Raw genomic sequence first — 144,179 nt, 5'->3', positions numbered from 1 at the left:
TTTTTTATTATCTACAACTTTTTAACATTTCACTTTTTTTTGATAAAACCAATAGTTTTGCCGCAAATGGAAAAAAAAAAACTTTTTTCAATCCCTAAAATCCACCCCCTTCACCGCTTACCCAACGAATTTGCTTAAGCACGAATTTTTCCATTTATTTGTACAAGATTTAAGACCCTTTCACGGTGTCAGAATTCTGTATTTAATTTTTCTGTGATTTTAAATTATCTGCTCTGGTCTAACATGAAATAGTTGGTGTTGCCATGCAGTCACCTATGAAACAATGCTTTTAGTAATCTTTAGTTATCCAAAAAGAGGTTAGAAAATATAAAATTTTACACCTTGAACGAGTAAGTATTTTTACTTCTCTTCTACATATAAGCAAAATAAATAAGTATTTCAGTAAAATGGAAAAAAAAAATAATAATTAATAAAATAATAATAATAATAATTTTTTCATTTGACAAATGACATTCTTCAAGTTCCAGAGAAAAAAACTTTTTTGTTTACACTAATATTTGTTTTAATCATAAAATATAATTAAAACTCGGTTAAAAAATATGTCACAACGTCAAGTACATTCTTAGAACAAAAGAATTTACTCCACCCATAAAATATTGTCTGTGCTCAATACGTTCCAAGACCATTTGTAATGAATGATTCATTGCAAACGACATTTTCTTCATTTTCCTGACAGTCAACAATGATAAGAAAAGCAGAAAAAAAGCTCGAAAAGTTTCGATCATTATTCTTTATGATATGTTTCGAAAATTGGAGTTAAAAAAATTAAGAAAAAGAAAATGGAGTCGTATTTTTTGTCTTATGCGTATTATGACAAGCAAAAATAACGTCTCATTTTACCAGGTTTTACTGTCTAACGTACACTTTCTATTTTTCAGTGATTTAGGCTCCTATCCATTAATTAAATTTAATATTTCAGAATAGGGGTTTAGGTATAAGGTCTATGACCTATAAGATATGATAAGAAACGTACAAGCATTAAAAATCTTTATATTCTTTTCTACTCAGCTTTATTTCTTTAATTCTAAGTCTTCTTAGTTCTAGGACTGCATATTTGATTTTCTCTCTCTTTTAATAGCTCTGGAACAATGTCAAATAAACTTCCTATTTCACACTTGAACCCTCTCCCTTTCTCTATATCAAAAAAAACCTCAGTCTTCTTAAAAAATATTTTAACGTGGGAAACTTCGAAAGAAATTGTAATCTCCACAAATACTTTAGAAACTGAACTAACTAAACCTTCCTATATGATATCTGCACACATGTGGAAAAGTCTTTTACTGAGAATTTTCTCTAAATGAATACTAGCCCTAGATATAAGAGCTCCAATTGACAGAGACAAAGCACATTGCACAAATCTTGTTCACATTACAATAGTTTTTAATGACTCCTTGTTGAACAATTAAGAAACGTTCCTGGAAAATGATGGGCATATAATCTGCCTAACTTCTGCCAGTAACGTATCTGGCAACAAGCAGGAAAACTAGCATTAGATCATAGAGTAAATAAATATACACTGCTTGACAATTGCTTTGGAACAAGTGATTTATGCAAATTTGTGCTTCAACCAGCTGCCCAATGGAAATAAATTTTCAGGTGGCGTGGTAGATCAAGACTCGTTATCTGTATAAAAAAAAGTGCATACACACTCAAGATTTGTATGAAAATTCACGCTGTTTGGTTTTTAACAAAAATAGTGCTGGATGTTAAAAAAGGTTTTTCTCTGAAATTATGTTTGATTCTTGAAATATTTAAGAGTAAAATGTCAGCAAGGCATCATTTGAGTACCTACGATCGTGGACGAGCGATTGGACAACTGGAAGCAGGTCAAAGTGTCACCACTGTGGCTGCTGCCGTGGGGTGAATCAAAACGTGCCATCTCCCAATTAAAGAAGGCCGCTGAAAGTGGAAATATTTTGCTAAAGCATGCTGCGGTTCGTGGTAGGAACAGCACACCTTCAGAGGATCGCTATGTAGCCCTCGTGGCAAAAAGGAACAGAAATTTGACTCCTGGACAGATAGCTGCAAATGTTACAACCGCTACCGGTACGCATGTTTCTGCAAGAACCATCTCATGGCGAGTAAATAATGTTGGTTTGTATGTACGAAAGCCCGTACGTTGCATCCAAGTTCAACCACGCCATCGTTGAGAGAGATTACGCTGGTGTAAGGAACATGTTGGTCGGGATTGTCAAAATTGGTCTAGAGTGATGTTCTCTGACGAATCTTGTTTCAGTGTGACAAGTGATTCTGGTCGCGAACTGCTGTGGAGAGAGCGTGAAACACATAATGCAAAAAAATTTGTTTGTGAACGTGATCGGTACGGTCCAGGCGTGATGGTGTGGGCAGGCATCATGCACACTGGCAGAACACCGCTTTACGTTTTTGAACAAGAAAGCGTTACTTCTCAAATGTATTGCAGGAGAAGTTATGTTGAACCATGTTCGTCTTTTTAGGTGACTGTAGGTCCAAATTTTCTCTTTACGGACGACGATACACGGCCACACAGAAGCAGTGAAGTGTCGGACACACACTACAAAGTGAAAATATTATCCGTATGCAGTAGCCTGCTTACTTTCCCGACTTAAATCCAATTGAACTTGCCTGGTAGGTTCTTGGCAGACGAGTTGCGCGAAGAACTGTCCCTCCCAGAACAGTACAGAACTCAAATCCGCCTTGAGGGAGGAGTGGGAAAACATCCCCCAAGCACTCCTCAATAATTAGTGGGGAGTATGGAAAAAATATGTAAAATGTGCATTACATCTTATTAAGGTACTTATGTTTCCATCATTCTGACCTAGATCATTTTTTGCGGTTATTTGAAAATCATCTAAATAGGATTATTTTTTTCATTTTTAAGTTTTTACTTCACCGATGCAGTAATATCTGTATTATTTTGTACTTTTAATAAAGGCATATCCTCCATACTAACTATATATTTCGTTCTGTTTCTTTAATCATTATCTATTCTTAACTATTCCAAAAAACATAATTGTTCTTTAGCAATTGTCAAGCAGTGTACATAGAGAGGCCCCGTCTATGGTAAAAAAGAGATGAAACTGAAGCCGGAATAATGGGACACAGCGGTGAAATTATGGGTGGGGTTATGATAACAATCAAATAAAGTAGCCGGCGGATTGGTTTGCATTTTAATTCATGTCGTAACGCAATTTCATAAACTTGCAACAGTATCTTAGTTTAAATTAACACCCAATTGAAATTCAGTAATGGGATGTTTTGAATCAAAATGTATTTCAAGCTATTTAGCAAGAAACTAAGGATCTATGGATACAGTGGTGCAACTTCCGGTTTCAATTTCTTCGTACAGCGGGGCCTCTGTATGTAAATTCTCTACTCTATGCATTAGATGGAACTTTTGATGAACCAAAGACATTGTCAACAGATACTGTAGATGTTATTTTTCCATTTACTAGTCGAAGGAGCAGACAAAATGAAGGCAAAAACAAAAAAAGGTGAAGGAACCTTCAATAAGGTGAATTTCAAGCTAAGTTTCAAGATCAAAAATAAGATATGAGACAACATGAGAAGGAATACATTTTGAAAATTCAAGAAGACATACAATTTACAAAGAAAAAACCGACGAAGTTAGTACTTTAGTCGCAATGAATAGAAATACTTGAAAAAGAACAGTAAAAAAGAAAAAAGTACATGGATATGATATGATTGTTATTTTCTGAAAGACAAAACGATGAAGAAAGATGACAGAGGTGACGAACGACGAAAAAGATGACGAATGACGAAAAAGACGACAAAACAAGAAATAGATGGACAAGGAAGAGAAAGAAGACGAAGACAAAGCTTTCGAAAAAAAAACCGAGACGACCGTGTTTTCTTTTTTTTTTCTTTTTTTTTTTTTGAGACGAAGAACACAAAGACGTCAAATTTTAGACGCAGCACAAAAACGAAAATATGAAAGACGACGGACAAAGACAAGTAATTTGAAAATGAACAGTAAAATCAGGCTAAGGATTTAAATATGAAACTTTTTGAAACATGAACATTTTGAGAACATTTTGGCTTCTAAACAATTTTTATTTTAAAGTTAGTTGTTTTAATTTTTGTTTGAATTAATGTGTTGCTTTTCCGTTTACTCTATTTTCAGGATCAGCTGGACACCCAGATGAGCGATGTAGGGCGGAACCTGAGGTGCCAAGCTGGTCCAATGCTTCGTTTCCTTACCTTTTCCTTACTGAAGGAAATGTTCAGAGCTCGCCAAAGCTATCAACAAAAATTCCTACTTGGTACGCCTGAAACTTTGCTACGAGTCCAGAAAAGGAGAAAGAATGCTGCGAAGATAGACTTTTAGAAGAGGGAGTGTTAAGGTGCTTTTTGGAGGAACGTGTGATGACGGTATTATTTAAATGTAAATGTATTATTATTCTCATGAGCAGACGGCTCATAGCTTTAAAGTAAATTGTTGCAAATATTTATTTCCAAATAACTTATACAACTAAAAATTGTTTGGTGTAAACTTTTGTATTTGATTGTTCTAGACTCTGGCACCTTGCAATAGCAGATCGGCGCAATATTTTGCATACATTTTCAGAAAGAACTTTGCTTCCGTACCAGTAATCAATTTAAAAAAAAATGGTCCAACAGTACTTTATAAAACGTAAGAAAAACTTCGAGGTTTGGACTTTATTTTTCAGTCAACAAGCTAAACAATTCGAAAGAGATAAATTGAGAAAATTAGAATAATCAAGTGTCTTTTATTATAAAAAATGTACATATTTTACAAAATAAACTGTCAGCTTGAAAAATTACCTCCCGCCTAATGATTCTACAGAATGAGAAATGAGTCCCCAGCTATCTCATTATTATCTCAAACGATATTTTTCAAATCCAAAGTAAGCGCATTTTATCGATATTCTTATGGTGATGCAATACTTAGGAAGAAGGACTCTTTTTTTCATGCATGCAAAATAATAAAACAATATATATATATATATATATATATATATATATATATATATATATATATATATATATATATATATATATTGGGGTGGAGTGAAAAAAATAAATTTTCGAATTTCAAAACGCCTGAGGTCTCAAAAGTTGCCTTTTAGCATCAATCGGGTACCCTTAAAATATTAGCCTCCTAGGATAATATCTTTAGGTTCCACAATCGTCCCCAAAAAGTCCAAAATTGCCAAAAATCGCTCTTTTTTGAACTTTTTTTTACAAAATTTAAAATATATAATTTTGAAAATGCTTAGAGGTGCAAATTATAACTCTATGTAAGATTAATATCTCCTAAAAGTTTTAGGTCGATAGAGTAATTTCTTCTTATTTTCTAAAAACCACAAAATAAACCAAAAATCTACTTTTTTCTTCCATTTTTACACGACCTTGTAAAACACAAATAAGTCAAGTGCACACAATATAAGTATTTTTAACCCAGAATCTAAACTTATTTATAAATTGAAAAAATTATTTTATTGTTCAGATAATTTATTACATTACATTTAACAGAGCCGCCTTATTTTTAGGGTAGACTGAAAAAAGTGAATTTCCGAATTTCGAAACTGATTTTCTTTGCAAATGTAAAAGAGCAAAAACCTTTTTACAACTAATGTTGCATATCATTATACTTTGATACAAGAACACAGCTAAAAAAAAAAAAAAAAAAACAGGAAAAATAACAATTCCGTGCAGAGAAGCTGAAATTATTGAGTAAAACATTATTAATTTCTAAACAAGTAACGAGCATTCAGCAGCCACTTTTCAACTTGGTTATTATCGGTTGTGACGGTGCCAACACCATCTGGTGTGGCAGGAGGTGTGATTCGACGTTTTAAGTTAAAACTAAACTAACCCATTCAGTGGTTGATTTTGTTTATTGTATGCAAATGAACTTACTTTGAGACATTTGATGTAACATTTGAACGGAAAACCGAAAGGACCCACAAGTCATTTAAGTAATTATCAGAAAAGATATCAATACCAGCAAAAATTTACCACTAGTGAAGTTAAAAAAAAAAAAAATATTCTTAGAGAACGTCCCTTCAACTTTGACTGGAACAAATCTTAGCCCACATAAGCAATATATTCGTATGAAATTTGCCAAAATGTTTCATCTAGAGATTGCTCAAAGAGCAATATACACTGAATACACAGCATGACCACATTTTCACTCTGATTCGCTGAAATAGACGGCGGCAATCATTATATACCTGGAATGTACTACAGGACAAAGTTTTTTAGTATCAAGATTGCTTGAGCAATCTCCAGATGAAACATCTTGGAAAATTTCATACGAATGTATATTTGATGGGAGCTAAGATTTATTCCCCCCAGTATAAGTAGAAGAGAAATTCTCACAAGAATATATTTTTAAATTTCACCAGTGGCAGATTTTCGCAGGTTTTGTTATCTTTTCTGTTAGTCACTAAAAATATTTGGGAGGCCCTTCGTTGTTCCGTTCTAATTTTGCATTAAATGTCTCAATCAATGAACGTTCATTTGCATATCGCAGACGAAATCGACCACTGTATTTGTTTGTTTAGTTTTAACTATAGACGACGAATGACTCCTCCTGTCACACCAGTATTGGTGTTGGTACTGTCGCAACCAATTAACAAATAACAACAAAGTTGTCAAATGACATCAACTGTTAGGAAAATAATAATATTGTATAATTTCAGCTTCTCCGAACAGAACTTTTATATATCCTGTGTTATTTGAACCGAGTTCTTGTGTTAATGATATTTGATAGGAGTTTATTTTTTGCTCTTTATCATTTGCGAAGAAAATCACTTGTTCGTTTCGAAATTCGGAAATTCATTTCTTTTCAGTCTACCCTAAAAATAAGGCGGCTCTGTACGCAAATTGAGTCGAGTTAATTCGGACTCGCATAATGGAAAATTCAGTAACAAAGGTTTTTATAATCAAAAAACTAACTGGTAGACAAAATTATTTGTTCTTGTTGCGTGCTTGTTAATGTGATTGTATACCATTATGGTATACAAAAACTACAAAAATGATGTGTAGCAAAAGCTCTTAAATCTAATGTAATAAATTATCTGAATAATAAAATAAATTTTTAACTCATAAATAAGTTTAGATTCTGGGTTAAAAATACCTATATTGTGTGCACTTGAATTATTTGTGTTTTACAAGATCGTGTGAAAATGGAAGAAAAAAGTCGATTTTTGGTTTATTTTGTGGTTTTTAGAAAATAAGAAGAAATTACTCTATTGACCTAAAACTTTTAGGAAATCTTAACCTTACATTGATTTATAATTTGCACTTCTAAGCATTTTCAAAATTATATATTTTAAATTTCGTAAAAAAAAAAATAAAAAAAGAGCGATGTTTGGCAATTTTGGACTTTTTTGGGGCGATTGTGGAACCTAAAGATATTATCCTAGGAGTCTAATATTTTAAGGGTACCCTTTTGATGCTAAAAGGCAAATTTTAAGGCCTCAGGCATTTTGAAATTCGAAAATTTATTTTTTTTTCAATATATATATATATATATATATATAAACCGATTTTAACAATTTTTTCACCATAGAGAGCTACATTATCAGGAAGCACCATAGGCTATAATTTATTTCTAAAAAACTTAGTTTGTAAAAGTTACAATAGAAAACAGTAAATATCATGTAATTTCCCGATTAAATGATTAAATTAAATGATAACCCATTGTTACCAAAATTCGTTGCCTTACGACAGCAATATTAATAGTTATCATAATAAAAATTTTGAATCAAGGCATCTCTAGAGCAAGCATGAAATTTCTCGTTTTCTTAGGATTTTTATCTTCATTTATGCATACAATCGATAACGGAACTAAGGAAAAAGAAAATTGATTTTGGCAACAGTTGGAAAATAGAAACTGTTTGTTATCTAAAATTACACATCTTCAAAATTCGGGTCATGAAAAAGTGATTGTACGGTAATGAGTGACTTTTATTCTATTGGGTATGCTGATTTCAAATATGACATCCATTTTTCTCAATGACTTAAGATATTTTCACCAATTGGACTTTAACATATAGGCAGAAAAACCTACTTTTTCCTATTCTGAGAGAAAGAGTCTTTTCAAAATATGTGTAAGTTTATTACTTACAAACGAGTTTATGCATCAAACATAAAATTGTAAATCAGTTACAAAATATTTATATTAATTTCATAGAAATAAGAACATAGTAATAATTAATCATAACGATTTAATTATAACGTCAGGCAATCTTTTCAAATTTCCTTTCAGCCAGACTACGTAATAATGTTTCTCGGCTTTCATTTCACCATGGTATCAAAATATTTCAATTAAAAGAATTTTTAAAAAAATTAATAAAAATGTAAAATAATCCGCTAACTAAATTAGGCAAATCTATAAACCAAATAAAAACTTCCATTAGTTTGTCCTTGTGCGCAACTTCAGACACTGGCCAAGTTTTATTACATATTTCGGAATAAAATGTTTAGCATTACTTTATGGTCACCACAAATCTCTCAATATTTGGCGACAGTATCTCTTTGACGAAAATTAGTAACAGACAGTTTTACAAAGTAGGGAGGGTGAGCCTTATCCAAGACATCCCAATGCGATTACCGTAAATGTTGTAACATTTCAAATCGCACCAAGAACTCACAATGAAGTTTCCCAAAATAATTAAATCAAGTATAGCGGGATTACGGGCAGCTACATTTTTTAACTTCGTTTGTACGCTCTATAACAAAAAATCGACGTACCAAGAAGAAGTGATCCGATTGAGACGAAAATTGGTAGATAGGAAGACAATGCACAAAATAGTAAATGATTAAATTCTCCAAAAAATTGAATAATTTATGTCAGAGTTACAGTAACAAGTTCAATAAGGTATTGACCCGCCTCTAGCCAAGATACAAGCTGAAGCACGGCGTGGCAAACACCGATAAATATTAATTGATAAATCTTTTTAAGAAAGTAAAATTTCATATTTTGAAAATTCTTCCAATTTTTATGTGCCTAAATGTCGTGCTTTCGTTTCTTTCTGAATACTACTTTGTTTTTTATACTTATTCCTATTTTACTTTTATGGGTAAGGAAGAAGCTCGATTTTTAATCACGTCAAAGCGGTGTGTTTTGAGTTCTTTCAGTTAAGACAGAAAACGAATGAAAGTAGCTATTGTTTCTCACAATTATTACTGACACAGGCAACAACATATTTTTTTGGAAAACAAGAACGGGAAAAATGCCAAATTATAAAATACAAAGAATGGAAGGAGAAAAAATGAAATACGTGACTTTGGGACTGATACGTTATCATGGAAATTTAATTCACAAGACCCTTTATATTAAGTTTAGAGTATCAACAGCCTCCAGAAATGTTTTTTGAGGTATTACTGTTACTTTATTTACGTAACAAATACATTTTGTTGTTGTCTTTTTAATGTTTGCGAATATTTTCAAACCGAAAACATTGTTGAAACATCGTAAGATAGAATTTCTTATGCACATATTATAATAATAAATCAAAAACAGTTAAAAATGAACTGAAAATATATTCAAACTAGCGGTATCCACACGGCTTTGACCGTAGTAGAAAACTAAAAGGTTATTTGGTGTGTACAACGTGTATCTAATATTTACAACTATTGGATGATGAATTTCTCGCCAATATGCTACGTTAATTTGCTCGTCCATGTTAAGGTAATTTGCTCGTTCAAGTTATGGTTATTTACTCTTCCATGTTATGGTAATTTACTCGGCAAAATGGGCTTAAAATTGGAACAGAAAAAAAATCGAATTTTTGAAAACTCGCTTCGAGGTAATTTTTTGTCAAATTTCATGAAAATCGACCGAACGGTCTAGGTGGAATGCGCTTAACAGACATCCAGGCAGAGATCCAGAGATTCAACTTTCAGCTTTATTATTAGTAAAGATAAAAATAAAGAAGAATATAAAGAAATAATGTAAAATACACGGAAATTTTTTAATTCAGAAAAAAATCCAGATCCCGTCAATAGCATCTGTAAATACCAAAAAAATATGACAATGGAGGAAAAAGCTACTAATTTTGACTAGGTTTTCGAAATATATAATTTCTAATTTTAACAGTTTTAAAAAATCATTTAGAAAAGTTTTCGTGAAGAGAATTTTTTTTTCTTCTTGAAGAAAAAAAAAAAAAAACTTCTTTTTTGAGACAAGTGAAAAGAAAAGCGGTGAAAATTTTTAGTTTTACTGCAGACAAAATATAATCATCTTTCTAATGAATATCGTAATGATCATAAAATGAGCATCAAGAAAAAAATTCTAAAAACACATTTTCTCACTATGAGATACCTATTTCTTGAGTTAATAGAGAAAGTAAGAGCTATTAGTATCAGATTTGCATTAAGTGTAATCATAAGTAGTTAGTTATTAAGCGTTTATTAGGTATTATAAGGATAACGACAAATATTTCATTAAGGATTCTAAGATACAGATTAAATGATCTTCGCTAAATATGTGAATCGTGTCATTAAGGAGCCCTTGTTTTGAAGCATTAATTTATTTTAGATACACTGAGGAACATTAAAAATAGTGCACCAAGAAGGAAGAGTTGGATTGAAGTGAAATTTAATGTACAGAATAATACAGATGAGAGATACACTAGAGCCCAAAATCTAGACAATTAAACAAATACAGGATAAGAAATGAGATAAATACAGTGCTACTTCAATAGCGTGTTGTACCCCCTTTTGCTACAATACTTGCCGCAATACGGTCCGACAATGAGCTAATTAAAAGACTGATGTTGTCCTGAGGCAGATAGACCCCCAAATTTTGAACAACCACTTCGAAATCTGTTGTTGTTGCTTGTCCCACTTGGCAGACAGAAACATCATACCAAGTCCATGAAGCCGTGCAAACAAAGTCCCTCCAAAACAGCAGAAGGGTCGGAATACAGCTGATTCAGGTCACAGCCGATGCAAGAGAAAATATGGGCGGGAGCAGCCTGAGTCATATTGCATTTTGGGCACAAGGGGAAAACCTTAATACCAGCCACATGTCGCTGTGCTCGAGTGTGTCCACTTCTCAGTCGGGCTAGGACGGTTTGTTGCTCCCTACTACTTGCCCGAAGTAAAGCAGCGCCAGGGCGGGATGCTTTGTACCATTCATGAATAGGGGGCTGTCTCCAAGAGGAACTGATGCTTTGCTTAACACGGGTGGCAATTTCTGAAAAAGAAAGGCATCCGTTATGGGGAGAGATCTCTCGGCTCCCCTGACGAGCCAACCCATCAGCAATCTCATTTCCAAATACATCAACATGTGACGGTATCCATTGAAAAGTAATGGTGAGACGTTTACTCAAGTGTTTTAGATGTTCGATTATGTTCAGAGTCGTTTTGTCACCTTGTTTCCACCATTCAGACAGATGCTGAATAGAGCTTCGGCTATCACTCAAGATCCAAATATCAGTACTGACACTCTCTGTGACGCAATAATTCAGAGACTCCTCAATAACTTCGAAATCTTGCACAGAGTAACACGGGGACACCTGGCGTTTTAGCTGATCTCATACATGCTCCATAGGGGATAAGTAGCCGGCTGGCCATGGAAGTTTCAAAATGATATAAGAAGTCTTGAGCAACTCTAGTTGTATGTGGAATATGCATGTGGAATATGTATATATGGTGTATAAATAATAAGAATTCAATAAAAGAAAAGATCAGACTAAAAAAAAATAAATAAATAAACTGACGAATTTTTATTATAACAACTCTTAAAACAAGTAGCGTAAACAATCTTTTCAGCATGTAACTGCCTTTCTTCAGAAAAATGAGGAGTAAAACTAAAAATAATATTAAACACCCCGAACTTTGCGAATAAACAAGATAAGAAGTTACACACTCTACTTTCTAAGATTCAACAATAACTGAGCTTTTATTGGAAACAACATTACTTTGTACGCTCCACTTATTGGTTCTAACACCTTAAGAAAAGTCAAAGGATCCCCATTTCTAAGAAGCAATTCAAACATAACAAAATTGATGAACGTCAGAAAATATTTCTGAAGAGGATTACAACTTACCATTATTCAGAGTTTCATTTGGGTGATTGCTTTTTTCGCACAATGCAATTTCAAAATGGATTTCATCCCCCATTTTTTTTCCTATTTTCAAAAACCTAGCGGCTTCCATTTGCAGAGCAGATTATAAACGGTTACCTTTGTTGCTAAAAATAAAACTAATATTTAGGTACTTCCAGAAGAAATGTATTTTGTAACTGAGGAAAGTTTTTTTTTTACGCTAGATAAATGTAATAATAACATTAATATAATTTTTCTCCCGGAATGTATTGCATAAAGAGTTTAAATAGAAAACAACTTTTGTTATACAGACAAAAAAGAAAAAAAAATTTTGTTTGTACAGAACGGTAAAAGAAAAATTAACAGCTTTTTATCGCACAAAATTAGCAGGTTACTGTATGCACATGCTTCGGGGTTTCAATTAATCTATTTTTACTTCCTTTTACATAAAAGGAAGCATTGCATTCGCAAAAACATTTTCACTCAAAAATCGACCTTAATTTCCATTTTGCTCAAATGTTGAGTTTTGTTTTCGACTCGACCACAAGTGGATAAGTGCCTAAGAACGTATAGACAGGCGAAATAACTATTTTGACGATTTCATAGTTAACTACAATGACTTTTCTCGTGACGTCTTTATGTACGTATGTATGTGCGTATGTGCGTATGTATGTCTCATAACTCCAGAACGAATGTCCAAGAAAGTTAAAATTTAGTACGTAGACTCCTAGTGGGGTCTAGTTAGGCACCTTCCCTTTTGGTTGCAATCATTGATAATTTCGATGTAAACTCAGGTGATGTTATAATTTGGCAGGTACTTGACGATGTATCGCCAGTCTTTTGGTCACCAAGTTTTGTCACCAACTTGGCGACAAATTTGGCGATTTTTTTTTAAAAATCTGGTTTAAATTTGGCCACTGTTGATGATATTTAAAGAGTAAACTATTCAATCATATTAAAACTCCCAGTAACGTGAAAATGACATTAAATTGGAGTAAAATGAGTTCATGTGATGCACACATCAGCTCGTTTTAAATTCAAAATCTTGAGCTTTTGAATAAAAAGCAATCCATATGTTTTTTAAGTTCCCATGAATGTTCTATGTGTGACCCTCTGTGGAAATACAGAGAGAAATCAAGACTTCTGTAGAAATACGTGAAATACACCACCAGCTCAGTCATTTCCAGTCGAGGACTGCAGTTTCGTGCAGTCCTCGGCTGGAAATGACTGAGCTGGCGGTGTATTTCACGTATTTCTGCTTTAGCCCTGGCTAATAGGCGGTAATTTACGGAAAGACTTCTGTGTTTCAAAAGAAAAATAAATTATAATAATAGTAGCGTTTTATAGCACAAAATTGCAGATTATTGCATTCACGTGTTTCGGTGTTATAAGGACCCCAATTTTCAATGCAAAATAAGTGAGCCTACGGATTAAAAAATATTATTTTTGTCAGAAAAGGGAGATCCTTGAAACCCCGAAACTCTTGTACTCAGCAATATGCAATTCTTTGAAATTAAAGGCTGTTATTTCTTATTTAATTATGCGGTATTGTAGCTCCCGCCACACTCCTTATAAAGTCTAGGTTGTTAATTAGTCGAATAGTTAAATTATCCACTGCTCTACAGCATTATCTCGAATTTCCGAGAACGTGTCGGAGTAAATCGTAGGGAAATGGAGGCTCAATTACAGTCAAACCTGGTTATCGTTCGGATTTCACGACACTCCGGATGTCACGTCACTTTTTCAAAGTCCTGTGCAATCTTAATGTTAAGTAGATTCGGATTTAAAGACAGTGCTTAATGGTGAATATTCGGTTATGACGAAACTTTGAGGCGCTCACACAGGATCGGATTTTTCTTTGCAACTGAAATATTTTCGGTAAAATAATGTTAACATCTGAAAAAAATTATTTTAGGAATTCCTGATTCTGGGAGGAGATAAGAGACACGTTTAATTATGGACAAGGCATGTCACCTCAGTAATGGAGGAGGGCGAGTAAGATAATTTCTGAAAGCTGCAGATTTCTGACTTTGGCAAGAAGGACAATCGAGCATGCAAAGCAGATCGGTTTTATTACTGGAATAGGGAATCAGAAGCAGAAGAGAAAGACCACAGCTGTAGGTGGCCATTGCAAGCTTCTCCCATGAGACAAAAAGAGATAAGAGATACTTAATAGAATGAAAAGGAACACACAACAAAGTGGTTAAAATAATTGGAAAGCGTTTTTCCCCTCTCAAAAGGTGTGGTTTAGAATTCAAAATCTAACCAGTGGCCAAAAGAAAAGGTTTCTTCTTGGCTTCTTTCTTACTGATAAGTAGAGGAAAATCTTTTTTAATAATTAAGTGAAATACTTTCTTTTCTTGTAATTTTAAATGTACCCACCACATTTGTTATGTCAAATTAACAACACGAAAACATTAATTTCTTTATTAACGCTGTACTTTTATCATAAACTAATGTTTACCTACGAATTTTTATACTGTTCCGGCTATGACGTCGCTCCGACTATGCCGACAGTTTGTTGACAGTCCCAAAGATGACATGATAACGATGTTCGACAGTACTTTGTTTCTTAGAAAATCCCACAATGGAAAAAAATCACAAGGAGTAAGATCTGGGATTCTCGGCGACTACCACAGCAGTCAAATAGCGCTATGAACGTCTGACTTTATATTAGTCATTCTTCCTTATCCCTTAGACCTAATTTTAATTTTTATTGTGATTTTCTAGCGTCAGTTACAGTCTGCACAATGGCTGTTTGTATCTGAGAGATACGCGTGACTGTCAAAGCACCGTAAAATGGTACGACTTTGTACCAAGAGGCCAACAATGGGTCGCTGTTACCGTAGTGATGATTTTGCTCTCTAGTGGCCTCTTTTTCGAACTTAAGTTCCAAAAAAATTCACTAGGTTGTGTAACTATTTAGGTAGCTAAAGACGCTTTATCAAAGATTGTCATTGCTGTTGTATAGATAAATTAGTCATTTCAGTGCGTGATTTGACTCACTCGTGGAAGAGCCAAAAGTCTCCTTTGGGGCGGACCACTTATACTGTTTTCCAAGATCTGATAAGTTCAGATTTGCTTTACTATTTTGTCATGAGTTAATCCGGTTGTTGATTTAAAATGTTTCATTGTTTTCACCAGCTCTCAACATTTATTGTAAATGGGAATGTTAGGGTATAACAATAGGCCTCCTATTTTTCACGGGTATAAGTGGCTTGGAGCATCATTGTATACTCTGTAGGGATACTTTCGTTATATTTTGTGTTATTTATTGTAAATGGCAAGAAAAGACAGAAGAAAGCTTGGGGGTTGCCCTATCGCCCGTATTCATAGGAGATTTGCAGAAGGTGCTGACTAAAATCCGGATTAAATATAAACTGAGATAATTTTTCTAAAAAATATTTATTTTGATAAGATTTTGGATGCGAAATGTGATTTCACATTCCAATTTTCTAAATTTTTACTGATCTCGTTTGAAACTTGTCAGGCCTACGTATTTTCTGAAACATAAGTATAGGTACCTAGCCTTTAGTTGGTGAGATTTTTCTAGTTTTCTAAAGTTTCTATAGCAAAACCTAGGCAGATAATAGAGAACATTGCCTACATTTACCATATTGAACTTCATTAATCATTCTAGACGACAAGTGATGTTTAAACCTTAAAAAATTGAAAAAAAAGGTAAATTTTGGACAAATTTTTTTTTTCATACAGCTTTAATTAGAGGGCAAATTGCAGCCTCAGACAACAGTAGGCCAGATCAAATTTTCAATAGGGTTTTCTTGATTAAAATGAAGTGCAAACCACGCGGAAAAATTCCCGTTCCTCTTTTTTCCCAACTTACATTTTTTAAAAACATTTCATTTGAAAGACGATATGTATAGCTACCATTGCTAAAAACCCCAAATTTCTAAAACGAAAATGTACATCGAATTTTCATTGAAACCATAGAAAAAAGGCCCATAGTTGGACCCTTTTACGGTAAGCTTTTGTTGCATTTGAATTTGTACGCATTTTATTATTTTAGGCCTAATATATCATACGTTTTTAACGAACTGCTCTTAGAAATAAGTTTAAACGGTGCTCCACAGTAAAAAAAAAAAGTCTTTCAAAAATACGTAACATTGCGCATCTCTCATATACTATTATACACTGGTTCTATTCTGAGCCGAAACTGAGCTAAATACAGAAATTATCTCAAATTAATCTTCAAAGTGGCAACTAAACATGCTAAGCATTTATACAAATGTATTGATTAGTGTATCTAAAAAATACGCACAATATTCAAGTGGGTATAGAGGAGGCGCCCGTTGGAAGATTAAACAAATTTCGTTCGAAAATGTCTCTGAAGGGATGAAAAACGATGGCATTTTGGCATAGACCAAACCATAAGGCGCTTTATCCACTTTTTCGTACGTAGATGGCTCCATTTTGATTAACAGTGCTCTTAGCGACATTTTAGTAACTAGCAAACTTTTTACTATTGCAGATTAAAAGTTGTATGACTGAAGATTTAGAAAGTACTTGCTTCGACTAATTAAATTACAAGGTGACAAGAAATAACTTAGACACACACAATCCATCATAACTGTAATGCTAATGAAAATATTATGATCAAACTTTCGAATTATTATGTATACATTATTTCGTCTAATGTATTTGTAAATTTTCAAAGTGGCTACTTTTAGTTTTAATACAGAGCTTTAAACGTGTCACAAAGTTTTCGGTTATGGGCTCCAGCTCACTTACAGATATTTTATATCATGCCTTGCATAAGGATTTCTTTAGGGATGCCAAAGTTTTATGAGGTTTAGCACACACCCTTGTCTTCACGGTGGACTAAACAGAATAATAAATTATGTTCAAATCTGGGGAATACGTTGCCATTCTGGAGCTCCAATGAAATCCAGAAAATGTGTCCAGCGCTAATCTTGAGTACCTATAGCTTTGTGTGCAGGTGCGGAATCATACTGGAAGGTTTATATTATGTTTCCAAAGTACTTTTGCGACTAAGGTAAGACAACATCTTCCAGCATGCGTTTGATACATGTTTCCTGATTAATCTCGGTCTCTTGATCAACAAAAACAAGTGATATTTTACAGATATTTTATCCCATGCCTTGCATAAGGATTTCTTTAGGGATGCCAAAGTTTCATAAGGTTTAGCACACGATGAACTAAACGGAATAATAAATTGTGTTCAAATCTGGGGAATACGGTTGCCATTCTGGAGCTCCAATGAAATCCGGAAAATGTGTCCTGCGCTAATCTTGAGTACCTATAGCTTTGTCTGCAGGTGCGGAACCCTGCTGGAAGATTTATATTTTGTTTCCAATGTACTTTTGCGACCAAGGAAAGACAACATCTTCCAACATAAGTTTGATATATGTTTCTTGATTAATCTCAATCCCTTGATCAACAAAAACAAGTGATATTTTCCCACTAGCCCATATCTCACCCCAAATCGTAAGATTGGGGCCGTTGATGCCGTTTAAAAATGCAAGAAGGTCGATGTGGCTAAAAGCCCATAAAACTTAGGCATCCCTAAAGAAATCCTTACGTAAGGAATGGGATACAATTTCAGTAAGTGAGTTGCGGCCCATAGCCCAAAATTGTGACATGTTTAAGACGAGGCTAAAGGTAGCCTCCGTGAAAATTTGTAAATGTAGTAGACAGAATAATGTATTCATATTAATTTTGATGCTTGGTCATAATATTTTCATTAGCATAAAAAATTATAATGTATTATGTGTGTTTAAGTTAATTTTTGTCATCCTGTAAATGCATAATTTGTTCCATGCTGCTCTTTTCATCTCATTCCATATGAAACTCCCTGCGCAAGTACGAGTATAACCTATCATTTATATCTTATTTAACTTTGTACTTTGTATTACTCCTTTTATCCCATTCGATATGAAACTCCCTGCATAAGCACGAGTAAAACCTATTATTTATATTCTATTTAAAGTTGTACTTTACACGACATGCGTTGCATTTGCTCCACTTCCCCGTAGTTCGAATTCCTTAAATTTATTAAATTACCTATAAGAATTACTAACAACCAAAAATTCACAGCATAACCACAGAAAATGAGTAAACTTGATAACATTAGAAGTTAAAAATAGTCAACATGTAATTAGAAAAGCTCTTATCATTTACAATTCAATCTCTCTTTTTAATCGGAAGAAAAATCACTAAATTTTTCGAAACACATTTGTCAAAAACATTATGTGTTGTTTAATGAGTTTATCAGGAAATAAATGCTTTCGGAATAGGCATTAGTTACTTTTTTTTTCTTAAAACTGTTTCTATTTTTAGGGAAAGTTTTGAATTCGGATTTTTTTTCTAATCTAAAAACTCTCATGCATATTATATTTATTGAGTCTAGAGAAGCAATTGCATGAACCTTAATGTACAATTTCATCACATCACAGAGAAAAAATTAAGGGATTTACCTACAACTTCAATTCTTTTGTGATACCAAACTAATTTTATTGATATTAAAAAGGTTTTTAATGATATAGGTTGCATTTTGATATGGAAAAAATAGTCTTTTAAAGTACAATTTATACATTGAAGAAATCTTACTTTTTTGTTTCGCAAGGGATTTTTATGAACTTTTATTTTAGCATTAAAATTGTTTGAAAAGTATTTAAATCAAAAAAAAAAAAAAAAAATATGGATGTTCATTGCAAAATGGTTTTGAATCTTATGAATGAAATAAATATATAAATCTCAGCAACTTAAGTTTTTTACATTTTAATGGCTCAGTTTTGGCAATTTTCTTGCACAAAGAAATATATAGAAACGAATATCATTGAAAAATTGTTTTAATTTTTGTATAAACTAAGTAAAATTTGCTCACAGAAAAAGCACAATGATCACGTAGTGCACATTGAAGATCATAATGACCCACTCAAAGTAAGGGCAAAAAAAAAAAAAAAAAAAGGCAATTTGACAAAGCTCTGAAAGTAATTAGATTATCAATTCTAATGGCAGCGCAAATGTTAAAACATTCTGAAATTAAAGTACAAATAACAAGGACTACATAAGTTGACGAAATTCAAAAATTTATTAGTATAAAACATAATAGGTAGATAAATTTGGAAAAAATTATGGAATTTATGAAAGCATAAATCAAAATGACTACATAAATTTGATCAAATTCTTAAAAAAGAGTGACGCAAAAATCATAATGGCTAGTATAGTTTTACGAAATTTTGGAATTAGTTGAAGTAAAAATATTAACGGATAATAAAGTTTGACAAAACTCGGAAATTTATTAAAACATAAATCATAATGGCAAGATAAATTTTGCAAAATTCTGAAACCATAACTAATTATAAATCATAATGGATAGACACATTTGTTGAAATTCTGAAATGAATCAGAACATAAATATCAACTCTAAAAGTGATGTACCAGTGGCGCCCACGTAATAGTTACAGTCTCGCACATTTTGTTTGGCAGAGTCGTTATCTGACAAGCCGGTGCAGGTGTGCTGGCGCACCGAGAATTGTTTGTACGTTTTATTCATCAAATAAAAGTATTTTGCCGATGCATCTACCATTTTAACAATGAATTTAGAAAAAAAAAAAAATCTGAAGCTAAAATATGAATCATAATGGCTAAATATCTTGGATGCTGTTTTTATTTTCTTCAGGTTATAAAAAGTGCTAACTTTCTATAAGCTGAAAGTGTTCTGCTCATTTTTTTGTCCTAAGCAAATGTCAAATGAAAATAAATAAATTTACTAAAGTGTTTGACGAACTACTGATGTTGGAATTTCCAATTGAGGGATTAAAATCACTTGAGCAGCTTAAAAATAACATCCGTAATCCTACTGAAAAAAAATAAAAATATGTGAAAGAATTTAATTCTTTGGATCTGTGTCAATATGAGAACTAAACGAGCTGATGTGTGCATCACATGACTTCCTTTTACTCCAATTTAATGTCATTTTCTCATTATTGGCAGTTTTAATGTTATTCAATAGTTTGCTCTCTAAATATCACCAGCAGTGGCCGAATTGAAACCAGATTAAAAAAATAAAAATTAATAAATAAATAAAAAACAAAGATTTAAAAAAAATCGCCAAATTTGTCGCCAAGTTGGCGATAAAACTTGGCGACCAAAAGACTGGCGATATATCGCCAAGTGTCCGCCAAATTATAACACCACTTCAGTTTATATCGAAATAAACAATGATTCCCCCCCAAAAAGGGGCAAAAGACTCCCTTTGGAGAATGCAACCAAAAATGGAGGTGCACAACTAGACCCCACTAGAATTCTACTTACAAAATTTCGACTTTCTAGGACATTCAGTTCTTGAGCTATGCGACATACATACGCACATACGCACGTACACACATACGCACATACATACGTACATACAGACGTCACGAGAAAACTCGTTGCTTTTCCTCGGGAATTGTCAAAATGGTTATTTCGCGTGTCTATACGATCTTAGGCACTTATTCACGTGTGGTCGAGTCGAAAAAAAACCTCAACATTCATTCGGGGGTGAGCAAAATGGAGATTAAGGTCAATTTTTGAGTGAAATTTTTTTTGCGTATACAATACTTTTTTTTTTGTAAAACGAAGTAAAAAATGAACTGATTTATTGGAGGAAATCTTATTTATAGTAAAATATGATACCACACAAAAAAAGCTTATTAAAAAACTAAAAAAGGTTTTTGTAGGAATAAAAACCGTTGTCGTTATTTAAAAAATAAACCTTTCTGAGTTAAGAGAAATAGAGTAAATATAGACTAAACTTGGAGTGGTTTTGGGATTTGCAAAAGAGATGAACTTTTCAAGGGAAGTTTTATTTTTCTACATTTAATTAGTTAGATTCTGCAAAAGTGCGATGTACAATGAGTTTAACATTAACTTTACCTACAGAAGTGTTGCTCCCCAAATGTTGGTGGCCTGGGGCCTTGCCCCATGTGCCCATTTCTTAAACTGGCCCTGCTGGTAAATAATTATTAAGGAATGTGTTCTAATTATAATTACCTTTTTATTGATCAATGTGGAATAGGATTCTTCATTTCAACGCAATAATAACCAGGACATCGCCGTTTTTGGACTAATGTTATTCTATCGCTGAGGTACAGATATGGTTTTAAAGAAATAAATCTCAATCATTCCGTCTCTGACAAACAGCATTGGAAACAGCAAGAAAATTGCAATATTATACGAGGAACATACATGCAGTACTCTAAAAATAAATGTCTTGTAAAAGCAAAATCGAACTTTCAGGATCAATTTTAAATATGTTCCTATTTTTGAAAAGAAAATATTTTTCTCTCTCATGCTTTTTTTGTAAGAAAAGGATGGAATGAAAAAAAAAAAAACAGGGATAACAGAATCCTTTAAAAAAAACACCTGCTCCCACTGGGCAACTTATCTTTCATTCCAGTAAATTACAACTTTCGATTCTGATGTAAAATTTTTATACTTCTCCATATCGATGAAACTGAAAGAAGAGAAAGGAAAAGGGTGGGAAAAAAGTTTTTTTGACATTTCAATTTCTGACTTATCGAAAGTAACATGTATTTCGAGCTTTGAAGGTAAAATGGTATGGTTTATTTATAAATGGAGACGTGTTGAAGCTGTTTTATATAGTTAAATAAAAGCTCTATATAGTTAAATAATAACGTTTACTTGTTTTCATTCTTTAGAATTACGTTAAACATAGTAAGAAAAAAAATAGCCGATTTGTTTCGAACGATCACATATATTATTTCTCAAACGTAGTTTTTTTTTCCCTTTTACAAAAAAGTAAGTATTGCATTTGCAAAAACATTTTCACTCAAAAATCGGCCTCAAATTCCATTTTACTCACCCCCGAATGAATGTTGAGTTTATTTTTCGACTCGACCACACGTGGATAAGTGCCTAAGAACGTATAGACACGCATCCATTTTAACGATTCCAGAGGTAATTACGACGAGTTTTCTCGTGACGTCCGTATGTACGTATGTCGCATAACTCAAGAACGGTAGGTTCTAGAAAGTTTGAATTTTGTACGTAGACTTATAGTGGGGTCTAGTTGTGCACCTCCCCTTTTAGTTGCATTCGGGTGTTTCTAAAGGGGTCTTTTGTCTTTTTTGGAGGGGAAATTATCGTTAATTTTAATGTAAACTCAAGTGTTGTTATAATTTGGGGGACACTTGGCGATATATCGCCAGTATCTTGACCGCCAAGTTTTGTCGCAAACTGGGCGACAAATTTGGCGATTTTTTTAAAACCTGGTTTTAATTTCACCACTGTTTGTGATATTTAGAGAGTAAATATTGAATCACATTAAAAATGCCAATAATGGGAAAATGACATTAAACTGGAGTAATAGGAAGTCATGTGATGCACACATCAGCTCGTTTTTCTTTGTGAGAATGTCATAACGTCTTTATAATAATAATTCATCCAACTTCAAATGTAAGGAATCATTTTAAAGATTCTTTCGGCCGCAAAAAAAAAAAAAAAAAAAAAAAAATCTATTTTTTAGTTTTTAAGTTTTTTTTTTTTTTTTTTTTTTAAAGCAAGCGTTAAAGAACCAGACCGGGTCGTTTGGTGAAACTGTTAAGTTTATCTTGCATTATTCAGTATATTCAGTAAGTTACCGCCCTATAGCCAGGGCTAAGGCAGAAATACATGAAATACACCGCTAGCTCAGTCGATTCCAGCCGATGACTGCAGTTTTGTGCTTATTAGCATTCATCAGCCCTGCATAGGAGTGACAGAGTTGGAGGTGTAAAACCTCTTAAGGAAACCAAGAGAGTCAAACAAACTGGTAGCTAATACAGAATCAGCACTGACCAGACGAGTGACCGAAGCAATGGTTCGGTTCAACTCGAAATCTTTAAACGGTGTTTATCTTGCATTGTTGAGCGGGGGATCTAGGTACCTCAATCGTTAGAGCGGTCGACTGTTAACCAGGTGATCCCAACTCGGGCCGTTTGGCAGGGCGGTCTGCCATTCTAGTAAATTTTAGACCACTATAACATGTACCACAACATACCACACTAATAAATAAATTACTATACTTGTCTCACATAAGGCGCTCCCACCCATCGCAATTTAAGCAAAAACCCTCTAAAAACATTACCCCCATACTGAGCAAGTCTTTTTAAAACAATTTCTTTAAAATATTTTCTTTTTAATTTGTCGTAAAATAAATTCTAAATTTACTAAATTTTTAAAACGCTTTTATTAGCTCCACCTGTACGTGTGTATGTTTGTATCTTGTAACGGAATCTTGCAATTCAAATTTTGCCCACTTTCTGCAATCGGATTCTTTTGAAATTTACCATGTGACCTCAGACCCGATGACAATGTAATATTCTGTAATCAACTTAGTTAATAAACAATTAATTATTAATTCATTCCATTTTTAGTGAATTTTTGCATAAATCCACTAATGTGGGGACGAAAAATGCTCTCAAAAATAAGAATTAATTATCGATAGAAGCCCCCAATTTTTCTGCATCAAATAAAATTTGTTCGAATGTTCCAAGGTAATTAGAACGTGAACTTTAATTGTTGTAAACTAATTTCGTGCCAAAATGTAGATAAGCTTTTAAACGTAAATTCGTTGTTGATCACGGTCATTGTTGAACAATGATTTTACTAAAATGTATCTCAAACTTTTAAAGTAATATGAATATGATTGCCACACACATGCATTAATGAATGGTAGTAGCTGTACTCACGGACAAAATTTAGTTTTCAATTTTTGCTGGTCTCGGGGAACGGATAATCGATCGGAAAAATTTTCTGACAGAATCTGCAACTTATCATCTAATTTGGCAATTTTTGTCAGGTGAAAATCTCAAAGCTTTCTACTTCAAAAAAAAAAAAAAAAAAAAACGTTTTTAAAAACCATCTTTTTTGTCCGTGGGTACAACACTCCGTTCACCCCGCGGACAGGTGCCTTTATACCCATGAACATACAAAACCAAAAAAAATTTTAATTCGATCTGAGGAACTCAATTATACTCAATGCATTTTCATAAGCCATTTTATATTGAAATACTTCAAACATCCATTGAAAATACCATTAAATAAAATATCCAACAGAAATTAAGCTTTAAAAATTAATCGAAGGTTTTTTCCCCATTTAAAAAAAAATTTCCTTAATTTTTAACATCAGTGAACTCTTTAAAAAAGTTATTTCTCTTAAGAGAGTTAATGATGTTATGAGTAATTAATATGTTTTTAAACAAAAAAAGTAACTAGATTAATGATATAATGGCTCTTTGTACCTATATAATAACCTCAATTTACGTGCAAATTGAAACCTTTAACCAAAATTAACTCATTACAGAAAAGAAACTCAGTTTAGATTAAACCAACAAAAATCTAGAAAAGCCGACTTCAAATGAAAACAGTTGAGATTGACGGTCTGTTGTTCCTACAACAGGTGGGGGTTGTTTCAGCACTATATCTTCAAACCCTACTCCAAATTCATCATCATTGTTGAAAGAAAATTTCGTATGTTGATGACAAGGCACTATTTTGAGGTACTTCACATTGTAAGAAGACTCACGTGTGACCCAAGGAGACTAAAAATTGCCGTCCGTGGGTACATATGATTATGTGTCCTTGGGTACAATAGTACCCCATTTTGGTTTTGCAAGCCAGTTACATCGACAACACCACAGTTTTTCAATATTAAAAATCAGAAACAAAGCCTTCAAAATATAGGGAATCATGATACCTACAACAAACGAGCTGATGTGTGCATCACATGACTTCCTTTTACTCTACTTTAATGTCATTTCCCCATTACTGACAATTTTAATGTGATTCAATAGCTAACTCTCTAAATATCACCAACAATGGCCAAATTGAAATCAAATTTAAAAATTAAAAAAATCGCCAAATTTGTCACGAAGTTGGCGATAAAGCTTGGCGACCAAACGACTGGCGATATATCGCCAAGTGTCAGCCAAATTGTAACACCACTTGAGTTTACATCGAAATTAACAATGATTTCCCCCCAAAAAGGTGCAAAAGACCCCCTTAGGAACATCCGAAAGCAACCAAAAGGGGAGGTGCACAACTAGACCCCACTACGAGTCTATGTACCAAATTTCAACTTTCTAGGACATACAATTTTTGAGTTATGCGAGATACATACGCACATACGCACATACGCACATACATACAGACGTCACGAGAAAAGTCGTTGTAATTACCTCGGTGATGGTCAAAATGGATATTTCGCGTGTCTATACATTCTTAGGCACTTTTCCGCATGTGGTCGAATCGAAAAAAAAACTCAACATTCATTTGGGGGTGAGCAAAATGGAAATTAAGGGCGATTTTTGAGTGAAAATTTTTTTGCGAATACAATTCTTCCTTTTTTGTAAAAGGAAGTAAGAATAATAAAATCCACGACGGACGAAAAAAAAAAAAGAAATTGCCCATGTTTTTTTTTAAATATTTACTTCTTTTTACAAAAAAGGAAGTATTGTATTCGCGAAAAAATTTTCACTCAAAAATCGCCCTTAATTTCCATTTTGCTCACCCCCAAATGAATGTTGAGTTTTTTTTTCGATTCGACCACATGCGGAAAAGTGCCTAAGAATGTATAGACACGCGAAATATCCATTTTGACCATCACCGAGGTAATTACAACGACTTTTCTCGTGACGTCTGTATGTATGTGCGTATGTGCGTATGTATCTCGCATAACTCAAAAATGGTATGTCCTAGAAAGTTGAAATTTGGTACATAGACTCGTAGTGGGGTCTAGTTGTGCACCTCCTATTTTGGTTGCATTCGGGTGTTTCTAAAGGGGTCTTTTGCACCTTTTTGGGGGGAAATCATTGTTAATTTCGATGCAAACTCAAGTGGTGTTATAATTTGGCGGTGACTTGGCGATATATCGCCAGTCTTTTGGTTGCCAAGTTGTGTCGCCAACTTGGCGAAAAATTTAGCGATTTTTTTTTTTTTTTTTTTTTTAAATCTGCTTTCAATGTGGCCATTGCTAGTGATATTTAAAGAGTTAGAGAGAGAATCCCATTAAAATTGCAATAATAGGGAAATAGCATTAAATTGGTGTAAAAGGAAGTCATGTGATGCACACATCAGCTCGTTTTTTATATTTTATATATATATTTTATATATATATATATTATAACTTAGATCCTACTAAAACCGTTGAAACTGCCTGGGGTACCGTCCGTCGATACAGCAGCTTCCCCTATGGATTAACTGGTTTAGACAGGCAATTTATCGGAGCAGTTGAACGTTTTTAGAGCTCGATTATTTTACCTTATGGCATCGATTTCCAAAGTGTGTTCCGCGAAACCTTTGGGTTCCACCGAAGTTTTAGAAGGCTTCCACCTCGAGTTGCATGATTTTATTATTTTCCACAATAATTACAGAAAAAGAGAAACTTTCAGCGGTAAAAAATATTGCACTAAATAGAAGTAGTAGGCGTCATTGTACAATCGTAATGCAAGCAATTAAAATAAATAAATAACACCATCTGATTTAAAGAAAGTTCTTGATGAAGCTTCAGGAGTGTTTTTTTTTTCAATTCTCGTTGAAACTGGTGAACACTATTGAGCAATATTTATGAAGATTTGAGTAATTATCACAAAGCACTACTTTTTTTGTACGAAATACGATGGAATTTCCGAAACAAACTTTTTAAAAAATTGTATAAACTTACAGATGAACTACTGATTTTTCAACTGGAGCGAAAGACAATTTGAGCAGTTTTTAACGTTTTGCACGGCGTCGTTTGGTATAATCAGCCTATAAGTTACCCATATTTTTGGGGAATTAAACTAAGTCTGTATTTTCATTCAATTAGAAGGTTACCTCTTTTGTTGTGAGAGATAAAATGATACAGTAAAGGAAGACTGAGTCTTTATATTCTCTGCGTAAGAGGAAACAACGTAGAATATTTTCCTCTCTTAAAGTGAAATTCTGCAAGAAACCCATCTCTATATAGAGCACACGCAGTGCAACTATTTCGTGATATTTAAAAAAGCATCATTGGTCATTCGAGAGACCTTATAAAATCCTTGCGAAATCTTTCCCGCTCACTCATTACGACTCTGAATCGACTAAACAAAATCTGTTTACCAAATGACACTTCATTCCACAGTTGAATCATTCAGTGAACTTCAAAGATTTTCCTGAATTAAAAAACTAGTTTGATTCTGTTTCACTCAATTAATCTTGGGTTGGTGTTGAAGAGAAATACTAGTTACCGACTAAGAAAGCTCTTTACTTAATATCTTAAAACAGCTTCGGCACGTAACAAATTATCAATACAATTAAAGATATCCAGCCAATGTGTGCATGAAAAACAATTCAGTTCTGAAATGCATTCTTCTCTTGCTATACGTTCTCAACTTTTGGACATAAATCCAGAGTTTACGGCCAGTATCAGTAATGCAATGAAACAGTTTCATTCTTCATATTAATATCATTTCTTGCAAAGACAATTATAACTGTAGAATGTTAAAATAACTTTATGCAAATTTAATTTAATTTTTATGTATAGGCCTTATTTCAAACTTAAAGTGATATCTTTTACTGACATAGACTCAGTTTTTAAGAAGTTGATTTTCGTACAAAGTAAACTGGTAAGCTGCGAGCACAGGCCGAGGTATCCCTACCGGTAAGTCACCAGATTTGTGGTATAAGCATTACAGGTTCGATAATAACTATGGTTGAAGATCCACCTTATGAGCTAATTTGACTTGTGCTTGTTAAATCAGTCGCGGTTGGTCCATAAGCCATCAACGTTTCCATTCCGAATCAATACTTCTGGGGTTTTTGAATCTGGAGTTATTTGCTTGCTGGGCTGGATAAAAAAACAGAGCTTACTTCAGGACCGTATAAGCCGGTGAAACCACCTCTGTAATGGGCACGGATATCGGAGAGCCTTGCAGTGGGAAATGAAGTATGTAGTGGACGTTATGAAACTTTCTTCTGTAACCAATGGATATTTACGGACAATTTAACTCTGCGTATTATATTAACCAGGTCGGCGCAATTTTTATTCTTGGAGGAATTTTAAATTTATGTATTATCACAACCATGCTTCATAGATTAAGTGTTTTGGCCACAGTTCTAATTCTGATCATGCACAATGGCTGAATCATGCAAGAGAACATCAGTTGCATAGGTCAACAAAAGCACTCGATGCACATTCCTTCTTTGAGCAATTAACTGATGGTAAAGTCAATTCAAAACTAATTTATAAATGTTTCCGTTTATTTTTGAGAGAAAAGCCATCTTTGTGTTCTGAAACCCCTTGGAAATGAATGACGGCAAAACTTGATCAGCTCCTCCATTGTGATGCATATGAGGTCTAATTTTTATGTGAATCCATGTATTATTGTTTCAAACAGCAGTCAGAATGATAGCGGAAATCATTTGGATTGGCCACCCTCTGAAGAGATTGATGCCAAAATTAATCATTACCAGTTCACATGGGGGTGCAGATTTATTTCAACTCATATATTGCGTTTTGAATTAGAACGCCCACAAAAAATTGGTCAGATACCTGCAAAAACAAACAGACGGACAGATAGTTCCCAAAAGTGGTCAAAATACGTTCACCATTCATCACACCTTAAAGTCGATAATCTATCAAAATACGAAAATTTTCAAGTGATTAATAGTTTTTTCTATCTAGGAAAAATAATCAAATGGTTTTTCATCATTATCATTTGACTCCCAGATCGTTAAAATTTTGTCTTCAAGTCAAAAACAATGATGACGTTCCTTGAGGTAAAGCCAAAGCGCTAAGGGTTCCGCTCCCTTAAAAGTTTGGGGACCGCTGCGTTAAGGAGTATCATTATTCTTTTTGGAGTTCGAGTGATCCCGTTTCGAAGGTTGTTTTGAAGGGGGGGGGGGGGAATTTTATGAATACAGAACATCTCTAATTATGTTAAAATAAACATTTTTTTCGTAAAAAAATTAATGATATATACATTTTTTAATCTTAAGTATCATAAAATAATTGACCAAACAATTAACTTTAATATAAAAAAGCATGGGGTGCTTCATATCAGTTGTCTTACATTTTTTCCATATGTTGCAAAATGTAAATAAGCAGCGCTCAACGTTTTTTTTTTTTTTTTTTGCATTCCAAAGATTATTTTTTATTTTTTAGTTTATATTGCTACATGAGCGTGTTTTTTTTTTTTTTTTTTTTTTTTTTTTTTTTTTTTTTTTTTTTTTTTGTAGTTGTTTCAACTATTATTTTTATATGGAATTGCAAATTCAGAGTACATATTTTAGCGCATGAAAATTTAATTAGCTGAAATAAGTCAGAAGCGTTTTAATAAGGAAATAAGAGATGCGCAGTTATTCAAAAGTGCTTTGACAAATTTCGTTATACAGTTTCATTTGTTTTCTTTCTTTTCTTTTTTTTTTTTTTTTTTCAGAAACGATAAGTCACACTAATTAGTGTTATGAAATATCTGACGAAATAAAGTAAATGCGAAAGTATTATCTAGAAGTAGAGCTTCAATATATTATATACAAGAGAAAAATCACTTTAAAAAAGCATATAGTATATTATAATTATTAAAGAGAAGTCATGTAATGTTTGTGTAGCTTCGAAAAATACGTGAACACCTATGCCACTAATAGAACACATTCGAGAATTTATCTTTTACTTTTAAATAAGTTTGGTCAGTGATTTAAAACGAGTCTGATTTAGAAACATAACTTGGGCGCAGCGCCGTCTGGTTTTTCCACAGATTTGACCTCACATTTCGACAAGTTCAACTGGTTTTGCATTTTAATCAGTAAGGTTAGGAACGTGTGCTGCCATCTAGGCCATAACGGTTAAAGTAATCTGCTATGGGATATTTTATTAAATATTTATTGTCATGTAATATTTCTTAAATGTTTTTTTTTTTGGGGGGGGGGGGGACAACGCAATAACCTCATGACTAATTCATCATATTGAATTTTTTTGCCGCTTTCGGTGAAATATGAACAAAAAACTCACATTGCGGTGATTTTTCGAAAAAATCGACAGCCTCTGATGATTTATCAATAACCTCATGACTAATTCATTAAATTGAATTTTTTCACCGCTTTCGGTGAAAAATAAACAGAAAACTCACATTGCGGTGATTTTCCGAAAAAATCGGGAGCCTCTGATTTTTTAACTTACATTGATTTTGTGTATATAATGCTCCCGAAGCGAAACTTAATAGCGCAGTTGGTTAGAGCTTCGCGTCGTGCTAAATTCTCGAAAAGATCGTCAGTTCAATCCCGCCATTGGGATTTTAATTACTTTTTTTCCCACGGAATAATTTTTGATTTAAATTTCCAAGAATATATAAGGTGAAGTCATTGCAGGATTCTGAATCACAGTTGTGCTGTTGCATTAAGATCAGAAAAAAAAAAAAAAAATGCAGCACAATAAATAATATTTTCTGAAGATGGAGGGGTAGAGGGAGGTTCTTTCTTAATACTTTATAAAACTACAAACATGAGGCACGTTTTATTTTCTTTTTCAACGCTATTGACGAAAAATGAACAATTCACATTATTACTGTTTTTAGAAAAATTACCGTTAAAAAAACTCCGAACTTTTAAACTAATACTATCGAGTGCGAATGCATCGCAAGAGTCAGTTAGCTGAAATTATTTCCAAAAACATATTTAAAAAAAAGAAGTTTCATTGATTAATTTGTATTTCATATTTTACTATTTAGTGCATGAGGAAGAAACAAAAAAAAAAAAAAAAAAAAAAATCAATTCTCTAATCAAATTGCAGAATCATCAATAGTCAAAATTAAAAATATTTGTGTTGATCAATATTATTTTCAACAATATATCTGCTGAATGTTTAAGGTGGCTTTCAACTCAAAACTCACTTTTGCATCCATTGAAAATAATAATTATTGTAACTCTGAAACATGTTAATATAATATAGATTTTTAGATTTTGCTGAAAAAAAAAACTTTTGATTAAAAATTGTTCAAAGTAACTATCAACAAAAAATATTTTATTGAGTGATGACGCCGTTGACTATTGCACGCAAATAAAAATTCCCAAAAATGCCAAATTAATTTACTTCCTTCAAAACATATTAATTATTCAAAAACCTAACAAACATGAAAACAATGATAAAAAAAAATTAACACGTGACACCATTCTTACGCCGCTTTTGCTCATAAAACTAAAAAAAGTCTTGTTTATAGAGTTGTAAATATTTTGAGTGAAAAGTGTGAGGAAAAAAATCATTCTAATACCTTTTCCTATGCGACAAAAGATGAAGTTTGAAAAATAAAAACTGAAAGATATTTGTTTTGGGACAGGGGATGATAAAATTCATTCCAGTAAGAAAAAAGAAGAAAGTCTGAAATTTGTTTTCTATAACATGTATGTTATTTTACTGAGAGAGAGAAAGAGAGATTAATTTCAGGAACTCTTTTCTAATAATTTGTTATCATGCTGATATGTTAAACTTTATTATTATTTTATTTTCTCTGCATATGGGTCATGCACTTTAGCTAAACAGTGAAACAAAGATACAAAAATTCACACGTGAAATAAATTCGTAAAAAATCAATAAATAAATGAAACAAAATAAACAACAGTTACGAGGCAAAAACATTCAGGTTCGAAAATGGTAACATAGGAATATTTTAAACAACTATCACATAAAACAATTACACTGTCACACAAAAAATATTTAAATGTCTGACTAATGTTCGAAAAAAAAAAGTTGAAAAATTAAATTCGGAATAAATCAAAATTAGTTGCGGATATTAGTTTCCTATAAAGCCAGCTGAAAAAGTAAGCAAAAAAAAAAAAAAAAAAAAAAAGCGACAAGTTTTGCTGAAAACCCCTGAACTAAAGGAAAATTAACTTAAAAAACTATAGATTATACTTTCAATTGCCTGCTGTGGATGACATTCCTGGTATTAATGAGTGTCCACAGTGGATAAAGCTCTCTCGTGATATGAAATGTTTTTTAAAAATGATATGGTTGCACTATTTTTATTTGATATTTTTGGTGTACTCCACCGGTCTCCACTTTAGTCGCTTGTGACTTTACTTATCAATTTGATGGTTGCGTGTAGAGCACTTTCAGGCGGGGAACACTATCTCAAGAGACGTCTAACATTCTTAGTTGAACATTAAAACACATTTATTAAGAAGTGGTAAATGCTAAAACATTAAAAACAAATTAAATAGTAAACGCGAACATAACTAATAAACCAGCCGCTCTGCACAAGCGCAGTGACACGACACAAGCTAATACGCGCGGAGAGAAACTGTTACTGACACATCAATGGCGGCTGTTTTTCTGCCGCATTGCTAAGTGGAAGTGAAAGTTAGTATTTCTTGGTGGAAGTGAAAGTTCGTTTTTTAGCAGAAAGTTAAAGTTTATATTGTTGGGTCCACCACATATTTATAAATGCTTTTTGCATAAAATGAAATTTTTGTTTTATGTATGTCAGTCTAAAAGATCAAAATTTAAAGACGTCTATGTGCACCGGTGATTCGCTGGAAATATCCTACCTTTTACCGATGTCTTGGCTACAAGAATGTTTATTATCACTGGCTAATAGCAACATCTATCAAATTTTGGAGCAAAAGGAAGAATGGGGTAAATGGAAGCAAACTCTATCACCACAGTTGTAATAATTTTTGAAACTGAAATCTTGGTGAATGAAGATTAGGAGACTATTATGACGTACTAAGCACAAAAGTCGTATCTGCATCTCAGTTCAAAATGTGAAACTGAGGTTTAAAGTTGTGTGTTAACATGTATTTGATACAGATGCAACGTTCTCAGAAGTTTTAAATAATATTTCCCATTGACAAATGAAAATAAAATTTTGTATTTAGGAAAAATATTAGACAAAGAATCACTTGGTGTGTGGTGACTCTAACTCAATTTTGAGTTTTGTGAGTTTCGAGTGTTTCCAAACAGTTGTATAGACGTCACTCAAGCACCAAATATATTTAAATGAATTCACATAGAATGCATCATTCATTTTAATTCAGTGTTTGAAAAATGTTATTTTAATGTTATAATTTTCCTAACAACTTAGTTTATCAAATTGTGGCGGAAGAATTGGTTACTGTTAAATTAAGAGATGCGGTGACGTGGTATGATGGTGGATTTCTGCATGCAACCATCGCACCCTTTCCCCGCAACTAAAATTGCACACACGTTTTACTACAGAGATATTTTGTTTTTTGATGATTGATTTATGTACTGTTTGACCATCGATTACATGGAAAGGCTAATATCCGGTTTAAAGGCGGAAATGGACCCATCTATTAGTTTATAGGGGTGTTAGTTGGTTTGTTACAGATTTGCACTTTTGTCTCTATTATTTAGCCTTAGTTTTGTAAAAATGAAAATTCGCTCTCATCAACGTTTTTTTAATCTTAAGTATATTTTATCTATATTCTCACGGCAAAAAGTAATTGATTTATTTATTTCCAACAAAGTTTTTGAGCTTACCATTTTGCTTTTACATTCCTGAACGAAATGAAAAGATTTTTTTTTCTTTTTGTTGTTTCCATGGTAACTATTTTTGTTTTCCCTCATTTTATTTTAGAGAATGCAATAAATGAATAAGGCACTAGTGACGTGCATTAAAATCCCATCGTTATTTTCCCTTCTCCCCTGCTAGATTAATTCAGATGGAATAGTCTTTACTTGGCAGATTGCAAAATTACATACAATCCGCGGTCAAACTGTATCAGCTATAACTTTTAAAACACTACGATGTTTTAGCATTTTGTTTGATTGTTATTATGCATATATAAGGAAGGTGAAAAGTGGCACAACATTCCAGACGACTGCAGCTTCTTCAACTATAGGATGATGTACGGAGATGTCCCATATTATCATATTTTTAGCCTTAGGACTTGTTCGAGTCAAAAATGTGCTCCGGTTCCCCCAAGTATGACCCCGGGGAACAATTTGTAACAATTTCTAGTGAGCTGAATTTTTTCAGCTGTTTTGGAGTAAAATGAGGATACTGATTTTAAAACTGTAGTTACTTTTCTTCTACCCCATGTCATTTTTTTTCTCTCCACACTTTAATCGAATCCATAAACCTTTTCACTGCATCCATTTTACATAACTACCAGCAAATCTTATAACCTTTGACCATATAGAAGTCGTTAAAGAAGACCGACAAGTTCTTGATTGTCAATGTCAGTCACCCTAACGCTCGGGGCACATGATGACTGAGAACAACCTCTAATGATGATTCTCAGACAGATTATAGACACTCTATGGAAAGGAGACTGATCAGAAAACCGTTACGATCTTGAGGAATGGAGGTTTTACCTGTGAACTGTAAATTTACAGTCTCATTCTGACTCGAAAGAAACGCTTTAATACATCACGCAACCGTCCCTACGTTACTGCATCTCATTGAGAAGAGATTAAATAGATTGAGTGAAGACTTTCATTCATGAAGAAAATATACTAAGACACGTGATAGATTTTAAAGAAAAGCATTGGAAGAAATCACGTTTCCTTGCCTAGTTTTACGCAAAACGTGTCAACCTTTCGTCATTTCGAGTCACATGACTTAGGCGCTTTGGCCAAGCTTCTGCTTAGCCAATGAATGGACTAGCTCCCTCTATTTACTAATTCTTGCTCTAACTGCTGCATATTGTCGCCTCAGAGCAACAGTAAGACATCTTATCCTAGGAATAGCACTAAGATATCCCACTGTTGCTTTGAGGCGACGATATTCTCCACAGGCTTCCAGTAATCCTCGATACCATTCTGTTGAAGGTTTGCCACGGGTAGCTTCCATTTTAAGCCACAAACGCTGATTACTTTTTTAAAATATACTTTAGGAAGATGAAAACGAAACTTATCACTTAAGGTCACTTAACAGATTCTCTTCTAACTAGATTGACTGCTTTTTGTTCGATACGCCTCGACAACACTCTACTTTGCCGCTCCCATACATCCTATTCGCGAGTGTCATATCTTCTACGCGTTTCTAGATTAAGTTGCCCATATTCAATTGAGAACCTTCATAGTGAGAGACTTAAATAATATTTTAATTGCTTCAATCTGAACTGTTAAAATTCTAAATCTCAGAGCCAAACCGACGGAAGTCATACAATCGCTACTTTACAGGAAAGCAGAAAAACGTCGCAAAGTGCATACGAAGGATTGGACCCGCTCTCTCTTAGTATTTGGTAAATTATAAAGGTTTATTTATTTTTTCTTTTTGAAGTATTACGTTCAGGTGGTTCGATGCGGAATAGGAGTCTACTTACATTGCACTAATTAACGGAAAATCGCTATTTTTTTTTTTTTAATTTACGTTAGTCTGGCTCTGAGATATAGAATTTATGCTGTGAAATAACTTGTCGCACACTGCTGTAAATATCATTTTATTTTACATTAAAGAACACAAATTCTACTTCTTTTATGCTTCTAATCTTGAGTTTTACATAAAAAGAACTTGAGGAACCTAGAAAGAAATAGATTTTTTAAAATAAAAGCACTACTTGTAACAGGTAAAAATATTTTTTTAACAAACTTAGCATGCAAACAGATGAAGTTTACAAAAATCAATCGATATTTGTTTCTCCCTCGTCTTCCAAGAAGGATAACATTGTTTTCATTAGGGATACTATTATACTCATCAGTTCCTACACTTATTCCTGACTAGCAGTTCCCGCACGGCGTTGCTCGTGCTAAGAATTTAAAGGAAGTCCGTTGAATAAAAAATATCAAAGCTCCCCCCCTTCTGATGTGAAAAGATAGTTTTTTACACACCTTAAGCCTATTAAAGTCCCTTTGCAATTTAAAACTACATTCACCAAAACACATAAAAACGTTGCCGCCTGCGGCGACTAGCTAGTTTGCTTTTCTATGCAAGCAACCCCAAAGGAGGAGGGAGAGAATGTGTACTCTCAATGCCCATTTTGTCGAAAAAAGCAAAAAGCACGTCCACTTTTATGTGAATTCTTTGTTTTTTCAAAATCGGGGAGGGGGGAGGGCATTGATCACCCGTTGAAGTTCCTTTAATACGGGCCTATCTATCTCTTACTGACCTTAAATCGACCTATATTAGTCTATCAATCTATCGATACCATCTATACATATCTACCTCTGATGATCAATAACAATATTTTGCTATGTATATGACACAAAGATCGTGCAAAAAACAGCGAGCTTTATTTATTTAATTAAAATAGTAAAAAAAAACTATGCGTGCAAAAACGTGCGAAAAACAGCGAAAAAAAACGTGCAAAAAACAGCGAGCTTTATTTATTCAATTAAAATAGTAAAAAAAAAAAAAAAAAACTGTTCTCCATAGTGTGCAAAAGATAAGAAAAAAACCTCACTGCTTCTGTTGAATCAAATGCACACAAATATGTTACGTTAAATAACAACAGTAAAACGTCGGAGGGGGGGGGAGAGAATGAATAAAATTCCTAAATGGAAATTAAAAAATAAAGCAAAAGCAAGCTCTGCAGTTGAATTACGTGGCCTTGACGTCATTTTCATGACGTAATGACGATCCTAAGTTGAAGATCGACAAAACTTCGGCTGTGCTTGGAAGTCGTTCAGTGCTATTTTTTAAATTCGTTTTTTCTGAAGAAGGTCAAATGACTTTACTACTACATAGAGTTCAGAAAAGAGGCCATTCTACTTTTTGTGGGATGAACTTAGAAATAATGAAACACAAGAAAAAATGCGAAATAAAGGTTTTTTTCAAAAATGCATTAAAAAAAATACAAAAATCGCTCTGTCTGCAAAAACTTTTTTTTCCATCATACTTTCCTACCATAAATTTCCTACATTTTAGTACAGAAAATATTTTTCTGGCGCAATTGGTTCGGGGTCTGTGTGGTAACAAGTACTAAACACTGCTAAAAATCACATAAAACATTAAATAACTTTCTTTCTAATTAAAATGTCAATAAAAAATACAGCCTATAGCCTTCCTCAATAAATGGACTATTCAACACAAAAATACGTTCCCCCCCCCCCCCAATGCGAACTAGTAAGTTCCTAAAATTACCGCGATCAAACAAACAAACTCTTCAGCTTGATATTATTAAGTATAGATTAAAAATGAAAAATAAGGTAATGAAACGTATATATGTATATATATTTTACAAATCATTTTTCGCATTGATTGTCTCTGAAAAGTATCCTCGAGTTCTGTTTCATGGCTGACTCGAACCTACACCTGCTGGATCGCAAAGCCCGCAGTTTCAGGGCGAGCCACCGTGGCTACGTATATCCCGCGTTTCAAGCATTTTGTAATATAATATCAATTATACTACTACAGAGGCAAGTTTTTCAGACACGGTCAATATTGGAAAGGTGAGCTCGGAACTATGATATATTTACAGTGAAACAGTCACCATTAGTGTACCCGAACAATCTTCGACCAGCAGGCGTCGACCCCCCGATTTACCAGATACATTTTCAATACCTCTTCTGATAGATTTAAAAACCACGCCCACTGCTGGAAGAATAACAAAAAAGACTGACTTATCCAAATGGTATAACTGCATCAGTTCATACCGTCAAAAGATGAATAAATTAAACAGTTGCAGTAGCAGCACCAATTCTTAACGACATTTATAAAATACACATCGGTAGTAAACATCTAAACGGGTTGTGCTTTGTGTATTTTGTTAATTTGCTGTTTTAACTTTTTAAGCTTTCTACTGTTCGTTCTCACTGCTTTTACCGGAAAGCTTTACATCCAAAGCTCACAATTTTGCATTGAAAAGCGGTTCCTTGAAACCCCGCAACACGTGTATATAGTAATCTGCAAATTTTGATATAAGACGCTGTTGATTTCATTTTTTTTTCTTCACAAAAGTATTCATTTTTTTCTTACTAGCGGTACCCGCATGGCTTTGTCCGTAGTAGAAAATTAAAAGGTCATTTGGTTCGTCCGTATATTTACAAATAAAGGATGTTGAATTTCTCGCCAATTTGCTATGTTAATTTGCTACCCCATGTTATTTTAATTTGCTCGCCTATGTTATGATAGTTTGCTCGTCCAAGTTATGGTAATTTGCTTGTCCATGTTATGATAATTTGCTCGTCCATGTTATGACAATTTGCTCGGTAAAATATTCTTAAAATTGGAATTCCAAGTTTCATGAAAATAGCCTGAACGGTCTAGGCGCTAGAGCGTCACAGACATCCTGACAGATATCCAGACTTTCAGCTTTATCATTAGTAAAGAAAAGAGTAAACAACTATAGTTGGAAATGAGAGAGAAGATGATGCTCTTACCCAGGCACGAGGGTTCGTTTCGCACATGATATCTTTGATCGATTTTCCTCGTTTCTGCTGGTGCTAGACGTATTTTCCACACATTCTGTTATGCTTTCAATTGGACTGAGATCTAAAATGACGCCATCTGTTAAAAAGTCATAAAATAGAAATATACCATTTGTCTATTCCACATACTAATCAGTTATTTATGATTTGAAAACATAAGAAAATATTAGTTACTTCTGTATGTTAAGCTTAATAAGATCAATCGATATCCGTGCATATAATAAAATAAATTGCGTGAGTTTTTTTTTTTTGATTATGTACTCGTAAAACGATAAGACTAAGAAACATTAAAGCAGAAAACTGATAAACACAGATAGTAGAAACTTCTCTTTTCATCTCAAAAAAAAAAAAAAAAAAAAAAAAAAAAAAAAAAAAAAAATTATATTTGTGCATCAGAAAGAAAATCCTGTATGATAATTTTCTTTCTCGTGCTATTAGATTACAATGAATTTTGAATGTATCGAATTTATCCGTAAACGAATTTGACTTTTTCGAGAAACATTATTAAAAAAAGTAATTTTTTGATAGATTTCATCAATTCCTATGATGTTTTACAAATTAAAAAAAAAAATAAAAATTTGAATTTTGTCATCTTGAATTCAAATTATGTTTTTCGCAATCACGAGTGTGTGTGTATATGTAAGCGTGTGTGTTTGTGTGTGGGGGTATGTTTGTGTGTGTGTAGGCATGTGTGTTTGTGTCTGTGTGCAGGCATGAGTGTGTGGGTCTTTGTGTGTATGTTTGTGGGTGTGTGTGGGGGATATGTGTATGTGTGTGTAGGCATATGTGTTTGTATCTGTGCAGGCATGAGTGTGTAGGTAGTTGTGTGTATGTGTGTAGGTGTGTGTGGGGGGTATGTGTATGTGTGTGTAGGCATATGTGTTTGTGTCTGTGTGCAGGCATGAGTGTGTGGGTAGCTGTGTGTATGTGAGTGTGTGTGTGTTTGTGTATGTGTGTGTAGGTGTATATATGTATATGTGTGTAGGTGCGTGTATGGTATCCGTGTAAGTGTAGGATATTGAGGAAACCTGGAGACGGTTTTCGCTAGAAGTGCAGCATCGTGAGGAGCCGGTCGACGGTGATGCTGCGGAGAGTGCTGGTGGGAAAAATCAAAGGAACGTTAAAAACAGTCGAATGAAAGCAATAAGCAATCGTGATTGCTCAAAAAAAAAAAAAAAAAACTAAGGCCAGCTGTTCTTAATTGCATCCCGATTTTTTGAAACAATGGCTTTATTGAAACCAATGCACGAAATGCGTCTTGTTTTCTTGTTTTTATCATAGAGCCGAAACAAAGATGTATGATTGATACTGTCTATCGAAATTATTAGAAATTATTAGCGGGGAATTCAGTAAGTAATCAATTAACAATTTAATTTGAATTATTTGGATTCACCGCCACAGGAACTCCGTTTTTGAATGGCTGTTAAGTGGCTCTGTCCTGCTCTATTATTATTCTGTATGAGCAGTTTACTTATTGACGCGAATATAATGGGCATTTAATATTATGGGGCGTTGCTTCAATTAAGCGTAAGTTCAAGTAGATTAAATGTAAAGCAGCCGTATTGTATCGCTTCATTCACACTGGTACAACAGAGGAATATCGCTCTTTTAGGGGTACTTAATAGCAGGAAAGGGTTAAACCAATGTGGTTGACTCAAAGGTTGAGTCAATTACAGAATAGATTTCCGTGACGGCACACTTGGACTGACGCATGAACAGTCCTAGGGCACTTACGTATAGAAAAGCATCCGTTTGCCTCCATCTGGTGGGAAACGGGCGTCAAAATTATCTGTGCCATTGTCATCCGCGCCTTAATAATCTCACATGAAAGACGAGATGCCTTATCGGGGAATCGTTTGTAACATTGCTTATAACGTTATGTATTTCTGTATTATACAGCACGTCCTTGTATAACTTGCAAAAACTCTATTTTCGAAATCGGAATTCCTTGATGCACACTTCCAATTGTCAAAATGGCCGAAACAAGATGCAGAAATTCATGCTTTTGGTTTTCCTAAATACTATGTTAGGAATTTAGGGATCATATAAAAATTCAGATTTTGTATTTGTTCACTGTTTTTTATTGGTTTCAAACTTTTAATAACTTAATACAACATCTTATTTTATCCTTTTTTGCAATTAGAAGCATACATTTAGGTCAAACAGCTGCAAAAATTGAGATCCTGAAGATTAAATGGGGTATGCTGAACAGTGTATAAAATTCTAGAAAAAGTCCAAGACACTCTAAGAGGGGAAAAACGGAACTCGAGCTCTGACAACTGCTTTTAAAAGAAATCTTGTGGAACAAAATAATGCTCGTTCGAAATCTACAAAATCAGTTTATAATCCACATTTTGTTCTCACCTTTTGCGTTTTCTGTCATCTGAGTTTTAGGTTTGAAACGGTCCATTGCTCTTGTAAGACCATCAGGGATATATAGAGAGGCTAAAAGCATAGCATAAATCAATTTCCAAAAAAAAAAAACATTTTAAGACTTCTACCGTCCCCCCTCCCCCAAAACAGTTCAAAACAATATATGATTTAGAAATACCTTAACAACATTTAAAAAATCGTCATTAAAAAGACGAATGGACGTATCTCATTTTTACACATTTTGCAGAATTCCTATTTAAAGTTCTCCAGTGTATTGTATCGCTTGAGAACCGCCACCAATGTGGGGGACTAACTTTTTTGCTATTAATTGTATAGATACGCCCATTGATCATGTTATAAAAACGACTTTGGACATTTCTGTGGTGGTCATGACTCATTTTTTGATTTTTTTGACATACGCCCATTCGTCTTTTTAGCAACGAAATGCAAATATCAGTAAAATTGTCAATACATGTTTCGAGTCTACAGAGAAGCTATTTATTTGCCTAAAGAAATGAGAAATGAATGAGAATAAAAACGACGTTTAATTGTGTTTTCAACTTTTCTCACATAGCTACTCATTTTAATCAGGCCTAAGTTATCCGTTCGTATCTTTATATGTTAATGCGTGAAAGGATTCCTTTTGGTACCATTTTCTACTCTGTTTGTGATTTTTTTTTTTTTTTTTTTTTTTGTGTTTGTTCATTTTATAGTTGAAAATTTTATATTTCCAATGGGGAAGGCCAAGGCAATCCTCTTATATATAATACCGAATGATGGAGTAACGCTCCTAAAGTCTTCAACAGTGAAATTCGCGCAACGGCACGATAATTTGATAGCATTTTTGGATAATGTTTGACATTGCTGAGAGATGCTTTATTTTGACAAAGCTGAACTGGATGTCTTCCCTTAACTGTTTTACTGGTAAGACTGTAATTTTAGGAGAGTGAGGACACGAAAAAGTGGTCGATTATTAACGGTATCTACTGGAGTTTAGGGTTAATCTTTTGGAGTTAGGATTAAAATTTCAACCATCAAAATATCACCAAGCAGGTTTTGTTAAAATGCAGAAGAGTGGAAGCAATTTTCACCCGTCATACCTTGACGGGCGACTTTCTAGTTTCTTCAATAATAGTGAGTTTTGACAAAGATTATTGTTTACGCAGTAGTTTAACGTACTGAGTTTTGTTGGATCATTTCATTCTGGAAGATTTCAATAACAGGGAAATTGGCAATCTTTATCCACAGTCGTTAAATTTTTGGCATCAATGCCAACTAGATAAATGATGTTGTTTATTACTGGCATACAAAGCAACGTAATAAATCGTTCATTATTCTCAAAAAAGGGCATTTTAAGGCTAAAAAATGAATTATCGATAAATATCCAGAGAAAATTTCTCGTTTAATAAATTTTAGAATATGAAGCAATCATCATTATAATGTATATAGCTACACAATTATTCACTGCAACTGTTAAAAATCATAAGATATTAATTACTGGAAGTAATTTAATAGTATAAGTAGTCACAAACTGATTTTGAAAGAGCTTTTATTGTATATTTTATTATACATTGGTGTGCAAAAATTAAGGACGAGACGGTTTTTTTAATATAACTTTGTACAAAAGCTTTCCAAATCAACACATTTAATACCGTAAGATCCCCAATACGTAAGGACATGTGTAATGTAAGCAACACTTACTAAAAGAGAAATCAGAGGGATAAAAAGAAGCTTTATTGAAAAAGTAGCATGGAGCGCAATGCGACTGAAGGCCGAAACATCCCTATGATGGGTGTCCAGCAAGAAACATCCGGTCTTTAGTAGGGGATATGATCTCCCCCGACTGCTAGGCAGGTTTCACAGCGTCTGCTCATGCTGAGAATGAGGGTGTCAATGAGTTGTTGAGGCATTGCTGCCCATTCGTCTTGCAGCGCCAATCGAAGCTCCCGAATCGTTACTGGTGTTAAGGTACGAGCTGCCAAGCGTCTGCCTAGAAAATCCCATACATGCTCGATGGGATTGAGATCCGGAGATCATGCTGGCCAATCCATACGTTTAATATCCTCACTCTCTAAGAGTTCGGAAGCTACTGTGCGATGACAAGGTGCATTGTCGTCCATGAAAAGGAACTGTGGACCCATAGTGCCTCTAAAAAGATACACATATGGAAGAAAAGTCTCGTTACAATAACGGGTCCCGTTGACTGAACCTGCGTCGAAGATATGAAGGTCTGTACGACTTCCAAGCATGATGCCTCCCCAAACGAGAACACCGCGACCTCCTTACCTGTCCCTTTCAATGATGTTCGAGGGATGATTGCGGCTTCCCCGCTCCCTTCAGATGAGTATGCGATGAGAATCACTACTCAGACTGAATCTCCTCTCATCTGTAAAGAGTACTCGTTCCTATCCATTGTCTCTCCAATTCAGGTGTTCCCGGAACCACAGAGAACGCCTTCTCCGATGGGCAGGCGTTAGAGGTACACACCGTATAGGGCGTCGTGCAAACAGATCACCACCGTGCAGTCTTCTGGCCACGGTGAAACGCGATATCGGTCGTCCAGTCGCCTGTGTCGTGTGTCTAGCGATTTCTCCCGCTGTCTGCCGCCTGTTTCTTCTGGCCTGTAAGACAATATACCGGTCATCTGCGGGTGTGATTCCTCGTAGACGACCACTACTGAACCCCCGGATTGCTGTTCCTGTAGTTTGAAATTGTCTCCAAAGTCGCGAAACGATGCTGTGATCAATTCCGAACTCTGCAGCCACACTTGTCACACTGCGGCCTTCCTCCAACTTCCCAATGATTCGACCTCGGCTAAAAGCATCCAGATGTCGTCTAATAGATTGATTATTCGCCATTTCCGGCTGAGGCAGCAACTCGGTGTGATTTTAACTGCAATGCGGCGAGCAATCTCTTTGCCAGAAATACTGATCTTACACCGACAACATGCTTTATACTACTCAGATACTCCCCCATTACGTCTGCCTGCATATCTGCGCATGTGCTACCGTACATCAACTTACTTAATCTCCTGATTCGTCTTTCTGTCCGCTCTGCCTCTTCGTTCAACTGATATGCTAATTTTTCGACTTCGTCCTTAATTTTTGCACACCAGTGTATATCCTGTTATACATTTAGTAGCAAGCTTCTTAAAAACGAATATTAATACTAACAGGACTTTAACTAAGGTTCGCTTAATATTCTAGTTGAGAACCTACTAGTATTCATTTTTGTGCTACTAAAAAATAAAGAAAAGAAAATGCAGTTTACACGTATTATACAAACAACAATTCGGTAAAAATAAGGAAAAGCATCATCTAAAGCAACAATAGCCGCCTCTAGTTTACATTTTGATCTTACCTGTTGTCCTGTCTGGGACCCACTCTGTCGGTTGCTCCGTCGCTTTAGAAAATACATGAAATTAACAATAAATTAAATGAAAAAGCATATAAAGGAATGCAATGTAAAAATAAAGCATAAAAAAAGTTTATAGTATCTTCCAGCATGAATAAATTTTGAAAAATGCACATTTATTAAGACATGTCAAAAATATAGTAGTAGAAAAGCAAGCAGAATTCATTGTTAGAGCGTTATATATTTTATTAAAAAAAAAAAAAAAAATTAAGAAAGAAAAAAAAACTGATGGTAAAAAACCCCCCAGCTTTTTTAAAATTTACATAAGCTGCTTTTATCCTACACTTTCGTTAATTTATTTTGAATCAGAACGTAAGCATATCAGATTGATAGCCAAGAGGATAACCAGGCTCATCGAACATTCGTTCTACATTATGAGATACCCTCTTGAAGAAATTCTCCCAATTGCCCGTTTTTTTCTTGTGGAACATACATATCTTATTAAAGAGATTTTCAAAGAAATTAAATGTGGAACGATCAGTTTTTCCACTAGTCCTGGCGGTTCCGTGAAAAAACATCACAAAAGCTTCCTGATCGAGCTTTTGCTAGCGTTGAATTTATTAAGTTTTTAAATTTCCACCGGGAAAGCCGCTAATCATTAATTTGAGTTTCTGATTTTCATGTACCAATTTTTTTTTTTTTTTTTTAAATTGTTTTTGTTGATTCCCTGTGGCGGTGGCAAGCAAAAGTCTTCTATTAAGTTTTCGTTTCATTGACAAATTTTGCTTTTTATTCAAATTAGGCTTTGGTTTATATCGCTTGACATTAAACGACATTCATAATATTTCTGCTGACGCTCTCCTTGCAATATATTGTCTTCGAAATTCTTTTCAAATGTTTGCCATAAAGCAATTAAATCTAAAATTGTCATAAAAGTTCAAATATTTATAAACATTTCTCTGTGTTTCGGAGCGGAGTCGGAAAGTTACATGTATCAGATAAGGTTAGTTTCCAAGGTTTGTCGTCCTGTGTAAGTCCGAGTTTTTTTACATGCTGCTTGATGGGCTGGCAGGACTTTTAAATGTTAAAAGATGTTTGGAAATATGTTAGACCAGGAAAATGTTCTAAATAAATTCTTAACTGACAAAATTCTAATTGGCTAGTAGGAAAAATATTGTATATTCTACTGAGAGGTTGGTCTTTCTCAATTCCGGGATGCCTTTTGCAACCTTTTGTACTTCTTGTTCTACTTCACATGTCTCTATTTTTTATCCCTTGGCAATTCATTTCTGATAGGATATTTGTGACCTATATTGTTTAGCTATATCATTTTACATACTTAAATGCGGTCATCATGAAGAATATTTCTCCAAATTATTTTTATATATTTCCTCCTGTTCTTGGTCAATTTCTTTCCTATCGAATGTTCTTTGTTCCTTATTGTTAACTCATAACTTTGAATGTACATTAATTACGTTCAATTACTCTTTTAGACGATAATTTTCTAAACTGAATATACTAAGTGAATTCATGAGCAGATGTTTCTCATTTCGATTTTAGTCTGAATAAGAACATTAAAGAATAGCCTCAAATGCATGCAAAATTACAACTTTTAGAAGCACGGATTATTATTGTCTAACTTTACTACTTGAATTCAAGAACTAGTTTGTCTGAAGCGAATCTCAGTTATCAACCGTTTAAATAAATTCAGAAGTATAAACATTTTTCGACTCGAAATAGTTTGGCAATCCAAGGCTAATCCTCAACGGCTTTATACACATATAATGTTTTAGCAGTTCTTATGCTGACATTGTTTCTTTTTAACGTGTTTCCATCCCTCTGCATTTACTAGATTAGTAAAAACCTTCTGTTACTCTTTCATTGCCAATGCAGTACAATCGGTATTGGTTTTTCCGTGCATAAGAATGAATTAGTTCGAGACATAAACTATTAGCAAAGAAAAACTATTGGTTTTAAAAATTGGTATAAATACATTTATGCATAATTTATAGACTATGTCACTCTGTAAGAATGCACTTTTCATGTAGCGAAATTTATTTTTCAAAGAGTTACAATGGTTCCGAAGATTACCTCGAACACTTAAACGTACAAAAATCAGCTCTCTCTCTTTAATATATTAGTATAGGTTATTATTTTATATTATTATTCAATGGGGAAGGGGGGGGGCACTTGTCAATATCGCCTAATGCAGCAGAACTACTAGAGTCGGCCCTGGCTCTAAACCTTAAAGCGTCCCATATTTGGTTTTAAGCCATTAGATTGCAAGTTGACTCGACGATATCGAGTAAAACCAACAATATTTATTACTATAACACATGCCGTAAGATAAGGTGTATGCTCTCCTTATCTTACTAACCGCGATCTGGGTGCGCTAAATATGTCTTGCTGTCTGAAAACGGATAATAAAATATTGCGATTGCAGACTTCAACTATAAAACCGTCAGCTGAGTTTCAATTTTTGGTCAAATTTATCAATGTATATACTCCATCCTGGTTTAGAATTAAAACCAATCACTCTATTAGAGGCGGAGCTAAGCATGCATGGGAATTCCTTCATGCATCAAGATACTTGTCTAAGAGGTATCAATTGTGGCCGTCAATTGCTCAAAAAGTATACATTTTTCAGGTTTGATAACGGTTTTATAAGACATTTTATAACTTTTCCTCAATGAATAGAAATCTATATCCTAAATGTAGTTCTAACTTTTTGTATATTTCCCAGAGAGTTTTTGCAACCAAAAAAAAAAAGCATTGATTTTTAATCGAACTTGTTCTTACATGCAATTAAATTACAATTAAAGACCTTGTAAATTTTGAAGTTCTATTCACTTTATCAGCCATACGATTATTTTTTTTCCATTGACATTTAGATCTCTTGCCAAAGCAGAGGAAATTGACCCAGAGATAGGAAAATTTGCATAATAATTTGTGTGAAGAGTTTAGAAAATTGAAAACAGGCCTGTTATTTCAATTTTTACAGGGGGGGGGCGCATAAAGGGCTAGAACTCAATGCAATTTAATTGGAAAACCGCAAAACCACGCCCACTTATATGTAAAAATATTTTAAGTAGGGTGGTGGGCATTGACCCTCTTCCCACAAAAATTTTAACCGACGGACCTGGTTCAAAGAGTGGACTGATGTCGTCGAAGTGATTAAAAATTTGAAGTTTTGCAGTGTATTAGGTATGTTGCTACTTTGTAATGTGTCACTCGTATATAAGGAATTTTATATAAAATACTCAAAATTCAGACCTCTTGCTAGAGCAGAAAAAAATAACTTAGAGGCTTGAAATTTTACGCAGTAGTTTGTGTTAGTAAGTTAAAAAACTACCGTACTTAGGCTTAAAGTTCAGCCGAATTTAAAATATTTTTCAGAATTTTTCTATATTTGATGTTTTTCTAAAAATCTTAAAAATTCAACTCTCTTGCCAGAGCAGAAGACATTAACTCAGAGTCACGAAAATTTTCACAGTAATTAGTGTTAGAGAGTCACAAACGTTCCGCACTAAGGCTTAATGCTCTGAAATAATACGATTTTTTCGGACCACCCTAATGCTTAAGACATCACTCTCAGGTTAACTCAATTTTCTGAGCCTTTTAATGTAATTAAACCTTTAAACTATTTTGCTCTCATGCAGCTAAATCTCATCTAAGTTTCGCTGCTTCTGCATAGTCTTAACTAATTAATTATATTTTTGTTTACTCAATTTCCAAAAAAAGGATCCGGTCCCCAGTACCAGACATTGAAAAATCAGAAGATCAAACACCGATCGAGTGATACACAGAAGCATACATATGAGAAAACCATGAGTAATAGACACAATGCCCTTTTTTCTCAAAATGTGCATAAGTTTTTTTTTTTAGAACTAAAACCTTAATATATTCAAATGAGCTGACCTCATAGTGGCTAATCATAACCTTTCACAACTGCCTTGTAAATACCAATTTGCTCATAAAATTCACTCTGATAACACTAGACGGTTGCACCGTATTCATGGGCCACAGCAACATCAGTTTATTCGCCTAAAAGGCTCATTATTTAATTCCAAACTTATAGGTGTCTGTTACTGACCCTTGTCTGTTAGTGGTGACCTTACCCTATAGCTTGTTCTAACTCTATTAAAGATGTTAATATTCAAGATTTTGGTCTTACCTGTTGTTCTGTCTGTGCTCTGAGTTTCAGCCGTTGAACCATCTAGCACGTCTGGAGGAACATCATCACCTTCTGAGATTTGCCATTATTAGTTCACAAGTTTGAGTAGCACATGATTTTGAGAGCACATGAAAAAACATAAATCAAAAGGTTAAAAAAAAAAAAAAAAAAAAAATGAATTTTTGAAAATGTGCACACACGTTAAAGGAAAGCTCCTGTAGAACATATTGAAAATCCCCGGTGGAAGGGGGGGGGGTGAGAGAGGTCTAGCGCTGCGATCTTGGATTTTAAGAGCGTTTTACTTTTTATTTTATTATTTTTTTTACCTATTCACTTACGAGCAAATTGTTAGTTAGAAAACTAGAGAAAAGAAAGTTATCTTTACAAAGCTTTATTGATTTTTAGTGTAGCTAAAATAAATGCTAAGACATTAAATTTCAAGTCCATGAGTTTTGGAAAAACTGGCTATTTTTCCTGTATTTTCTATTTTTGAAGATTTCTTAAAGATTGATTTGATATGATCCTTTCTTCTTTTTGATGTAAAGTAGTATGGGTCATTACAGTGGTTTAATTTCTTGAAACTGGATGTTGGTGTTGGGAAAAAAGGGCGAGAAATGATGAAAAACTAAAATATGTGAAGCTATTTTTTTCACTTCCCTCCCCCACCTGTGTGCAACAAAAGAAGCCTCAAAATGGGAGTGAAAAAAAATCCCCAAAACAAAGAATTGAAATTGGTATACGCGTGGAAAAGGTTTTCAAAACGAACTTTACTTAAAGTCCCAGCGGTAGGAGGAGGGGATGGGGGGGGGGGGGGTAGTGGGGAGCTCTCGCCACCATATTGGACTTATGGTGCGTTATTTAAGTTTTCCTCTTATATCTCAAAATCTACTTATTTGTGAGCAAAATTTGCCAATTAGAAATCTAAAAGTAAATAATAAAATAATATAGAATAATAATAAAGTAAATACAAGATTTCGAGAGAGGAGAAACTTTAGAATAGTAAACTTTGGGCAGTCTTTAAAATTTTAAGTGTTGGCATATTTTCTACAGAAATGAATTGAAAAAAAAAGTGAATAAAATAAAATACATAACAAGAATTACTGCATGTTATATTTTTAAAGTTTTCTTTCGTAGTATCTCCATATGGTATGATGTGGCTGAGATTAACAATGCTCTTTATCCAATCTTTAAAATAAAAGACCCTTGTGAACGTGTCTGGTTCTTTAACACTACAAACTTGACCTCCAGAGGATAAAACACCAATGGCGTAGATTGTCATATCGCAGTATCGCATCAAAGGACCTCCAGAATCACCCTATATTGATAAAATAATGATATAAAATGAAGTTTCTACTCTTTATTCTACCAAAAAAAAAAAGAAAAAAGAAAAAACAGGCTTTTTTGTAAAAACACATGGTTGAAGTGAGAGTTGCATTATAGAGCAATATTTTAATTATTCGTCAATATTTTTTCAATAGCATTAATTGTGCTTAACATTTATTTATTTACATAAAATTATTCTCATTTTTCCTATATTTTTTACATAAGAATAGAGCAGGGATCTCCGATCCTTTTTTGCTCAAGGGCCACACTGTAAAGTTTTGGAGACCAGGCAAACCAACAATTCAACAATATTTCAGTTTAGTTGGTGTCGTTAGCTCATGTTCACCAACGAATATATTTTTTACCCGACTGCGCGTGAGCAACGCAAAGGAGGGTAATGTGTTTAGGAGTCTATGTATGTTTGCTCCTATGTGGCGTCGTAGAGGCTAAATGCCAATTTTGATTATTCTTACGTCAATCTATTTGTCTTAGCCTTGGGAGTGTCTCTAAACACATGACAAGAATCAAAATTAACCATATCAACAGCCAGTCGATGTATTATCAGTTCGGGTACATCTTACAGAATGTGAGTACCAGTGCCTGTTTTTTCAATCTGTTCGATTCATCCTCAATTTTATGCGCATTTAAATAAAATCACGAAAATTTTCATTTCCTGCCCCGAAACAGAGAAGAATTTCACTTTCTATTTGTACTATTTATCGCTAATTTTTTGAATTTTGAACTTGCACCCGTTTGATTATAGATGATTCAATTCAGTTTTGGCATCGTATTTTCTTACTATTGCATTTTTATTGTTGAATAGTTATTTTTTTTCAGAAAAAATGGCGTATTAAACACATCTGTGAGTTATATGGGCAGTTTTCTAAATTTAATTATAAGGAGATTAAGTTACTGCTCTTAAAAAACAGCTAATTTGAAGAGAAAAACGCTGGTTTCCGAATGAAAACATTACAGAAACAACTAACATATTGAAGCACTCAGAATTACGAATTTCATCTTATTATTATTAAGATTTCAACATCGCAATAAAATGGAGAAAATGTAGTTTGTAATATACTTGTATTCGATTAACTGTAACACAAAAATCAACTCAGAAACATTGGAGAAAATCAAAGTGTAACACAATAGTAGTTTTATGTGATTTAGTTTCAAATATTACAAAAAGTGCAAAAAAATTATGATGTGACGTTTACTAGTTAGTTTTTACTATCTAAATTTGTAACACGTACTTAAAGTTAAAATTTTTTTCTTCTAAGTTATGAAATTTGCATGACCTTTCACTATCGATAACATCGTTTTTACGCTACCATGTGCCAATTATGTTAACCAACTTTGTGCGAGTTTGGTAGCAAGAAAGAGCATTAAAATTTAAATTTCAATCAATTATTAGCACGTTTTTTTCCCCAAAATTTTAAAGTGTGCCGCTACCTTAGTCGGGTCGCGATATGTCTCATAGTCCTGGAAGGGTTAATGTCATAACTGCCCGATTGTATGGTGTATTATACTATTTCACCTTTATGTTGAAGTGTCATATAAACAAATAAACAGGGTGTCAATAATTAAATGACCCTGCTATAAAGTTTTCTAGCAATAAAATTATTAATCAGACAGTGACAAAATTGTGTGTACCACATAATGAAGAAAAGGGAATTTGTTTGAGCGAGTAAAAAAAAGTAGTTCTAATGTACCCTCGACTGTAGAACATGCTGTTTCACAGTAACCAGAAGGTAAACTAAAATGATCGCCGTCATGTTGAACATGTTCTGATGAAAGATTTGTTTTTCAACCATCGTAAATGTATAGCAAATGGGTAACACATACAGGGTGGGGCGCGAGAACTTCCTTCTTTGAAAATAAAATAAAAAAAATTACATACTAAAAATTCTTTTTTATTATCTTTTTCCTGTTACACATAATGGGAGATTATGCTTTACACTGTTTTGAAAACAATATCTTGTATGTGTTGTTGAAGCGCCACCTATACTTGGTTAAAAACCCTGACTGTAAACCGATTGAACTGCCTATGGTTCCGAGCGGCTGAAAGCATGTTGCTCGCACTTGTAAGTAATTAGTTTTCAATAAAACTCTTACAGTCCACTTGTCCGTATGTTAACTGAAAAGGTAACATGGCTAAGTCGAGCCGGATGTTAGAAATAATGGCTTGTGAAGGAATGTAACGCAAGTTGAAGGCTTACAGAGTGAAATAGCTTACGCATTACAATTTGAATCCTTTCCATGAAAGGAGGTGAGTAGCAATTTCAAGTTTAAAATTAGTGACTGTTAAATCGCCGAAAATTGTCTAAAGAAGCCAAGGAAAGTGAAATTGAGCCGACACACGTTAAAGCAAAACGTTCTATCATAAGAAGAGCAGCGACAAATTACGTAAAGAAAATTGAAGGCAATCTAAAAGACCAAGACATTAACTTTGAGGAACTATCTGAAAATTTAGAACTGGGGTAAAGCAAAAGGAATCAGAATTGAAAGATATTGACTGCAAGATTAAGGCGCTAATTGAAAATCTTTAAGAACTAGATAGCGATCCAGAAAGTGTTAATGCGCATTACGAGAAAATAATACTGATTAAATTTCGTGCTGGGAAAAAACTAAACGAGAAGAAAAAATCAGAGTTAAACGTCTCCAGTTTAAATAGCAGAGATAAAACAAATTACGAGAGTGAAACAATAAAGCTGCGGAAACTTTCCTTGACAAATTTGAATGGCAATATTATCGAACGTTTAAAGGTGTTTTTAATGCAACAGTAACGAAAAATGAATCTCTATCTGATGCTCAAAAGCTTCAATATTTAAAAAACTCGTTAAAAGTTGATGCTGCAAACATTGTCAATTCTATTTCAATATCTCATAGTAATTTTAAAATTGCATATACTTTGTTAGATGAACGATATTCAAATACAAGAGAGCAAACTTTTGCTCATATTAAACGCTTTTTGAATCTTCAAGGCATTCAAAGTGAATCTGCTTCTGCTTTGTTGACCTTGGTAGATAACGTCAATGAAATAATTCGTTCATTAGAAACGCTGTGTCAAATGGCTGATAATTTTGGGGATACCTTAATGTTGTATTTAACATTACAAAAATTTGATACTTCTACTAAATAATGGTGGAACGCCAGTTAAAGAATTCTGAAATTCGAAAACTTAGGGATTTAATCGAGTTTCTAAAAAGGTACGCTAGTATGCTTCAAAACAGTAATAAGAGTTCATTTGGTAAGTTTAAAAACCTACGAATTCTAAAGTTAACGCAATGGTTCGGTTTCTGTATGTTCATATTGTAAACATAATCATTACTTATCGAAGTATGCAAAATTTCGTAAGCTATCTGTGCCGCAAAGATTTGATTTCATAAAACAAAATAAATTGTGTTTCAATTGCCTCTCAAATATGCATCTAATTATAAAATGTAAAAGCAGTAATACTTGTTTCAAACGTGGGAAAAAGTACCATAGTATATTACATCATGAGAACGAAAATAAGGGGAAACCTAGTTTTCCTTCTATAAGTGCTAAAGAATTTATTCCTAGTAGAAACGGGTTTAAATTTAAATCGCCAAAATGAAGTTACGCCTATGGTATGTGCAAATAATTCATATGGCAGTCAAATGGGTACTAGTCTGCATAGTAGAAATTCATCCGTTCTTTTATGCACTGCTGTAATTAAGATTAGGCATTCTCAAAATGAGTGGATTAGTTTTAAATGTTTGCTTGATACGGGATCAGAAAAAAAAATAAAATCATTAGGAAAGAGTGCTATAAAAATTGGGATTAAAATTTACCCCTGCTCAAATTTCAGTTTCTTGTTTAGGAAGTTTTAACCCGCTAAGCAATGGAGCAGTTGAGTTAATATTTTCTTCACATTTTGACACTGAATTTAAGATAGTAACCTCCGCTTACGTAATTGGTAAAATTTGTGGGGAATTACCCAATTCAACTACGCCTGTGAAATTTTTTAATGAGTATAAGGACTTATATTGTTGGCAGATCCTTCTTATTTTAAGAAAGATAGTATAGATATTCTGTTTGGGGTAAATGTATTTTTTTTTCGTTTGTAAACGGAAAGGTAATAAAACGTGGTGAAAATTTTCCATTCGCAGTAAGTTCTAGATTAGGGTGGATAATTGCAGAAGCCACAACATTTAGTTGTTGTAACTAAGAATCTAAGTCTGTTAATAGTTTAAGTGTTACTACTGATAAGCAAGTTAAGTTCTTTTGGGAATTAGAAGAAATTCCGTCAGCGCAATCGCTTACAAGGAAGGAAAGGCTTTGTGAAACGCATCTCGTAGAAAATTGAACGCGCAACGAAGAAGGAATGTATTGTTATACTTCCGTTAAAGCCCAATAGAAAATTGTTAGGTAATTCCAATTCCAACGCATTTAAAATACTTTATAGTCTAGAGAAAAACTTCTAAAAACGCCTGACATTTATTTGCAATACAAAAAGTATATGACAGAATATTTCGCTCTAGGGTATATGGAAGTTGACACCAACACGGTATGCAAAGAAAATGCTTATTATTTTATTCCGCATTATCACGTAATTAATGAGTCTAGTTCCACCACAAAATTAAGAGTTGTTTTCAATGCTAATTCAAAAACTACATCAGGTCTATCATTAAATGATACGCTTATGAATGGTCCCAAGGTGCAGAACAATTTTGTCGCTATTTTGTTGAGGTTTAGATGTTATAATATTGCAATCACTAGTTATTTACAAGAAATTTATCGCCAGATAGAGATTCACGATGAAGATAGAGGTTTTCAAAAAATCCTTTGGAGGGATGACCCCACTAAACCAATTTTGACACATCGGTTGTGTACTGTAACTTATGGGGCCCCATCTGCTAGCTATTTATCTACGCGAGTTCTAAAACAGCTGGCCATTGATGAAGAATCAAAATTTCCAAAGGCAGTTGAACTAATAATGCATAATTTTTATGTTGATGATTACTTGTTTGGAGCGGGAACGCAAGAGGAAGCGATAGACCTTAACCACGAACTGAATGATCTCCTGAGAAAGAGACAATTTGAATTGCACAAATGTAGTACTAATCATTCGGTTGTGTTAGAAAAACTGCTCGAATTCGAGTGCTTATCTGCTTATTCTTTTAGTACCGCCGACTCGAAATTTATTCAAGTATTGGGATTGAGATGGAACCCAACGCTCGACGACTTTACGTATAACTTTAATTTTTCAGACAAGCACAAAGCGTACCCTTCAAAAAGAACTATTTTGTCTAGTGTGTCAAGACCCCCTTGGTATCCTCTTTGATCCCCTTGGGTGGTTGTCGCCATTTATTATAACTGCACAAATTTTGATTCAAGATTTGTGGAAATATCAGTTATCGTGAGATGATCCCGTGCCTCTGGAGCTTAAAGAGCAGATGGATTAAGTACAGTAACGATATCTCTCAACTAGAATCTGTAATTTTTTTCTCGAAGTCTTCTTTTGCACAAAGCGTCTAATATCGAACTGTATTGTTTTTGTGATGCCTCCGAGAAAGCGTACGCTGCCGTAATTTATTTAAGATCTTCTAACGTATCAAGTAATCAAGTTAGCCTTCTGACATCGAAGATTCGTGTCGCACCATTAAAAACGATATAAATTCCACTCCTTGAACTTTGTTAAGCTGTGTTTTTGGTGCATTTGCTACAAATTGTTTTTGCAAATTCAAATCGATGCAATACACGCCTTCACAGATTCAACAACTGTGGTTAAGTTTTGATCCGTCACGTTAGCACGTGTTTGTTGCTAACCGCGTTTTTGAAATACAAAGAATCCTTCCTATTCAACACTGGCACTGGATTCCTACAAACCAAAATCCAGCAAATCGCGCAAGTAGAGGACTTTTACCGTCTGTACTGGTTAAGTTTAAGTTATGGTGGTCTGATCCCCTTTGGCTTAGAAATGAAGAAATCCCCCATGCAGACGAAGTACCATCTCCAACAGACGCTCTAAAATAAGAGCGGGTTGATTTTCCAATATTTTTTAAAAGTTTCATCATACGTTAAATTACGCCGCATAATAAGCATGGTGCCTACGTTTCATTAAAAATGCTCGGTATCCAAACAATTGAAATATTTGCTACATGACTAGTAATGAAATAAAAATCGCTAGAAATATTTTGGTGAAGATAGTTTAAAAACAAGAGTTTTCATTTCAGTATCTTCATTTGAAGAATAGAAAACCACTTCCTTCCAATAGTTACTCTCCCTAAATCCATTTAGGGATGAAGGATGTATAATACGCGTTGGCGGTAGACTGGAAAATGCGCCTTTTTCAAATGAAAGAAAACATCCCATCCTCCTGTCAAAGAATCAAGAGTGTTTTCAAAAAAAGGTCTAGATTTCGCAGGACCCTTTCTCGTAAAACCGCGATCTGGCCGCTGGGTTAAAACCGTAAAAGTTTACATTTGTATTTTTGTGTGTTTAGCCGTAAAGGCTGTGCACATTGAGATTGTTGGCAACTTATCGGTAGACTCTTTTATAGCTGCATTAAAACGATTTGTCGCGAGAACAGGAGGAAAACCAAATGAGATATTCTCGGATTGGGGTTCAAATTTTGTTGCAGCGAATAAAGAATTGAATAGAGTTATTACGCTTCTCCAGAAAGAAGAATCCATTCATAATTATTTTACTAACGAAGGAATTAAGTGGAATTTTAATCCGCCTTCCTGCCCCTGATTTTGTAGGAATTTGGAAGGCAGCTGTGAAAACCACTAAATCTCACTTAAAACGAACCATAGTAGAACAAAAATTGATTTTAGAAGAATTTTCAACGCTAACGACACAAATTGATTAGTGTTTAAACTCTCGCCCTTTGTCAGAGGATCCATCCGAAATGTCCGCTCTTACTCCTTGGCATTTCTTGGTTGGTACATCTCTTTCTTCCAAACCGGAAGAAAATTTACTCAACGAAAAATTTTCCCCCGTCTTCTCGCTGGAAATTAACTCAACAGGTTTTTCAGACTTTCTGGAAACAACGGTTGATGTTTCTGCCTTGCAACAGCGGTACAAATGGATGTCAGAACAACCAAATATTAAAGTAAATGATTTAGTTTTAATTAAAGAGGATAAAATTCTTCCTCTGAGGTGGAGATTAGGTAGAGTAATGGAAGTTTTCCCAGGTTCGAATCAGATTCGAATCAATATTTGTGAGTTGTGAACATTAAGACCGACACTGGATTTTTTCGACGACCAATTCATAAATTAGCAGCTTTGTCCAATATGGACTGATGAATTTAGTTGACTGTTACTAATGGATTGGTTAAGTATTATGTTTTGTAAAAAAGCATCTTTAAATCTGTTTGATTATTATTTTTTAAAGGCATTTTTTATGCGTTGTACTGATATCGGTTTATAGTTGTTAGTAGTTAACTTTTCAACTTTTTCCTTAATTAGAGTTCATTATTTAATTCTGATACGACGTTTCAACGTGGCCCAGTATGTTGAAGCGCCACATATATTTGATAAAAACCCCTGACTGTGAACCGATTGAGCAGCATATGGTTTCAGCAGATGAAAGCATGTTGCTCGCGCTTGTAAGTAATTAAGTTTCAATAAAAAAAATCCTACAGTCACTAGTTGATATGTTAACTGAAAAGGAAACAAGTGTTGCCTTCCATTGTCAATACACTGACTTAGCCGAACTTGGAAGTTTTGGACTACTGTTTGGAGTATGTCGATCGGTATATTGGCAGTTTTGGCTCGGATACGGTTCTTCAGCTTTTCCAAGGTTTGTGAACGATCGTGATAAACCCACGACTTCAGATAACCCATTAGGAAATAGTCACAGGGGGGGGGGGGGCTAAATCAGGCGAGCGTGCAATTCAGTTCAAGTGCCCATTCCGATCGAGCGGCTGTTAGAGAAATACGCCTCCACGGGAAAAGCGCGATGCTGTCTCGACCAAAGCATGATGGCAACTGAAAACATGATGTAACAAAACTTCCCAATAAGATGTTTCCTCGTCATTAAAGGGGACTGGGCGACGTTAAATATGCTCGTAGTCTCAATGTCCTCCAAGTGAAACGATACCTCTGGGGGTTCTAGCACCAGGTAGCTATTAGCTCCTGAACTAGTTCTAAATTCTCATTAACTGTTCGATCCGGTGATGGTGCTGCCATCTATCGGTACATAAAATAATGGAGGCAAGGCACTTAGTATGGAGTCCTCGACATAAATACAGTTGTAGTCAGTTGTGACTCTGAATAGGAATAGGAAGATGTTTCTGCTGAGCCTCTCCTCAACACTCTGTGATGCTCCACACTTTTTGGGCACCAAATTTAAAAAAGGAAGTTCCCGCACCCCACCCTGTAGAAAGCACTCTCTGGCGGCAAAAAGTTTGTACTATTTAATTATTTGAACAAAAAAATTCTCATACCTTCATTTTGTTCTACACAAAATTTCATCTATTTCTAATCAGTACTTGTGCCGCTAGACAACTTTAAAGTAGGTTCGCTTAATTATGGACACCTCACCCCGTATTTTTTTCAAATCGAGTGAGAGTAACATTTTGATTAGTAAAATCTATCATTCGGGTAATTGATTTATAGATAACAAAATTGATTGAAATGTGAATCCACGCATTGATTTATGGGTCTGGTACTGAAAATTTTAGAACAGTCATTAAGAATCAAATAACACTGCTTCGTTAATGATAAGGATCAGAAGGATTATCAAAAGGTTTTTCCCCAATTTTAAATATAAATCTAACAATGAAAAAAGAAAATCTGATGAATAGGTTTGGTGTTGGTACTTACGTGACATGATGAGCCATTAAACCGTTCACCAGTTGTACATAAAATATCTATATGAGTGCCATTTCCCGTACAGACCTCGTGATTCATAATTTCCAACATTGTATGTTTTAAGTTTTTCATTCTTTCCCCTAAAAACAGACTTAAATGTTATTTCAAAGCTTCATTGAATTTATAAGAAAACAGCAAATTATTTTAAAAATAAATGATACTAATTTATATTTATACATACATACAATTTTCATTAAGTCACAAAAATTTCAGTGTTTTCCAATGCTAAGTTGTTTCTGTATCTCGAAGGTAACAACTTTTAAGTCGAATCTATTAGAAAATTAAGTTTTTTATTCCATGCACAAAAATTCAGTAAAAAAAAAAAAACGGAATTTTACTGTTATTTTTCTATTTATCAGTTGTTATGACAGAGAAATCCATTCCAGACATTGATGAGGAATCGGTACAGCAATGCGTGGTGATGTGATAAAAGTTGCAGATTGAGTTGTATTTTGCTACGTCTAACGATTTAAAACTTTATTGAGTATCAGCTAGCTAATTATGGGCGATTTTAAATTTTGTCAAAATTGGAAAAAAGAGCATTTTTTCAATAGAGTGTAAAACACAATCTGCTCTTGACTTCTTTCTTCCTATTTTTTTTCAATGCTACTTTGTAAATTGGTCAGCTAAAGCCGAAAATCAAGAAAAAAAATCGACCATTGACCGGTAAGTTTACAACAACGATGGCCAAAACACGAATTGTCTCTCGGAGCGAATTGCTCGATTTCGAGCTTTGACAGTGACGTAAACGAAAATAGATGCGTGACTTGCAATAGATTAAGAACCACTGATACAGATAAATAAATGACAATCAAAGAAACATTACAATAAATATAAGTTTAAACACGACTTTCACATCAAGTCGAAACTTTCTAGAAAAATAACTTACGCATCTTGGTATGGTTTTTCCCCCATCCCGCCAAAGTGACTGGAACTTTTTTAAAGTCCATTCTCCATCCTGTACTTAAACAAATAGGTGATACGGTAGCTGTGCAATATATCTCTCTGTTGACTTTTACTATAGCAATGTCGGATCCAGACTGTTTTATGCGATATTTAGGATGAATATGAATATTGGCTGCCCGCAGATGTAATTCAACGCCTTGGTCTTGAACAAATGCAAACTTGATTTCGTCTGGGCCATAATAGCATAGTTTTATTGATTGGTCTACTGTATTGCAATACCCGTCTTCTAATTCCTCCTTAGCCTCCACCCTGATAAGAGAGAAAAAAGAAAAATACTACGTTTTAATGTTTTTTGCGAAAAACTTCAATGCTACTAAAATAAATAAAACTGCTTAACTATACCAACAATAGAGAAACAATATAAAACTTTATAAACGTTCGTGTCAATTCTAACAATTTCTGATAGATACGATTTCGTTGGTGTTCTGGCAAAAGTTATTAGGTAGACATTTTTTTTCAAGACTCCGTTGAATTGAATCAATGAGTTCTAAAACCTGTCATCTTTAGTAAAACTTAGAAGATGGCTGGGTTTAACCAAAAAATATATAATTAGATATTTTTTACAGTTAATTAACCAATGATAACAAATTGTACGGTTTAAAAATTATATGAAAAAACTTAATGTAATAGGAGTGGGAAAAATTGTTTTGACTTTTTTTCATAACAATTTAACAGTTTAATATTGTCTCAAAACAGGAATCTGAACTCTATATTTTTTTCCCTGAACGCCGGCAATTTTTAATACAATAAAATTCTTCATGCAAAATACAGGGTTGTTATAAAATAACGTGAGGTGTTCAGAGCCCTCTAGCAAGTGAAGTTTTAGACGAAACTTTGAAAATTTTCATAGGCCTACATAGCAGGCCATGGGATTTCGATTTCTACAATAAAAAATAGCACCAAAAGTCACCACAAGGAGGAATTTTGGCGCTGCAAAAGTGCTTTATTTGAGAATACTGAAGAATTGAATGCCAAAAAAATGCAGCTCGAATCATGTTTTTTTACTATAAATTTTTGTTGCTTGCAAATGATGTTTAATAAAACCAACAAGGGATTTCAATTTGTAACAAGAGAAGAACCATACCAAAAGTCTACACGAAGAAATTTCGGCGTGGCAGTAAGGATTTTTTTTGGTGGATAATATACATGTAGAATGGGCCGTGGTAGCCCGATCGGTAGAGTGTCGGATTCGGGCCGGAGGGTCCTGAGTTCGAACCTCGATGGTCGAAGACCAACCGTCGTCATTAAAGGGGACTGGGCGACGTTAAATATGCTCGTGGTCTCAATGTCCTCCAAGTGAAACGATACCTCTGGGGGTGCTAGCACCAGGTAGTTATTAGCTCCTGGTCTAGTTCTAAATTCTCATTAACTGTTCGATCCGGTGATGGTGCTGCCATCTATCGGTATAAAAAATAATGGAGGCAAGGCACTTAGTATGCAGTCTTCGACATAAATACAGTTGTAGTCACTTGTGACTCTGAATCGAATCGAACATGTAGGATAGTGCACCACCTCACATTGTGCTTTAGGTACTTGGTGTACAGCGGCAACATTACCTTGATAGCAGTTTTGTTAGTCATGCATTTCCTACGCTATGGTCACCGTGGTCGCCCAATCGTTTGGGGATGTGTGTATCTGCGACATGTTCCCTATATCTCAGCTTTGAAAACTTGAATAACATTACAAGTAGGAGAAAATAATCATTCCCACCCTCCCTGGATGTATGGAAAATGTTGTGCATTGTATACAGTACCTGGAAAATCGATGTTAGTCATATTGAACCTTATTTGTAAGTAAAAATCATATTTTGTGAATAAAACAGATGCATATTTTGTCAGTTACCATTTAATCATTCAACATTCACTGTGACACATTTTCAACGACAAAAATTTTCCTGGTGGCAATTTTTTGTACTATATTTTTTTATTTCAGAAATCGAAATCCCATGATGTGCCCCCTGTGCCCTGGTCCCTGTGTGCCTATGAAATTTTGCAATGTTTCGTCCAATACTTCACTTACTAGAGGGCTCTGAAAACCGCACGTTATTTTATAATCACCCTGTATATGTATTTTAATCTCTTTTCTGGTCTAAGACCAAACCCTGTTTAACCCTGTTCCACTTTTCACTTACGAAGAACTTTTATTCTTGTTCACTGGATTTTAAACATCAGCTGCTGTGCAAGAATAAGCAACTTGTTTTCCCTTACAATGGTGTACCTCAGTTAAAGCACAGAAACCATTTCATAGCATAATTTCATTATCAATTAAATACTTGTAATGGTTTTCAGAAGCTATGAGTCCAAAGCACAACTAAATCTGTGACACAGCAGGTGATGATAAAAGTTCAGGGAAATAAATCCTTATATATTATGGGGAAAGGGTTTTCTTTCGGTACCATTTTAAAATCTGTTTTTGAACCGATTTTCTTAATTATTTTTTTGGTCAGTAGATATTGGTATAGGATCCTCAATAAACATTTTTAAAATCAGACGCTAAAAACGAATTTCCGCCTTAAATGGCTCTTTCTACGCGAGTAGACCGACCATTTTTTCGAATTTGATGTGGTTGGAAAGATCTTAAAAAATACTCCAAACGAAGTTTTTCACATGACGCCCGAGATCCAATAACCAAAATCAACCAGAAAAAAAATTATAAGCGCTTATTAGTTTGCGAAACTCCTAATTTAATTTTGACTCTTTTTCATTGTTGAAACACATTGTTGGTAGCGTAACATTAAGTTTTAATTCATTTTTAAAATATCTTTCTACACGAAAAGTGCATTTTAGTGTTTCGAGCTTGGTATGGTTAGAAATTGCGCAAAAAAACCCCTCTAAGACATTTACCTCCGTATACGGTTCGAAAACGCGAAGCCCCAAAATTGACTGGAAAAAAAGGTGGAAGCAATTGTAAGTAAAAACTCATTTTTATTAGCTTTTTCACGCTACGTAGTTGGCATGCATAAATTGCTGGAAAATATCTGTACCACAGAACCAGAACAACTTAAGTCACATAGTCACGATTTTACAGGAAAGAGGAAAAAGGTTGCCTGGCGCATACAAAAAGTAGGCGCTCTTTTAACGTTGGTAAATAACTATGAAGTAATTTGTTTTTTTTTTCCAGAATTACCTTCCCATGGTTCGATGCAGTGTATTCTACATGCACTGCACTAATAAACGGAAAATCGCAGTTTTTGGACTTATGTCAGTCTGGCTCTGAGGTACAGATATAATATGTTGCCATTTCTCGCTTGAGAATTAAGAAATAAAATTCTTGCATTTTTTTTTATCAATGAGGCTTTGTAGGTAACTACGGGAAATTCGAAATCTTTCCTTTTTGATTATACAGGGTATTCCGTTTCAACCTACAAGACCTTTATTTTCGTAACCGTTAGTCCTAGAGGTATACTTTCAATTTTAAAAATGTTTCAAATCCGATTCAGACTCAAGATATTGAAAGTTCGCAGTGGAAATAAAAATGAGTCAAAAAATACAGAATGTAGCTTTTTATACGGGCCCCAGGTCCCCCGACTTATGTTTAGAGAAATAATGTCCATTGGAAAATGATTCTAGTACAAAAAGTTTGAAATTAGCACGACCATTATTCACAGAGATATGAAACGCAGCGTTCTATGACTTACACCACTTTTCACTCCGCGTCAATAACACCTTTTGGGGGAAAGTATAGCGGTTGACAAGTGTTTAAAATTACATGTGTACATAGAGTGATTTTGGAAATTGTTCGAGGTTTTGTTGTGTGTTTTTGCGTATCACGGCATAACATTTACATTTATTTTTGAATAGCAATGAAAAATATAAATATCTTGTTTTTCTTACTTTGACGACCTGTCATTCTTCTGAAAGGGCGATAAGTTCCCATCTCATCTCCTGTATGACTTCTTAAAACTTTGAACTGGAATATCTCCTTGAGTTTTGGTCGCATAACTATCAAGTTCTTTGTGTCAGTAATAGTTTTCAATAAAAATTATTTCTCTAAATACAAGTCGGGGGACCTGGGACCAGTATAAAAATTTTGTATTTTTTTTGACTAATTTTTTTTTTTTTTGCTTCAAACTTTCAGTATCTTAACTCTGAATCGGATTCTGAACATTTTTAAAATTGGAAGTATGCATCTAGGACTAACGGTTGCGAAAGTAAAGGTCTTTTGAATGTTAAAACGGAACACCCTGCATTTTCGCGACTTCAATATTTAAATAATTCCCCCCTCCCCGCTTTTTTTTTTTTTTGAGTGGAGAGAACTTTCAGTTTCGATTAAATAACACTGTAAGAAATCCCGAAACGTTTCTAAATATGTCAAGCAGCTGCGGTTCATCAAATTTTCAAAAACCTTTGACAGTGTATTTCGGAACCCTTTTTCTGTCATTTTCAGAAACATTTCTGATTATTTCGGAATCCACTTTCTGTAATTTTCAAAAACATTTTTTAACATATATTGTGCAGTTGAGGTTCATGAAATTTTCAGAAACGTTTCTCAGTATTGTGGAATGATCTCTAATTTAAAAAAATGTTTTCTAACACTTCGAAATCATTCTCCGTTTTTTTTTCTTTTTAAATTTAATATAAACGCTAGTGTTGCGTACTATCACAATTTTACATTATTTTTTCACATCTAACACCAACTAAGCTGTTAAACATGCGATTACGAAAACATTTGTATTTTTTTTATATATTTACTCGTATTTATTTATTTTTTGTGCTTTCTATGTAACATCTCATACGATTTTGATTTGCAATATCAGTTCAATTTCATAGTCAATACTGAAGGAACCAACTGAAATAATTGTAGTTAACGTTTACCAGTTAGGATTTTTTAAAGCAGTATTCATATAACTCGCAACGGGTAGCTGTTGACATGTTAGTAACATATAGCGTCCATTAACACCATAACACATTCACAGATACATAGAAAGTGGTTACAATTTTTGTGAAAAATCTATGCATAAGATTACTGACTAGAGATTTTGGGGGTGTGGCTATTAAAACTTTTTCTGTCGAATATAACTTTTTCCATACTGAATTGGAGGAATAATTTCTAATGAATTAGTAATAAATTTTCTCAGAAGCATAACGAGAATAAGAGAAAAATACTGTGTTTAGTACATGTCTTACTTTTTCAGATTATGTAAGTAGTCTTTGTGGCATATTGCTGAAACGCAGTGTGCTACCTGGGGTGCAATAGCGAGCAGGCAAATTTCTGGCAAGTTTTTAATGATGTGGTTGAAGCTGTTTGTTAGCCATTGAACATAGCGATCTTGAATTACAAAACTATTCTAATGGAACTACTTGCGAACCCAATGGTTAGTGACCCAATTAGCACACAGATCGTTTAAACATTTCATGAACGGTTTAGAATGGTTGTCGCAACGCTGACAATCTAGAGAGCAATATCGAGCAGGCACAAATTTCCACCCTAGTTTGTAATATTGTGATTGGTGTGTTGTTTGTCGCCTCTAAAAAAATGATAAAGTTTAACTCACCTTTCCAGACAATGAGCTGCTGTCAGCACGTACCACGAAGTGATCATCGAGCCCACGCAGGCGTACTCCCATTTCCAATTCCTGAGCTGGTGGAGGGCCATCTAGGAGAAAGTTCGATTTAAATCAGAACTAAGAGACAGGTAATAAACAATAATTTATAGTTGTTAGAAATAAAAAGTAATGAAAATTAAGAGCACTACAAATGTCTGTAATAGTTTTTACACTTATTAAGAATATAATATGTTATGTAATCTGTTTGTGAGTGTTTGCCAAAGACTGCAGGGTAAAATACCGAATGAAGGTGACAGGGAAAATTGAATTGTCCACTTTTTGATAAAAATTTTCAACCCAGAATTTTAGTTTTGATGAAAGCTTGCTCATTTATGAAACAAGTCATGTGCAATCTTTTTCCAATGAAAACTTTAATGTAATTAAAAATATTCTAAACTTTCAGTGATGGTGAATCATCCCTGGAGCGGTGCTTTTTAGCCTACTTTCCCAGTAAAAGTCAGAGAGAGAGAGAAGAAAAAAGTATAAAAGAAGGCTTAATGCATCTTAAAAAACAGTCAAAAATGAACAAAATAGTTAATCGAATATCGAAAAATTCAAAAGTAAAGTATTGAGATGGGGGAAAATGTTTGTCGGTCTGTCTTTCTGTCTGTCTTTTCCTCTTAATAACTTTTGAATGAATATTCCGATTCGAACATTTTTTTTTTTGTACGATAGTTTTTGGCGAGAACAACTCATTACCATATATATGATTTTTTGATTTGAACAATTTTTCATTCAATTTTGAACAATTCAAACCCCTTAACATTTAGCACCTAAGGCGAAATTAAAAGTCAATATAGATCTCAAATTTAAAGGCGGATTTACTTCAAACAAAATCGTTGGAAATTGCTCTTGATGGCCAACTCCCGACTTCGACTCCTAGAATTTTAAGACAGTCGACTCTTAATCCGACTCCTGTACCCGAAAATAACTCCGACTGCATGAATCCGGCTCTGACTCCGTAGCTTTAGCAAAATTTAGACACGGAGGGGAAATGACTGACTCCGACTTTTGGAAATTTAATGTTTTAGACTGCGACTCCGACTCCCCCTTTTTTCCAAAATAACTCATAATCTGACTTCACAAACATCGGAATGGTAACGGACTTTAAGGGAAAATGACCGACTTCAAGTTGTTGAATTAAAAACCTTCGACTCGCAAATCTGAATCTTTTACCCCAAAATGTGACTGACTCCACCTCCGCAGCCATGGTTACTATGAATTAATTCTTGTTGATATGATTTATTTTTATTTTCACGCTAAAGTTTTAATTTATGTATTCCGTGTGTGGCGAAAAATTTGAGTCCTTTATGCTTCTACATATAGATATGCGGAAGGTTTTTTTTTTTTTTTTTACTTTTTGATAATGAAAAATTTTTTTTTTCAGTTGATATTTTGTCGTTTTTTATTTATTTTGAAAGTTCATTAATTATTTTTTGGCAACAAGGGAAAAATAAACGACCTTCCTTTTTTTGACACAATATATTTATCTTAATTATATTATTATTTTTCATTCTTTTTTTTAAGGAATAAAGAATTTTTTAATGGAAAAATATATATTCGCTGCTTTGTTTAAAAGGTGCTTCAACTCCATTTGTTCGTTTATTTATTTTTTATGCATATATTTCTTCAGATAAGCGAGGCATATTTTATTTATAGAAATCAGATTAATATGTTAAACAGTCACATTTGAAATAATTTGCGATTTTAGCTGATTTTCAGAGTTTTTATCAGATACTGGACAGTCAGTATTAGTACTATACGGGTAAGTAGGCTCGTTTAGTTTTTTATGGAACTTCTTGTTGTGTTCCCTTCATTGTTAGTGAATTATTACCTAGATTATTTTTGCTTCTGTTTATTGCGATAATGCATTTTAAAATCATTATACAGAAGTAACTTAAATAATACATGAGATAAACTAATCGAATTGCAGATTAATGCAATCCTTGCTTCGGTGTAACAAGGAACTCCTTTTTAATTGCAAAAGGACTGAGCTTATAACTGAAAAGACATCCGACAAAAGTCTTTTGTTAGGAAAAAAATATAAAAGGGAAAAAGAAAACACCTTTGAGAAATAAAATAAATAATGGTAATCAAAGTTACTGCTTTTCCACTATTTTGTCAGCTAAGCATATTTCTCAGCAAAGAAGGATTATTGTATACATTTTCAATTGATAAAATTTCAGCAGCAACTAAATAAATGAAATACATCGCCAGCTCAGTCATTCCAGCCAAGGACTTCTTTTTCGTGTTTATTAGCACTCATCAGCCCGACGTAGGGAGTGACTGAGCTGGAGGTGGAAAACCTCTTAAGGAAGCCAAGAGTGAACCGAACCATTGCTTCGGTCACTTGTCTGGTTAGTGCTAATTCTGTATCAGCTACTAGTTTGTTTGGTATTCTTGGCTTCATTAAGAGTTTTTTCCACCTCCAGATCAGTCATTCCCTATGCCGGGCTAATGAGTACAAATAAGTACGAAGCTTCAGTCCTCGGCTGGAATTGACTGAGTTGGCGGTGTTTTCATGTATTTATGCCTTAGTCCTGACTATAGGGCGGTAACTTACTGAAAACTCTTTCTTTTTTTAAATTCTAATCGCTAAGCGAGGCATAATTTATCCAACTGTGTAGAACAAAACTTGGTAATTGATAACTGTGAATACTGTTCATTTGCTCACGAAAACAAGACTCTTTCACGTCATTCAAATAATAATTGAAGCAATTTTATTCGCGTTGCTAATAATGAAAATAAATTTAAAAAAAAAGTATCAAGTTGTGTTCAATTTTCCCCTAAATATATTTTAAGTAGCATCTAAAAGTTTTTTTCTGAGAGACAATTTTACAAAACTGCAAGATCAGAACCTGAAACTATTCCTTTAAACGAAATTGTAATAACAATAAAGAAAAAATGTGTGAAATACTTACAAGCCATGGGTAAACAGTAGGCACTTCCACATCTTTCCCTCTACTTTCGAAAATGCGTTTATTAACTCTGCCACAAACTAAAATTTAAATAATCTAGTTAGATTAATAGTGGTAGAGGACACTAGGGAAAATGCTACTAGAACTCTGGGGACACATGAAACCTCAGTCAAAAATATACAAAATCATTAAGTAAAGCTTTAAAACGTGGCAACAATATTAAAGTTATCAGCTATTTTGCTTTAGTTCTTTTCAGCTAAAACAAAAACCAGTCTTTTTGAGCCATTTTTTTTTTGCTCACGAAATAATCGTCTAAATGTTTCAGGGAAAACTTTCTCGGAAACCATTCTGAAGTTTATATTGTCTGTAACTAAAAAACAATGCGAAGTGCAATTATAAAGTATAGACAGTCGTTAATAATTCAGGCATATTTTTAGTAAGCAACCAGTGCTTGTTAATAATAGAACAAATATGATTATAAAAATCTCACATTAGATATACTTGATTCCTTTGTTTCAAGGATACATAATCCCAGGGATCAAGTATCCCTCTAAGAATATAAACGCAATGAAAAAATTATGGCTAGTTTACTTGGTTCACTTTCATTTTAAATATTTAAAAACGTAAGCATAATAAAAGTTATTATAGTCTAATGCCAGACACCTCGATCATCACGTTACAAGCCACCACACAAATTTAGTTTTTGTATTCATTCTATGACACACCAAAAAAAAAAAAAAAAACCCTTCTGCATTTTTGTTTGTCATTCATTCTATTTTACACAGAACAAAAGCTAACTTATACTGTGTTCATGCGAAAACCTTACTTTAATGGTTTCGCTTCCAGCTGTAATATGTTCTCCATCGCCTTGTTTTGTTCGCGCGCAATCCTGCCACGAAACTTCAGGAACGTTTTTGATTCTTTTAAAAACGAATAGGGAAAGTGCTTTTTAAAATAGCTTTCTGCTATTTTCGGAAAGGTAACGAAGGTAAACACTTCAAATGCGTAGGAGATAATCACGTTTAATGCAATTTTGAATCCATGGGGAGACCTGGAATCCCATTTTTCTTTCTTTTTCAAAAATAAACCTTAAAATGGTCCCTAATGAAGCACTGGCCACTACCGGTGTGTTTACCTTACTTATTATAAAAATGTTCGAGACAGTTATGACACCCTCCTATCTGAGGATTTGCAGATTTGCTCTTCTTGATGTTTTTTTTTTTTTTTTAAACATCAATTTGAGATGGTTGTTCTTCTTAGGGTTTCATGATTTGATTCTTTCATATTTTCCAGTCTGCACTTGGAAACAAGCTTCATACTTTCTCAACAGTCAACAGTTTTTTTTTCCTGCAAGGGGGTTACACCTGCTCACAATCGTTCATTAATCCTTCGGAAGCTGCAAGTAGCTGCATTCAGATCGGTTCATTATTGGAATTCGCCGCTCTCCCTCACTACATACTAATTTCATCCTTATAGTCATATAGGTGCAAGAATGAAATATAGTTCTCAACAAAATTACATTCCATGCACTGTACTTTTCGACTTGCCAGTCTTACCGGAATAAGGCGATAATTGCCAGAAATTTTGAAAATGTGCATAAAATCTTAAGCATCAAAATATATTCCATTATGAAGCTCCTACTTTGACTTCAAATGATTTTGCTAAATCAGTGCAAAAATGATCTTTCCGAAAAGCAGTAAGAAACAGATTAAAAATGCATTATGAGCTCCCTTTGGAACAAAAAAGATCCCTTCCCCGGGTTTCAAAATAACTTGTACCAGCTTGCAAAGTCGAAAGGGCTAAGGGGCTCCTGAGCATTGCAAAACTTGTTTTGTACATTTGAAAAGTCGTTTTCATGTTCGTGGTCTCTAGTAACATACTTTGCTGTTTAGCTCGGAGCTTGAATTGAGTTGCGTCTAAGATTTTCTGTTAAAATCGAAACCCTTAAGTTTTTTGAATAAGAAAGAAGAAATAAAGGAGTCTAAGAGATGTAGCACACGATAGCAACGCCAAATAAAACATCAATATTTTTAATGAAGATGATATTTTTCGAACTGGATCAAAACGGCTTGTAACTTTTTTTCTTTGGAGACAGAAACTTAGTTTTTCAAATTTAGGTCGAGTTAGATCCGGAGTAAAAGAAGTCGCTCTTTCCAGTGGTGTCAAAAAGAAAACTGGGACAAATCCTTCACTTTTTACTGATTAATTTAATAAAGGTAGTAGTGCCTAAATTTCAGCTAAGCCTAAAAAAATTCGTGTTAAAAACGCAAATAACTCGCGTCATTATTAGGTTAGAGCATTTAAATAAATTCCACCCTTTCCAAAGGTATATAATATTAATATGTGCTAGCAGTTTTCACCTCTTTAATAGGCAATTTACGCGAAATTTGAGCTTAAATATTTAAAAAAAAAAAAAAAAACTAATTCGAAATTAAAAAATTCTTCAGGTGCAAACCACTGGGGTTTGAAGTAGTTTTGTACAAAAGTTCAAATTTGTAGGTACTAAGGAGCCTCCTGGACGGGGGCCGCCTCAAACTTAATTCTAGAATTTCTTTGACTATATTTTTTTAATTTAAAGTGATACAGTTTAAAAGATTTCCTTGGCTGCTGCTACGCCATCATTAGATTCTTTAATATAGTAAGATATTCATTAGAAATTTTGTTTTGCATGTGTGCATTTTTTTCGTAAATAATACCGCATTATTAGACCAGTTTAACCAAAGAAGAAACGTAATGTGTTAACGAATTCGAAAAGAAAAAGAAAAGAATAATTTAGAATTCCTATGAAAAATTGTCGACAGGTTTCCATTCTGTTTGATTAAAAATAGAATTGCGAAAATCCCTCTATTTTTTTTATAATTTTTTAATTCTGAAGAAACATTTCTTAATGTAAAATTGGTTAAATACAATCCTACTACGTTCGTAAATATCCTAAACAAACCTAAAAAAAATGAGGGAAACGTCATCCCAAATCTAAACAGTAAGAAATGTAATCTAAATCTAAACAGTAAGATATAAAAAGATGATTAAAAATCATTTGTTAATATTGCAAATTAAAAAAAAAAACTCTTACACACTCAAAACTTTTAAGAGGCAGTACTAAATAGCATCAAAAGCGTACTTACACAAGTACATGTTAGTAATAATAGATATTAGCAAATCTTACCGTTGCAGGATATTATTTTCTCCGCTGCTAATTCGTTTTTTGCCTGAAAGATAAGAAAGACATAGTAACTGTTATGGATAGAGCATGTTAAGCTTCAATGGAGTTTTTATAATATAATGGTTAAGTGTGCTTCTCTTACATCTTTTTTTTCGTGTGAATGTTGGTAATGATATGTAATACACATAACATTCTTTGCAAAGTGAAACTAAATATTTCTATATTCTAATTTGTAAATTGTATCTTGTACCTGTGTCTTGTCTGTCAGACAATGAATAACTTTTTGAATGATAATACATACTTGGAAAACTTTTTTGTTTTACAGGAAGAAGGTTGTTGCGAAGTTAACTCAAAGTACCTAATTAAAATACAATTTAATTATCAAATGCCATATGGTTATCGAATCTATATGAGGCAGTGAGAAGCAAAGTGATGTAAGCGCCAAAATTAAAAATTGGGATAATCAGTACAAATAATAGGTGTACTTATCCTCTGTTTTGGCGCATGAGATAGTACTATTAGCCCTGGTAGGTGCTGTTATAAATTAAGATTTAGAAAAACCTTTGGAAAAAGCCTACCTAGGACAGAAATTTAAACGTGTTTTACAAAACTTGAAAATGTCCATTTACATCCCTTTGTTTCTCACTGCCTCATATGATCATTATACTGTCTTGGCACTTGGCAGAAATGAATCAAGACAGGCAGATGTCTTTTTTTTCGCAAAAAAAAAGAAAAAGTTTAGTATCTTTATTCTTACTTTTAAATTGTACCTTATATCACCCGCCCCAGTTTTTGGGAATCGGCGGGGTAATTGAGTGCTGTTTTCTCGAGTACTAAATTAACTCTTTCGTTTTAAAATTTGATTTTTATCGCATTAAATAAAATTCGGTGTTGAAAGGGAGATGATTTGTCAAAAATATTTAAGACAAATTTCTACTGTTTAGTGAAATATGTAGCGAAATTTGAAGTGACATAGGAATTACAAATGCAGCCCTTTAATGAATAAATTATTCATCTCCTATAGAAATATTACAAAACATTTTATTGCAAACTTTGAAATAATCGTCATTTTATCTACCATTTTCTGAAAAAAAAAATCACAGAAAAATTTTAATTTAAAATTTCGTAGTTAAACTTGCGCAATATCCTTCTTAAAAAATTTAAAAATATATATGCATGGTTAAACTATGTATAGTGCTTTCTGTCTTCAAATAAAACACACGTTTAAATTCGTATGGAGATTGTTTAGCACAAAGGTCCTCAACCTTTTTGTACCTAAGAGTACATAGTAAAATACCCGTCGCACAACGGAAACAATTAAGTATTAAAAAGTTACAAAAGAGGTGGACTAATAATAAATACACACAATTAAAAAAATAATTTTAGTTAATTTAAATAAAAATGTTAAAAAAAAAAAAAAAAAACATACGCTTAAAATAAATAAGGGCTAAATAAAGAAATCAAAATATGCATAATCCAAAATATAAAATGTATAAAGTTCAAGGTCTACGGTTTTCGAAACTACATTTTATTAGTCATTGTTTCGTAATTAGTCGAGTAATGTAATTTTGCAGGTATCAATCAATGGTCAAGGTGCTCATCTGTACTGCAATGGGGAGGTAAAGCGCAGTATCTGCGGAAACAAGGTTTTGAGATAAAAAAAACGTGTTTTGGATTCCATACAAAAGAAAGGAAAATGTTTGAATTTGACGCTTTTTTCCGTTCTTTATTTGCAGTGGAAACCAAATAAACGAGCTTGCACATTAAAGCTTAAGTACAAAAGATAAAAAAAAAAAGGTTAAAAAATGAAAAAGGAGAAACTCTCAAATACTGCGCTTTACCTTCTCTCGGTAGTGTAAGTCGTGATATGTACTTTGATTTTATGTGACACTTATTGTCGGGAATAATGGTTATCACAAGTATATGAAATTATAATACTTTTTTTTATTTTCGAATTTGTTTGTGTTGATTATTTTTCAGAAATTTCATATAATGTCACCCTGGAAAAACAAAACTTCTATACCCCCAGTTCTTCTGTTCTTATAGAATCAAGCTCTAAAATGTATGCTTTTTTTCTCGTTATACGCATTTTCTAATTTCGTACTGGTTCTTCATTAGAGTAAAAGAGATTTTGCATGACATTTTGTTAAAAATTTAAAAGAAAAAGAAATCCTGATCGGACACATTTGAAAGGTTTCGCGGACAGTGAGGTGGCCTCCGAGATAGGGGGTTGGGGACTCTTGGTTTACATATAATGCTTTCGTTGCAAGATTCCTTAACATACATTAGAAGAGCAATATCGTATCTATACATATAAAACGCTTATGCGTGGCGCAAAATTAGCCTTTATTTGTTCCTTTCTGGTGGCAACGACTAGCTTATTTACGACTCTTCCGTTGTCGTTCGGCTTCCGATTCTCGAACAAGCGTGTAGGTGACCGTCGTCATTTCAAAGCCTTTATTTGTTTCTTTTCGTTGGCAAACACACAAAATACAGACAGGGTTGCATAATTATGCTTTATAAATTCTGTAGCGCACGAGTTGCATGTAAAATTGTTTCCTATACTAATATCTGAAAATTATATATTTTTTCTAAAAGAAATCATATAAAATACACACTACTCTTTTTTCATACAAATAAAGCTAGACACTAATATTTCAGTGAGCGCTGAGCGAGCGAAGCGAGCTCCTATCTCGAAACGATCCGATGGATTGCGTATGCAGTTCCGGGGGTTGGCGAGCGTAAGCGAGCATAGGTGGTAATCCCTTAGTTTATTATAATAGGTAAATACTAATCATTTTATTTCTTGCGAATGCACGAAAAAAAATCATTATCATATACACATGTATTATAACCATATGTTCAATGAAACATGGTAAAATAAATCAGTCTGTAAAAAATACTTTTGTAATGAAGTCAGAAATGGTTTAAAATTTCCTATGAAAATTATATTTTTGTGTCAAAAACTTTTGAACTTACTTCAGCGCCGGAAAAACTGCACAGGATAATGAAACAAATAATTTTACAAATCCTCATACTTGGCAGCTGCTGACTTTGGCACATGTTGAAGCACCGCAAAAAAGAAAAATCAAAGCAATCGTATCACTTTGCTTTCTGCATCTGTTTATATTTTTAGTTGCAATCGGATTTTCCTGCTTTTGTCCAATTAAAAAAGATGTATGCAACTTTAAAATATACTGAGACACATGTTCCTCTCAATCTCATGTCAATCATTAATTTACCACCTTCACAAGGTTACAAATTTTTCTCTCTTGTCAGTAGTAGTAAGTAAAAGTAAAGTTTTCTGATTGAAAAAGAGTATTAGGATAAACAAAGTCATGCTTTTCAGTATTTTTGTTTTACTTCGAAATGCTGGTTTAAATAATTGATTCCGAATAAAAATGCAATGAGTTATGCTTAAACCGATTTCGTAATCAGGAAAATGATAGGATGGAAAGCAAAGAGATGTAATATTAGCTTGAGTAATGCGTCCATATGTTGCAACAAACTTACTTATTTCTTTAGTAGTGCAGCTTTAACTTTGCAAATTTAGCACTCGTGTTTCATCCTCCCGCAATGGTGAAAATCACAATGTAATAAAAATCCAATTTCGTTTGTTTCAGGCCCACATAAAAATATAGTAAACTGTTACAACTCATTGTAATAGTCTCTTTTGCCAGTTAAATAGCATTTTTTTTTTTTTTTTTTGTAGATGACTCAGAAACGATTTCTCTTTTTGGATACTGCTCACAACAAATCGATTATCCAATAACATGTTTAGAAGAATCTACGAGGCTTGATCCAAAAGTAAGATTCTCACCAATTTTACAATCGTAGAGCACTGTCTATTCACATTCAAATTTACATCTTCGGAAAGAAAAAACGTTTCTCTATTTGTATGCATAATCGCCATCTTTTTATGTGCATTGTTGAGGAAGGTGCCCTAACTTTTGTATCGAGTGTCACAGAATTCCACCGCAAACCCGTTGAGGAAGCGTTTCACCCATAGACTAATAATAAGAGTAGACCGAGCTATGGCAACCCTTTTGCTGTTCTTAAACCAAACCATGTGACTGGTGGATATCCTAGCAACAGCGGGCGTTGATGGTAGCAGACGATCAACTCCCGCGAGAAATAAAACAAATAGAATTGATGTAACACGGAAGAATGAGTTTTTATGGAGTCCGATTTGTAAATTTGTTATTCTAAGTTGTAAATATTTTGTTAATATAGTGAGTTTTTCGTTTGGATCGTATTGTGCATTTTCTTTAGTCAATTTCAATAACTCTGTTAGCAATTAAAGATGTAAGCACCCAAAAAGAATCAACAAACGGTAAGATTTTTATCTAAAATTACAATTTAAGATACCGATTAGTACATTTTTGCGTTAACGCAAAGCGTTTACGCCATTACGTTCACGCCAACGCTGACGTAGCAGTTCCAAATGAAATAAAAGTTACTGAAAACTGATCAAAAACTAATGCCAAAATAATGCATAACTAAAAGAAAAACAGTTCAATCTCTGCACCTGGAAAAAAAATTATAATGAAAATACATTGTCTTAAAATACATGTCCAATGCCAAACTATAGATAATGTTGCCATCTAGCAACCATGCCGCCAAAGTTTTCGCCAAGCCTTCCACTAGTCACATGATGTATCCATGAACCAATTTTTTCATCAGCAAGTCTGGGAAAGCTCGGTCTACTCTTATTATTAGTCTATGGTTTCACCCCTTTTTTATTTCTTTCCTGTTGCCATTTTGCATATGGGTGAGAAAATAATAAAATTCTAATAAATGTTTTAAAAGGGATTTTTTGGCTGTTGTCCAAATTTTAAAACAACGTTTCCATATAGAATTATATTTTAAATTAGTTTAATTTCTCTTTTATTCTGATATATAAATCCTAAAACTACTCTTTAAAGCATTTCTTGTTTAGAAATTTATTGTTATATATATAACTAGCTTTGTTTCTCTTTTGTTCTAAGCAATGATTTTTATTTCTTTCTGTTGCCATTCCACATTTATGTTAATTAATAACATTTTAGCAATTCGCAACTCCAGAGCTCAAATACGCTACCTTGCGGTGATTAACAATACTTCCGAAAAAGGTAAAACAATCCATTCCACGTGTTTTCTTTGGGGTAAATTACAGGCTTCAGAGTTTATGGTGTAATGTAATTTCAGAAGAATAGAAGAGAAAGCTTCCCACAAACACGATGAAAAATTACTGTCATTCACAAAGCGTCAAAGCAAGTTCTAAGTTACGGCATTTGTTTGTTTTACCTTTTTCATCCGCTATTAGACAGTGGTTGCAGCGCCCCCTATAGTTTATTGGAATCGCGAATTGTTTCAGTCGGGCTGACGTCATCAAAACAACCAACCGGGTAAATCGGTTGCTCTATTCGGACAAAACCTTTATTTACCATCTGCCCTTTTTTTATTTTTTACTGCCAACGTCTTTACTCTTTTCAGCATATAAGAAATATTTCTTTAGTTTAATTTATTTACTGTAGTGTAAGTTTATCATTACAGCTCCATAGTTCGGTAAATTTAAGATGTGCGACTAATTATGTTTATTTTGTCGGACTTTTCCCTTCACATGGGTGAGTTTTCGAATTATAATAACTCTTTTTCCTTCCTGTTTAGTTAAAAGAACTCGTTAAATTAAGATTGTTTGGATTTTTTTAATGGAAGCATTTTTGAACAATAAATTGCTTTTAATGATTTTAACTAAAGCTTAGTTGGAATCTGATGAGTTGGTATTAAATTAATGCTTAATGATATTTATTAAGTCTTAATTCTTTGGTTTCACGTAATCAATCTGAACGCGTTTTAAACTGATGTCAGAGTACTACAAAAAAATTAACTACTGGACATCTCTTTCATTTTTTAGGTAGCCCGTGCAACGCCGGGGAAACAGCTAGTTCATATATAAATAATCTGAAAGGTTTACTTCAGTTATACGTGAACACTTTCATTATTTTCTTATTTGTCATAGTGGTGTCAAAACACAAGGCTTCGACTGGTTCAAAAACTATTTTCTGCAATTAAGTTTTAAATCCTCATATATATATATATATATATATATATATAGTGTGCATAACCAAAAAAAAAATTTTGCTTTTCAGAACACACAAATCTATTTGTTCTTAGAATTTTTTTCATATAACAGGGACGTATAAATTCAAACTGCATTCTATAAACACGAAATTTCCATTAAATCATTAAAAATGTTTATTTTGCCATTAGTTTCCAGCCATGTATAACTTTCCTACCAAATGCAGCCACAATTTGGGGATTTTTCTCTTGTCCTTATAATTTTGGCTACCAGTGTAGTAGCATGCAGCAATCAGAAATGAACGTCAGACGGTAGTTATAGAGTTCGTTATAGTTTGATGGAATGTAAAATATCCTCAAGAAATAGCTAGAAACCAAAATATTGACATGGTTTCAGGAATTATTCCCGCAAACAGAAGATATTTTTTATGTGTCCCTCAATTGCCTTCTGACAGCGAATAAAATGTAGCATTAGCTACTAGAAAATCGCCCGTTAAAGGATGACGGCAGAAAATTGCTTCTACAGTTAAACGAAACAATTGCCTGTTTGGTGATATTTTGTTACTTGAAATTGTAACATTAACTCCAGTGGATTAATCCTTAACTCCAGTAGGTAGCGTTTCATTGTTTACCATTTTTTCGTTTCTTCATTCCCCTAAAATGACTGTCTTACCAGTAAAACAGTTAAGTTACCGGATTGAGTTCAGCCTTGTCACAATAAAGCCTTTCCCTGCACGTTAAACATTACAAAAACATATTATTAAATTATCACGCCGTGGCGCGAGATTCATTGTTGAAACTCGCGGGTTACCCGATCATTGGCTATTATATATATGTATATATCGTTGCTACTAAGTGTTTATAAAACTAAAATGAATCGAAATATTTTTAACGAATTAAAAAAAAATTGAGTTAAGAGGTAGTGGTCTTAAATGAAAATTACAAAACGTATGGTGTAATTGTATCCATAAACACTGAATATTAAACAGTAACTGAATAACGAAAAGCAAATGGAAGAAAAATGAATCTGGCCTCTGCCTCAAACAAACCCTCGACATGGACTGAACTCATAGTAATACAAAGGTTACAATCCTTCCATATCTAACCGAACATTTGAGATCAGTTGGTGTAACGGGAGATATCTTTCTTTTATCTCAACTTCAGATTCTTCCTTTTGGTTTTTTGTGAATTAAGCTACAAAATATTGTACATTGTGTCCAAAATATTGTACATTTGAGTCCTCCACACTCTGAGTGTAACTGGGTATGAGAAATTTGATTTCATAAATGCCTCTTAGAGAAAGAAATTTTAATTCCGTTTACACCAGAGACTAAAGGGTAAATGCAAAACTCTATTAATCTTCCATCAAGGTAGATGTAGGCACATAATTGCCAACAGTGCTCAATCTTTGGCTGCAGGCCGCATACATCCCGCTGATTTCTCCAATTGTAATTTGAAACCATTTATAACTATATTCACGCAAACCATTTAATTTATTTGCTGAGTATATGTAAAATACACACACAGTAATTTACATCGACATTTACACTCCCAAACAAAAGAGAGAATTAAAAACTTAGTTAGTTCCACTTATTACAGAGTACGGAGTTTGCAAGGTGAATGAAAACGCCTAAATTGAACATTAAATTTTTGAAGGAAACATTTATGAATTAATTAATGCTTTTACTAACTTTCCTCATGACAAGTAAAACTAGTGAAAATCACATACCTTAGACCTGATGGAGAGGAAAGTGCGAGTTCACTAACCTTTGGAATGCAACTTTTTTTTTCACTGTGTCATTTTCAAAGAATAATGACACCTATACATGTATAATAGTTTGGAAACACGCGGAACTGTTACAATCTTGTCTATATGTTACTCTACTTCCCTTCCATTTTGTTGCAAAAAATACCACAGATGGTCATTAGACTTTATTTTTGTTTACCCCACAACTTCTTATACCCTAACTGACTATACATAACTACCTGTTTTCCGGATAACACGTGTTCGCGTTAGTTTAAACCAAAATAATCCGCATTTTAGAGGTTCATTTAAGCTTTTTGTTACTTTGTATGCTAAAAAATTAATAATTAGTAAAAGTCATGTTATTATATGAAATCTTTTAAAGTGAAGTCAAAGGAAAGGGGGGTGAACCAACTAAGTGACTGGGAGACAGCTTTAAAAAAATAAGGTGTTGCATAACTCTGCCAAAGAAACCTTAGAAGATTATAACTATTTTTGTCTGATATGTTGTGATCCGTATTCAGAATGGCGATAAGTAGACACAGTGTGTTAGTTTCAAGAAATGGTCACACATAAGATGTGCTAAAGAATTGTATTCTGCGTATATTTAAATTGTAAAAGATTTATTTATAATTTTTTTTTATTTTTTTTAATGATGACTAAACTAATGTGTTTTAGTTGAATTTTATTGGTACCTTTTTGACTTAACAGTTAGAAAAATTTAATTTTTTATTGATAAAATATAATATTTGCTTCAATAATTCTTATAAAGTTTATGTTGAAAAATGAACTTTACTAAAATCATCTTCAAGTTTAGTAGCTATCTGTTTTATGTTTTTATGAAGAATAAGAGCAAATGAGAGATACAAAAGTTTTCGCTTTATTTAGGCTCTTAGTTTTGGTTTAGGGCAAAAGTTAACATGTTTTTGTTCCAGTAAAATGCAAAACTATTTAAAAGCTTGTAAACATTAAAATACTGTGTTTTTTAAATTCAAATTAAGCATGAAACTGGTTGTTCTGAATAAAAAGTCCTAGATTCAGTTCATTTTTACAACTACTTGCTCGGCTGACCGCGGTGCTTGCTCATGGTGGTACAATAATCATCACATGGCACTGGACTTAAGTTGCACAGCCATTTTCCCAGAATTCACTTGTTCATGCTTTCTCAAATAAGCATTTAAAATCTTTGAAGCTTTTATAAGCATCATGTTTAAATTTTAAACTAGAAGAGTTACGTAATTTAAAAAAAAAATACCCAAATTTACTCAAAACAATCGAATGTACAAAATGTTATGACGATTTTTTTAAAAAAAATGTGACAAGCAGCTCCGTTCACACTAACTTTTGTAAAATTACCTGAGTGAAATTCTGAACTTTTTTCTACAATGTACTAAGCATCAATACTTTGAGCACGGAAACTATGCAGTTTATTGCAGTAAGCTCACTTTAGCATGTTTGAATATGGTGACCCGAAATGAAACTAGTGAGTCAAGTTTTCAAAATTTTTTATTGTCTAATGAATCTTTAATCTAAGCCTTCAAGCCTGCTTTTTAACTGGAGATACTTGTACACATAGCAAAGTGGCAATTGAATCATTCCGTAGCTATGATATCACAACCAGTGCTCAAAGTTTACTTGGAAGAGAGTATCAGCAAATCACAATCAGGTATCTGAAACAAACGAAAAGTATTTATAAATGCGTATCCACATTCGCAGCACGCATATTCACACACACACACAAATGCCCACACGCATGTATATGACATATTTCACAACCATTAATCTTAAATACTCACTCCCAATTGCAAAATTGGTAAACATAAAATGCAGAGGAGAGATATTAAACGTTTGAAGATAAAACAAATTACCGAAAAAAATGTGAAATACAAATATTTATACTGCACCCAGTCCTTACGGCTATATTTAGGAGGGCAACTATTTTGAAAGTAAAATTATTACAAACAGTTTAGCTATTTTAGCTTAACTAAACAGTTTTCTACTGATGCAGAAAAATGAATGTAAATGCTATTATATGAAACCCAAAAACATGCTACAAAAGCTCATACAACTCGAAAAAAAAAAAAAAAAAAAAAGAAAAACTCTTTGTACAAATATATAAAATTTTTCTCACTCTAGGCCCTGAAATAAGGCCCCTGAAAACGTGTAACAATCCACGATTGTAAAGTGGTATTAACCCTATTTCACTAGGGTTAAGATTAACTCTATTTAACTAGCATTAAAAAAAATCCAAAAGTGAGTTTTCTGCATTCGGATTTTTTTTAATGATAATGATTTCTCTAAATATGAATGTCGATACCTAAAAACCATTAATAATTACCTTTTGCATTTTTTAAACTTTTGTTTTCGCTTCAAACCATTAACACCTTAACTTTAATTTATTTTGACAGTTGCATGCGGGGCTGAAGGTAGTTGCTTCAGGCGATGTAAAAGATAATGTTGAAGTGTGATTTCAAGTTATAAAACCAACTAACAATCAACATTTGTTCTAATTTACTGTATCAAGGCTGCTTTTAAACTTCAATTTCGCGACCTTTACTTGTTACATGAATAAGGAACAGTTTCAATGGAGCTTTGATGTTAATTCTTTCGGAAAAATAAAGGGCAGTATCTGCAACTTTTTCTTTTTTTTTTTTTTGCATATTTCTCCTATATTGCATTTTAGCCTTCTCGTATCCAATTTTCTTGTTAGGTTACTGATGAAAAAAAGAACGAAACAACCCTCAAATCTCTACATTTCTCAATTGTTAGTATAGAATAAAAAACGAGTTTCTTCAATCATTTCCTCATTTCTGCAGATACTGCTTTTTATGCTCCTATAACAGTAAAAATGTAATTACAAATATGGAAGCAAAACGATAATTTTTTGCAGGAAAAATCATAAAAACAAAGGAATCGCCTCTTCTCTCAACCCAAGAGGCGATAAAGGCACAGATGCAAGGGTAAAATCCTCGCACGATATACTTCACCATCATGTTCCAAAGCTACTGTAAATGTGCTCTAATTTAAGCAAATTCAGGATCTGTCCGTAATACAGCACCAAGAATTTCCAGATATGCTCATATGCTCGATCAATAAAAAATCAAGAAATTTAGCTGGTTCTAGTCGAGAAAGTCTCGTGGTACTCTTGCTTTGTGAGGCCGATCACAGTCCTGTTGAAAAATAGCTCCGGCTAGACTTGCCATGATTGCCAACACACGTAATTGTAGCTTGTCACGAGAAACTGCCGGGCTGTCATGTATTTCGCATCAATATTCAGGGTGCCCGCTTACTGTAAGCTATGGCACTCTATAGCATCACACCAGCTTGAGTGCAGTGTATCACTGAAAATAAATGGCACTATCAGATTTTCATCAATGCCTTGAATCAGGATTCATAGCTGAAGAAGATCTGCTTATAAGGATGGTTTCCAATTCCGTCGAAACCGACTATACTCAAAAAAGAGGCAACATCGTAAAAGCCGTAATTTTGACCTTGTAGTTAGTAGCACACCAAACGCACAGTTGATATAATTTATGGAACGCCATCGCATACGATACACTGTGATCCCTAATATTGATCCACAGCACCATTTCCTGTGGTGTATTTGTAACTCTCTTCTTTCACATTTTTTGCCATTCATTGTAGGGCTCCCAGTATCCAGTTTTTGTGCAGGAAAAATACTGGCTACACACAGCACTATATTATTTCTTTAAATTCAAACCGCGCAAGCATTTGAATTTTTTTAATCCTGTAATAAATAGTTATTTTGCTTTCAGTTTGAAACAATATTTCTTATACCAATGTTGAACTTATACATTGTACTTACTAACAAAAAAATATGTTGTGTATTTGCACTTTTTTAACAATAGAACACGTTGTACATATTGTAAAATATCCTTCCATTCCGCAAAATGTTTCCTAGTTCGCCAATTTTTCTGGCAAAGAGTGTATCTGTTACCAACCAAGATCAAAATATATAGCACAATATATCATAATATTTATATAAAGATATAAATAAATAGTACGTAAAATTATATTAATATAAATATATATATATATATATATATATATATATATATATATATACTTAGAAACATGAACATAAACTGCATTTTAACCATGGACAATTCAAACAATTTAAAAAAATAAATCGAGCTTCAAAACTCAGTTTAATAGGCTCCACAGGCATCACTTTGATACTGGTAGACGATAAAATTAAAAGAGATATATGTAATTTGAACAAGAAGGAACGTAAAATTGAATCAAAATTTCAAACCATCCTGGGGCCTCAGCTGGGTGTTACTCCCGGATAAGGATTTTGATTTCAGAGTGTATTCATTAATTCATTTTCATAACTGTGTTAGTAAAAATGTGTGCAGCAATATAATCATCTCGCAAATTACTAGATACAAAAATTATGCAACAATAAAACAAATCTGAAGACAGAGATTCAAAATTTAACCGCAACCTTAACTGAGAACCAATATGCAGTTCATTTCAACGACAACCACATTTACAAGCTCATGAAAGAGTAGTAGTAGATCTTTTTGTTTGTTTCATGTTTATGTTCTTTCCACGTTTTTTCTTCTTGCAATATTGAGTTCGTTTGTGTTTTCTTGTAGTTTGAATTAGTTCTGAAGGTGTTTCAATTAATATATGTGATGCTTGTATTTTTGGTTTGAAAATGTTCCAACGTTTTTTTTTTTTTTTGTCATGCTTATATTTTTGACTTCCTGTATCCCTAATGTTTTTTTTAAGATGTCGGGGTGCTAGTGCTGTTTTTTTAGGTTTTTCGCTTGCAGCACTCACAAAACATCTCAAGGTTTATCCCCTACCCTCGGGGAGTAACCCCCTGATGAGGCTCCAGGGTGTTTTAGGATTTTTATTAAATTTTTATGTTCCTTCTTGTTCAAAAACTTACCTGTTAAAAAGAATAATCTTCATCATATTGATATTTCTTAACTTCATCCAGTGGTACATATTGGCGTATCCATCTTAGGTGATCAGTCACCTTAGAAAACTTTACTTCGCCCGTCATTTGGCAATCTGCAGTTCCGTGAGAAACCACTCCGGTTATGTAATTTATTCCGTCTTCGACGTACATCAGTGGTCCTCCGGAATCACCCTAATAAAGCAAAGAACTATTTTTAGATAGTTGGACTCTAAAATACTTGGAAATAAATGAAATAAAAGCACTATAAGAAGAGGTTTTTAAGTCAATACATGTTTCTTTATTTTAAAAGAAACAGAAATAATTAAAAATCGTTTTAGAGAGAAATTTCTGTATTGTTCCCAGACGAAAAGTAGATATATATGGTTTTTTTTTCAAAGAGAATTAAGGTCGAAATATTGCATTGGTTAGGATTACCTTTTAAGTCTGTGTCTAAGCTTAGCAAAAATATTTAGCAAAAGTAACTTCCTAGTCCAGGAACCTATTCGCCTGAAAAGTGAATTACCTTGCGTCAGATACGGTAGTTCTGGTTTTTCTTAGATTTCCATACGATATTGTTCCAATTAATAATTTTTGACCATCAGTTGGCAAAGCTGTGCGGGCACCACTAATTTAAAATAAATAGCCCGAGGTTCAAACCTTGCCGCATTATTCAACATACACATACAGATAAAATTGATATTAAAAAGAGTTTATACTGCTTATAATACAGCAATAACGTATATTTATATTTCTGCGGATTTTTTTAGTACTTTTATACATTAATCAACTAAAGTGAGGTTACCTTGCATGGTGTACCGCCAAAGTCCGATCCGATTGTGCACAAGACATCGTCAGTGTCTGTGGAAATCGAACATTTTTCCCGTGACTTAACTCTTAACTTAGTTTGTTTTAAATAAGGATTTCTTCCACCTAAAATAAAAAAAAAAAATTTTTTAAATAAAAAAAATGTAAACTTGATGTTTTAAATACAGCGTATGGCATATCATCCTCTTATACTTGTAGAGGATGCCGCAAGAGTTCTGGTGGGGATACGGTGGTGAAAATGGTATCGATAGATAGTAGTATACGAGCCATTTGCAGTACTTGCGATGCATGGTGTGGTGATCAACGTTATTTAAAGGAGCTTATTCATAATGTGGGGGTTTAGGTTACCCTTTAGGAAGAATTTTGCTTTCGGTTCTGGTTTGACTGAAAGGATCATGTTCCAGATAGAGAAAAAATCCAAGTTCGGGTATCTAAATTTAAAGCCACCGGTACACTACATAAAAACAAGCTGATGTGTGCCTCACATGACTTCCTTTCACTCCAATTTAATGTCATTTTCCCATCGTTGGTAATTTTAATGTGATCCAATAGTTTACTCTCTAAATATCAGAAACAGTGGCCAATTTAAAACCAGATTAAAAAAAATCGCCAAATTTGTCGCCAAGTTGGTGACAAAAGACTGGCGATATATTGCTAAGTGTCCGAAAAATTATAACACCACTTGAGTATACATCGAAATTAACAATGATTTCCCCCAAAAAGGGGCAAAAGACCCCCTTTGGAGCATTCGAATGAAATTTAAAAGGAAGGTGCACAACTAGACCCCACTAAGAGTCTACGTACAATATTTCAACTTTCTAGGACATACCGTACTTGAGTTATGCGACATAAATATGCACATCCGCACATACGCACATCCGCATTTACATACATACGTACATACGGACGTCACGAGAAAACTCGTTGTTACTAACTCGGGAATCTTTAAAATGGATATTTCGCGTGTCTATACGTTCTTAGGCACTTATCTACGTGTGGTCGAGTCGAAAAAAAAAAAAACCTCAAGATTTATTCGGGGGTGAGCAAAATGGAAATTAAAGTCGATTTTTGAGTGAATTTTTTTTTTGCAAATACAATACTTCCTTTTTTGTAAAAGGAAGTAAAAAAAAACTAGCATTTTGAAATAAAGTGAGAAATGAAATATTGGCGATATAGTAAACGCTATTCGTTTTTACAAAGTTGTCTATCACCTATTTCTTCTCTCAAATTATAATTTAAATTTTACTGGCTGCTTCAAGATTAACCCAAATGTAACGATACTAAGATTTAAGATATTAAGTTTTTGAGTGTTTTAATCAAGAAATCATAATAAGTCGGTCGGGGAAATAGGTCACCCCCTTAATACTGAAATATGGTTAAAGTTTTAAAACTTTTTTACACTGATCGTGTCAAATTTCATCAAAGTGGTTGGAATTTTTTTCTTAGTCATAGCACTTAGTCAAAAACAATTCTGAACAAAAGAAAAAAAATGCGAGTTCAAGAAACTTTTTTCAAAAAAGGTTTTCTAGCTTAGTTATTATTAATTTTTTTATGATCATTAATTTTTCATGTTAATTTTAACTTAAAGTGCGTACTGCAACAAGAAATTTTATATAAAACATTATTTATAAGTGTTTAAGAGGAAGGGTCCCACTTGCCCCGTAAATTTTCGCCCATAAGGGTTAAGTGGGTCCCTCTTAAACACATATTGATAATATTTTACACGAAAATTCTTGCATCCCTATAATAGTGAGAATTTTAAAATCAAAATCAACTCTCATTAAATATTTGTATTAGTGAAATACAAGATAACTATGATCTAGTAGGAATTGGTAGTTCAGCTACAGAAATTGCAAAACTGGTGAGTATGTATTTGAAACTTACATCAAAGTAAACCTAAAAGTCTATCGTTGGAAGTAGATAATACAAATTAAAAACAAATACTACTAAATTTGCAAGAACGAATAGAAATAATGACTTTTTATTGACCTGGTGCAAATGATGTAGGAGCTATTATGGAGGATGAATTCCAGTATGATGGCAGTTCTTCTTTTTAGCCGACTCTACCCAGACACAGCCATTTAGTGTTTCCAATTTCTTTTTCAACGTATAATTTTGGCTAATTTACCAAAATTGACCTTAATCAACTATATTAGGGGAAGGTGGGGTACCTCGGACCTATTTTCACTTTTCAATTTTTAATTTCATAATTATTTGCCAAATCTAAATACAAGTACCTTTAGTTAAAACTTTATGATTTTTTACACAACATATAATTATCTTAAAAATTTATTTAACTTATTTCAATTACATTTTAAAGAAAAAACAGAAGAATGCAATTAGTACCGAGGCACACCACCAGTGGTATACCTTGGGTCTTAGGATGGTGTACCTTGGACCAATGATTAACAGGTAAAGAAAACATGATTTTCAGTAAGAACATCACCATTTATCAATCAGTAAACCACACATAATTTTAGAAATACATTTTTTATTTGTTTCAAAGATAAATAAAAATTTAGATTTTATTATCTTATTACGGTTCACTTTTTTTAATAAAACGACAAGACGCTCTAGCTTCTGAAAACCACACTAACGATTATTTTTTTAAGCTACACTTATTTCTAACTAAGATTCTAATCGGATAAGACAATTCCAAATGTCAACTTCTCTAGCTGCCTTTCAGATCCACCAGTTAGTATTGGGTGTGGAAACTTGAATATGATATCCTTTTTGTCAACTTCATAAAGGGCAGGATCTGACAGTTTGGATCTCTTTTCAGATATTTAACTTCATGTCCATCATCAGCAATAGAAATAATCTCTGCAAGAAAATATTTGAATTTTCTTGCCAGCGAATTTCACCAATACAAAAACCACCAATCTGAATATTGACGTTATCTGGATCTTATAGCTCATTAAAATGATGATCTAAAATGTTGGTATCCTCGTATAAATCTTCAATATTCTCAAGTTCAGACTCTGAGGAATAATAAAGTTTTCTTTTAGCTGACTTATTAGGGGTTTTTTACTGTCTTAGTTTGCTTTACTTTTTTTCCTTGCAATTTTGGAATTTCCTATTTCAAGACGCTCTTTCTCGGGTGTGTCGGTCAAAATACAAGACTTTCTTTTAGGTCTCCCCTATGAAATCGTTTTCTCGGTAGTGCAATTGGATATGGCCTTATTTCTTCAGGAGTGACAATTGTTAGCAAATAAATACTAGCTTCAGATGTTGACACACCAGAAAAATCATTTTGTGTGTTATTTTCTTGTTACTTTTGCATTGAGAGATCAGTGACATTTGATAGGAGGAAATCAAAATCTTGAGAAATATTTTCATTCAGTATATGTAAGTCAGTGACTTTAAAGCCATTAATTATATTTGATAATGTGAAGGACAGTGGGAATGCTCGTCCAACTATTCCAACAAACTGGAGAACATGAAATTTTAGGAGTTGTAACAACTATGCAGAAGTGTGTACCTTGGACCAGTCCAAGGTACACCACTTGTATTGGGTTCGAGGTATACTACTTGGTTATAAAAAACAAAATAGCTGACCATTATGTTACAGTTAGGCCTAACTTTGTTTCAAGCACATGGTGTTATATCTAGAACATGACTGTGTAATGCATGACCTTCATTTCAGAATAAACAATATATGTTTAATAATAAAAGATACATAAAAGTATCTGGAAAAACTTACTTTTGAATGGTATATTTCCTTTTTCAATAATACTTCAATCAGATGAGATTTCAACAAAACATAATAGTATGCACTGAGATGTCTAGTGACAAATACTTAACTACACTTGTTGCTAAGTGAAATACACCTTCAGCTCAGTCATATCCAGCCGATTACTACAGTTTCGTGCTTATTAGCAATCAGGGTAAGGTAATATTTTCATTCAGGGTGATAGGGCGGTAACTTACTGAATATACCTGCCTTGCCTACAAAATTAGAGTTGAACCGAACCATTGCGTCGGTCACTCGTCTGGTCAGAGCTAATTCTGTATTAGTTACCAGTTTGTTTGGCACTCTTGGCTTCCTTAAGAGGTTTTCCATCTCCAGCTCAGTCACTTTCCCATGCCGGGCTGTTGAGTGCTAATAAGCACGAAACTGCAGTCTTCGGCTGGATATGACTGAGCTGGCGGTGTATTTCACGTATTTCTGCCTTAGCCCTGGCTATAGGGCGGTAACTTACTGAATATACTTGCCTTGCCTTCAAAATTCGAGTTGAACCGAACCATTGCTTCGGTCACTCGTCTGGTCAGAGCTAATTCTGTATTAGTTACCAGTTTGTTTGGCACTCTTGGCTTCCTTAAGGTTTCCATCTCCAGCTCAGTCGCTTTCCTATGCCGGGCTGTTGAGTGCTAATAAGCACGAAACTGCAGTCCTCGGCTGGATATGACTGAGCTGGCGGTGTATTTCACGTATTTCTGCCTTAGCCCTGGCTATAGGGCGGTAACTTACTGAATACACATGTTGTTATTCAAATATTTTAATAAGCAGAGCTATAATCAGCCTAGGTCCAAGGTACACATATGTCCGAGGTACACCACTTACCCCTACGTTTACTCAGCACTCCTTTATAAGTCAAAAGCAAAATATGTACATATAGGCTATCAATAAATTTTACAGATGTAATTGTTTTGTTTTTAGTTTAAAATTTTCTGCTGTACAGATTTAAAAGACAGTAAATATCTCGTACTTAGGTACTTTTACAAGAAATATATTTCCTAATAAAAATTCATATTTTATCAAGTAAAACCACATTACCCCTTTTTTTTAGATACGCTTTATTTAAATTTAAATAAAGAGGGATGGGTGTCCCACTTACCCTTTATTATGGGGTAAGTGAGACTCCCATCTGATTATTTTAAAAATATAATTGTTAAGAATATTTAAAGGATTATATTAAAAAATAATGATGAACTTTTGTTTATTATGTCCAAGATAAAAGAAGACAATTAGTTTAAATTTTTCATTTCAAAACGTTTGTACAAGGTTTCGAAAACGAACTATTCTCAAAAGGGGTTCCACTTACCCCAAACAACCCTATTAGTTTTATTCCATACTTTATAAAGCAAATAATGCTTGTAGAAATAGTCTTCAGAAATTAAAAAAAAACTATATTTTATTGTAAAGGTTTTCGTTTTGAACTTTGACGTTAGACTTTTTTAAATTTAAAACATATTGACCTGTTACTACCCTTATTAAAACGAAAAGAAAAACAACATTGACTTTTTGTTTAAAATAAATGTATAAGAAGAATTGTTACATTTATCATTTTTTTTTTTTCAATACTGACGGCTTGTTAGACTGTATTTAAAAGCAGTTTTGAACAAGCATAGTGAAAAAGAAAAAGCTTTTGAAAATGCTTGCTTACGTTCAGCCTTTAAATTACTTTGTAAAATTTATTAACAATTTATTTACTTATTTTTTCATTGTTTTTGACAACAATTAAAAATCGGAAGTACTTTAGCTTTATAATTACTATTACTTTTCAATGTTTGTGGCAACAATTACAAACCGACAACAAAACGCTGGAATTATGACGGATAATGTAAGCTAGAAAATAGTCTTTACCCTCATATATATATAATAGACAGTATATAAAATAGCCAATAATCGAGTTTCCTAACGTCATCAACAGTGAAACTCGCGCCACGGCATAATAATTTGATAATATGTTTTTGTTATGTTTAACATGCAGGGAAAGGCGTTATTTTAACAAGACTGAACTGGACAGTTTCTTACCCTATTATTCCTTTTACTTCAATTAAATCTCACTCTCAAAAGTTTTTTTTTTTTTTTTAAATAATGATATTTCATGGATTAAATTTTTTAATGATTCAAGCCTAACAGCTTTTTCTCAGCCTAAATGGCAGTGATAACTTTCTTGTTGAACAACGCGGATGCTTAATTATTAGCACATTCAATCTAAGTGTTGATTTACAGGGGAATTTGGGTCTCTACATTGTATAAAATGAAGTCTCCAAAAAGCGTGTGCTTGTTTAAACGCGAAAAGCTCGAGAACTACCTGGCCGATTTCGCTGAAAAAAAATTCAAAACATGTGTTTAAAGAGCCGAATGTTCTTAATCTTTACAAATTATAAAATGTAGTATCCGAAAAGCGTCTGCTTGAGTGAACGCGCAAAACTCAAAAACTAATCGTTCGATTTCGCTGAAATTTTCAATGTATCTTTCTTCAGGCCCGGAAAGGCTTGCAGACCAGTTCGAAAAAAATTCGACTAGTAGTTCCTTTTTTATTCCAATTTAAGCCCAATTTTCACATAATTTCCCAAATCTTTTTGCGAAAAAATTACTTGCATATATTAATATTACATATCATTGGAAAAGGTAGAATTTTCCGCGTTCTACGCAATTTGTTTCAATGCTCTAACTTAATTGCGGCGGGAGTTATTTGCGTTTTTAGCTCGAATATTTTTAGGCTTAGCTGAAATTTAGGCACTACATTCTCCATTAAATCTATCAATAAAATGTGAAGGAATTATCCTACTGTTTTTTTTCTGACACCATTGGAAAATGCGACATTTTTTACTTCAGATCTTTCTCGACTTATGGTCGAAAAACTAAGCTTCTATCTCCAAAGGGAAAAAAATATAAGCCTTTTGAAATCAAGTTCAAAAAATCTCATGTCAATTCAAAGTGTTAACCATTTTCTTTCGCATTTTAATTCCTTAAACTTAAAATTTATTTTGTGTTTCCATAGTTACACTTTTTAAATCCATCTTTCCGGATTTAATTTCTTAAAAGTATTGTAATATCTGTCGTCATTGTTTGGAAGGGAAATTTTGCATGATGTTTTTTTTTTTATTTATTTACGCCTGATTGTTGAATATATGTCACTTGATCCAATTTTTATTTTGAAGGTAGGCCGGCAGCTAGTACTAATTATATTTGCCAATGCACTAGAAGTAAAAAAAAATGTATTTTCCAGTACAAAACACTAGCATTTTAAAAGTGTACGATAATGAGGAACACTGCTAATAAGCTATTTCGAGGGAATTGAAATTTTCATTCCTTTCGTGATTTTTGAAGAATGTGAAGCTTTTCAGTTCTAAAAGCCTGCATAGTTATCGCTGAATCCTTGCAATCTTAATAAGATGAACAACTAAACATCTCAACGTCGCTAGCTATAGAATGTTTTTTTTTCCTGATAATAAACTTATCTAGTTTGGAAAATTCTATGCAGGGTAGATCAACAAGTGAATGAGCGTTCTCTAGTGAATAAACAGCATGTAATTGAAATAATCAAATAACCAACGTTTTGAAGCACAAAAACTGTTGGTTAATTGATTATTTTAATTTTCAGCACAAAATTAATTAACACGTAATTGTTTTGAAACAAAAAAAAAATAGTTTTAAAACAGTTTTCTTAGATATATTGGCAGTAGTCACTTCTTTTCCTACGTTTCCAGATAGGAAACGACCAGAAAATGCTCCATTTGTCAACCGGTTAGATAGTTCATTTACTAGGTTGAGGCATTTTTTTTAACTTCAACCCCCTGAAAATGTCTGATGCAGAACTATTAAAGTTCATCAAAAATATTTTTACTGTAATGCGCCAAATGGCACAATGTTTAACAATGTTATGATTGTTTCAAAACAAAAGTGCTCTTGAGTGATCATTCACTGGATGGTCTACCCTAATTTTCTGCAGCTGTTACCTAGTTGTTATATGGAGTGAACCTACCCAAATTGAATTTTCCTCCGTAATTACCCATATTTTGCCAAAATTGTAGCTACCCAATTGTAATATTCCCTCCATTATATGTATAGCACTTGCTACATATTTTTCCAAATGCATTAAAATAAACTCACCTCTAAAACCATCAGTCTGGCCCCATCCAGCCATAATAACAGGACTTTTTGGGTAATCCATGTGTTCGCCTTCAGTGATACATACAAGCATAAGTTTTTTTGAGCATGTTACTTTTTTTGTCAGCTTTAGAAGCGCTATATCGTGATCTACTCTTTTAGGGTTATACTTGGGATGCGGAACGACGCGGGAAATTTTAAGCTCACGCCGTTCGGCTTGGGATCTTGCCAGAGCTAGCTGCAGTTTATTTGGAGGATGAAAACATCGTATTCTTCTGCCAATCTCATCATAACATTTTCCTCCTTGAACAAATCCGTCTTTAGGAACACTAGAGAAAGCAAATCATGGTACAAATGCCATTTTAAAAGAAATCAATACTTAGAAGAAGGAGGAAACTGATAGACGAGCAATATTGAGAAACGTTTGTATGCATATATATATATATATATATATATATATATATATATATATATATATATATATATATATATATATATATATATATATATATATATATATATATATATATATATATATATATATATATATATATATATATTATATATATATATATATATATATATATATATATGTATATATATGTATATATATATATATATATATATATATATATATATATATATATATATATATATATATATATATATATATATATATTATATATATATATATATGTATATATATATATATATATATATATATGTTAGGGTGTCTCAAAAAATGAAAGTCGTTTATTTTAAACGCATACCCTCTTATTTTTTTCCTTTTATATCAAAACCGTTGTAAAAAAAGTTTCATGCAATTTGAAGCACCCGTGCCGACTTGCGCCTAAAGGCCTAAACGTGTAAATAGCACGTATATCCATAAGCAAGCGAACGCTTGCTTATGGCGCAACGCGATACTTTGCGAAGCTCAAAGCAGCTGTAAATAGTGCACAGAAAACAAATGAAAACAGGAAAACATATGTTGGTGGGGGGGGGGGGGGCTTATCCGTGGCAATTTGCAAACCGTCAAACGTGTCAGTACGAATACATTCCGGTCAGCGAGCGCAGTATAGTCCTTCCATAGGGAACGAAACATGGCATTGGATTTGCTAAGTTCGAAAAAAGAGATTTTTTTATAGGAGTCACGTAAAATACCAAATTATGGGCTTGAAACTTCCCTCTAACGGACAAGTTCTGTCTGTTTTGTTTATGACATTCGAGAAGTAAATTTAACCATCAGTGAAAGTGCAAATCTTGCTATTCGGGAATGCACCATCTTTTCGGAAAAGGCACGCATTCCCACCAAATCGCTGCCAAATTATGCGAATAAACTTAAAAACCTATATCAAATTTGGAGAAACTTACAAAAAAATGCAAAGAAACTGCAAGAAGTATTCAGGCAGCGCCAACAAAAAGTTGAGAGTAATTTAAATAATTTATTCAATATTGCACATGCTGATGCACTTCGGTTAATCAAAATAGAGGAAGATGGGATTTTCTTGCAACTCCAAAGAGAGTTCGACCGACGTGGTCACTTTAGGTGGAGCGGATAAAAAACTGACCGACAATGAGGAAAGGGCTAGACATTAAGCTATCAAAGAAGAAAACAGGCGCATTAAATACGATTCCCCTTCAACATCCTCGAAATTGTATGAACCTGTACAAGAAGATTCCTCTTCGAGCTCTAGTGAAAATATTAATGCAGAAGATTTCCCTGAAACATATAAATCAGTACCTGTAACAAGTTTATCAGGACCTGGAACAAGTATATTAGAACCAGGAGCAAGTACATCAGAACCTGGAACAAGTATTCCAGAACCGGGAGCAAGTATTATTAAAACCTGGAACAAGTATTCCAGAACCGGGAACAAGTATTATCAGAACCTGGAACAAGTAAATATGTAATGAGGAGCGGTTTTATTACTCCAAAGTCAGTTGTTTCATTGGACAGGTGTCCAAGTATACGAGATTATGTGTTTATTCTTGAAGCTAATATTGACGTACTTGGGTGTAACATTGATGAATTTCCGATAGGTCAATATTCAATTCAAAGAATTCGAACCAAAAATCGGAAGGAGCATGAGAAAATAATAAAAATTGGTTTTCAGTACGAGGTACCATATGTAGTGAATTTACCTTGGGATAAGAAACTATTTCCTGCTTTGGGTGCTCAAAAATCCAAAGAAGATCGCTTATCTATATTTATTTCATATGAATGTGACGAATATCTCTGGATAATTCTAATATCTGGAAAATTCTACAGGAAAAGAACAAACACAGGCTGTTTGAAAGGCAGTTTTAAATTGGAATCTCGAAGACAAAGTTAAAACTCTGTTGTGATACTACAGCTTTTAAAACAGGTCCTTTACGTGGTTTGTTCGCTAATCTTGAGTAAAAAATTGATAGAGAAATGCTTTCCTTTGCTTGCCGCCATCATGTATATGAACTGATCTATCCCACTAAAATACAGTGCTATGGAGGAGCTGCGGAGTTGTTCCGAACTGTACCCTAACTTGGAAAATTTACTTGACTTTTACCGTGCTGAACTTACTAATATTACGGTCAGGGATGACTATCAAGAGTTGATTGAACTTCGTATCATATTTTTAGGTAAGGATACAGAAAATTAATTCAAAATAAGACCACCGGGAGCCATGCACCAAGCTCGATGGATGGCTCGAGCGATTTACTCCCTAAAACTGTTAGTAATTACTGTTTAGTTCACAACTAAAATTAGATACGAAGGAAAATGAAGCATTGCTTGATGTCTGCTTGTTTTTAGTGACAATATACGTGAAACCATGGCTTTAATGCATTTTGGCAGTCAATGCACCCAAAAAAGATTTGTGCTTTTTGAAAAAAAGTACGAAAATGTGGGCCCAAGTATCTCTAAAGCTGCTCTACAAAAATTCATTCGGCTTTTATGGTATGGTCAATAATATTTCATTCCTTTATTTGAAAAAGACTGTCTCAATGCTTAAAGCAGTAAACGATGCAGTTGAAAGAGCGGTAAAAATGATGCAGGACTTTTCATGGTTGGCTAACCGCTGATGAGGAACAAAAACAATTTGTGTTACGTTGCGTTCAAGAGCACGGAAGCCCTATCCTGACTGCAAAAAGCAAACATTGAAATAAAAATATTTACAGTAATGTTTCTTATAGTCTAATATTGTTGTAAATATTTGACTTAAATAAATTGATGTTGCGTGTAGTAAGAAATTACACAGTTAGCTATCTTTCCACTGTAGTCGCCGTACTGGGTTACAGGTCCAACTTTGACCTCAAGTCGGCACGGGTTCCCGATATTTTATTGCAATGTTTCTGAGGTGAAATGGAAAAAAAATGGAGGGTATGCCTATTCGATTTCACAAATTTTTTTTTCGCCATTATATCTTGGGACACCCTAATATATATATATATATATATATATTAGGGTGGTCCTTATTTATATGGGGAAAAATTTTTTTCTTAATTCAACAAGCGACGCCCCCTACTTTTGTGACACTATAATAAAAAGTAACGTGTGCAAAATTTGAACTCAAACGGTCAATAGTAACACGTGCCCCTAGGCCGTTGAACTTTAACACTTTTGATAATTTTCTCACAAATCTTAGAGTTTTTACTTCAGACCCAGTACATCGTTTCTCCTAGGTTTGCAAAATATTTTTACAGTGAGGTAGCACTAAAATTTATCTTTTTAATTACTTTAAATCATATAAAGATTTTACGTTGAAAAAGAACGAAATAATGCTTTAGAAACTTTCCTTAAGCGTACGCTTTTCTCACTGTATCTCGATAGTGTGTATTTTTTTCCGATAGTCTTGGAAGGTCTGTAAAAAAAATTGTTTTCGTGACTCATATTTGGTAAATTAGTTGTAAAATTCTTCTTTTAATATTGTGCTCTTCTTTCAGTTGTATCATTCACAATATTCAGTATTTTAACAATCTCTCTTCCCGTTATATAGCTTCCTTCATTTTGTCGGGAATCAGGATCAAATAGGAAAAAAATGTTTAGTATTTATAACTTATCAAACAGTTTCATTGACTCGCAATTGACTCTATAAAGAGGAAGATCTTTACTAAGAAAGTATTCAAATCGTCTGCTGTTATCTGAAATTTGTTAAAAGTCATCAGACACGTCTTCCTTATCACAAGCATTTTTTGGACTAGTCTTTTCCCATCTTCAAAGTTAATTCCTTCATCCAATACGGAAAAAGCTACAAGTTTATCCCCTAAATACTATAAGTGATTGAGGAATTTTCCAATCACTGCATCTGCTGCATGTTTGTCGTCATATTGTACGCTGCTAGTTTTTCAGACATTTTATATTATTCAAAGGAGCATCGATTGGGTTGCTGTGAAAAACCATATCTTCATATAGCATTTAATTGTAAAACAGTTTTATAAAACAGCTTTGAAGGGCTTTCTTTTCGTGTAAGGTCAATTTAAATTGTTTCCTAAATATAAAAATTTTTAAACAAAAATGCCTTTTGCTACCCATGTGGCTCAGGGATAAGCTCCAAGTTGCCGAAAACATATCCCTGTAGGAGGAAATTCACCAGGAAATATTATTACAAGTTATGAGAATTCTCTGTAATCTTTCTCAATTCCGCTTTTTACGAACAATAATATGTCATCAATTTCGTCTTTTAGAATTTAACTGGTATGTGTATTTGATTGAAATATTATAAGTTCTGTATAATGAAGATCTTTCCAGAAAATTTTGAAGCGCTTAAATAATTGAATGTCTGATCTAGATCTAAGAAAGGGAAGAACTTCTTTAAGGACACACTCTGCAGTACGATTTCAAGAGCATGATGTTGGCAATAAAAATGTAATATATCACCATTCAGTTTTTGCGCTAAAAATTGCATGCACAATTTATACGGTTGGTATTGCAAGTCGTTGTATCAAACACTACAGCTAAAACAGTTAGCAATTAAGAGCTATCATCTAAGATATCATATACAACTGAAGAAATATCTAAAGAATTCCGAGTAGCTGTTCAATATTAGGACCTGAAGCTATCACGGTAATCCTGTCGGCGTTCTTTTTCTAGTTACAACTTGCTGTAGCTTTGTAGCCCAGTGAATAACCACAAAATCTAAATTTAAATTCATGAAATTTAATTTTACCTCTCGAAGATTTTCTCTTGCTCACTTAAGGAATGTACGATTGATCACTAGATCATTTGGATTTAAATTTACTGCATCTACATAGGCTGTAAATAAATGAACAACATATTTATCCCTAATGTGACATTTGTCTAACAGTGACAAAAGGCGAGCAGACATCAATAGTTGTCAAGCTTCTTTGCATTGTGGTAGAACAGCTGTAGAAAACAAAAGTTCAACAGGTTAGGATAGATACCCATTACGGTTTCTAAATCTTGTGAATTGCAAGAATTTGATGATAATAAAGGACTATGTACTAAAATAGAAAAAAAATTAATTTAAAGTATAGATTTCTACATTGTTCCGATCTGGATATATTTTTTAATTTATACTTTAGCTTATGGAAAATACAGTATATTTTTATATTAGGAGTAATCGAGGATTTTTCGAAATTTATATTTTAAAAATTAAAAATTGCATGAGCGTTTAGGTATGTTTATAACGTAAGAACAGCGAATTAAAATTTAATTGCAATTACTTATATTTATAGCACTGAAACCTTGCGACTCTATTTACCACACCTATTACATACACAGGGAATTTTGTAAATTAACACCCCCAAACCCTTCAGAAGGCAATTTGCTTTGTCATCATTCATTAATAGCCTGTAGAATCCCTTGTGCACATCTTGGTGGGAAGAAACGTTCCTCTGCCGCTTGGTTTGAAACGAGCGCAGAATAGCGGTATTCCTGACCCAATGCCATTGGTGTACATGTACCCTCTGTAACATGTTAAATTTTACAGAATGAAAGTGAGAGAATGGTTGGTCTGGAAGAAGCAGCGCCTATTGAGGTTCAAAATTACTTTAAATATGAAACGTTAGAATATTTTTACATAAAAATGAGAAAATACGCAAATTTTTCTTCGAAACTCAAAGAAGGGGGCCCTAGGGGGACGTGTTAATATTCATGGATTGACTAAAAATTTTGCAAGGATCATTTATTTGTATAATGGAACGAACTGAGGGGCCGTCGCATAAAATATTTGCAACTTCGAAAATAAGGACCACCCTAATATATATATATATATATATATATATATATATATATATATATATATATATATTTACTGGTGTGCAAAAATTAAGGACGAAGTCGAAAAATTAGCATATCAGCTGAACGAAGAGGCAGAGCGGACAGAAAGACCAATCAGGAGATTAAGTAAGGTGATGTACGGTAGCATATGCGCAGATATGCAGGCAGACTTAATGGGGGAGTGTCTAAGTAGTATAAAGCATGTTGTCGGTGTAAGATCAGTATTTCTGGCAAAGAGATTGCACGCCGTATAGCAGTTAAAATCACACCGAGTTGCTGCCTCAGCGAGAAATGGCGAATAATCAATCTGTTAGACGACATCTGGACGCTTTTACCCGAGGTCGAATCATTGGGAAGTTGAAGGAAGGCCGCAGTGTGACAAGGGTGGCTGCAGAGTTCGGAATTGCTCACAGCATCGTTTCACGACTTTGGAGACAATTTCAAACTACAGGAACAGCTATCCGGGTGTTCAGTAGTGGTCGTACACGAGGAACCACACCCGCAGATGACCGGTATATTGTCTTACAGGCCAGAAGGAACAGGCGGCAGACAGCGGGAGAAATCGCTAGACACACGACACAGGCGACTGGACGACCGATATCGCGTTTTACCGTGGCCAGAAGACTGCACGGTGGTGGTCTGTTTGCACGACGCCCTATACGGTGTGTACCTCTAACGCCTGCCCATCGGAGAAGGCGTTCTCTGTGGTGCCGGGAACACCGGAATTGGAGAGACAATGAATGGGGACGAGTACTCTTTACAGATGAGAGCAGATTCAGTCTGAGTAGCGATTCTCATCGCATACTCATCTGGAGAGAGCGGGGAAGCCGCAATCATCCCTCGAACATCATTGAAAGGGACAGGTATGGAGGTCGCGGTGTTCTCGTTTTGGGAGGCATCATGCTTGGTAGTCGTACTGACCTTCACATCTTCGACACAGGTTCAGTCAACGGGATCCGTTATTGTAACGAGATTCTTCTTCCATATGTGCGTCTTTTTAGAGGCGCTATGGGTCCGCAGTTCCTTTTCATGGGCGACAATGCACCATGTCATCGCACAGTAGCTGTCGAACAGCTCTTAGAGAGTGAGGATATTGAACGTATGGATTGACAGCACGATCTCCGGATCTCAATCCCATCGAGCATGTATGGGATTTTCTAGGCAGACGCTTGGCAGCTCGTACCTTACCACCAGTAACGATTCGGGAGCTTCGATTGGCGCTGCAAGCCGAATGGGCTGCAATGCCTCAACAACTCATTGACACCCTCATTCTCAGCATGGGCAGACGCTGTGAAACCTGCCTAGCAGTAGGGGAAGATCATATCCCCTACTAAAGACCGGATGTTTCTTGCTGGACATCCATCATAGGGATGTTTCGGCCTTCAGTCGCATTGCGCTCCATGCTATTTTTTCAATAAAGCTTTTTTTTATCCCTCTGATTTCTCTTTTAGTAAGTGTTGCTTACATTGCACATGTCCTTACGTATTGGGGATCTTACGGTATTAAATGTGTTGATTTGGAAAGCTTGTGTAAAAAGTTATGTTAAAAAAACCGTCTCGTCCTTAATTTTTGCACACCAGTATATATATATATATATATATATAAGAAACACTATCATATATTGTATTTATAATCTGGACAAGTTAATCAAAATGAACTTCACTACTCAGTTCAATAGTCGCCACAGGCTGCTCTATGATACTGGTAGACAACACATTTGATAGCAATATAAGGATTGAACAAGGAAAGAAAAATTCTTTTAAAAGAAGGAAAAAATCCCAAAATACCCCGGGGCCTCATCAGGGGGTACCTTCCAAGGGTAGGAAAAAACCATGAGATGTTTCGTGAGTGCTGCTGGCGAAATTGCCTAAAAAAGCAGCACTTGTCCCCGACATCTCACAAAACAAGCAATTGGGGTACTGAAAGTTCAGAATATCAGCATGACATGAAATACAAACATTGAACCTTTTACAAACGAAAAATACAAGTTTTATCTAAAGAAAATAGAACAATATTTAAGCTACAAGATTTATATAAAGAAAATAGAACAATATTTAAACCACAGGAGAAACAAAATTCATACCTGAACTCAAAATCAAAAGAAAGAACGTACAACCATCAGATTCATGGAACAGAAAATTCAAGGAACTAACAATTGACTATCGCTAGTCCTCCACAAGCTTGCAAATGAAATGCTTCGTAAGATGCTCCGGATATTGGTTTTCAGTTAGGGTAGCAGTTAAAATTCGAATCGCTGTTTTCAGATCTGTTTTATTATTGCATATTTTTTTATATCTAATAATTTGTGAAAGGATTATATTTTTGAACACTTTTCTACTGACACAACTATGAAAATGAATTAAAGAATACACTTTAAAATCAAAATCCTGACATTTATCATACAAAGCTATACTGGGAACTTTATTATTCAGTTGAATATTGAGATCAAGGAAATTAACTGACTCATCCTTATTTGTTTGTTTCAGCAGTAGTTCATTTGGGTAAATTTCTTTGTGTAAATTGTGAAAATCATTGTTATTAAAAAAAATAATGTCATCAATATATCTAAATGCTTCTATATTGTTGTTTATTAAAAAATATATTCGTAAAAATGCTAAAATAGGTTTGCAAATGCACTAGAAAAAGATGTGCCCATCGGTATTCCATTGATCTGTCTGTAGAAATTGGAACCATTGTATAGGTAATTCTCAAAAATACAAAATTTAACTAGGTTAATCCAAGAGTGTTTTTCTAAATTGATGTGTTTTTCATATCTGTCGAAAAGTCTATTTGAAACATCGATTATGAGTTTGTGGGAAATGTCAGTGAAAAGATTTTCAAAGTCAAAAGTCTTGATCCGGGATCAAGTCCTCATGGTTCGAGAGGATCCAGTAACCTCAAGTATATTTTTCAATTTCTTAGGTTTCCCAACTTCTTCACTTTCGAATATTTTTCAGCACAATGAAAAAAAAAAACATGCATTGATTTTTTTAGTTGCTCCTTTAAGAACGCTAGCAACCCTCTTCGTTCCCTAATTCAAAGAAAAAAATATCTCAACTCTGAAAACTGACAATGACACATGAACTCAAAACCGTGTGCAAAAAGGATCATCTGCAACTTGGGCAATATAATTACCTGCTCGGTAATGTTACCATTATTAAAGTTTCGTACAGTCGAGCCCGCTTATCAAAATATCGATTAAAAAAATATATCGCTTAATATAATACATTTTCAATGCACTAAACCAATGTAGTGTGTTATTTGGATTCCGGTTAATGGAATATTTCACTTGTTAGTTATTAGAACATTTTTTCGTGACAAAATGGCTATTCCATTAAGCGGGTTTGACTGTGTTATTGCAGTTCCGAGATTTGAGAGGATGAACAGGTCTCCTGAGAGATCAAGTGTCCCCACTCTCCCCTACTGTTAAATAAAAAATCAATTGAAAAACTAACATTACTTTTTTACGCAATGGGCTGCAGTTATAACCCACTCCGGATGAATCAGTGATGCAGCACAGCTAAAATGCCATTCATTTGAATATTTATCTTGCTTGTGTAAGCCTAACTGCAATTAAAAGAAATTATATCTTAAAATCAATTTCACTCTCAGCATTATACTGTCAATATTATTATAATGAAGAACCAAAAACACAATCTGAAAGGTGGTTATTTTTTGTTTTGAAAAAGCAATGTAAAAAATTAGCGATGTTTTTAGAAAAGAAAAATAAACTTAAAGATCAAGGTGAGTCGGAATCTGAATATTTTCCCTATGCGACTTTTAACTGCAGAAAAAAAAAAAAGAAAAATTTTAAAGGCACACAGGTTTGAAAGTTTAAGAAAAGGTAAGAAAAATTCAAATAAAAAATCTTTTGTTCTAACAACATTTATATGCTTCTTTTTAGTACTATTTTTACATGTGTTAAAAATATTGAAAATTTATGAAAATAGCTTTGAAAATAATTAAGACTCATCAAAAATTGAAAAATGTGTGCGTGTGTGTGTAAATACTATAACCACTTTCACTTACCAACCAAGGGTAGTCGTTTACATCTGCTAGCGTTCCACCAACTATTCTTCCACCAACTGCTTTACCACAAACTGCATTAAGAAATAATTTAAAGAAACCATTACTGATACGAATATTTCATTTCAGTTTAGTAGTTATCAGCACTGTTTTCTGCCGTGGGCAGGTAAAGAACAGTAGCAGCAAATTTTTGATTTTTCATATTTTTGCATTTTTGTCATTTATTGTACGTTAGTTTAACTGTAGAAACTTGCTTCTTTGATTTCCGCTTTAAAAAAGGCGCGAATAAAAGATCTATTTGCGAAGTTTCCCAATCGTTAGCATTAAATCCAAAACCTTTTCATCAAATATCTCAAAACCACATTTATGCAGGTACTGCCATTTATCTGTCCACGGCAGTTTTCTTCCTTTTAAACAATAACAATATATGCATTTAATCTTTACTAATAATAAAGCTCAAAGTCTCTCTGCCTGGAGAATATTTGTAGGATGTCTGGATCTCTGTGACGCTTTTATGAATTTTGGCACAAAGTTAGTTTGTAGCATGAAGGTGTGCACCTCGAAGCGATTTTTCGAAAAATCGATTTTGTTCTTTTTCTGTTTCAATTTTGAGAGCATTTTCTAGAGCAAAATTATCATAAGATGGACGAGTAAATTACGAAATTATCATGACGTGGAATGGGAGAGCAAATGAACACAGCCAATTGGCGAGAAATTCGTCATCCATTATTTGAAAATATACAGGCGAACTGAATGACTTTTTAATTTTCAACTACGGGTTAAGCTACTGAAAATTTAGCTTGCATCGAAGCCAAAGCCCAATTTCCCAATAGGCAGGGTAGGCAGTTGCCTAGGGCGGCAAACTTTTCACGGCGGTAAATTTTGCTTTAACCACACATTTTTGAATGAATTTTTTATTCTTTTTTTGAAAGTAAAATATTAGCATTCTTTCTTTTCTTTGCTGATACAATGATTTTCTTACAATTTAATAATGACTACTCTCTTATATCTTAAGAGAATCAAATGTTTTTTAACCCTGGTAGTTAATCAACGTAAAATAGTAAACGAAGACGAAAAGCGGGTGTCGATTTAAGAAAGTCGTTGCGTTTATCCAGAAGTCGCAACAAAAGTAGAGTTACACTAACATTTTTAGTGCTATACCGGAGTTTATTCAGTACTGGTTTCTTGAGTGGTTGACGTTTATTTTCTTCTTTACATTATTAATATTTAAAACAAAAATTCTGTTAATAATAAGTCTCGGAGGCAGATGAAAATGATTGATGAGCAAAAAAGGCTGAATGATTAAAAATAAAGAAAACATGCTAAATAAAAAACCGAAGAACAAAGAAGTTTTCAATTTTTTTTACTTGATATATTTTTTTTAAACTAACAGTTTTCAAAAGTGGAAACCTTGAACTCTTTGCAAAGAGATCCTGTTTTAATTTACTAATGAAATACGATAGTAGCCTTATGAAATACCATCGAACGGTAAGGGGTGGTAAGAACACAAAGTGAGAGAACGTAATAACAGGAAATTATTTAAATCTTTGATTCGCAGATTAAAAAAATAACAGGATAAAGATGCTGTTATAAATAAAGATGACAACTGATAAAATGGTAAAAGCACAAGACATTAAAGTTCAATGCTCCTCAAACATTCAGCTATGTAGCTATTAAATATCTAAGCTAGCGTTTCGATTTCAAAACACAGTTTTGATCAAAACAGAACTAATACTGTTTTTTTTTTATATTTTTTTAAGTAACAGAATTAATTCGGAAGGTAGCGGGGGGGAGGGAGAGTCTGTTTTTTTCTCCTAAAATCAAAGTGTCTTTTTGAACAAACGATAACAAATAATGAAACAACAAAGGAGTTAGTTAGTTACTTTTTTCTGAAAATAAAGATGCTTTCTTAAGTGAAACATACTAACATGCTTAGCATTCGAGATAAATCTCGGTTGCTCTTTATCTCTCCTCTATCATTATATTTGACTTTATAGGTCTAACTCAAGTCTAATATCATTTTTTAGCAATTCATCTGCGTTGCCATTACAAGGATGTTTTGAAACTTCAAAGAATGAAGGAGAACACATTTTATGATACTATAGGGCCATGAAAAAATAATAGCCATGCTCTATTAATTGATAATTGTAGATAAATGCTATTTAAATTCGTCTCATATCAATCGCTTGATAAACTGCCCAAGAGCAATACTTGAGTTATGAACGATGCACAAAATCTATATAAATAAATTAAATAATATAAACAGGCGCATTGATCTAAAATTTTTGGGAGGAGGAAAAATTCTAATTTTCCCAAATGACAAGCTTAGATGCATATCATACATGCGTATATAACATTTAATGAGAAGGAACGTTATGTATCACTAAAAAAACAATTTTAAAAACGAGAAAATAATGTGTTGCAATAATATCTCCAAATTTCCGAATGGCCAGCAAAATATACCGAACAATTAATTTTTGGGAATATCACTGTGACCTCCCATCGGGGCACCCACGATGAATGTAAAACGTCATAATTTCTTTATAAGTTTGACAGTTTAAATTTCGGGAACATCATTTTGCGTGTTTTTGAGTTTTTGCTTATTTTAGGGGAAAGAGGCGGCAGCGTTCAAATCTGCTTAGAGGCGGCATGGAGCTAAATTCGGCCCTGATCGAAGCACTTATATAAAAAAAAAAAATTAATAAATGGCATTAAAAAGATGTGCTGAATTTGTTTTTATGTGACTTGAAAATATTTATGACAAGCTAAAAATGGTTAGTAACAAATAATAATTATCTTGCTTAGCAAGCAGTTGTAGTGAATTAAAATCAAGACCTTTGTAGAAGATTCTGGTGCAACATAGTTAAGATAAGGGGAAAAAAGTCTTAGCTGGTATTCGGCTGTCACACATGCTAGGAAAAATGAAAGGTGTCATTCGACATGGATTTAAATATTCTTTAAACCTATGTAAATTAAATTTTGATAAAGGATCATATGCAATGTAAAATGAACACAAACTGAAGTTTTAAAATGTATTTTCAAGCTCTGTATGAAGCTTAAAGTCAAATATAATGAGAATAATCTTAACGAAGTTAAATATTCTTTCAACTATGTCATGTTATAAGTTTTTTTTTTTTTTTTGCTTCTATCCAGTGATCAGAGCTTCAAAATTTGACAGTGAGCAGTGTTATGTATTTGAAAACAAAAAAAAAAGCTTTCTTAATGACACAGTTACTGTATAACTGAAAATGACATAACATAGGTTTTAAATCTTCAATGTATTTGATATACGTATATCAGTGCTGCCCAACCAACGGCCCGCTGGCCACATCCGGCTAGAGAAGCTGATCCGTGTGGCGCGTTGTTTTGCTTCATGTTACAAATCGAAAAGCACGATTCGTGACAATCTCACAAATTTGAAACCAAATGTTTCGATATTGGTGCATGAAAAATATGCATTTCATACAACTAGTAATGATGAAAACAATTATTCGTTCGTAATTTTCTTTCATTTTTCATGTTTTCCAATGCTTCTTAGAAAATAATAAATTATTTTGAAATTTTGAATGTGTTCTGGCCTGTGAGAATGATTTTAATATGAGGATGGACCTTCTGTAAGAAAAAGGTTGAGCATCACTAGTATATTTGAATTTATTTCATATTATATAGAGTTTTTATTTGAAATATAATGATTGTCTTAAAATTTTTAATAGTTTTTATATGTACCCTAGGCTAGCTCACATGTTACCCTCTCCTATACAGTTACAAGTGAAAAATTGAACACATTGTTTTAAATGCCATATTGTAAAAAAAAATATGTTTTTAAAAAACCTCAAAAGATTCCATAATCACAAAAACAAGACTATTAAATGACGGAGACTTTTTTTAAATTCAATAATGATAAAATTTTTGTTTTAAAAAAAAGGTGAAAAAATTATTTGCATGCGTTCTTTTTCCCTTACACATGACTCAATTTGAATGAAAAAATCGTACTGTTCTGCATCCAATGAAATTAAATTGTTATCCTCATGCATATAATATCCAATAATAGAGCCGCTGTATAAACAGAATGACGCATCAGCTAAAGTTTAACCATTTTGGATCGGATTTTTCATTGTTGCGCTGCTAGGGTTACCACTGCAAAGTTTCGGGTTTCGCCAAACTTGCAGAAAATAATATTTTCTATATATATATATATATATATATATATATATATATATATATATATATATATATATATATATATAAATGAATGTTTGTCTGTATGTCATCCATGAGCTCAAAAACTACCGGCAGATTTGGCTGAAACTTTCACCGTTTGTTATTTTTGGTACTGGGAATGTTTATAGACCAGTTTGAAAAAAATCCGATCGATAGTTCCTTTTTACTTCCTTTTACAAAAAAGAAAGTATTGTATTCGCGAAAAAATTTTCACTCAAAAATCGCCCTTAATTTCCATTTTGCTCACCCCCAAATGAATGTTGAGTTTTTTTTTCGATTCGACCACATGCGGAAAAGTGCCTAAGAATGTATAGACACGCGAAATATCCATTTTGACCATCACCGAGGTAATTACAACGACTTTTCTCGTGACGTCTGTATGTATGTGCGTATGTGTGTATGTGCGTATGTGCGTATGTATCTCGCATAACTCAAAAATGGTATGTCCTAGAAAGTTGAAATTTGGTACATAGACTCGTAGTGGGGTCTAGTTGTGCACCTCCCCTTTTGGTTGCTTTCGGATGTTCCTAAGGGGGTCTTTTGCACCTTTTTGGGGGGAAATCATTGTTAATTTCGATGTAAACTCAAGTGGCGTTATAATTTGTCGGACACTTGGCGATATATCGCCAGTCTTTTGGTCGCCAAGTTTTGTCGCCAACTTGGCGACAAATTTGGCGGAGTTTTTTTTTTTTTTTTTGGTTTCAATTTGGCCATTGTTGGTGATATTTAGAGAATAAATATTGAATCACATTAAAATAGCGACTAATGGGGAAATGACATTAAATTGGAGTAAAAGGAAGTCATGTGATGCACACATCAGCTCGTTTATTTCAATTTAAGTCACAATCCATTGGATAAATACGAATAAAATTATCGGCTGCAGAAATTAATTCGCGTGAAAGATCTCATTGATAAGAAGTTAGCTGTCGCCATTTTTCTTGAGTTTGAACAAATAAATTCTTTCTTTATTGTTTTATGGCTTTTCATGCAACGGGGGGATTTAAAACCTTTTCTATTTGATTGTTTTAGCGATTGACTGATCTTGCAAACTGCGTGAGTACAAAATTTGAGTATAGTCACGCTTCACTTGATACCTGGATTATTATGAAAATTGCTATATATATGTATTTTTCCACGGAGAAGGTGCATAATATGCTCATTGAAGTCACTCGCCACCAGGTAGCAGTGCAGAGTAGCAACTTCTGCCCCGTTCAACCGATTGTCATGAAAATCAGTATAATGATGTATTTTTTTGTTGGCGTAGCAACACGCGTCGGGTACAGCTAGTATTTGATAAACAATTCACGTGTGTGCCACTAATTATTGCTCGCAGTGAACAATCGCCAAACGTGATAACTCGCCAGAAAAGACAACCACTCAAAAATGCGCTCCGATCCAAAATGGCTAATCTGCAGCTGATACGCCGGCTCATATATACAGGGGCCTTAGTCAATAATCGAATAACGCTGTCGTCATCAACAATGAAACTCGCACCACGACATGGTTATTTGATAATATGTTTTAATAATATTTGACATGCAGGAAATTGCTTCATTTTGACAGGGCTGAACTGGATCCACTGAATTAACTTTTTTACTGGTAAGACTGTTAGTTTTAGCAGAATGAAGAAACGTAAAAATGGTCAACAATGAACACTATCTACTGGAGTTTAGTTTTATTCCAGTGGAGTGAGGGTTAAAATTTCAACCATCAAAATATCCCCAAACGGGCAATTGCTTCGTTCAAATGTAGAAGCAATTTTCACCCGTTATATCTTGACGGGCAATTTTCTATTTGATTATAAATCCCTGTTATTCATTTTGCAGCAATTTAAAACTGCTTAAAATGATAATATAATGTAAATATTTAAAAAAAAAATTGTTAGCAATAATGTTTAATAACAGCATTTTTTATTTTAAAATTTGAATTGGAATCGCGCAATTACACTTACCGCATTCCTTGGAATATGCCACTTGTATAACCTATGTAAAATATTAAAAATGAATTAAAATTTCTTTTGAAGTCATAAAAACGAATTTAATAACCAACTTGTTATTAAAAATGTTTAACTATACTTTGCAATTGAAAAACATAGTGAATTAATTTGACTCTGATACTGACATATGAGCAGTTAAGTATATCAAAACTAGCTCAATCTGCGGGATTCTAAAGCAGTTTTTCATCATATTTTTACACTTCCGCATGTCGTAGATACTATCACTAGAAAGCAGTATGGAAAACATGTATCTTAAAGGAAAAAAAAACTGTTGCAGAATACCTGTTTTCTTTGAAAAACAACTCAATCCGTGATTGTTTTTTGTCACTTCTATACGCTTTTAAGAAATGGAATGAAGTAGTTTTAATACTTATCGCCTCAAATGTACTTACAATGGAGTCGTTTCCAAAATTTAAAAGTATTCTTTTCTGAAAGAGCATGCTTAAAAACATAGAATCTGACCATTTTTTAAATAATTTGCTTAAGTTTAATATTTTTAAAAAAATTACTTAAATCGGTGCTCTTTCAACGTTCAACGCTTCTGCCGATGACATCACAAATGTGTTGCCTATCAGGGTCGAAAATATTTAATTCGCATCTTTACTCACGTGTATTGGTAACGATATGGTTGATATCAAGCGTAGAGCGCAATTGTAATTCGCTTCTTGATTATCATAACATGGAAATGCGGTAGAAAGATGCGGCAAAGTGCATCATTTATGACGTCACAAAGACCACGCCTTGTTTGAAGAATCGGACATTTAAAAAAATTAATTAAAAAATAACTGTTGGGAAAATGAAAGTATTTTCTGGGTCCATGTTTTTTTTTTTTTTTTTTTGCTTATGCTATCAACTTCAGTGAGAAAACGTACTACTTTTGACTGAAGGAAACTACTCCATTAGTATATAGAATTTACTCTCGATTATCCGTACTAATTAATGCAAAGGTGTACATGGTTAATCCGAAAATTACCAAGCACACAGAAAAGTGCATGTTAGGAGTCTATAAGCAAAGTATACGGTGGTTTATAAAACACTTTGCGTAAAATTACGATACTCTATTGATACAAAAAGTAATACATTAGTAATAGTAATGAAATATGTAATGACATTTGGCATAATTTTTAGCTTTAATTAATTTAAAATTTTTTAATTTAAAAGTTTGGCTGCACGGATAATCCACAAACCGGATAATCCGCACACGGATAATCGGGAGTACAGGTACTTAGTGTTATAATCAGTTTTATTATTCTCATAAACCAATTATATATTTAAGATTTTGATAGTTCTTTGAAACTATTTTTTTTCTTTTAGAAAAGAAAGATTTGACTAAAAAGAATGTTGTAATTTTGGGGGCAGAAAAAAAAAAAAAAAACTCCACTATGTTTTTTATGTTATTTTAAGTTAGACACAACTCAGTAAGAAAGAACAAACTCATGCTAGCGTTAAAAAAAAGAAAATAAAATAAATTAAAGCAGAACATAAGTTTAAATATGTACATTAATTTTGAATTTAAAAAGTAGAAGGTTTACCATGTTCTGCCCTCATCCAAATATCTACTTTTATTTTTCAACATTATTTCAACGATTTTTTTAAAGATAAAAACTTCTATTATCATTTATAAAAAGCGAAAGCAACCATCAAAAAATTTTTGAACGATTACTTCAATGGTTTCAACAAGAAATAATGCTTGTCAAAATTACATATTCAAAAAACATATTGGTAACGTCATAGATCCAAAAATATGTAGTTTGAAAAAAATAAGTTTTTTATTTTTATTGCAATGGTTAGGTAATCGGTATACTGATAAATTAATTACTTTTATTTAATACCCATTGGAACGTTTTACTCCCATATCGAACAATATCGAAAACAATATCGAATGAACATTTTTAAAAACTCATGCAAAAAAAAGGAAGGAAGGTCCCCATTTTTCTGAATTTTCATGCTCGTTGCACAATAGGATAATAATATCCGATTTCATCTCTTTTTTTTTCGCTTTTGTTTTTTTAAATCTTTGCCAAATGTTTTTCACGCTTCAGTGACTCGAAAACAAAAATTTTGTGTTTTTCTTTCTCTCCATCCTAAGGTATTTATATGTACTATTTTCAAGCATATTTTTTTCCTCATTTACTTAATCTTTATGTAGTTAATGCTTCTTATTTTTAATAATTTTAGAATAACTTTATTTTAAGAATCATGTATTCGTTTTAAGTAATGTAATATTCATCATAATTTTACATTTACAAGGGTTTTCTTTTATAAATTGTATTTTGCTGTGAAATTATTGTTTTCTACTGATAGAAAACATAAAGATATCTGTAGAGTTAATTTTGTCGAACGTTTTGATGGAATCACTTTGCTTTGATAACCACACATTACTTTTAAATTCCACGTTGTGAATGGCAGATCTTTAAATAAAATATGAACGGCCAAAAATTATTTTGTTATAGATAAATCACGAACTTTATTTTTTATTTTTATGAATTTACGGCTGAATTAAAAATTTGCTGCATTTTTGTTTTATTCTCTTCTGTTTTATTTTGCTGTTACTTTGTTTTAAAAATAACGTATGAAAATAATATTTTTGTTTAACAGAAATTTACAAACCGAAAGCAGAATAATACAGTGACGGTAAATTTCTTTTAGGAATATTTAAATATTAAAAGTTTTAAACTAATACCAACCTAACACGGTCTTGTATTTAATGTAAATAATAATAATAAAAAAAAACATTTCCCCCGTCCGAAATAAAACACTATATTTAGGTCGAAAATTTTGTCCTAAATTAGTTGCTATAAAAAACTTTTGTGCTAAATATTGAAAGTTATGGTTTCATGATTTTATTTTTACATTTTGCAGATATTTTAAAGTACATACGTACACAAGGTACATATACAAGGTACAACATACATACACCCAAGAGACTCCCGTTACCTTCCACTTTTAGACCAAAAAATTTTTAAATAAAAAAATAGAATTAACTTCAAAAACTGCAGATGGAAATTGCTCTAAAAAGTAAAAATAATTTCGTTCTTTGAACAGCATCGATACTACTTTTTGAACATATTTTTTGAAGTCGGCGCAAAAATGATTGGGAAAAATGAAGTGAAGCCATATTTCATTTACATCTTTCATGAAAACCAGTCAAAATTCGAACGAAGCATTTATATCGATACACAAATATGTTGTTAAAAATGTTGTATGTGAATTGTATTGAAAACCTGGGTCCATTAAAATTTATATTTGTAATTGAATTATATTTAAGTATGATTTTATCAATTATTTTTCCGCCGACTTCAAAAATTATGTCCAAAAAGTAGTATAGATGCTGTTCAAAGAATGAAATTATTTTTACTTTTTAGAGCAATTTCCAGCTGCAGTATTTGAAGTCGGTTGAATTTTTTTACTTAAAAAAATTTATTTCATTCTCTTTAGTGTAAATGTATTTCAAAACTAGTATGTCCCAATCAGTAAACTTTGCCCTATTTTTTATACAAATAATGAATACAATTTTTTTTTTTAAACTATTGGCACTAAAAACTAATACCAATCACAAATACCAGAGATTGTGAAATCGAAACTACCGTGGGAAGGTAAAGGGATGTAACTGCATTTTTTTGCATTTTTATCTCTTGTACGTTAGTTTTGTTATACAAGCTTCTTTACTTGGTTTCCTCTGAAAAAAAAAAGGTTTAACTCCAACATTTTCCTATCGTTAGTATTGAATCCAACACACACTTCTTCAAATGTCTCGAAAACTCCTTTCCGCAGTTACTGCCGTTTACCTGCCCACGACAGTACACACGAGGGACAGACAGGTCTGAAGCTCATTCATTGTGAGTTTTTTTTTTTTTTTGTAATGCCCAGCTCAACATCAAAAAATCTGTAAGTGAACAACAAATCAATCCCCCGTTTCCCACCTTTAGGGTAGGTTTTTTTTCCCAAATTTATATGGGACCAACTTCAGGGTCCCATATAAATCACAACCTTTTTCCAATACAAAGAATTAATCAAATTTGGATTATTCTGTAGAAAGTTATGCGTAGTTATACATAAAAAAAATAATAATCCTGTAAGTAAACAACAAATCACACCCCTTTTCCCATCCTTAGGGTAGATTTTTTTTTTCAGATTTATATGGGACCAACTTCGGGGTCCCATTCTTCCATTTTCAATAAAAAAAAAAGAATTATCAAAATCAGACTATTCTGTAAAACGTTATGTGTGGTCAGACGTAAAAAAACGAGCTGATGTGTGCATCACATGACTTCCTTTTACTCCAATTTAATGTCATTTCCCCATTATTCGCTATTTTAATGTGATTCAATATTTATTCTCTAAATATCACCAACAATGGCCAAATTGAAACCAAAAAAAAAAAAACTCCGCCAAATTTGTCGCCAAGTTGGCGACAAAACTTGGCGACCAAAAGACTGGCGATATATCGCCAAGTGTCCGACAAATTATAACGCCACTTGAGTTTACATCGAAATTAACAATGATTTCCCCCCAAAAAGGTGCAAAAGACCCCCTTAGGAACATCCGAAAGCAACCAAAAGGGGAGGTGCACAACTAGACCCCACTACGAGTCTATGTACCAAATTTCAACTTTCTAGGACATACCATTTTTGAGTTATGCGAGATACATACGCACATACGCACATACGCACATACATACAGACGTCACGAGAAAAGTCGTTGTAATTACCTCGGTGATGGTCAAAATGGATATTTCGCGTGTCTATACATTCTTAGGCACTTTTCCGCATGTGGTCGAATCGAAAAAAAAACTCAACATTCATTTGGGGGTGAGCAAAATGGAAATTAAGGGCGATTTTTGAGTGAAAATTTTTTCGCGAATACAATACTTCCTTTTTTGTAAAAGGAAGTAAAAATATACGGGTCGACTTGAGAACCTTCTCCGTTTTTTCCGTCGGTGAAAAACGGTATTATAAGTTTCTGAGGAGAGGTTTGTTTGAAATTTTGAAGGTTTATACAAAGTATAAAAATAGTTCTATCATGGAATGAAGGACGAAAGCATTACAGTAAATGGGAATAATAAGTAACAAAATGTTTTATTGGACTGTTACGATGCATTGAAATAAAAAAATTAGAATGATGTACAACAGTATCATCAGTATCAATAATCAGTACGATATTATTTATATGTAGCAACTAATTTGGGACGGATAAGTCACAAAATAACTGTACTAAAATTATCAGCAAAGAACTAATGTGTCATTCATCGTTTTTGTGCTCTATCTCGATATTTTAAAAATAAGTTGTTGAATGAATCAAATTTTGCTAATTAGTATAAAAGTAATCCCTTTCAAATGTAGGGATTATTAGTAGCTGAACATTGGTATTTTTTCCAAAGGAAAAGTTTGCTAAAGGCTTCGTATAAAAAGGCATAGAAAAGTCATTTAGAAAAAGATACAACACTTTTGAAACAAACGAGACATATGTAAAGGAATTTCTTCAAATAGGGGATTTTTTTTTTAATCCATTATAACCAATAAAAAATACACTTAACCTGCAGCAGTGAGAATACGATCCCAATGTACTTGCCGACTCTGCAATTCATTGTTTATGAATGTGTATGAAGAATAGAAAACTGCGTCTTTTATCTACTAGCGAAATAAATGTGTGTTGAAACAATTTGGATTTTTTTTTCTAAAATTAATGGCCTATTATTTTTTCAGGGTCATTTTCGCTTTTCAGAATGTGCTAAAAAGTAGAAATATGCAGAACGCAGTAGTGGGGAAAAACATGCTTTCACATATCTGAGACATAATTTAATTAGTGTGGGTGATGAAATAGAATGGGTGATGAAATAAACATGAATCGTTCGTAAACAGAATAAAAATGTGTAAAGAAGATTTGTTGTTGAGAAGCCTTTATGGTATTTTTTTTTCTTGAAATATTTAATTAGTCTTTTCAAAAATGACTAAAAATAACTAATGATAAATGTAGAAAAATAATTTGGTAAGTCTCATAATGGGAAATGCAAAGGTGAGTCATTGGTTTTGCAAGAAATTATTTACCTGTTTCTTGAGTAATGCATTGCTAAATTTAGAACCCTGCCATTGAAAATGCAGGCTATCTTGTTGTACTTACACTGGTGGGCAAAAATTAAGGACGAGACGGTTTTTTCAATATAACTTTGTACAAAAGCTTTCCAAATCAGCACATTTAATACCGTAAGATCCCCAGCACGTAAGGACATGTGTAATGTAAGCAACACTTACTAAAAGAGAAATCAGAGGGATAAAAAGAAGCTTTATTGAAAAAGTAGCATGGAGCGCAATGCGACTGAAGGCCGAAACATCCCTGTGATGGATGTTCAAAAAGAAACATCCGGTCCTTAGTAGGGTATATGATCTCCCTCGACTGCTAGGCAGGTTTCACAGCGTCTGCCCATGCTGAGAATGAGGGTGTCAATGAGTTGTTCAGGCATTGCTGCACATTCGTCTTGCAGCGCCAATCGAAGCTTCCGAATCGTTACTGGTGGTAAGGTACGAGCTGCCAAGCGTCTGCCTAGAAAATCCCATACATGCTCGATAAGATTGAGATCCGGAGATCGTGCTGGTCAATCCATACGTTCAATATTCTCACTCTCTAAGAGCTGTTCGACAGCTACTGTGCGATGACATGGTGCATTGTCGCCCATGAAAGGAACTGCGGACCCATAGCGCCTCTAAAAAGACGCACATATGAAAGAAGAATCTCGTTACAATAACGGGTCCCGTTGACTGAACCTGCGTCGAAGATGTGAAGGTCTGTACGACTACCAAGCATGATGCCTCCCCAAACGAGAACACCGCGACCTCCATACCTGTCCCTTTCAATGATGTTCGAGGGATGATTGCGGCTTCCTCGCTCTCTCCAGATGAGTATGCGATGAGAATCGCTACTCAGACAGAATTTGCTCTCATCTGTAAAGAGTACTCGTCCCCATTCATTGTCTCTCCAATTCCGGTGTTCCCGGCACCACAGAGAACGCCTTCTCCGATGGGCAGGCGTTAGAGATACACACCGTATAGGGCGTCGTGCAAACAGACCACCACCGTGCAGTCTTCTGGCCACGGTAAAACGCGATATCGGTCGTCCAGTCGCCTGTGTCGCGTGTCTAGCGATTTCTCCCGCTGTCTGCCGCCTGTTTCATCTGGCCTGTAAGACAATATACCGGTCATCTGCGGGTGTGGTTCCTCGTGGACGACCACTACTGAACCCCCGGATAGCTGTTCCTGTAGTTTGAAATTGTCTCCAAAGTCGTGAAACGATGCTGTGAGCAATTCCAAACTCTACAGCCACACTTGTCACACTGCGGCCTTCCTCCAACTTCCCAATGATTCGACATCGGGTAAAAGCATCCAGATGTCGTCTAACAGATTGACTATTCGCCATTTCTTGCTGAGGCAGCAACTCGGTGTGATTTTAACTGCTATACGGCGTGCAATCTCTTTGCCAGAAATACTGATCTTACACCGACAACATGCTCTATACTACTCAGACACTCCCCCATTACGTCTTCCTGCATATCGGCGCATGTGCTACCGTACATCACCATACTTAATCTCCTGATTGGTCTTTCTGTCCGCTCTGCCTCTTCGTTCAGCTGATATGCTAATTTTTCGACTTCGTCCTTAATTTTTGCACAACAGTGTACATAAAGCCCTCTTTCAGCCAGTTTGTCGTTACCAAGACGATAGTATAATCTTATTGTGGTTTTCGCGATGATAATAATAAACATCATAATTATCAATGTTAATGCTATAACTTTCTTGGTACAGTGATGTGGTCCATCTTTATGGCAGCATAATGTTTCCTGTTGCTTATAGGACTTACTCGAAATCAAAAAGAAAATTGTTTTTAACCGATATCTTTTCGCTGTTCATTTTAAATAGATACGCTTCTCATGCCTCATAACAATAATCAATGTTACTTTTTATAAGCAAGCCTAAATGGAGGCTAACTTATTGATTTAACTTTCACCTTTCATTCACATGCGCACACATTAACAGTATCTTGCAAAAATTTGAATTCTATGAAACAAAACTTTAGGCTTATACATGTGCTTCGGAAAACAATCCTATTTTTAACGTAGAAACATTGAGCTTATTGAAAAAAAAAGGCTTTAATACTCAATCCGTGGCCTGTAGCCCGTAGGTCGCATGCAACCAGCAAAATCCTCTAAATGTAATCTAAATTTATTTAAAAGGAAAAATATTACCGAAAAATTTACTTCTACTGAATTTATGAAAAATAGGCACAAAAGTGTTTTTTTTTTTTTTTTTTGCATTAAAGTTTAATCTTAAGAAATGGTAAAATCGGTTGTTTCCATTATCCAAAGAGTACAGTATTTATGGGAAAACTAGAAATCCCTATGGCGCACAGTAAAAAATAGCTTTGAAGATTCATTTCAAATAGGAATGTTTTCATTAACCGTCCACGTGACAAGCAACGCTCGTTGAAACCCGTTACTTCATATTTGTTGACCTGCTGAAAAAGAGGTAAAACACTAAAGTTTAAAAAACATTTTTTTTTCACTGTGTCTTCTTTAAATAATGATGACTCCTACACAAGGGTGTGCACAGTTTTGGCACCCGTCACTAATGACTTTTACGAGTCACGTCAATATTGTTTACTCTGCATCCCACATATATTTCGACCCTCATTTAAAAAATATCCGGCCACCTTCATACTCGGGTACGAGGTCTCCCCCCCCCCCCCCCGCCCTTCTGCACGTCTGTTCCCACTTTGATGTGTAGCAAAACTGGCAGCAAATTTAGTGCGCGACTGGAATCACCGCCGCAGAAAAGAAGAGCTAAGCATTTGAAGAGGGTGCAAGAATGTGCGGAGTGCCGTCACAGGTAATTAGACAATTACTGCGAAGCGCGACCCGAATAACCCTCAACTAAAATATGGTTTGGACATAATCAAAATGTGGAAATAATCTGCATATCTGGTACCAAAACGGATGCTTACTTGCTTTTTGTGATGCATCAATATTCATTCAAACTCAAGATGATACATTATCATAAATTGGTGATATATAACAAAACTGTCAGCACATTAAGTGCTTGACTGGAATCATCACCACAGAAAAAAAGAGTTAAGCACTGGAAGAGGGAGTTCTGCAGGCATGTGCGGAGTGTCATTACTGGTAATTAGACATTTACTGCGAGACGCTACCCTATTAAATCTCAATAAATGTATGGCATGGACTTAATCAAGATATAGATATAATGTAATGTATGTTGCTTACACGTTTCCAGAGATGCAGAATAGTTCATAAGATACTTTTAATCCAGGAAAAATCAGCAGAACCTTTCGAATTTTTATTTTAGGATTTTTGTTAATAAATATCGCTCTTTCTAGCAGAAATAAATATTGTATCGTCTTGATTTTAGTTACATCGGAAAGCTCGTGAAAAATATCCCTTTAAAATACTTTCTTCTTGTGGATTTAAAAACTTCAAGCACCTAAATTAACCAGGAAAATAGTTATCAGCATTTTTAGCTCAATAAAAATTTTAAATTGCAACCTTATCGACTGCAGGAGCTAGGCAAAAACTAGCGCGAAGAAACCATTTAAAAGGAAACCTGAATAAATATTTGTTGCCATTTTTTGCTTGGGTGAGAACAAATAAAATTCTTACTTTTGCTTTAAGCTTTGAGGGAATTTGAAAATTTCCCCATTTGTTATACATATATTTTTTGTGCTACACTCTATAACAAAAAAATCGACGCATCAAGAAGAAGTGATCCGATTGAGACGAAAATTGGTGGATAGGATGACAATGCACAGAATAGTAAATGATTAAATTCTCAGAACAATCGAAAAATTTATGTCAGAGTTACAGTAACAAGTTCAATAATTGACCCGCCTCTAGCCTGGATACAAGCTGAATCACGGCCTGACAAACACTGATAAAACTTCCGGAGGGTGTCCTACTGTATTTCTGGCCAAATTCGCTCCAATTGTCGAAAGAGGTTTTCAACATTCCTTGCCAGATGCAATCACCATCTCATCATATCCCAGACATGCTAGATAGGAGAGAGATCTGGCAGGCCACGGAAGAGTTTGACAAGCTTGCAGACAGTTCATAACAACACGTGCCGTATGTTATCTGGCATTGTCCTGCTGAAAACCAGCCAAGGGTACTGCAAAAGGAACGACAGTAAAACAGATCTTAGGATGTCATCGGCGTACCACTGTGCAGTAAGTGTACCTCTAATTGAGACTAAAGGGGTCCAATTATGAAATGAAATAGCACCCTCGACCATAATGCCTTGTTGAGGGTCAGTGTGGCGTGTAAAAGTGAAACCAGGAATCCCTTCTGCCCAGGGTGTCTCCAAACTTGTGTTAGGTTTGAACGTATGATGGTTCATAGAGATGAAGAAAGAGATTTGACAGCTGATCGGACAATCACTCTGTCATCACTATCTGTTGTGACCCTAGGTCGATCGCTACCATCCTGACGCTGAACTCTGCCATTTTCACTCATCATTGCCAACATCTTCGAATCGCCGCATCGCTTCGACTCAAATGAAGAGCGATTCTCCAATTTAACCAACCGGCCCAATGATACGACCTTTTTTAACCTCTGACAGTTGCTCGTAATGAGCACGAACCATGCGGCGAGGCATTTTAAAGTTGTTGAAAGGTAATCTGAATCGCAATCAAATCGAAATTTTTAACAACTGTTGAAGAACTGCTCTTTAAATTCATCTGCTGGAAGCGCAGTTTCGATGCGCTGGAGATCAAACTATTCATTCCTTGGACACCAAATTTTAATCATTTGCATGTCTCGTCAAAACACTCATGCATACAAAATTTCAAAGCGATCGGATGATTACTTGTTATAAAGTGTATTTATCACTTTTTTACTTCTAGAAGGACATGATCAAGCATTTTAGCTATACTAACGGATACTTTTGCCGTGATGTTTACGCTAATCGCAATTTTTAGATTTGATGTTAAGTTTATTTCAGAATGGTTCATGCTGATATGGATTTTGAGCCACTGACGTTGATACCCAAATGTGGAATTTTAGAAATTTCATTCGAAAAAGTCTTTTCTAAAGCTAATGTTACAATTATGACGAAGAATGTGATTGATTTTTAAATTATATTTTTGAATTCTGAAACGGAACCTATTTTCTTATCCAAATAGATATTTTTGGCGGAACTGTTGACGTTATTTGAACTCTTATTCCAACAGGGATTTTTATTAACATTTGTCCTTATCCTTATATGGAATTATTAAGAATGCTTTTCATTTTCTTATTGAGAGTTTGGGAGACTATTTACTATCATTCTATCTGATCATTTAGGAACTTTTGTCTTTACTCTGATGGAGATTTTATAAACTGTTATGCTGGCTCAAGTAAGGATTTTTAAGGACTGATGTCGAGTTCTTCAGCGAATTTTGGAGAACTGGTGTCCTAATTTGAATGAGGATATATAGATGCAGCAGGGTCTGCTGACAATATTGTGGGGCTGTTGCTTTTATTTTAATCACCCTTTTACCAAAATTTCTCCTTATTCATCCGGATATTGGAATGCTTAGGGGAATGTTAGTTTTAATTGCGAAGTTTTATCAGTCAAATGGACATTTTTAGACACTAGTGTCCAGAGTCATTTCACATAAAGTTTATTGCAGCAAGGGCGATCCGGGACGCAGCTAGTTAATTCGTATTTGTGAGGGGTGGTGATTCTGGAGAGACGAGGGACCCAAAATCGGGGACTAAAGGGGTTACAGTATCTCAAAAATGATCAAACGATCAAAAAAATATTATTTCAAAACTAAAAATTATTTCAAACACAGGGAAGAGTTTCATCACTTTAGTTCAAATACTAAAAGTTATGAGTGGTTTTAGGTCAGGCTTGTTATGTGTTCTTATGCAAAAGATAAACTTTAAAGTAAACTGGTATAAGAATATGAATATTCAATGGCTAATGCCGCGATATACCAGATTTCGGACATTCATAGTAACTTATTCAAAGTCTCTGTTTTAGCCATTTTGGTTTTACTATTGGCCTTATCATTTTACATATCTGTGCAAACATTTAATTTTAGTACTGTTTTATGGATTTACAATGAATAAACAAAATGCTTTCATTTGGATATTTATTTTTATTGTATAATTTTCTTATTTCATTTAATGAAATTCAATGACATTTCTCTCAATGAATATTACATTTAAGATCAAGATGCTAAGACAAAAATGCCAATTTGAATAAATAAGTATCTGATGTGATTTTGATTTTTGAGACTGTAAGTTTATTCTTATTTGCTTACATTATCTATTTAATCATATACATTGATGTAATAAACTTCTCACCTTCTGTTGAAGTTCCGTTGGTTAGTTTTCTAACACTTTGGGAATTTCATCTAACGGTACATACTCTTTTATCAAATCTAAGAAACTAGACACCTTTGTAAACATTACTTTGCCGGTAATTTGACAAGTTGCAGTTCCATGCGAAACCACTCCAGTTATGTGATAAAGTCCGTCATCTTCGTACAACAGTGGCCCTCCAGAATCACCCCGGAAAAGTATTAATTTACTTAAGACAGTTGAATATTAAAGCATCTAAAAGAAAGCACTGCACTGGCCAAGGTTTTTAAACTTGCTCGTGTACAAGAAAGAGAAAGACCTAATGCGGAAATATCGAAAATGTATTTCATTTTACTGCAACTCACACTGAGATCACATTAACTGGTTTAATCTTCCCACAAATAAAATATTTATTTTATTGTTTGGAGTTTTTGCGCAATAATGTAAAAAACCAGTAGTGGCCAATACTTAAGTAGTGACCACTTCGAGGTTTATATTTGAAAAAATAATATTCCAAGTCTCTGAATAGATTCAAAAGTGCATCAAACGGGCAGAAGGTATTACCTACTTTACGTTTAAATCCATTGGGAAACCCGGAATCCTATTTTTTCAAATATAAACTTTGAATTGGCCACTACTGGTGTGTTTACCTTACTTCTTTCAATATGCTGATTTTTTTTTTCAATTAGACTTATGACCTTATGAATACTAGACTTCGTGCATAATCATATGCAACAAACCTGATCCTAAGGTTTCCCTTTTTTCAAGAAAATATGTTAAAATTGAAGCATTCTTAACCTTCACTCACACGAGGCAACTAGTTGAATCAACTTTCAAAGGGGCGAGGTGATTATTAGTAAGCATAACCGGATTGAAAATTAAGAATCACCCTTCTTCCTTAATTTGGCAGTCAACTGTGCCTGGTTTGCCGGTACACCAGGCACTTCCGCTAGTCAACTTTTGATGATTATGGTAGCAGCACATATGCCTGGTGTGCCGGGCACACCAGGCAAAGTTGACTGCCGTGTGAAGGATGGAGGTCGATTCCTTCTTTTTTCTGCCTGACTACACTTCCTAATAATCCTCTCGCCCGTACGAAAGTTGATTCAACTAAGTTGCCTCTTGTGAAGGAGGCCTTAATCTCTGAAAATCTTCTAAATAACATAAAATCTCATAAAGCTAATAAATATTGCACTTTACAATCATATAAATATGATTTTCTACATTTCAGCTTACTTTACATGGATTACTGCCAAAGTCTGCTCCAGTCGTACACAAGATGCCATCAAGGTCTGTGCTTTTCTTGCATTCTTCACGTAGTGTAACTTTTACCTTTGTTTCCTTTAACTCCAAAGAAGTCGCGTTTTCATTTGTTACGCTAGTGCTCGCGAACGGTCTTTGCCCCGCCGTAGCGATCCGTGAGACGAAAGCAGAAGAAAGGAAGTGCCGTGGAGAAAATGAAACCTGACTAGGATGGCGCGCTATTGGTCTAAATGACCAACATACATTTCCAAAAGCTATGCAACCTTAAAATACCGAAGAAAATTCTCAACAAAGTGTGTGGGCTGGGGAGAGTTTGACCTTCAGCTACGCAGATGGACTCCATTATTAGAATAAGGGGTGGTGGGATAGAGCGAAATATCTGACAACGGGCGGGGAATCGATCGAAGCGCGACTTCTCTAGGGTTAACTTAGGAGATTTTTTAGCTAAAATAAACAAAAGTCATTGAAAAAACTCAGGTTCATATACTGGGTTCAGGTTCAATAAATACATTTATTTTTCGCCATTGTAAAACGTTTCTGTTTTTGACAGAAACATTTAAGATAGATCACTGCCCAAAACCACAGAAGATAATTGTAAAAAATTCAAGGTAAGCATTCTTTTTAACTATCGTTTTTCTTTTTTTAAATCGAATTATAATTAAATTGTTTTTAGAAGAAATAAACGGAAGGTACTATTTTTTCATAAATAGTACTTAAAGCAATTTAATATAGTACGAATACTAGTTTCCTTAGTTTCAGTAGCTTCATTTCGAAGCACCTGGGAATGAAGCACTTATCCTAAGGTCTAATCTTCTTCCGTAGTTCCCTCCGAAGGGGACTAGCTTTTAATATTGAGGCAAGTACTATCTGCCTAACAGTTCACGAGGGAGGATTATAAATAAGACAGCACACAGTAGTTACAGATATTCCCACTGACATTATATTTACTGTTTGCTCTCTTCCGCGTTTGATGCATACTTTGTATCAGAACCTTTTCTAAGTTACGCAAAAAAATAATAAATAAAAATAAGAATAATGTATAAGAAATAGTCATTTAAATTAAGTTTAAACCATACCATTGCACCACTTTATATTTTTTCTGTATACTTGAATCAAAAAGACAGCGTAGAAAACGCTGCACTCGAACAGAAAAAATTAATTGTATAATATTGAATTTTCTACTTTTATTTTACAAAATATGTTGGCAACACTTTGTTCTTCGTTGAAATAAACTAGAGCATTTCTAACGTTAGTATTAAATAGAACAAAAAAAAGTACAACTTTACTCGTTGTATTTACGTTTGCCTCTTACAAAATCTTAAATCAAAATGTATTAAATCTAGAAATTTTGGGTATTCGACTCAGGTCGACATTCTAACAATAGAGTAGTTTATGAGCCTAAAACACTGCTTCACTCAAAAATCTATGCCATGACTTTGAGCTAGTTCTTTATCAAATTTCGAGCTAAAAAATATTAGTGAACGATGATATTGCGGTATGTATCAAAACTAAATGCGCTTTCTTCCATTTTCCTTCGTTAATGATTCGGCTCCTAGTGGCAACTAAGAGATTATTCGCTATATAAAATATGTTTGGCAGTAGATTCAGACACGTGGTCTAATTTGCGGTCCCGTAAAGTTTGTTGTAACGAGATTAAACTGTAGATCAGTTACAGAGTTTGTACCATGCGACTGTTTTTGTCCCATTTCACATGATACACTATGTGTTCGGAAGATTCTTTAAAATAATGATTTGAAGGTAAGAAATCCTATAGGTAAAGTAAACCAATCCTGGCAGCAGTGTGAAGGCCTCGCAGTTCCTAATTACAGCATTATCACACTGCCAGGTTAGGTTTTCCCCAACTAGAGTCACATATATTGCAGTATTGTACGCAACAAAATAAGCTAAAAAAAAATTGTAATGCTATGAAATAAGAGGGGGAAGAAGGGTTATCACTAAGAATTTTATTTTAAACTATAATTTCACTAAATGGTAATTGACAACGTTTTGACGCACAAAATTAGCGGGAAACACAGTCAAAACGTCTAAAAGTTGGTGATCATCATTTACTTTTCCGCAAAAAATTATTTATCTATACTAATATTATAAAGAGAGAGGGCGGATTTTTGTGTGTTTATATGTTCGAAGTAATCTCCGGAACCATTGCAACTATTTGAAATATTCGTTCGCTATATGAAAGGTGTATTCTTGCGGAGTGACATAGGCTATAAATTATACCTATGAGTACTTATACTAAATTTTTAATCCAATAATTTGTCTTCGCCACCAGTTTATTATTTCGTACCGTTTTATTTTTATAAACGTAAAAACAATCACCGATTGTCCCGCAGCTGCAGAGACAAAAGAGTCGAAGGTTCTCTTTGAACTGAGTTCATGTCTGATTACCCAAAAGGCTCGGGAAGCTTGAGCTTCCCGTCAGAATTTTTAAGGGGCCTAAATATCACTGTAAGACTCTGCTTAACAAATCCAGTTTCTGCCTTTGACTACACTTTTTAAAGAGATTACAAACATTTGAACTCGCTAAACAGATATGTTTGAAAGAATTAAATTATTGAAAATGAGGACACAATTGATAAAATGCAGCTACAAGCTAGATTTTCAACTGTTAGATTTGCTTCAATTCTGTTGCAATGAACTTTTATGACGTTTAATTTTCTTTATAAAGCGTCAAATATGATTCAAAATGTTACTACCCAAATTTGCCGAGAATTCAAATGCAACATATGCAATAAACAAACTTTCCGTCAGTCAGAAAATTGGAATAAACTTAACGCTGAATTCTGCTGGGTCACTTATAGGTGCATAGAATGTTCAGAAAAATTTCTCCAAGCAAAAAGTGGGGGCAGAGGTAAAATGAGGCTGAGCTTCCCCTAATATTATAGGTTAATCGGGCCTTGAGCTGAGTGCTGTGGAAAGGAAACACGTGAAAGAAAAAAAAATCACGATGTCGGCATAAGGCTGTCAAAATCTTCTCGTATATTTGAGGCTGCAGAAGATAAAGTCTATTAGCTTTGAAAATTGCGAACCATTAAGAGTCGCAGAATTTTTATGCGTCAAAATTTGTTTCAAAGAATTATAACTGAGATTCGATTCGAGCAAATTCGTTTTTCAATTCAAGTAGTGCAGATAGACGATATTAATCTGTGTTTCTGTACTGTGTAATTTTACATGCATTTTGGGCTGTCTTTTGAGGGTTTTTTTTTTTGTGTGTACTAATATTATAAATATAGAGGGTTTATTTTGTATGTTTATATGTTCCGGGTAATCTCCAGAACCTTTTCAGCTATTCAAAAAATTATTTCTTTGTATAAAAGAGTGACATCTATACTAATATTATGAAGAGAGAGAGAGAGAGAGGATTTTGTGTATGTTTTTATGTTCCGGGTGAACTCCAAAACCTCTAAACCTACAGTCGAACCAACTTAAAGGAATAGTCTTTTTGATACGAAAAAACTCTAATAAGCGGGATTTTCCATTGACCGGAATAAAAATAACATATTTCATTGGTTTGGTACATTGCAAATGTATTATATTAAGCAGGATATTCTTTAACCGGTATTCTAACGTACGGGCTCGACTGTATTTGAAAAATTCCTTCACTATATGAAAGATGGATTTTTACTGAGTGAAATAGGCTATATATCATGCATGCATGTTTTTATACTAATTTTTAAAACTAATAAGTTATCTTTACTGCCAGTCCGTCCGTACAGTTTTCTTCTATATACGTAAAAACAAACTCTGATTGAATATTTATGTCTGGGAAAAAGTCCTCTTCGAGCGATAAGCTGAGGAAGAGTGAAGGAATAACGTTGTCAACTCAAGAACCATCAAACAATTTATATCAGCGTAAGATCGCCCTTCTAAAAACTGCAATTTGGAATACATTACTTCAAGGATTATATGCATACGAAAATAAAAAAAAAAAAAAATCTGCTAATGAAGTCACATAAGTCACGTAAGATCGCCCTTCTAAAAACTGCAATTTGGAATACATTACTTCAAGGATTATATGCATACGAAAATCAAAAAAAAAAAAAAAAAAAAAAAATCTGCTAATGAAGTCACATAAGTTCCATTTAGTTTAGAAAAAGTAATTGCATATAGTTTTTGTTCCTTTACAGTTAAAAGTTAAAACTTTAACGAACAAAGAACATTAATACGAAATTACCAAAGAAGAAGAAAAAAAAATAAAAATGATTTGGAGAATTATTCTTGATGATGACCGTTAATATAGCGTTTATATAACGAAATAATAGCTTACAAATATCCCATCCAAAAGAAATTGCAAAAACATAAAAGTGAAACTAGTATGTTGTGGCCATCACGAAACTTTCTTCTATATTTTTCCTTTTTCTGATCCCTCCCCATGCTTGACGAGGAAGCAATATTCCTAACAAAAACAAAATTACACATGCAAAAACTTGACGACCATCCCAATGTCTGAATTATTGTAAAAACAAAACAAAGAGCGAAAATTGAAAGTTACTTTAAAAGCCTTACTTGAATTAATTACAAATATTTTATTTATTAACAAACATAAGATGGCAACAGTTAAAAATTTTAAATCATTGAGATAATATTTCCGATCATTTCCATACAATTAAAATCACGAGAAATACGCAGACGACAATCTATTACGATTTATCTTTCTTATTGTTGCATTAATGAAGCTATTTTTATTCGCAAAAAAAAAAAATCAACACCTCTTGGAGCGATCGGCGTCAAAATTGAACCAAAGCCTGTTTACATATGGATTCACATATATTCCAAATTTCAACCAGAACGTAGCATTACTTCTTGAGATAGGGCACTCAAAATGGAAAAAAAGAACGGGTGATTGCGCTACCCCCTTTTTAGCTGTTGACACAAAAATAAAATCAGTTCTTATACCCACTAAGGGCTACTTGCCGATAAATTTTTCTTTCATTCCGTTCATTATTTCTTGAGATACAGCAGTCACAATTGACGACAAAAAACGTTCTATAGCTCAACCCCCGTTTGAGTTATTGACACCAAAATTGAATCAGCACCTGTTCCTGTTAATACCAACATATGGACCAAATTTTGTTTGATTCCGCCAGTTACTTCCCGAGGAATAGCAAGCACGCGTAACTCGAAAAACGTCCCATTGCTCCACCCCCCTTGGAGGAATTCGCGCCAAAAACTAATGGGCACAAGTTCACATAGGGGCACATATGTGTACTAAATTTCGTTCGATTTCATGCGGTAGTTTTTGTTGTAGAGCGGCCACAAAAAACTGGTCACACACAGACGTGACACACATACATACACACACACATACATACATACACACACACATACACACACACACACAGACAGACAGACATTTTCCAAAAATGGTCGAAATGGACTCAGCACACCTCAAAACGTTCGAATCCGTCAAAATTCGAAATTCGAAAATTTGCACGAATCCAATACTTTCTTCTATATATTAGATATAGAAGAAAGTAAAAAGGGAAGTTTTTCCGACGAAAATGAATGCAAGAGGTTGAATGACATCCCGGGATTGAGAAATTAAATCCTTAATAGAAAATATCATATTCATTCTATTTGCTAATCATATTTTTTTCATTTAAGAATTCTTTTTTAACATTTTCGCGGTTCCTTTGACTTTTAGAGGACTATCTATACCCTTTGAAGCTAACCTAACTTGATGCATACAACTTTCAAATTCCGCTCCCAAACTTAGAGATTTTTTGTAAAATTTTCCAAAAAAATCAACTTTTTGATATTTTTGCTTTATAGCAAATATTCAAAAAATATATCACTGTGACGACACATTGCAAGGTAAATGTAAAACAGACAAAAAAAAAAAAAAAAAAAAAAAACAGAAAAGACCATGATTGCATGAAGAAAACAGTCACCGGGGGAGTTTTGTTTGCCAGCTCCGCAGAGAATCAACAAAAACGATTCAGTAAAAAGATTGATACATGATCTCAACTTACTGAATAAGTACGTTTCTAATTTCGCAGCCAAATTAGCAACCGATCAGGGACTCGCCTACGATACCAGAACGCAAAGTAATGTTTATCGGCATACCCAGTAGAATTGAAAAAAGTTTAATAAATTTAAAATTGGCCAAGATCAACAAGCAGACTAAGGATGTCTATGCAAGTTTTTTTTTTTTTTTTACTAAAAGACTGCATTGTGAGAGGTGTCATTTTAATCAAACTATTCCAGTGGTTCCCTAGATGAACGCTTGCAGATATACTTCAAGCCCGTTTAAAATCATCTCCTTTTAGGAGCTCTGTACGGTCTCTGTACCTTAAGAACACTTTGGAAAGCCTCATATTCCTTGAATTCCCATGGTCATTACACATTTCCGTTTCCAATATAAGTAATTGAAATTCCCAATGAAAAAATTTCTTATTTATCACTATCATTAACACTGAATATACAATTATGCGCAGTTCGACATTTGGTTTAGAAAGATTATATTGTTCCCGGAGAAGAAAAGGTTGGTCTCCCTTGATTAGGAATGAAGTAAATCATTTCTTTCAAAACCGCATAAATAGTGCATGCCATTATATTTAAATAAACCAAAAAAACTGCATAATATTTATTTAAGACAGAATTTTTTTCAACCCGAACAAATTCGGTACGGACCTTTAGTTTCTTATAATTTCCTTACTTTGTCGAAATAACATTTTTCGCATTTCATTTCTCACATCACTGAAAAGGCTAAATGAAAGGCTAGATGGAAGGTTACCTTTAAACCAATAAGATAATTCATTCAGAATGGTGTTTGTAACTATTATTCAATAGTTTTAGATAATTATATGATTCTTTTGGAGTTTTTCTTCAGTTTTGTCTTAATACTTGTAAAACAGAGTGGAGAAATATGGATAAAAATGAAAAATAAAGAGAAGAGTCAAAAATAAAGAGCTCTAGAATAAAAGTTATTCTTATACGCCTAAAAAATTTACTAAGCTTTGAACAAGTACGAAATAGTGACACTAAACGAATTTATGATTTTTTCATCTAACCCTTTCAGTTCAAATGGAGTTAAGTTGTTGATGTATCCAGTTTAAATGAGAACCAGAACAACTCCAGGTATGTATGTATATATATATATATATATATATATATATATATATATATATATATATATATATATATATATATATATATATATATATATATATATATATATATATATATATATATATATTACAAAGCTTTAGGTCGCTTAATTGATATTCAGTGTTGAATGATTTTTTAACATCCTTCACATTTGAAGTAATAGTTCAAAATGTGACAATACTCTAGGATTTAAGACAGAGTATTACGGCTCAGTCCAGAAAACCGTTAGATATTATTATCTTTTTTTCACAGAATCGTACGTCCCATAACCATGTTGTCACTTGCTGTTTTAAGAACAGCCTAGCAAGTAAGCATCATTTTATTTAACACTAAATGTCGATAACAGACTTGGGGATCAATATGTGGCGTCAGCAATTATTTGCACCTACAGTTAATACAAGTTCAGGAAGGAAAACGACATTTTCTTCCGTCTCCTGTACCTGTGGTGAAGTGCTAGTCATGCTAAATGACAAATACAATTATGTAGCTAACCCGTGTGTATAATTTGCTTTCAGTGGAAGGAATTCAAAATCCGGCTTTTTGAGGTTCTTTTTTTTTTCTCTTGAAACAGCAAAAATGTGACTTTTTTTCGAAATTTTTAGAACGAAGTCTTGCTTTTCAAATTTGGTAAAACATTAAGAAATTTATGGCGCTTCCACAAAAAAAAAGAAAAAAAAAAAAGCGCCTTTGAGAATTATAAAAACGATTTGCACAGTTTTAGAAAAACTTTTTTTTATTTCAATGTAACAGCAATTGAGGCAGTGAGAAACAAAGGGATGTAAGTGGCAAAATTAAAAATTTGGAGATATCCATTGCAAATAGTAGGGAAACCTTCCCTCTGTCTTGGGGCAACAGATAGTGGTAGTAGCCCTGGTAGGTTTTGTTTTACAGCATGAAAAACTTTTCAATGAAAGCCTACCTAGGACCTTACCTTTAAAACGCGTTTTAAACAAAACTTGAAAATATCCACTTACAATCCCTTTGCTTCTCACTGCCTCAATGGGGTCGTTTACAAAATTTTAAAGGTATTTGTTTCTGAAAAAGCATGCTTAAAACATAGGATCTGACCATTTTTTAAATAATTTAAGTTAAATATTAAAAAAAAAAACTTAAATCGGTCATCTTTTATTGTTTACATTTCTTGCCGATGACATCACAAATGATGAAATGCCATTCAGAATTGCCATTTTCTCAGTGCAAAATATTTAATTCGCATCTTTACTCACGTGTATTGACAGCGATATGGTTGATAGCAAGCATATAGCGCAATTTTCATTCGCTGCTTGATTATCATAAACGTGGAAACGTAGTAGCAACATGCGGCAAAGTGCATCATTTGTAAGGTCTTGAAGACCACGCCTTGTTTGAAAAATCGGACATTTTAAAAAATTAATGTAAAAAAAGCTGTTGGGAAAATGAAAGTATTTTCTGGGTCCATGCTATTCTTTTTGCTCATTCTATCCATTTCTATGACTAAAAGTAGTACTTTTGACTAAAGGAAACCATCCCATTTTGGTTTTGAATCCTGTCCCCGATGAATTAAGGGTATTCTACTATATGAGCGCATCTGTCTATGTGCATGTAACCCTTTCTTCTCCGGACTGTCAGTGTCAAATAGGTCAATTCTGGTGCCGTTATAGATACAGAAATTCCAGGGCAGATCACTCCACCCTGTTTCATTTCTTTGAACCTTAAGGGGCCGGAGATATTAATTGGCAAATAGAGTTTACAGGGCATCCACGGGAAAAAGCATTAAAATCGTCAATTGTCACAAGTCGCTTGTGGGCATTGAGCCACCGCCCATGCTTTCGAATCAAAATAAATACACATAACAGTAATATCGTAAGTTTTTGTTAGTAGTAGAGTAAATATGAACCGATTTTTTTTTTTTTTTAAACTCACGACATAGAACCTATTTAAGCTCGAAATATTTTTTTTCACACAAAATATACCAAAGATTTTACATTATTAAAATATTAAAAAAATAAGTATTACTAAAATAATATGTAAAGAAATATACAAACAAATCAATTTTCTACATCTGTCGTATTGATATTTGAATAGCAACAAAATTCCTTACAATTTGACATTTGTTCCTTTAGAAAACATTTAAAAATATATAATAAGTCTTTTTAGTAAATAGTGCTTAAAAAATAATGCCTAGAATAAGATTCTTAACTGATTGCAGATTTTGTTTTTAAGATCGTACAGTACTTTACAAATACTTCACCTATATTAGGATAGATAAAACCGCGACTAAGACTTCGATTTTGCAATTCATTACAATAGTCATTGGGAAAGAAACATGCCTTTACGTATCTCAGATTAATGCGTGTTATGAAATAGAAAATTGAATCTTTTATATACTGGAGAAAAATGAGTGTTGAAATGATTCAATTTTTATTTTTCAACATTTAGTCGTCTATTGTTTTAGTAATGCAACTTTCTGTTTCATGCGAAAGTGGCAACTCTAAACGAAGAATTTAAAAAATGAAGGTTAGACAAGGAAATACGTTCCAAAGCAAAGATAACCGTTAAAGTTTTCTTCAGTCAATTTGAAAATGATTTGTAGAGTGCTAAAAACGAAAAAAAAAAAAAATCGGAGGAAAAACTGAGCGGCAAGGCAAATTTGTGTGGGAAAAATTTTTTAAATCTGTTTTTTGTGGGGCCTTTTTTTAATAGTTGGACGGGTAAAAAAATAAAAAACATTCGATACGGGGGAAAATTGAAGAACATACAAAGCCTGAACTAATGAAGGAATTTGACGTGAATTTGGTAGAAGTCATAATCTAAGGAAATAAACTTTTTTCCTTAGGTTATGTATAGAAAGGTTTTGAATCGTTGATTTAGATGTAAAATATATACCAGTTAGGGAATATCACCTAAGTATTCAGGAAATTTCGTCCAAAATTGGTTCTTAAAATTTTCGCCGACATTAAGACTTTATATCTCGATTACGGGGAAACTGGTAGCGTCAAAAAATATCTACAGTGGCTCCCAAAAGTCTTCGTACACCTATGACTTTCAACGAAATAGGCCCCAATATATTGGTTAGATTTAATATTTTGGAATAAGTATTTAATTATAAGATCTATGATCAATTTTTAACAAAACTACATGAAAAGTTTTTAAAAAATACTAAAACTTAATTTTTTAAAAATCAAAAACCGAAAAGTGCCGGAAATTTTATCTCACAAAAGTTTTGTACACTTTATAAAATGTCTATATATTATTGAATAATCAAACTTTGGATTAAGTTATTAATTAGTAGAATATCATACAGTATTAATAACACCTTTTAAACACCTGGCAATAGATTTCATTCTATTTCTTTCTTTTTTTTGCGTAATTTCTGAGTAAGTGTTCAACCACACTTCGAGTCTTACTGTTTCTAGTTCTATTTTCGTTTTAAAGCCCTATTTTCGTAATCTAGCCTCCAGATATCTCTAGATACATTACATAATGTTAAAATCTGGAGATTGAGGGGGTATTTTCTAAACTTTAGGACAATTTTCGAGGAACTAGATGCAAACGTTGAAAACCGTGTGCTTCTTATCGTTATCTTGATAAAAAAACAAAGTTTTTTTCAATAACCAAACTTTTGGCTAAGAGTTCAAAATTGTTTTTTAAAATATTTAAAGGAACAACATGATTCATTATTTCATCAAAAAATTACAAACTACCAAGTCCTGATGCTGATATGCACCCTCACACTAGAACACCTTCACCGTCCTGATTAACTGATCCAAATAAGTTCTTAAGATTAAGTTCTTAATTTTTTCTTCTCCTTACAGTTATACAACAATTTAACCAAAAATATTGAATTAATTTTTATCTGTAAGTAAGACGTGATTCTAAAACGTCTTTAGCTTATTTATCATTGATTTTACGACGAAAAGCGTAAGCTTTCTGCTTTTCGCACGACCAAGAAAATTTCTGAGGGAAGAGGTCCCATTTAATCCAGCTAATCATAGAACTTGGTGAACAATTTTAGGTGGAAATTAAATGTAAAATGTTTCATTTAACTCTGCAGAAACTTTTACAGCACTCAAATGTGTAATTTTTATAATTTTTTTGACTTTAAATCTCCGATCACGTTTTGTCAACTTCGCCGGTTGACCTTTTCTTACCTTGTTTCCGGTCCGATTGCTTTCTTTAAAGCATTTTACTTTACTATACGAACAAATAAATTAACTAATTTAGAGACATTTCAAACCAATTTACCACTACTGTGGGAAAAAAAATTCAAATTTTGAATGGTGTTTGCGGTTTTTTACGAATACCAGCCATTTTACACTAATAAGCACAATATTAAAGAATAAATAAACAAAAAATTAAAGCCAAATGACTTAAAAGGGTTAACACAATGCAAAAATATTAATAAAACGGCATGTGATAATTTTAATCATGAATTTATTCGAAAATATTTGAGTGTACGATGACTTTTGTGGCGTGTTCTTCGTTTTCTGACCCATTTCAAAAAGAGCATCCGTCAATATTTTGGAAAAAAACAATAGGTTGTATTTAGAATGATATAGGAATGACGTGAAAAAATATTGGACTTCATATTCGAATTCAGTTTCGAGTTATTTTGGTTTTACTAAAAAATTTCAAAGTGTACGAACACTTTTGGGAGCCACTGTATAAATCCTAAGATAGTTTTTTAAAAAATGTAGTGTTCAGTCTGAAAGCGATGATATATTTGTTACTGAAGTGCGTCTTTATTGAGGAACGTAAAAATAAATTGAAGATGAAGAAACGTATCCTTATACAGAGCGAAAACAAAACAATCTTTAGTGTATACTTTATTGAGAAAAACAGTGTTACTTAAATGTTTTTGACAAAATGTGTTCTACCTTTTTAGAGCTCTAGTCGCATCTTATGCATCAAATCTACAGCAATATGATTATTATCTGTACAAAATTAGCTGTACAAGTTCTGCAAGAAATAAAGGAATACTATAGTCTACCCTTGGATGATGTGGAATTGACAAACGTCTCATTAAGACGATTCTAAGAGATAATTTACAGCGACTCTGTTTCATTTAGAGGCTAAGATACATCTGCAAAAAGCTGGCATTAAAAAAAAAAAAATAGATGTGCCCATTTTCGCCTGTAAACGAGCTCTTTGCCTTTCCATTGCATTTGTAGTCACTCTGTATTAATGAATTTTACGGAATAAAACTTAATATTATGCTTTAAATGCGGAGCCCTCATGCCTTTGTTCGTGCATTAAAAAGTACTTAATATTTGCTGATCATCCTCGATATAATTACTTAAAAGAAAACAATATAAAAACAAAGATTGAACTGCAGCTTTAACTAATCAAAGCTTGGGTACTTTGCAAGATTGGCAATAAGTGATGGCGGTATTAGTGTTGTTCGATTCAATTGGAGATATAATTACTTTAAACAATATGAAAAACATAAAAAAGATTGAGTTACAGTCTTTATTTAAAGAAGATGATAGACTGCTTGAGTATTTAGCAAGATTGACAATAAGTAATGTAGCTTTTTAGTGCTGCTTGATTCATTTGGAAGATTATTTTACATCTTAAGGTCATTTTTAATTGCGTTTAACGATTTGTATCAGTTACTTGAAGGATTCTTTTAAATTTTAATAGACCATTTGAAAGGATTTTAGCATCAAGATTTTGGAAAACACACCCTTGCAGCAGTATTCCAACAACTAAGTCTGAAAAGATTTAAATCAAAAGTGAACATGACATGTTATTCTGAATTACAAAAAAGAAAAATGAACAAATCGAAATTCAGTAGACCTCAAGCAAAATGAGAAAGACAAACAAGTTTGTTATGATACCGGAGAGGATAATATGAAAAGTCACTCAGTGAACGCGCTCTACACTCATGGATACGCGAAGTACGATTGCACTTCTTTTTTTTTTCTGGTTCTCATTTTATTGAATCCGGATGTAATGTTTGTACCTCAAAGAGCCTGAAGGACGTAAGCCACATTATGCTAATTTTACAGGGGAGAAGAAAAAAATCTTCTTGCGCATTCAAAGGATCGAACACCGCACATTTTTTTTTACACTGGTAAAAAATTGAAAATGATTTTTTAGAAGAATTACGTTCACATGGCTCAATGCGGAGTAAGTTATGCACGCGGAGTTATGCAGTGCACAAATAAACGAAAAATCGAAATTTTTAGACTTACGTCCTTTTTGTTCTGAGGTACAGATTTGTAGATTTAAAAACGAAAAATGTTCACATCGTTCATTTTTAATTATGACACTAAGAACGTAGCTATAAGAACGCCGATCATTCCCTCTTTATTTGATTAAATGTACATATCCTGTGAGTTTGTGCAATGAATTTCGGTATTATATAATCACCGTCGCATCTAAATTTCATGATAAAGCTATATTTGACAGAGCTTTATTCAAACGACACACGTGTTTAAACCAGAAGAGAGAGAATACAATGTGATAAAAGTGATGCTAAAATGGGCTAATATTTTTGATAAAATAACAAAACTATATAATAAAAGCATTTTTATTTTGAAAAAAATAAGAAAAGTATGATAAATAATGCAAAACTAACTATATATATTCTTAATGACCCTAAAGTGCAGCAAATAGCGTTAATTGGTGACCACCTGTTTCGTTTCTTCAATCTTCTGACAGTACAGAAAGTTACTAGTAAAACAGTATAATTACTGTTTCCAGTTAGTTTCTTATCAGATTTATTTGATGGGAATTAGTAGTATGGAAAATTTTTACTTAGATAAAGTTTTGCGATTTATCTGTAAAAATGGTTTTCATGAAAGAAACGTGATTTTTTCGCATTGAAGTATCTGTTTTTTTTTAAATGTAAAATCTGAATTAGTTGGTAAAAAAAAGTATCCAGGAACGCAAACCACAATAAAATTGTAACTATGACGACGAAAATTCGTCCTTCTGAATAAATATTAAGAAATCGAGCTAGACTTGTTCTTGTTGTCATGATAATCGGAAAAAAACATTGAACGTCAAAAACGTTCAAGTTAGGACTATAAGCAATTCGTGACTGCTCAAAAAAAAAAAAAAAAAAAAAGGCATTCATCTACGAAAACTTGCCCATAATGAATTTCAACGAAAATGGGAACGGTATTATTTTCTTTTCTTTGTAATTGCTTTTTTTTTTTCTTGTTTCAACGTATATGTGCAGTTATTGATTTTTAGTATTTCTTCTTATTGTTATTTACAATGAAGAAAAAGGATATTTGCCTTCTAAATTCTCCTTTTATTACATATTTTATTGAAATTACTGAAGAGAAAATAATAATAAGGAATTGAAAAGAATTTTACTGCTAATCCTTAGTACAGACAGATTCAAGAGCAAACAAACAATGTTTAGGAAAAGGTGATTTCCGGTCTGAAAATGGATGCTTTTTTCTAAGCGAGTATCATCACATTTTCAACAACCTTATCACGTTGATTAGTAGAGTTTGCAGACAATTTGTAGTTCGGTGTATCTGCTTTGAGAACTTCATTTAATGATACGTGTTCTTGAATCCAGCCTTTGAAATCAGACAGCTTAGTAAACATTACTTTTCCAGTAATTTGACAAGTTTCAGTTCCATGAGAAACTACTCCAGTTATGTAAAAGAGCTTCCCATCGTTGTACAACAATGGTCCTCCAGAATCACCCTGAAAAAACATAAATCTACTTTTACTATATATATATATATATAATATATATATATATATATATATATATATATATATATATATATATATATATATATATATATATATATATATATATATATATATATCTTCAGAGCAACAGTAAGATATGTTAGTGCGATTTCTGGGGACGAAATATCTTATTTTTGCTCTGAGGCGATGATATATTATATACAAGTTTATTACATATAAAGTCCTGAAATAGACACACTGATTTCAAAGATTTATAATAGGAACACTGTTAATGATAAAAAACAAATTCTTGCGAAAAATCCTTCTGGTGGGTCGTAAATCTTCAGAGTTCCAAATTTTAGTTCAAAATTTATTGATTAACGATTTTTCCTCCGATTACGCATGTGGATTGCTGCCGGCGGCAGTAGACATTTTGAAAATATTGTTGGGTGATTTTGTTAATTGGAAACATATTTAGAAAAACTATGATGTAGTTTTCTATCTTTCTTTGATTAGCAGTCTTATGATCTGCAACGCCATCTTTCGGAAAATTCTTGCACTAAAACTTGAAGCTTTGAGTTCAAAGGAGACTGCATACCACAGGAGTTTTCTGAAGGAATTATTTTTTTATCATTAACCGTTTTCCTGTTATACATTTTGGAAAACAGTCAGTATATTTCAGGATACCATATATATATATATATATATATATATATATATATATATATATATATATATATATATATATATATATATATATATATATATATATACACACACATATGTATATTCCATGTATATACACACACATACACACACACACACATATATATATATGCATATGTATATATATAATATATATATATATATATATATATATATATATATATATATATATATAAGTAAATTACGTCTTTTATGCAGAATGCCTTGTCGGTAAAATAAATGGATAAATTAAGTCAAGTTCACTTGCACTTGATTCAGTTTCAGTACAACGCATATTTGGCACCGCATATATGCACAGAGGCTATATTACTACAAAATGTCTATTGCTATGAAGTTGTTGATTCATTAATTTAAACTCATGTACGAAGTCATCAAGCAAGTACTTTTACTTCTACTAACTATAATTTAGAAAGATTAAATACATAATGTCAAATAAAAAGAATATCAAGATCCTAATTTGAATTTTTAAGGAATAGGAAAGTTTTCCTTTGAAGTTTAACATATTAACGGTGCTAAAAGGTTACACCTTTAGGATTTTCAAAATTTTGAAGTCCACGAAATGAGGTAAAAGTGCGCTGCATATTTACAGTTCTCCTAACCTTGTATGTTGAACATTATATATTGTACCAGGAATAAATGGCGAAAAACAGTAAGCAAAAAGTAATACTTCATTTTGTTGTAGGTAGGGTTGGCCGGAATTCGCAAACAGTAAAAATTTTATTGCTTGCGCGCTGCTTGCTAATAATTCCTATTGCAAAACGGAATGTAATGTTTTCGCTTTCAGTTAATCCACTGTTTCTCTGTGGCACAGTTATAGCACTCCCAGCTCTGATAAAATTTGTTTAAATTGAGATACTGGTAGATGCTTAGCGAACGCTTATGTAATCCCATTTTGAATGGGTATATATTTTGCTTTGAAAATTCCTTCCTGTTACAGTTTCTCAACAGATACTATTTGATGTTTATAGCTTTTCATATAGAGTTATTTCTATCAGTTTATTATAGATTAATTATTGATAAACTGTACTGGAATGATGTAATGGGTTGTTTTCGAGAAAATATCTCTAAGCTACATTGGATACAGATACATATTCTGCTATGCCGATGAGAAAAACCATTTTTTCTTTTGAACCATTTTTTTCTTCTTGAAATTCAATTTTCTCCAATTTTGAAGACATTTCCTCCACTGATTTTCTTGTCACTGAATTTCATCACAAATCAACATTTTTATATATTTTCATTATTGGCTCATCTTTCCTTAGTTAAAATTAAACCCTTTGTCGTTTTAGGTACCGATTGACTCACTCAGATGCTAACTCCCTTCATTTTCCATTTCTTCTAGAAAGAAAATTTCCAGCTAGTAACCATTCGAATCTTGTCACACATGCAGTGGATAGTAACCCTACAAATGCTTGTTGGTGCCGCGGGCTTTCTGATGGCTTGTCATCTGATCCTTTTAGTTTAGTACTATACCTACTTTCTGTAGGAGCATAGGTTGGTTTTGTTTCACTTAAGTTTAATTTCTTAATTACCTCTTCTATTTTTTGTATCTGATGCAGACAATAACCTATATTTACTGCTTTTCAGTATCTATTTATAGATGTTTAATTTTACATCTAGATTTAAACTTCAAAGTGTTATCCTACACTGTAAAAAAATTCCGAAACGTTACTGGTTATTTCCGTGAAACATCTCGGGATTTCACACGTTTTCACTTGCTTCCCCGTACAAACAAGTATTTTAGCAAAAAAGTTTCCTGAATCGCTACAAGTTGCCCGCGTGCAGACTTTTCACTGTTGTGGAAAATATTTTTAGCAACCAGTTTAAAGATTGAATGAACGTGTTTAATAAGTGTAACGGCCGAAAGTTGCTTACTGCCTGTCCAGATTTGACTAAGCTCCAATGCGAGCGTAAAAGTCAATGGATAGCTATAGCTTTGCAATACAGGAATTGCAGGCAAGAGATATGCTTGGTTCCTTCTTTCGTAGCTTTGGCCGCGGTCGCTTTGATTTTTATGGAGACTTCTTGGTAAATAAGGAAGCTTCTAATCAATTACACTAAACCTACTTAATTTTTTCAGAAGGTTCTAGAGACATGACTGGTTTTACCAGGGGAGATTTTGCACTTCTTCAGAAAGTTTCAAAGTTAATTTCAGAAAGGTTACTGACTTTTAGCGGAAAACGATCCTGGTTTTCCCAAGATGTGTTACAGGAAGAAATTGGGCACATCAGCTGCCTATTATTTTCCAGGAACGTTTCTGAATCGTTTTTACAGTGTAGCATGCTTATTGTCCAATCGTGTGTCCCCGTCAGTTAGGACACCATCGACATGAAGTATTACATACAAAGTCAATAAACCGCAGTCTAGAAACCTGTGATATAGGCAATTAATTTCTTGCTGACAATGTATTTTTAACTTTGTTTACAGCAGCGTCATTTCAACGTTAGTTAACTATGACTAGGTACCTGGATTTGCAATATTGCTAGATTGTCTTACAGGATTATCTCCTCAATCCAAAAACCTTTCTGCTTAAAATTGCCAAATGTTTCCAAACAGTATCAAATGATGTCCTTAATAGTCTTACCGGTAAACCTTAACCTCACATTCAGTTGAAATACGCTGCCATCGATTACACACTAAGAAACTGCGCATCAATTCAGTTACTTACGATTAGAGCTGATGACTAGAATATTATTTCAATCTTCATCAGTTTATACTTCGACTCACTATTACTGAAGATTAAATCGAGTGATCGACGCACCTTCAATATTTGCACAGATGGCTTAAAACTGAATCAGGTTTAGCATGTGCCTTCCTCGCCAAGAAGTAAATGAAAAATATCATTTTGAATTCCTGGACTATTCACCTCAACGATTCTGTCTGCCAAATCGAAATTAAAACCATCAAACTCTCCACCGATTGCATTTAAGACTATCACATACTTGATAACTTTTCGGACCATAAATTCAATATCAAGTCTGATAGTTTACCAGTCAGTAAAGATTTCCTCATCTGCAAACCTATATTCACTACCATTTTTTACCTCCATGTTGGTCTACCCTATGTCGACCAGCTTGCCGAAGATGCAACTTAGTCTTTTGTGACTTTACACTTTCTTTCCAACCTCTTGTGTCAACAAAGAAATTACTAATTTCCTCCTTAACGCCTGTCGATCATACTGGGACCGTTCTCCTAACGCTCGCTGGACACATATTATGAATCTTGTCTCTCTGTCTCGAAACCAAACCTCACATATAATCCATTTCAAACGATCATGGGTTTACCGAACTCTTACTTCCATAAACGATAATAACGTATAATGGTGTATGATAAGGACGATTAATGTTTCTGTCAAAGAAGTATGTTATACTCAAACAGCAAAATTATTTATGATCTGAAAATGTATACATACATATCAATAATCTGCATGAATCTGATAAATAATAAATTTTATATTGTTTAAAAGGATACAAAATTTGATTATCTGAAATTGAGCTTACTTTGCATGGAGAACTTCCAAATTGATCCCCAGTAGTGCACAAGACCCCGTTTAGGTTTGTATGTTGCGCACATTCAGCATGTGACAAAACCCTCAGTGGCGTTTGCCTCAATATAGGATTTTTGCCTGAAATAAACAAATTTAACTTATAAGAAGTGAGGTTTAGGGCGGTTGACGTCAGTAACTAAAATTATTTTTCGAAATCATGGACCATGTTTCGTTCAGGATATTTTTGGTTTTGAGAAATCATTTCGCATAGACCGTGGCCTTCAAGTCCGGAAGTAATTGTAAGACAAAAAACTTGACCTTTTTTTCTTTAAGTATGACTTTTACTCGCATTTTATTTGAGGAAAGTATTTTGTAAATTCTGTAAAAAGTACATATCTTTCGGTAACAAATATTGACTTAAAAAGTAACATTAATAATTTACTTGTAATTTGTTTCAGAAATTCTTAAAACAAATAATGCATAATATTATGCAGTACTATCAGACATAAGGCAAAGCTAAAAGAAAAGTAAGACAAACAGCGTTAGAAAAAGCACAAATTTGCAAATTACAGCAGACACGTGTTTCGGCGTTATAGGGAACGCCTTTTTCAATACAAAAAATAATGAGCTTCGGATGTCTTTTCATAGCACAAAGGTATTTATTTATCTTAAAGCTAAAAGAGTTTGCACACAATTTAACTGACTACTAACAAGCCATCCAGTGCTGTGGTTTTTAACTAAGCAACTCAAACCTTGAAACATTTTTTAATTTTTTTTGGCATAAAATCTAAAATGTGCTACGCTTTTTTCGTCGAAACTTGTTAAATAAATTAAAAATCATGTTTAAAAGTGAATTAAGAAAGAATAAGAGCGAATTAAAAGATTGCTGTTTGGCGCATAACAGTTGTAACGAAACCAAGAATGGTAGGAGAAGTTACTCTCAGTAATAAGTACACAACATAATTTTTAACATTAACAGTTGCACATAAATGACATTATTGTAAAGTTTTTGTATGTAAAGTTTATTTTCATTAAAAGTTGTTATTTCAACAAAAAAAAAAAAAAAAAAAAAAAAACAGGACAAATTTTGGAAACTATTAAACGTTATTAATTTCAGAAAAAAAAAGAAAAAGAATCCGAACACGAAAGTTAGAAAGCAATGTGAAATTTCACTAGGTTACTTGATGTTATTAATTTTCTCTACACTGTAAAAAAAAATGTATAAGATTACCAGTATTAATGAGGGTAACGTTACGCAAATTCTGAAGTGTGTAGCATCACTGTTTTAAAAACTCAAACTGTTGTGGGAACCTTGCACTATGGTTTCAGTAGCAGGTAAACTCTTATTAGCAAAGCGAAATTCGTCCTTGGTGGCCGAGCGGTTAAAGCGCCCTTTCTTTTGAGACTCGCGTCGCGTGTTCGGACCTCACTCAGGTCATTTTCTTTCTTAGTGCAATAAAAATGCCTTATTTGTGTATTAAAATAAATAACTAATTGGTGTATATTGGTTGGGTTAATAAGCATGCACTTGGTAAATCGTTTAAGAAAGTCAGACGAAAGCTTAGTTTTTACTAATGCCTTTCAAGCAATTTTTCTGTAAGCATACAGAAAATTCTGGTGTAACCTTACGTAGATATGTGTGAGACGTTATGCTAAAGTTACATTGTCACTGTGTAACCCTTGACAAGCGATGTGTAGCTTTACACCAGTTATATCAGTTAAGTTACTCCAGAGCAGTGGTAGCAGCTAAGCTGCCACCGGATTACGGCTACGGAAAAGTTTTTAGTGTTCCGTAACGGGGGGGGGGGGGCATTTAACGACATGTTACCAAGGACGGATACAAGGGAGGGGCAAATGTTCCTTTCTTGAGGGACCTTAACAGCATACTTTTTTCGAATTAAGGACCTAAAACGAAAGTGTAGGCCATCTTCGATGTGGTGTTAAGGAAATAATCAGGTTCGAATCTCCCTCTTGGAAAACTTTTGGAAACTGAAGTTCCAAAAAACGCAATCTTAGACGACTTTCGATGATGTTAGAGGGAGGGGAATTCGAAAAATTCCGCCGGAAATATACGAAATTTAATTTCTAAAACACAATTTTAGAATACCTCTATCAACAAAAAACTTGACCAAATCTCCATATTTTAGTTGTTTTAAATGAAAATGATGTTTGTGGCACCCCTTTCCCAGCAGGTGTAAATCAGATACGTAGTAAGAGGTCAAGTAAAATAACAATCGCCCCCTCCTTGAAGAATTTCTGGATCTGCCCTTACATGTTACTGTAGAGAAAATAATTAAGATGTTTCTAAATACTTGAAACGTTATTTTTTAAAATATCTAAATTTAACTTACCGCCTGAGCTACTTTCAGTTTTGCCCCATCCAGCCATAACAGCATAGTTGTTTGGATAATCCATGCTTTCACCCTCAGTGAGACACGCAAGGTTGACATCGTTGGAGCACATTACTGCTTTTGTCAGCCTCAGGAGAGCTAGATCGTTGTGTATACCTCTTGGATGATACTTGGGGTATGGAATAACCTGAGCGACATTCATGTCAGGATATTCGCCTTGACTTCTCGAGAGAGCTAGTAGAATCTCGTTTGAACGAAAAAAACATGGCACATGTTGGTAAAACTCATCATAGCATTGTCCATTATTAAGAAATCCATTTTGTGGAACGCTGAAATTATAAGTATGTGAATTTC

At 33.6% G+C, this 144,179-nt stretch overlaps 1 protein-coding gene across 1 annotated transcript; it reads right to left on the bottom strand.

Moving 5' to 3' along the window:
• Window positions 1-80,317: 80,317 nt before the first annotated feature.
• LOC129224901 (chymotrypsin B-like) lies at window positions 80,318-143,924 on the bottom strand. The gene is made up of 6 exons (XM_054859447.1): window positions 143,826-143,924; window positions 94,165-94,270; window positions 92,427-92,741; window positions 84,558-84,685; window positions 83,744-83,947; window positions 80,318-80,492 (listed from the first exon to the last, which is right to left on the bottom strand). The coding sequence occupies exons 1-5, from the start codon at window positions 143,922-143,924 to the stop codon at window positions 83,747-83,749; spliced, it is 849 nt and encodes a 282-aa protein (XP_054715422.1). The 3' UTR covers window positions 80,318-80,492; window positions 83,744-83,746.
• Between the last annotated feature and the right edge of the window lie 255 nt (window positions 143,925-144,179).

Source organism: Uloborus diversus, chromosome 6, assembly GCF_026930045.1.
Source record: "Uloborus diversus isolate 005 chromosome 6, Udiv.v.3.1, whole genome shotgun sequence".
Taxonomy (NCBI): domain Eukaryota; kingdom Metazoa; phylum Arthropoda; class Arachnida; order Araneae; family Uloboridae; genus Uloborus; species Uloborus diversus.
Note: the sequence above shows the minus strand (reverse complement) of the source record. Positions and strands in the feature narration are given on the sequence as shown.

What these genes read in the sequence shown, in the direction of transcription:
- LOC129224901 (XM_054859447.1), bottom strand. Translation starts at nt 143,924, where the DNA reads ATGTCAACCTTGCGTGTCTCACTGAGGGTGAAAGCATGGATTATCCAA. An exon ending in AACTGAAAGTAGCTCAGGCG is followed by an intron (nt 94,271 to 143,825) that starts GTAAGTTAAATT and finishes TACTTGTTCCAG; the next exon opens with GTTTTAATAATACTTGCTCC. An exon ending in TTGGCGGTACACCATGCAAG is followed by an intron (nt 83,948 to 84,557) that starts GTAACCTCACTT and finishes TTGCTTTATTAG; the next exon opens with GGTGATTCCGGAGGACCACT.